This window comes from Bufo bufo, chromosome 9, assembly GCF_905171765.1.
Source record: "Bufo bufo chromosome 9, aBufBuf1.1, whole genome shotgun sequence".
Lineage (NCBI taxonomy): Eukaryota > Metazoa > Chordata > Amphibia > Anura > Bufonidae > Bufo > Bufo bufo.
Window position 1 is genome coordinate 10,196,977 of NC_053397.1, and position 140,837 is coordinate 10,337,813.

The 140,837-nt window shown below is 47.2% G+C and overlaps 2 protein-coding genes across 6 annotated transcripts; one reads left to right on the forward strand and one right to left on the reverse strand.

Annotated features, from left to right (window-relative positions):
- Positions 1 to 17,382: 17,382 nt before the first annotated feature.
- On the reverse strand, positions 17,383 to 56,962 carry LOC120978828 (protein SSUH2 homolog). Of its 4 annotated transcripts, none has more exons than XM_040407197.1 (13): positions 56,840 to 56,962; positions 25,351 to 25,418; positions 24,600 to 24,758; positions 23,928 to 24,006; positions 23,502 to 23,631; positions 23,349 to 23,409; positions 23,055 to 23,179; positions 22,908 to 22,970; positions 21,184 to 21,263; positions 20,228 to 20,320; positions 18,682 to 18,787; positions 18,473 to 18,580; positions 17,383 to 17,729 (listed from the first exon to the last, which is right to left on the reverse strand). In XM_040407197.1, the coding sequence occupies exons 2-13, from the start codon at positions 25,403 to 25,405 to the stop codon at positions 17,589 to 17,591; spliced, it is 1,200 nt and encodes a 399-aa protein (XP_040263131.1). In that variant the 5' UTR covers positions 25,406 to 25,418; positions 56,840 to 56,962; the 3' UTR covers positions 17,383 to 17,588. The 4 variants fall into 4 exon arrangements, with proteins under 4 accessions (XP_040263131.1, XP_040263132.1, XP_040263130.1 ...); XM_040407198.1 differs by lacking the exon at positions 56,840 to 56,962 and adding an exon at positions 39,304 to 39,380; XM_040407196.1 differs by lacking the exon at positions 56,840 to 56,962 and adding an exon at positions 36,152 to 36,242.
- Positions 56,963 to 69,245: 12,283 nt separating this feature from the next.
- LOC120978827 (protein SSUH2 homolog) lies at positions 69,246 to 96,079 on the forward strand. 2 transcript variants are annotated; one of them, XM_040407192.1, is made up of 14 exons: positions 69,246 to 69,376; positions 71,207 to 71,320; positions 80,279 to 80,380; positions 82,427 to 82,522; positions 86,609 to 86,687; positions 87,257 to 87,386; positions 87,464 to 87,524; positions 91,869 to 91,993; positions 92,068 to 92,130; positions 92,241 to 92,320; positions 92,553 to 92,645; positions 95,285 to 95,390; positions 95,611 to 95,715; positions 95,795 to 96,079. In XM_040407192.1, exons 1-14 carry the CDS (start codon positions 69,364 to 69,366, stop codon positions 95,933 to 95,935), a joined length of 1,308 nt encoding a protein of 435 aa, XP_040263126.1. In that variant the 5' UTR covers positions 69,246 to 69,363; the 3' UTR covers positions 95,936 to 96,079. The 2 variants fall into 2 exon arrangements, with proteins under 2 accessions (XP_040263126.1, XP_040263128.1); XM_040407194.1 differs by lacking the exon at positions 92,241 to 92,320 and having other exon boundaries at positions 91,869 to 92,130.
- Positions 96,080 to 140,837: the final 44,758 nt, after the last annotated feature.

The following is a 140,837-nucleotide window of genomic DNA, read 5'->3' on the forward strand; positions in this document are numbered from 1 at the left end:
CCATAAATGTCTACACCAGGGATCAGAAACCTTCTGCACTCCAGCTGTTGTGAAAACTACAACTCCTAACATGCAAACATACTTTACTGTTCTTCTAACTCCAATAGAAATTAATTGGACATGTTCTATCGTTTGCTGAACGGCATTCGGATCCGGAAAGCACAAAGATATCTCCCATGTGCTTTCCACCTCCATATGTCCGTTCCACCACAGATGCAACATGTCCACAAAAAGCAGATGCCACGACTTCCTGTACCGGCGCTGCCATGTGAGAACGCAAAGGGAAGAGCTCCTCCGCGGCACTGATCTAACGAGCTACTTTTAAGTGAGCCTGCATAGCATTCTCTCCCCCGACATCGGGACACAACATCGGGAGATCTCACTCGCTGCACATGGAGCGATACTTACTTCATAGCGGCCAGAAATCGGTGGGATCCCAGCGCTCGACTTCCCCCCTCGCCTCACAGCCTACCAATATGGCGGCGACATTACCCCTCCTGCTCCAGGATGTCGGCTCTCAAGATCCGGAACCTTTTAACGGGGACCCAGATGTGCTGGATTACAAGCGATTAGCCATTGAAGTGGCACTACGCATAACCCCGGACATCAAAAAGACCCTGGAGACCACCATCCAGTCCTCCCTGAACGCATTGCAGGAGGAAGTAGGTCAAACCAGCCAAAAGGTGGGAGAACTTGAGCAAGAGATAAATTCGCTTCGTGCCATCTCGGCAGAAGTAGCGACCACTATGCAAATCCAGCAACGGTTATTGATCAAATGCGCGGCAAAATGGAGGATCTTGAAAAAAGGTCCCTCCGCAACAATCTGCGGATGGTGGGACTGGCAGAGAGCATTCGGCCTCCAGAATTACTTGACATATGCGAGAAGGAGCTGCCAGAGGCGTTGGGCCTTAACTTTTTCTGTAGGGTGGAAAGAGCACACAGAGTGGGGCCAGACACCATGACGAGGCACAGGTCCCGCTTTGCCCCGATGCCTTCTTTCCTCCGAGAGAGACCTCGCCAAGTTATAATGCGTCTGCTGGACTTTAATGACAAAGCAGCCATGATGCGAGCCTTCCGGAGAAGACATCGCCCTATATCTATCAGGGGCCACACAGTCATGTTATTTAAAGATTACTCGGCGGAGGTGGCGAAAAAGCGCAAAGCTTTCAGCCCTATCTGCACTAAGCTATACCAGGGAAATATCCGGTGTCGGCTATTTTAAAGGTTTATCATCAGGAAAAGGTTCTTACTTAGGAGTCCTCTGCGGAAGCGGAGACGGCCTTTGAATCCATTATCTTCAGGAATGTCTCCACCCCAGCATCCTCCTCGCCACAATCCTACGGACATTCCGAAGAGAGGAAAACCGTCCTACAGCGCAGAGGTCGCTCAGAAAGACGATCGGCAGGAAGATCAAGAAGCATCAGACGACTGACTCCGCAATCGCCGGGAAGATACGGCTAGAAGCGGACCGCCAAGCTCCCTTAGAAGGTTGAGTGTGACTCTAACTCGCCTGACGCCATGCATGGCGAAATCTCCGCAGGCCAAGATATATATATGTTCAACCAATATTAACCGGACAGAGTAAATATCGAAAAAACTGACCCCCAAGGAGTCATAATAATCACCAAAAAATGAAGCTGACTTTCGTATAAATGAAAATCCAAAAGACTTTATTGTAAATATATATGAACAATACATACATGTACACTGCTCAAAAAAATAAAGGGAACACTTAAACAACACAATGTAACTCCAAGTCAATCACACTTTTGTGAAATCAAACTGTCCACTTAGGAAGCAACACTGAGTGACAATCAATTTCACATGCTGTTGTGCAAATGGGATAGACAACAGGTGGAAATTATAGGCAATTAGCAAGACACCCCCAATAAAGGAGTGGTTCTGCAGGTGGTAACCACAGACCACTTCTCAGTTCCTTTGCTTCCTGGCTGATGTTTTGGTCACTTTTGAATGCATGCGGTGCTTTCACGCTAGTGGTAGCATGAGACGGAGTCTACAACCCACACAAGTGGCTCAGGTAGTGCAGCTTATCCAGTATGGCACATCAATGCGAGCTGTGGCAAGAAGGTTTGCTGTGTCTGTCAGCGTAGTGTCCAGAGCATGGAGGCGCTACCAGGAGACAGGCCAGTACAGCAGGAGACGTGGAGGAGGCCGTAGGAGGGCAACAACCCAGCAGCAGGACCGCTACCTCCGCCTTTGTGCAAGGAGGAACAGGAGGATCACTGCCAGAGCCCTGCAAAATGACCTCCAGCAGGCCACAAATGTGCATGTGTCTGCTCAAACAGTCAGAAACAGACTCCATGAGGGTGATATGAGGGCCCGACGTCCACAGGTGGGAGTTGTGCTTACAGCCCAACACCGTGCAGGACGTTTGGCATTTGCCAGAGAACACCAAGATTGGCAAATTCGCCACTGGTGCACTGTGCTCTTCACAGATGAAAGCAGGTTCACACTGAGCACATGTGACAGACGTGACAGAGTCTGGAGATGCCATGGAGAACGTTCTGCTGCCTGCAACATCCTCCAGCATGACCGGTTTGGCATTGGGTCAGTAATGGTGTGGGGTGGCATTTCTTTGGAGGGCCGCACAGCCCTCCATGTGCTCGCCAGAGGTAGCCTGACTGCCATTAGGTACCGAGATGAGATCCTCAGACCCCTTGTGAGACCATATGCTGGTGCGGTTGGCCCTGGGTTCCTCCTAATGCAAGACAATGCTAGACCTCATGTGGCTGGAGTGTGTCAGCAGTTCCTGCAAGACGAAGGCATTGATGCTATGGACTGGCCCGCCTGTTCCCCAGACTTGAATCCAATTGAGCACATCTGGGACATCATGTCTCGCTCTATCCACCAACGTCACGTTGCACCACAGACTGTCCAGGAATTGGCCGATGCTTTAGTCCAGGTCTGGGAGGAGATCCTTCAGGAGACCGTCCGCCACCTCATCAGGAGCATGCACAGGCGTTGTAGGGAGGTCATACAGGCACGTGGAGGCCACACACACTACTGAGCCTCATTTTGACTTGTTTTAAGGACATTACATCAAAGTTGGATCAGCCTGTAGTGTGTTTTTCCACTTTAATTTTGAGTGTGACTCCAAATCCAGACCTCCATGGGTTGAAAAATTTGATTTCCATTTTTTTATTTTTGTGTGATTTTGTTGTCAGCACATTCAACTATGTAAAGAACAAAGTATTTCAGAAGAATATTTAATTAATTCAGATCTAGGATGTGTTATTTTTGTGTTCCCTTTATTTTTTTGAGCAGTGTATAATAAAAAAAAAAGGCAGCACAAGGCGGGACACACAGATGAGGAGCAGGACCCAGAGAGAGGCCGGGAGATCAGTGCACGAAAATAACAGGGAAAAAGAATACTAGCTGAAAGAGCAAACCTCAGAGCCTCATGGCAGCAACGCCCCAAACAACGTGCAAAGGAGGCGATTGTAGAGATTGAGGTTAAGATGAAAAGGACAAAGTTAGACATACCCTGAATGGTGCAAAGATCTCTCGGCCGACTCCAGACCCAACGCCGTTTCGCCAGTAGACCTGGCTTCTTACGGGGATATGGAAACATCTCCCCTATATATAGTGCCCACACAGGTGTGTGGAAGAAAATTAAGATTGCAGGACCTGAATGACGCCACCAATGGAGTTGGAGCCCCTTGAGAGCCAATCAGTGGAGGCAAAAGCACCTAGTGGGGGCGGGACTAGACTGACAGAGCGATCATGTGAACAAACACATGACCGCAGTGTCAGAGGTGCGTCAGAGGGCACGCCCAGACTACACCAGAAGAGCCAATCAGTGGCCCATGTAATCATATGGAGGAAGGACCGGGGGCGGTGCGGTAGGTGCGGCCGAGCGTCTGAGTGGCAGCGCCACCAGAAAACATAAGGCTGCAAATTCCAAGGGGCGGAGGGGTAGTGACGTGGCGATCACGTGACGAGGCACGTGACCGCGACGTAACAAGCGCCGGCGAAACAACGCCCCCACTGCAGAGCCACAAGCAGTGGTGAACGCCCAACCCCGGCAACGCAGGCAGAGCCTAAGTGACGGAGCAGTCACGCGATACAACACACAATCGCGGCGACATACCTCATCCAGGAATACACATGCCAGCCCACAGGCTCCTCCAAATATGGGCAGATGATCAATGGGCATAGTAACTTATTTAGTACACATCAGGGTGAGGAGTACCAGGCCAGCAATTAGGAGCTAGACATAAAATAGGATGACATGGTATAAGAAAACACACAATTAACCCCTCATTGTTAGGAGTTATACATGTTAACATGTTTACTGCCACCTGTAGGCTATATAGATATGACAGTAGAACCAAAAGAAAAAAGGCCTCACTATAATGCCATGGGTAGGGCAAGCGGGAAACCAATCATATAAACCTAAAAAATGTTGCTAAAAAACAACCATAGCATGCCCAATATGTTCAAAAATATACTTTATTGAGTTACAAATGAATCGTAATTACACAATTATAAAAGATTACACAAAAAAGATGTATCCGGAAAAATCAGCAAGGAAAGCTAGATGCCATAGTCCCCTGGCCGGTGTCTCAAAAACCCACCAAAAAGATGGAACACATGTCAGATGTATGTATAGTATGCCTTGGGGTGATTCGCAGATAGGTGGTATAAGGTACTAACCACTGAAAATAACTGCGATCATCACTCCATTGCATAGCCGCTATAGGGGTATATAGATGTAAAGCCCCTGGTAGTATACAGGTGGCAATAGGGAATAAAGTAATATCTATCTAGATGCTCAGATAACTGCATCTCCATACATCAAAACCATCAAGTGAAGGCTATACATACACCACACATATAGACAGCTGATGGAAACAATCATAACATACCAAAAGACATGATGGAGGGCAGAGACAGCAGGCACAGGACAGGGGTTTCCAGCCTGTCCTGTGCCTGCTGTCTCTGCCCTCCATCATGTCTTTTGGTATGTTATGATTGTTTCCATCAGCTGTCTATATGTGTGGTGTATGTATAGCCTTCACTTGATGGTTTTGATGTATGGAGATGCAGTTATCTGAGCATCTAGATAGATATTACTTTATTCCCTATTGCCACCTGTATACTACCAGGGGCTTTACATCTATATACCCCTATAGCGGCTATGCAATGGAGTGATGATCGCAGTTATTTTCAGTGGTTAGTACCTTATACCACCTATCTGCGAATCACCCCAAGGCATACTATACATACATCTGACATGTGTTCCATCTTTTTGGTGGGTTTTTGAGACACCGGCCAGGGGACTATGGCATCTAGCTTTCCTTGCTGATTTTTCCGGATACATCTTTTTTGTGTAATCTTTTATAATTGTGTAATTACGATTCATTTGTAACTCAATAAAGTATATTTTTGAACATATTGGGCATGCTATGGTTGTTTTTTAGCAACATTTTTTAGGTTTATATATAGATATGACAGTTTATAACCTTTGTCATATTGTTTGTGTCTGAATAAAGTTGTTGTTGAATTACCTCACATCGCCTCAGGAAACACGGTGTCAGAAGTGGAGAGGGCTTTGGTGTTTTAGAAACCACTAAAGTCCTAATATCAGAACAAAAGATCAGCAAGAATAGTTTCTCTGGTAATTTATTAATAAGAGACACACCGTGTTACAGAAAATGGCTGCAAACAACTTCCCTGTGCCGTCTGCCATGGACTGTAAAGGGGACCTGGCAGTTAACTGGACATATTTCAAATCCCAGTGGGAAGATTATGAGGTGGCAACTGAACTTGATAAGAAAGCCTTCGCAAGGCCAAGGATGTCATCTTTTGGCCACACATGGGCCCAGAGATTATAGAGGCAATAAAGAACTGTAACACTTGCAATGAGTATATGCGTAAACAAACAAAAGAACCTCTGATGACTCACAAATTGCCCACTCTACCCTGGAGCAAACTAGGCATGGACTTATTTTCCTTAACAGGAAAAGATTACTTAATAATTGTTGATTATTATTCAGATTTCTGGGAAATTGATTTAGTTTCTGATACCACCTCTAAAACAATTATAGATTGTTGCAAAGCACATTTTAGCAGACATGGAATCCCTGATTCTGTAATTACAGATAACGGACCACAGTTTGTCAGCTCAGAGTTTGCACGATTTTGTAGAGAGTGGGAATTTGAACATCTTACCTCATCCCCTTATCACAGTCAGTCCAACGGTAAAGCTGAAGCTACTGTAAAAATAGCAAAAACACTCATAAAGAAATCTAAACGAGATGACAAGGATATCTGGAAAGCGGTTCTTGACTGGAGAAATCCCCCATCAGAAGGCACCAGCAGTAGTCCTGTACAACGGCTAATGTCAAGAAGGACCAGGACTTTACTTCCGACTGCTCAGAAACTGCTGTTTCCAAAGGTTATAAATGGAGTGGTCGAGAACCTAACTGAAAGACGCAAAAAAGCAAAGGCATATTATGATAAAGGAGCCAAGGAACTTCCTGAACTAAGCATTGGTCAGCCAGTGCGAATACAACCATCGCCCTCGTCAACAGATGAAATTTGGCGACAAGGTATTTGTTTGGAGAAAGTTGCTCCACGATCTTATAAAGTGGAAGCAAATGGACATTTGTACAGAAGGAACAGGAAGTTTCTGAGGACTGCAGATGACAAATCTGACATTGAAATAAGTGAAGTGATTACACCAGGTACATCTCCAGATGAGACAACTCCTGAAGAAACAGGGATGGATGATCATATGAAACAATGTGAAGCTCCTGCCACACCAAGACGTACTAGAACTAGGGTTATTAGAACACCAACAAGATATAAGGATTTTGTATGCTAGATACATTATAAAAAACATTGTCACCTTTGGAATGTATTGTGGTATCCAATCATCTTATGTTATATATTACTTGATTTCACAAGAAAGGGAGGATGTTAGGAGTTATACATGTTAACATGTTTACTGCCACCTGCAGGCTATATAGATATGACAGTTGTTAACCTTTGTCATATTCTTTGTGTCTGAATAAAGTTTGTTGAATTACCTCAGATCGCCTCCGGAAACACTCATTATACTAATAGACGGCAGGTGACTACATCGCGCTGTGGACAGGTGGCTTACACTCCACCACACCACTATGATATATTGCAAAACCATGTTCAGACTCATTATAATCACACCATGTACAATATAAAAGGTGCATACCATATATTATGAAAGGAAATAATGGCACAAGTGCCAGTATTCCAAAGCGACAGCTGACTTAACTTGACATAAAGTGCTAATGCATAAAGCAGATATAATACACTGCTCAAAAAAATAAAGGGAACACAAAAATAATACATCCTAGATCTGAGTTAATTAAATATTCTTCTGAAATACTTTGTTCTTTACATAGTTGAATGAGCTGACAACAAAATCACACAAAAAAAAATAATATGGAAATCAAATTTTTCAACCCATGGAGGTCTGGATTTGGAGTCACCCTCAAAATTAAAGTGGAAAAACACACTACAGGCTGATCCAACTTTGATGTAATGTCCTTAAAACAAGTCAAAATGAGGCTCAGTAGTGTGTGTGGCCTCCACGTGCCTGTATGACCTCCCTACAACGCCTGTGCATGCTCCTGATGAGGTGGCGGACGGTCTCCTGAGGGATCTCCTCCCAGACCTGGACTAAAGCATCTGCCAACTCCTGGACAGTCTGTGGTGCAACGTGACGTTGGTGGATAGAGCGAGACATGATGTCCCAGATGTGCTCAATTGGATTCAGGTCTGGGGAACGGGCGGGCCAGTCCATAGCATCAATGCCTTCGTCTTGCAGGAACTGCTGACACACTCCAGCCACATGAGGTCTAGCATTGTCTTGCATTAGGAGGAACCCAACCGCACCAGCATATGGTCTCACAAGGGGTCTGAAGATTTCATCTCGGTACCTAATGGCTGTCAGGCTACCTCTGGCGAGCACATGGAAGGCTGTGCGGCCCTCCAAAGAAATGCCACCCACACCATTACTGACCCAATGCCAAACCGGTCATGCTGGAGGATGTTGCAGGCAGAAGAACGTTCTCCACGGCGTCTCAAGACTCTGTCACGTCTGTCACATGTGCTCAGTGTGAACCTGCTTTTATCTGTGAAGAGCACAGGGCGCCTGTGGCGAATTTGCCAATCTTGGTGTTCTCTGGCAAATGCCAAACGTCCTGCACGGTGTTGGGCTGTAAGCACAACCCCCACCTGTGGACGTCCGGCCCTCATATCACCCTCATGGAGTCTGTTTCTGACCGTTTGAGCAGACACATGCACATTTGAGGCCTGCTGGAGGTCATTTTCCAGGGCTCCGGCAGTGCTCCTCCTGTTCCTCCTTGCACAAAGGCGGAGGTAGCGGTCCTGCTGCTGGGTTGTTGCCCTCCTACGGCCTCCTCCACGTCTCCTGATGTACTGGCCTGTCTCCTGGTAGCGCCTCCATGCTCTAGACACTACGCTGACAGACAGAGCAAACCTTCTTGCCACAGCTCGCATTGATGTGCCATCCTGGATAAGCTGCACTACCTGAGCCACTTGTGTGGGTTGTAGACTCCGTCTCATGCTACCACTAGAGTGAAAGCACCGCCAGCATTCAAAAGTGACCAAAACATCAGCCAGGAAGCATGGAACTGAGAAGTGGTCTGTGATAACCACCTGCAGAACCACTCCTTTATTGGGGGTGTCTTGCTAATTGCCTATAATTTCCACCTGTTGTCTATCCCATTTGCACAACAGCATGTGAAATTGATTGTCACTCAGTGTTGATTCCTAAGTGGACAAGTTTGATTTCACAGAAGTGTGATTGACTTGGAGTTACATTGTGTTGTTTAAGTGTTCCCTTTATTTTTTTGAGCAGTGTATATATATATATATATATATATATACATAAGTGTTGACGAGAGCGTCCGACCATAGGGGCTAAATTATTACAATGTTGGATCATACACAATTACTGATAAGATAGATGCCAATAGAGTACAGATTAGATTAAGATAAGGCACAACCAAAGCAATTATATTCTTAACAAGAGAAAAAGAGAGACACAAGTGATAAGCAAGTGAAGAGAGTGCTCACTGCAGTGATAAATGGAAAAGGAGAAAGAAAAGAGATAAGATTATACATCATGGTGAGTATATATGGTCAGAACATCTCAAGAAGAGGGAGTTATTATGTAATATTGATGGGGCAATCGTAGTTATATAGCCAGCATCTGACCCGAAAAAGTCCAGACTGTATCTAGCCAGCACTATGCACGAAGACAAAACTCTGTATGGAACCATGACTCCACTGGCATGGTCCTCCACTTTTTTTTTATTATACATGTATGTATTGTTCATATATATTTACAATAAAGTCTTTTGGATTTTCATATATACGAAAGTCAGCTTCATTTTTTGGTGAATATATATACACTCACATAAAGAATTATTAGGAACACCTGTTCTATTTCTCATTAATGCAATTATCTAGTCAACCAATCACATGGCAGTTGCTTCAATGCATTTAGGGGGGTGGTCCTGGTCAAGACAATCTCCTGAACTCCAAACTGAATGTCAGAATGGGAAAGAAAGGTGATTTAGGCCATTTTGAGCGTGGCATGGTTGTTGGTGCCAGACGGGCCGGTCTGAGTATTTCACAATCTGCTCAGTTACTGGGATTTTCATGCACAACCATTTCTAGGGTTTACAAAGAATGGTGTGAAAAGGGAAAAACATCCAGTATGCGGCAGTCCTGTGGGAAAAAATGCCTTGTGGATGCTAGAGGTCCGAGGAGAATGGGCCGACTGATTCAAGCTGATAGAAGAGCAACGTTGACTGAAATAACCACTCGTTACAACCGAGGTCTGCAGCAAAGCATTTGTGAAGCCACAACACGCACAACCTTGAGGCGGATGGGCTACAACAGCAGAAGACCCCACCGGGTACCACTCATCTCCACTACAAATAGGGAAAAGAGGCTACAATTTGCACGAGCTCACCAAAATTGGACTGTTGAAGACTGGAAAAATGTTGCCTGGTCTGATGAGTATCGATTTCTGTTGAGACATTCAAATGGTAGAGTCCGAATTTGGCGTAAACAGAATGAGAACATGTATCCATCCTCTGATGGCTACTTCAAGCAGGATAATGCACCATGTCACAAAGCTCCAATCATTTCACATTGGTTTCTTGAACATGACAATGAGTTCACTGCACTAAAATGGCCCCACAGTCACCAGATCTAAACCCAATAGAGCATCTTTGGGATGTGGTGGAACGGGAGCTTCGTGCCCTGGATGTGCATCCCTCAAATCTCCATCAACTGCAAGATGCTATCCTATCAATATGGGCCAACATTTCTAAAGAATGCTATCAGCACCTTGTGGAATCAATGCCACGTAGAATTAAGGCAGTCCAACACCGTATTAGTATGGGGGCACTAATAATTCTTTAGGTGAGTGTATATATGGGTCTTAAGCTAGTTCATGGGGGTATTTAAGAGGTTCTTTGTTTGTGTACTCAGCGTGAAGTTATGGGGGTTATGACCTGCGGTATGTTTCAGTGCCTGCATTTTAGAGCTATCTCTGGCAGAAAAAAGAGAAGTCTCCAGCTTAACACCGGGAAGTGTACACTTACCATTCTTACTTCCACATACGGTGTAGCACAGGCATGCTCAACCTGCAGCCCTCCAGCTGTTGCAAAACTACAACTCCCAGCATGCCCGAACAGCCTACAGCTATCAGCTTACAGAAGGGCATTGTGGGAGTTGTAGTTTTGCAACAGCTGGAGGGCTGCAGGTTGAGCATGCCCGGTGTAGCACTAGTTTCTAACTCGGTTACTACATAAGAGTTAAATTGTTGATTATTGTTCTTCCCTCCCTTTCTCCTTTTCCCTACTTCCCATACTTTCTTGACCTTCTCGTCGTGCTCCATTGGACACTACTAAGCCAGAACAGTGATGCATATACTTTCCTGGAACGTGAAAGGGCTTCGCTCTCCATCGAAGTGCTCTAAAATTCTACGTCACTTGAAACGTCTACGTCCTGAGATTGTTCTCCTCCAGGAGACTCATCTAGTCAAAGAGGATTTTTTCCGGATGCAGAAGTTCTGGGTTGGTAGAGTCCAGGGGCGGACTGGGAACTTAAAGTGGCCCTGGAAAAAATACTAAAAGTGGCCCTGGAAAAAATACTAAAAGTGGCCCCGTTTTATAGTCTGGTCCAAATTGATGGAAGGCACGGCCAACAATACTATATTGTGGCACTTATATCACCCCAACAGAGCCAAAAACCACAGTGCATCAGAAAATACATCCCCAAAAACTTACCTTGGCCGGCCGTGAGAAGGGCTCAGGCGGCCCTCCGGGAAATTTCCCTGTAAGGTCTAAGGCCAATCCACCCCTGGTAGAGTCTATGGATCTCCGGCTGTAGGCCTCAAAGCTGGAGTGATGATCTTACTCCACAAAAACTTTCCAGGGGTAGTTCTTTCTGAGACATATGACGAGGGCGGCAGATGGCTTAGATTAACCCTAGAATTTGAAGGTGCAAAGTATAGCATACATAACATATATGCACCAGCTTAGAAAATAGATTACTATCAGATGAAATCCCCAACAAGATTGTAGGAGGAGATTTCAATACAGTTATCGTCTGAGAGAAGATAGTCAGTAATTAACCCACGCCCCACCGATAAGGTCTTACAAGCCCTCATGTCCTCTTCTGGCATTACAGACATATGGAGATCTCTTCACCCAGATGATAGAGAATACACACATTTATCTCATGTGCACCAGTCGTGGTCCCGCATTGATGATTTGCTGCCTAGCACAAACATGGAGGGCAGAGTGACCGGTGCGGAGATCCATGATTTGGTGATCTCAGATCACTCACCTGTATCTATTTACTTTCAGAACGCACATCCCAGGGGACGGATTTTATTTGGCGCTTTCCTTCCTTCTTGGCCAAGGATGATAACTTCCCTGATATCTTAAAAGGTTGGTGGTTGGAGTTTCAAGATGACAATCCCCCACATGCATCAGATGTCTCTCCTCATTGGGAAGCGGCAAGAGCGGTTTTGAGGGGTAAGATAATAGGGCATATCGGCAACCTGCGCAAAACAATATCTAGACAAATTGTGGCGGCCAGTAAGTCCCTGAGAGAAGCTTATACAACATTTCTAAAATCAGCTTCCTCAACAGATAAAGAGAATTGGATCAGGGCTAGAAGTGACTATGAATTGTGAGTGGACAGGAGAGAGGCAATGTATAGGTCGGCTTTCCAATGTATAGGTCGGCTTTCTAATGTATAGGTCGGCTTTCCAATGTATAGGTCGGCTGTGTATAAATCGGCAGTGTATAGGTCCCCTATTTTTCTAGCTTTAGATGCGGAGAAAGCTTTCGATTCGGTGAAATGGGATTGGCTGGAAGCGGTTCTAGACAAGTTCCAGATTATGGTTTTTTTTCGCACCTTTTTAAAAGGCTTGTATACAGACCCATGAGCTAGAGTACATACGGGAGGTTTCCTCTCCCCCACCTTGTTCTCATTATACAAGGGAACGCGACAAGGGTGCCCCCTATCCCCGCTACTCTTCGACCTAGCCCTAGAGCCCTTAGCACGACTCCTGGAGGGGTCAGATGTTTACTCGGGTATTAAAATTTGCAGAAAAGAAGTAAAATTAACCCTGTATGTAGATAAATTGCTATTGTTCATGTCAAATCCAGCCCAACACTTACGCCCCCTAATGGATTTAACGCGGACCTTTGGTTCTCTTTCAGGATACCAAATCAACTCCTCCAAAAGTGAAATTCTTGAACTACAAGCCAGGAATCCCCCCTTACTAATGGGTTCGCCTCTAACTCGGTTAAACAAAACATAACATATTTAGGCCCCTTTCACAAGGGCGTCACGTTTTGGCTCCGAAAGGTGTCCCTGGTGCAAAGCGGCAAACCCGCACGAGTAGGTACCCAATGTGTTTTGCACGCGCGTGATAAAAAACTGAATGTGGTACCCAAACCCGAACTTCACAGAAGTTCAGGTTTGGGTTCAAGGTTGTGTAGATTGTATTATTTTCCCTTATAACATGGTTATAAGGGAAAATAATAGCATTCTGAATACAGAATGCATAGTACAATAGCGCGGGAGGGGTTAAAATAATAATAATAATAATTTAACTCACCTTAATCCACTTGTTCGCGCAGCCGGCATCTCTTCTGTCTTCTTCTTTGAGGAATAGGAGCTTTGATGACGTCACTGCGCTCATCACATGGTCCATCACATGATCTTTTACCATGGTGATGGATTATGTGACGGACCATGTGATGAGCGTAGTGACGTCACCACAGGTCCTTTTCCTGCACAGCAAAGAAGAAGACAGAAGAGATGCCGGCTGCGCGAGCAAGTGGATTAAGGCGAGTTACATTTTTATTTTTATTTTTTAACCCCTCCAGCGCTATTGTACTATACATTCTGTATTCAGAATGCTATTATTTTCCCTTATAACCATGTTATAAGGGAAAAGAATAATGATCGGGTCCCCATCGTCTCCTAGCAACCGTGCGTGAAAATCGCACCGCATCCGCACTTGCATTGCACCAGCGCGGAAATCTCGCCCGTGTGAAAGGAGCCTTAGGCAAACTTCCGAGCTCCCTATGTCATCTAAGCTACCCGCCTCTGATTAATACCATAGTGGCGGACTTGAATAGATGGCACTCTTCCACTGTCGTTCATGGGACGGTTTTTCCAAGCTACTTTACCATCTTCAAACCCTTCCAATTTTGCTGAAACGCTCAGATGTGAACATACTTAGCAAAACCTTCACTGAATTCATATGGGTTGGGAAACGACCCCGAATCTCCCTGCATAAACTAATGCTATGGAAGCCTGAAGTTCCCAAACATTAGGGGCTATAATATGATCTGCCTCATGAGACATGTCCTGGACTGGCTACATGGGACGGACCATTTCTCTAACAGAGACTTAGAACAGAACCTAGGAGCCCCGTGGGGCCCGGTGTCAGGACTCCACTCCAATTTAGCTACTTTACTATCGGGAATAAAAAAAACTTGATACTAATAAGAGACACGGTAGTTGCGCAGAAAGTGGCCCGGAAAGCATTCAGGCTCCCTTTCTCAACATCCAAATGGATGCCACTATGGGATTCACCCGGAGTTCCCTCGGGGCAGACAACGCATTTCAGGAGACATGGAGAATGAAAGGGATGACTAGGGCGCAGCATCTGATGAACGTGGAGGAAAGGAGATGGTTGTCCCCTGGGGAATTGTAAGAAAGATTCCAACTCCCAACTTTTACATATCCTGCAAGTATTGAGATTTTGAGGATCTAGGATTCGTGACCTCGCTAAAGAAGCGGTTAAACACAACTTTGATGACATAATAGGGGACTCCCCACACACGGTGTCACTCTCTGGTCTTTACAGAGCCATGTCGGGGACCTTCACGAAGGACTCTCCAGCTAAGCTTTTCCACACATGGGGAAAAAAAATTAAAAATCACGGATGATGCGGACATCAGGGAGAAAATACTGGAGGGCTGGACCAAAGTCCGCTCTTGTGTCATCAATGAAGGGTGGCGGGAATCGTATTTTAGGATGATGCATAATGCGATATATGGTTTCAATTTCCCAGCTTCACCTAGTTTTCCAGATCGCATTACCCACTGTCCTAAATGCAGAGAATCCTATACGGATTTTTGGCACGGAATATGGACCTGTGTAAAGGTGACGGGATTCTGGAAAGACCTGATGGCTTACATCAGGAAACACTGGAAGGTGGACCTCCCTATAGAACCCCAGGTGATGCTTTTCCAATATATTCACCTCCCAACCTGTTCCCTTCTTCCTCCACTCGATCTTGTTGGTTGCGAAGAGGATCCTGCTACAGCATTGGCTGTCGGACCTCATGCCTGGGATGCCGGACGAGATCTCACAACTAAAAGTGCGACTAAGACGTGATCAATTGGAGGCGGAGAGGCACACAGAGAGCTCCGCCACGAAGTTCTTCAAGAAATGGAACATTTTCCTCATTACTCACTTTAGTCCCTCTGAGATCCAGGGGATGGTCAGTCCGTTCCGCTAGGCCTCTCGGTATCTTACCTCCTCATTGAAACGCACTTTAGGGGCCCTTAAGTTGTAAAATCACTCTGTGCTCGACATGTGGCTAGAATTATGCTACAGATGAGATGTCAATTGTTTTAACAATTATGTCAGAAAGTACTTCGAGTGTCTTCCCTTTGTTTTAGGGCATTTAAAATTACTTCAATAAAAAGAATCAAAAAAAAAAAAGCAGACGCCACATGGACGACATCTGTATTCTGCAGATACTAATTTGTTGACTGAAACTGAAAAATGGATATGATCATGTGAATGTAACCTTTCAATTATTTGATAAGGTTTTCTGCTAACAGGGTTATTACCCAGGCTTAAAGGAACGCTCCAGACAAAACTAATACAGGGTTCTGCCTAGTGCAGGATCTAAGGGGGCGGAGCATGACACAGTTTAACTAAACCAGAGACTCAGCCCCATCAGGTACCCTAGTAGTTTTGTGTATGTTCTACTTATTATATACTGGTTTAGCTATGCACAGTGTCACATGGACACAGAAATCATAGGGCCCCATCCCCCACTAAGTGCTCTGACTAATTAAAAAAAAAAAAAATAATAATAATAATAATAATAATAATAATACTTAAACGTGTTTAGAGAAGATGACCTGCATAAAAACATTGTGAAGTTTCCTTCATGTAGTATATGATGAAACCACTAGGGGGCACTCAGTTGTATTTACACAGCGATCATGAAACTGAATGAAAATTGTAAAAATCACTGTGCTCTGAGCTCCCCCTAGTGGGATGTGGCTCTATAGTAGACAGTAGGAGGTTAAGGTGTCCCTTTTTACTACAGCCCTATTATATTGCAGTGGTGCAATCTGCCTACATAGGAGCAATACATTGTATGGGATGATGTATGGGATGATGATTGTCAATGGGAATGTTCATAAATAATTAGCATTATCACCTATGAAGAGTGACTCATGTGACAAGTCTCTGTAGTCACTGAGGAGCTGTACAAATGTGTGTATTGAGCACCTGCTAGTGATGGCTGTATCATCTGTATGTAGTGAGCTCCCCCTAGTGGTGGCTGTATAATCTGTATGTAGTGAACTCCCTCGAGTGGTGGCTGTATAATCTGCATGTTGTGAGCTCCCTCTAGTGGTGTCTGTATAATCTGTATGTAGTGAGCTCCCTCTAGTGGTGTCTGTATAATCTGTATATAGTGAGCTCCCCCTAGTGGTGGCTGTATGATCTGTATGTAGTGAGCTCCTTCTAGTGGTGGCTGTATAATCTGTGTGTAGTGAGCTCCCTCTAGTGGTGGCTGTATAATCTGTATGTAGTGAGCTCCCTCTAGTGGTGGATGTATAATCTGTATGTAGTGAGCTCCCCCTAATGGTGGCTGTATAATCTGTATGTAGTGAGCTCCCTCTAGTGGTAACTGTATAATCTGTATATAGTGAGCTCCCCCTAGTGGTGGCTGTATGATCTGTATGTAGTGAGCTCCTTCTAGTGGTGGCTGTATAATCTGTGTGTAGTGAGCTCCTTCTAGTGGTGGCTGTATAATCTGTATGTAGTGAGCTCCCTCTAGTGGTAACTGTATAATCTGTAGGTAGTGCGCTCCCCCTAGTGGTGTATGTATAACCATATGTGCACAGAGCTCCCCCTAGTGGTGACGGCAGGCAGACAGAATTTCATCATGTAACCTGTTCACAGGTTGTGTGCAGTTTTGCAACCCTGCGTCATACACTTTAGCACCAGGCACAACCATGAACGTGTGGAAGGAGGTAGACCTATCAATAAGAGAATAATGGTGGCCATTTTGATACCCCCACCCCCTTCCCAACTCAAACACACTGATTAAAAAAATGAAGTTTATTGCAACAGATTTTCTTAAAGTAATAATGAAGTACATAAAATGTTACATTTCCAGTCCGATATAGTCCTATAATATATTTCCCACAGATGTGGAAAGTGATAACTATAGACAATCCATTTAAATTAAAAGGCACTTTCAACCTCAAAATTTAAAGCTAAAAAATCTCCAGCAAATCTAAAATTCTTGTGTCTCATTATGTGCAGTGGGTAAAAATTACATCCTGCCGTATCTGGATCTGGAAAAGTTTGGTAACAACCAATATGGCTGCAGTTTGCTCTGTTTGATTCAGGCGAGACGCGTGACCGTCAATATGGCAGCTCCCGTGCGAGTTGCTGCTCAGCTATTCCAGACAAACCGCAGGAAAGGTGCGAGACAACCAATGTAAGACTTGCTGGAGGATGAATTAAGGATTTATATTTACTGGGGATCTGTTGTTTTTTAAAGGAGAACAGAATAAACCGGGGAAAAAACAAAAACAAACAGAAGGTATAATCCACAATGTGCACAAGACACTACGTACAGCGACATCTCCAGCTTCCACTAACAGAGGCCTGGATACATAGGAGGTGATTACAGTCTACATGCTGCCTCTTCATTAGGAGAAAATATGAAAGTAGTAAAAAGTAAAAGTTCCCGATCACAGGATGACGCAGCAACAAGTGGAAGGATAGTCCTTAGTCTGCACTTTATTCTCCCGTCCGTACACAAAGTAACTGCAATTTTTACCCTTCCAGCTGTACTCAACCTTCGTGAGCGGCAGCCACTCAATGGACTGTCTCTGAGGAGAGAAAAGACAAAATGTTATACAAGACCAGCGTATGGGCCACATAGCAGTTCTATTCCTGTACATAGGAGGCAGTATTATAGTAGTTATATTCTTGTACATAGGAGCAGTATTATAGTAGTTATATTCTTGTACATAGGAGGCAGTATTATAGTAGTTATATTCTTGTACATAGGAGGCAGTATTATAGTAGTTATATTCTTGTACATAGGAGCAGTATTATAGTAGTTATATTCTTGTACATAGGAGCAGTATTATAGTAGTTATATTCTTGTACATAGGAGCAGTATTATAGTAATTATATTCTTGTACATAGGAGCAGTATTATAGTAGTTATATTCTTGTATATAGGAGCAGTATTATAGTAGTTATATTCTTGTACATAGGAGCAGTATTTTAGTAGTTCTATTCTTGTACATAGGAGCAGTATTATAGTAGTTCTATTCTTGTATATAGGAGGCAGTATTATAGTAGTTATATTCTTGTACATAGGAGGCAGTATTATAGTAGTTATATTCTTGTACATAGGAGCAGTATTATAGTAGTTATATTCTTGTACATAGGAGGCAGTATTATAGTAGTTATATTCTTGTACATAGAAGGCAGTATTATAGTAGTTATATTCTTGTACATAGAAGGCAGTATTATAGTACATGCTGTACACAACCTGATATTTAGCTCTTCCACATATGACTGTGAATTGATCAGATTCCTTACTCGGACTGATCAGTACTTACCTGCTTCAGGATTCGAGCTGTGGACATGTACTCGGAGTAATGCTGCTGAACCGCGGTTTGTGAGGCCTGGTTTATGGACGGCTCAGGGAAATTCATGATGGGAGGTACCTATGGAGAAGACACAGATGTAAAGATGAATGTTAGGTTCTGCATTAGTGAAAGGTCAGTGCGCCTCAGAGCAGCAGTTCTCAGATATATTGGTGTCTCACCAGGAACTGCTCATCTGTATACATCTTCTCTCCCGTCACCTTCTTAAAGAGGTCGGTCGGGAATTCCGAGTGATGATCGGGGATGAACTCGTATACATTATTCTTCCTACAAATACAATGAAAATCCATAGTGAAACCAGCGCTGCAACCACATGTCTGGTGTTAAAGGGACACTGCGCCGATCTCCATTTGCTGTTTAATTACAGTAGAGTGCTATTATTATGACCACCAGCTTATCTCCAGACTAACCACCGTGTGCCTCACGGACAGCAGCTAGAAGGGCCCGGAGTGACTCCATAAGGTCCTGGTCGGTTGTGACAGGTCTCTGGAGCCATGCTGACTGCAGAGCATCCCACAGCTGCCGGAGGGGGCGTGGGGGGGAACCATAGAGCGGACACGACCTGCGAGGTAGTCCCACAGATGCTCAACCGGGTTCAAGTCTGGTTAATTAGGGGCCGGAGTAGTACTTGGAAGTCTTGGTCAGGCTCATCCAACGTCAGACATTTCTCTTCATGTGACGTGTTGCATTGTCTTGCTGGTAAATCCCATCCACCCCATGGGAGACAATCAGCATGTCTGGGTGTACGTGATCTGCAAGGATGGATTCATCAGCTGAGAGCGCCTTCCACATGGATGAGTGGCCCAGAGAATGCCAGGAAAACCTCACCCAGACCATAACGCTGCCCCCACCAGCCTGTGCTCTTCCAGCAATGGCTGCAGGGTGTTCCCTCTCTGATGTTTCTCTCCTGACAAGCCAGATACACACCAGACACTCCCCACAGCAGCAGAGAACAGTTCACACTGCGCAGGTTCAGAAATGCCGCCACCCAGGGCCCAAAAGCCAATAATCAGCCCTTCCTGCATCTCTGATAAATCACCTCTTTCACCCATGACAGCAACGAGGGATGTGTGTGCAGACAACCTATCGCACCTTATGTACCCACCGAGCCAGCCCACCACACCTTATATACCCACCGAGCCAGCCCACCACACCTTATATACCCACCGAGCCAGCCCACCACACCTTATGTACCCACCGAGCCAGCCCACCACACCTTATGTACCCACCGAGCCAGCCCACCACACCTTATGTACCCACCGAGCCAGCCCACCACACCTTATGTACCCACCGAGCCAGCCCACCACACCTTATATACCCACCGAGCCAGCCCACCACACCTTATATACCCACCGAGCCAGCCCACCACACCTTATGTACCCACCGAGCCAGCCCACCACACCTTATATACCCACCGAGCCAGCCCACCACACCTTATGTACCCACCGAGCCAGCTCACCACTTGGCTGCAGACATCAAAAGTAGGAAGTGGTCAGAATAATGGGACTGGACCGTGTAAATTAATCTACTGGTCACTGCCATCAGCCATGTCAGACTGGGTAGAGGCTTCTCTATCTGTAGAGATATTGTCCCCTGGTATCAGCTATTTTAGGTTACAAGAGGCAAATGTGATTTATCATCAGTCGCTCCTTTTATAATGCAGCCCCCCACTTTAGGGGTAGTGGTCCTTTAACGTCATGTCCTCACCAGGTCACTGTCAGCTCGATGAAGGTCATCACTTGGCCCTTTCCATTGCAGCCTGGACAGGTCTGGACATTGGTCTGGTTGCAGGTCTTGCATCTGTAAATTAATAAACATATGAAAAGTGAATATATGATAATCTGATGCCGACACTATAGGACAAAAAGTATGTGACCCCCAAGGTCCTTAAAGGGATATTCTCATCTGAGGCAATGAGGTCATATCGCTAGGATACACTCCCATTGTCTGATAGCTGAAATCAAGAACGGAGCGGGGAAACTGGTGGCCGGAGGATTCTGGTCTGGCCACCATCAAGCGATCTCCCCATAGCAGTGAATTGTGCTATGACCGGCCTCCGTTCCCAAACACTTCTACGGGTCCGACAAATAGCCAAGCCAGCGGCTGTGCATGCGCAGCGTGCCCTCCACTACTTTCGGGGCTCTGTAGCGATATGCCCCCATTGTCTGAGATGAGCAGTGAAGTGGGCCATACAGGCACAGTCACAGCAGTCTGATTACAGATTCTGGGTAATGGGGGTAGCAATATTTTATTTTCAAATGCATGAACTGTAATATCTGTAGGAGGAGGAGGAATCTCCCAAACCATGTTGCAAACTCTAGCAGCAAAGGAATGACGAACGCCTTATATCTACAGATTTTTTGACCACCTTTTGGACCTCACATTTCACTTCTCTTAATTCTGGGTCTTCAAAAAAAAAAATATATATATAATAATAATTTACATGAGTTCTAAGGAGGAAGACAACCATGCAAGGTTCCTAGGGAGACCAACATCCCATAAATGTCTGCACTTTTACTGAATAGTATACAATAGTCTGAAAAACCCACAAATCTGGAATGTTATATTTTTTTTAAAAAACATCCAGCCAGAGATGTGCTCTGGACCTGGTGCGGCATTGGCAAGAAGTATCCCACCCTGTTCCCCCCGCCGGAGATACGTACCCTACAGATCCAGTCCCACTGCACTCCGGACACTCCTCCCCTGCACGATTCCCAGATCCATTACAGTCATCACATTTCACCTAAAAGCAATGGAAATGCATTATATATATATTAGTTAAATACTCAATACATTATATATGGTCTGTCTTATTCTGGTTGCTACAATGTATCTCATAATATAAATATTGTTACATATAATGTGGAAATGACCATAGAGGAGCAGGTGGAGAACTAGTGCGGGGGACACTTTATACCCCTTTATTCATGGACCTACTAATGTCCCATGGACTAAATTACACCTCTTAATCCTGCACCTACTTAGTACTAAAACTTTCATTTAATAAAAGTTAAAGGGACTCTGTCACCACTTTCTAACCCCCCCTTTTAAAAGTATTGTTATCTCCATGGCGCCCCTGTGATTACAAAGTTGTTGTTAGAAGATAAATTCGCCGTCTCCTTTTGATAAAAAGAGCTTTTATCTAACCTGTCAATCTTCTTGATAAGGTGCCCAGGGCGTTTCTGTTGGTCTCAAGCTGCCGCCCGCCGCCGCCGCTGTTGGTGCCCAGCTCCTCCCCTGATGCTTTCAGCGCCGCCTGAATGTAATGAAATACGCCTCCGGCTCTCGCTCAGTGCCCCCTCCTCCTTTTCAAAGATCCCGCGCGTGCGCACAGGCCTGTGCCTGATGCGCCCGTGCGGACATTTACAATCAGCCTCATTGAGCGAAGTGCGCATGCGCGCACTTCGCTCAACCTCCTCCTCAGACGAGCACTGCAGCCGGCCGGCTGCAGTGCTCGTCTGATGAGGAGGTTGAGCGAAGTGCGCGCATGCGCACTTCGCTCAATGAGGCTGATTGTAAATGTCCGCACGGGCGCATCAGGCACAGGCCTGTGCGCACGCGCGGGATCTTTGAAAAGGAGGAGGGGGCACTGAGCGAGAGCCGGAGGCGTATTTCATTACATTCAGGCGGCGCTGAAAGCATCAGGGGAGGAGCTGGGCACCAACAGCGGCGGCGGCGGGCGGCAGCTTGAGACCAACAGAAACGCCCTGGGCACCTTATCAAGAAGATTGACAGGTTAGATAAAAGCTCTTTTTATCAAAAGGAGACGGCGAATTTATCTTCTAACAACACCTTTGTAATCACAGGGGCGCCATGGAGATAACAATACTTTTAAAAGGGGGGGTTAGAAAGTGGTGACAGAGTCCCTTTAATATTTTTCTAAAGGGTGCTTTTAAAATTGCCAGCTAGTCTCAGCCTGCACTTCTAAATGTTATTGCGGATCCTGCTCTAGTGTCCTAGCTAGGAATGTAACATTGTTACCATTACTGGCTGCGCGCTGCCAGTGTAGTTTGTAGGTACAATGTATCATTTACTTGTTGTGGGATTGACTTGCTATTGCTTTGCTAGAGGCTATGCGGATTTAAAACATATGAGCAACGCGTGGCAATTTTAAAAGCACCCTTTAGAAATATATTAGATAGATTAATTTAATAAAAGTTAAGTTTTAGTAATAAGTAGGTGCAGGATTAAGAGGTGTAATTTAGTCCATGGGACATTAGTAGGTTTGATTTAATCAGTAAAACACCGCATCCTGACACCATAAGGGAAAACTAAGAAGTTATTAACCTTTATTTATGGCACCCTAGTCACACCCAAACACAATACTGTCACAAGAACAGTACGCCCTCTGCTGGCAGTTTGTGCTACTACAGCCATACACACTCACCCGGCTATTCCCATTACATTTCTGGCAGATGATCTTTCCTTTTCCGTTGCACTCTTGGCAGGACTGTAACACAAGATGTGAAGATTAGATCCAGCGCTCCTTACTGGAATGGATCCATTGGATTGCCAGGGCCGACATAGTTCTCACCTTCTTGGAAGTTGTAAAAGGAATGGGCATTTTTTTTGATTCATCATGGAAGAGAGTTGGAGGAGGCACTTGGATTTCCCAGGGTTGAGGGGCATTGCCTTTGTCAGGAGAGTCAAGGGCCCCCACTGCATTGAAAAATCTCATTAGGAGGTTACATCCAATATGTCTGCCGTTATAAATAAGCAATGTACTGTCACCCAGCTTTTCTGAGCTTAGGAATAGTAAAGTATCAGGGTATTACATCTCTTCATCTGGTATTGTGGCTTACGGATACAGATCTAGGTGACCACTTACCGGACAGAGGTTTAGTGACCCATTCACATAACCGCGACTCTGTAAATGTTTCCAGCCGAAACTAGAACAAAAGAAGAAAAAAAAAAGTTAGAGGGAATAACAATGTATATATAATTACAGCAATACAGCAAGAAGCATAGGGGCAGCACTGACCCGATAGGTGTTGTATGGCCTGAGCTGATTAATTGCCATCTCTTCTGCTGGGGATGCCCCATAACAACACTGACCGTTGGCATAGTCCAGCAGGGCCTGCTTCGCTGTCTCTTGATTGATAGACGGAATTCTGCAGGGAGATAAGGTTGTAAGAGGGTGCAATAGTTCAAGGGGGCAGACATCTACATTGGGTTCATATGTTACATTTCCCCCCCACTTTTGCCGAGATGGTAGAGAGGGGAGGACTAAGGCTAGTCTGGGCTGGCTGCATAGGATCCCCATATGGTAAACCCCTATGGACCACCTCTGCTGAAGCCTACCTGCTCAGGCCACCCATGGGGTGCCATGTTAGTCCATTCCCTATACTACACTGCAAGATACATTCTATATAAATGAGTGATACAATGTTAGAAAGCAGCCACGTACAACCAGTCGTTGTTTGTAGGAGCGGGTATATTGCTAGGTCCTTGTCCAAAAGGTGGTGGGGGAGGTAGAAATCTACCATCTGGAAATAAAACAAAAAGGATCATGTCAGAATTATACCAGGCAACGGACAGAGTAGAAAACTGTTCCTTACCGGACGTAGCAGAGCTGTAGAGGTTGTTGAATTTACTTACAATATATACAGGCTGCTTTATTGGAAGGAATTTTATTTCACCATTTTCAAGATTGCTGAATAGTTACTGTTTCTTGAATCCATGGGTTAAAAACCTGCGCATTCCCAATTCTTCTCACAGCTGAGGGTTTGCTGCTACTACTACTGTATTCACCTTCAACAATTCTCTGTGAAACATGTGGTCACCAGACTGAATGTAATCTAATCTATTGTCCAGGCAGTATGCTAGTTTACTAGTCTAGATACAATTGTAACAAATCCTCAGCTGTGAGAAGTATTAGGTATGTATGGTTATTAGCATCTGAATGTCAACAACCGAGAAAGCAGAGATCTTGAAAATGATGAGAAATTAACACACACAGTATATAGGAAGAGGCATACATTTTCAACTGTATAAGAAATGGATACAAACATACAGTATGTACAAAACGCTACAAAATAAATGAATAAATAAAAGCAATGAAATGAATGTGATCACTCACCGTTGCCATCACCAGACATCCCTTCATAGCCGGGAATGCCAGCAAACTGGGGATAAGGCGCCACCTGAGGGGCAAGGGCGTTTGTGTTCACAGAGGGGTAATAGCCCGGAGTCACAGCGGCGTTCATAGCAGGCGGGTATGGGAGCCCTGGCGCCATTGCTGGATTAATTTGGGAAAACAAAAACATATCAAGGTTTGTATCTGAACTCATTTTATACATCACCTGTAATTTAACTATATGATCCCATCTTAAAGGGTGTGTATACTTTTGAAGACTTTTTTGCCTCAATGTATCCAAAATGAAAATATTGGTCAACTTTCAACATAAGGGATTATGTACAGCTCTAAGGCCCCTTGCAGATAAGGGTCTGTCACACTGAGTCCGCAGCGCAGCTCCCGTCCTGACCGCCAAGCCCTGACGGGGGACACATAGAATTATATTGATTTATGAGGCTATGTAACCCTTACAGTCTTGGAATGTATTATATGACACTAACAGCATTATGTCAGTGTCATCAATACATTCCAGAACTGTAAGGGTTACATAGCATCATAAATCAATATAATTCTATATGTGTCCCCCGTCAGTGCTGGGAGGTCAGGACGGGAGCTGCACTGCCGGACTCGCAGTGTGACACGCTCATCTGCAAGGGGCCTAACAGCTTAAAGAGATCTAACTACACAACTCTGGATTGTATGTGTCCCATCATCCATGCTGAAAACACCCATCATGTCACCTTCAAGGAGTTACCTGGGTTCATGGGGTATCCTGGCTGCAGAAGGGGAGTAGCTACTGACATATCCATGGTTTTGGATGAACTGGGGAAAAAAAAGAAAGTCAGAAAATAAAATCTTTTTCCTACAGGAAATCCACAGAAATGTGAAGCATAAAATTATAATTGTCATTGGTCTCTGTTACCAACAGGGGGCGCATATATTGCAGAAGCAGCTGTAAAGCCTCGCAGTATTGATGCTGCACTATGACAACAGTGGCTACTGACCAGAAAGACTGCAGGGCTAGAAAAACACAGCTGTTTCTCCATGGATAGCGCCACACTTGTCCACAGGATGTGTGTGGTATTGCATCTCAGCCACATTCATTTCATTTACAGTTGAGCGACAATACTTGACAACCTAGGAGCAGACGTGACACTGTTCTCAGAAGAAAGCAGCCATGTTGGACATATATTATCTTCACATATGTTATCTGGCTCCAGCGATAGGAGCACGTATGGCGGATTAACCCAGCCATACCCTCTGCTGCACTGGAGGAACTAGTATATTAGGTTTGCACTTGCCGATCACACGCCCTCATCCGGTATTCATTGTCCTAGAAAGCAAAAGAATTTGGCTGCTCTTTCCATAGAGGAGGGCGGGGGTTTTACACACATCTTTCCTCTGCTTATTAGGACTCCATTAAGGTTCCCCCAGAGACTCTTCCTATTTCATATCAGAGTTCCACTAAATGTCTCTCTGCAATGAACTTTACAAAGAGGGAGGAAAATGTGGTCAACCAGGGGAAGCCTGAAAACACAGTCATTTGTACATGTCCAGCGCTATAGGGGCGAACTATAGGAGCTGCACCTCCACCCAGGCCCTAAGGCAGCAGCAAGGATCCTCTACCACATAAGCACCAGTACCATATGTGGTCTCTGTCCCAGTACTAAATAGGATACACAAATGGCTAGGTTATAAGTTTTGCATTGGGGCCTACAATATTTAGGTTAAACTTATAAGGAGCTATGAAAGGACATATGGACCTTTGATCCTGCTCAGTGTACACAATTGTATAACGGCTGACGGCACCATGCGTTTACATGGGGTTTTCTCTACCTTTAGCCACCACTAGAGGGAGCTCACTACATACAGATTATACAGCCACCACTAGAGGGAGCTCACTACATACAGATTATACAGCCACCACTAGAGGGAGCTCACTACATACAGATTATACAGCCACCACTAGGGGGAGCTCACTACATACAGATTATACAGCCACCACTAGAGGGAGCTCATTACATACAGATTATGCAGCCACCACTAGAGGGAGCTCACTACATACAGATTATACAGTCACCACTAGAGGGAGCTCACTATATACAGATTATACAGCCACCACTAGAGGGAGCTCACTACATACAGATTATACAGCCACCACTAGAGAGAGCTCACTACATACAGATTATACAGCCACCACTAGAGGGAGCTCACTACATACAGATTATACAGCCACCACTAAAGGGAGCTCACTACATACAGATTATACAGCCACCACTAAAAGGAGCTCACTACATACAGATTATACAGCCACCACTAGAGGGAGCTCACTACATACAGATTATACAGCCACCAATAGGGGGAGCTCACTACATGCAGATTATACAGCCACTACTAGAGGGAGCTCACTACATACAGATTACACAGCCACCACTAGAGGGAGCTCACTACATACAGATTACACAGCCACCACTAGAGGGAGCTCACTACATACAGATTATACAGTCACTACAGGGACTATATTTTATTTGCAGTGAGCTCCCCCTAGTGGTGGCTGTATAATCTGTATGCAGTGAGCTCCCTCTAGTGGTGGCTGCAGGCAGGTAGAATTTTATTATAGACCTAAAAATGGAAATATGAACATTAAAGGGCTTCTGTTACCCCACTAAACTGTTTTTTTTTTTTTTTTTGGTTACTTAATCCCTATACTGCGATTTATGCATACATACTGTAATTAATTTTGGTTCAGCAGATTCTGTTAAAAACGTACTTTTAAAATATGCAAATTACCTTGCTACCAGCAAGTAGGGCGGCTACTTGCTGGTAGCAGCCGCATCCTCCTATCCTAAAGACGCCCCCTCCGCATGTTGATTGACAGGGCCAGCAAACCGGATCTTTCTCTGCTGGCCCTGTGTGCATTCAAAATCTGGCGCCTGCACTGAGAGGACGACGCTCGATCGTTCTTTCCTCAGTGCGCCTGCGCCGGGTGTAGATGTGATGTCATTGGCGCATTGAGGATGTAGCGGCCGAAGGAGCGTCCGCCTCAGTGCACCTGCGCCGACTGAATACCGTTACGGCGCAGGCGCGAGATCTTGATAGCAGACAGGACCAGCCAGAGGACGATCCCGTCCGCTGGCCCTGTCAATCAACATGCGGAGGGGGCGTCTTTAGGATAGGAGGATGCGGTTGCTACCAGCAAATAGCTGCCCTACTTGCTGGTAGCAAGGTAATTTGCATATTTTAAAAGTACATTTTTAACAGAATCTGCTGAACCAAAATTATTAATTACAGTATGTATGCATAAACCTAAAGATCTTCTCCAGTAATGTTTACACTGTAATTATTTGAGGCTTGAAATCCCTTTCTCTCCCCCGCACATACCAGATTCCTGTAAATAGCTAAATGATTGAGCCAGACAGATGTACTGTGCAGGCCTGGTCAGGGAGATATTAGGTATAGCAGAGCTGGGTGTGCCATCATTAAAGCAGCATTCTGGTTATAACAAGTTATCCCCTGTTCACAGGATGGGTGATGACTATCAGATTGGTGAGGGAGGGTCCTACTGCTGAGACCCCATTGATCACGAGGACAGGGGCCCTATACCCCGAATTTACCTTCTTACAAAAACTGTTTAAATTATTAGATGCTGAAATGGCGTTAGACGCTTATTTTTATGGAGACACTCCAGAATAGCATCTCTTCGAAAACGCTCACTTTACCCAGAACAGATGTTAGACTTACCGGCCTATAGTTTACAAGCTCTGTTTTTTACCCCTTTTTGAATATTGCCACCACATTTGCTAAGCACCAATCATGAGGAAAATGCTCCCTGTCAGTATAAAGTCCTTAAATATCAGAAATCAGGGTCTGTCTATAATATAACTTAACTCTCTTAGGATACAGGGGTCTATGCCATCTGGATCCGGTGATTTGTCTATTTTAATCTTTTTATGATGCTGCTGCACTTCTTCCTGGGTCAGAGAGGCCACATTTAATAGAGAGTTTATTTTGCCACTCTACATTTGATTTTCCTCAGTGAATACAGTGGACAAAAAATGTAATAAACTCCCTCCCCCATCCCTCTACAACTCCTCCCCCATCCCTCTTTTCAGGTTTAACCTTTTACCATTAATATAATTAAAGAACATTTTATGGTTAGTTCTCTATCCCCAGCCTAGCTGTCTTTTAAATATTCTATTTTCCTTATTTTTTTGTGCTTCTTCCTGTTTTAGTGATTTAAATGCTTTCTTCTTATTATTTATTGCCCTATTTACATTTCTATCACTAAGGCTGGGTTCACATCTTGTTTGATATATGGCATTTGTTTAATGTACTTGTTTTTTGTTAGACAAAAGCGTAATGTAAACCCACCCCAAGCTGCTGAAATTTTGCTTTCCCAAAGTCCAGTGTTTTTGTGCCTCCCTGAAGAAACACTCCCGGCATTTGTGACAGATCGCCCACTCTGTACCCCCTAATGATGGAGTCTCCCACCACCAGCACCGGTCTGCCCTGCTCTCATGGTCCCCTACTTACTGGAGCCGACATTTCCTTGACTGGCAGAGGAAGTGTCTGTTTGTGGCAGTGCCGTCCCTGGACTGACATGCCCTCATCTGCCAACCTTGTGTCAGATCGGGGCTAGCCTCCCTGGCACTCTTCCCTCACCTTCTATCTTTTATACTAGTTTCACACCAGTGTTAGAGACATCCCGCAGGCTGTTTCAGCAGCCTGACAAAGTTCTCCAGATCCGGCATAGCTGGGAAGTCCTGCCTGCCCCCAAATCTCTGACTGTAATGGAAACTGGCGGGATAAAAGTTTCACGACACGTTTTTTGCCTGACGGAATATATATGCTGGGGAGTGGCTGGATCTCTGTTGGTTCCCATTGGGGGTCGAGGGGGTCCAGTGTGCAGGTAGGACTATGCAGCTCTGCCAGATCCAGAGACCTCCAGCAGGCTGCTCTATTGGAGTAGCCTGCTGGGTGCCTCCAGCTGGTGTGAGAGTCGCCTTACTCACTTTCCTGTCCCTCCGTACCACCAGCTTTCCCTGCACCTTCTCCATGGAGTATCTCTTCAGTGAGCAGCAAACTCCTTTCCAATATTGTCAATGCGTCTCAACGCTGTAATTCGCTTATTTACATACAGGACCTGGGCTTTCAAATGTGCAATTGGCTCACATTTTGCACCCTCATACAGCTCTGCCAGGACCGCATACAAGATGTGCACTGGGCTGCACTGTCAATAAGAGAGCACATATTTGCTAACAGGGATGGAACCAGAACAAAAAAAATAAGGTAAATTATACAATGAAGAGGATAAACAAGTGAATAAACTCAGTTCCCACCTCTAAACCTTAAGAACACTACCAAACTCGCTTTTTCAGTCTATTTATGACGTAGTTTCTCTCCATTCAAAGGCAGACAGCATTATTTCCCTGTGGCAATTTACGTCTTCTTAATTAGGTAACCTCACCCCTAACCAGTCACCCGTGCAACGCACCAGAGACTGAACTACTGAGCAAACTAATGGAGTGCATCTACTAACAGACTTTTCAGGTATAACCAGCAATGCAACAATATTTAGTCACATGGACGGTTTTACGCAGTGTCTGCCAGTTGGGCATGACGGGGGCTGTGCCAGGGCCTGGATTCCAACCCCAGCAAACTTACTAACATTTAGGGTCATTTCAGAAGAGCGTCGACTTTGCATGCAAAGATGCAAATTTTTCATGCGGATACTAACTAGACCAGTCTAAGTGAATATGAACCTGTCGTACTGAAAAACAACCACCAGAGGGCAGTCAAATAGCAATACGCCGAGTCCAATTAATCAATGGCTGTGCGACAAAAAGAAAAGCAGGTGAATGAAATATGCCAGTCTAATTTTACAGGCAGAAACAGACAAGCTTGACAAATGAGCCTAACTTATGAAGAGGTGCACGCCTGATCATAAATTAGATGAATCTAACTTTGAACCTCACAACATACTCCCAACTACTATGTAATAAACCTATTAGAAAAGCAACAATGTATAAGCTAATACCCTGGCGTAAAGTACAAAAAACAAACAAACACACACTACTTACCTGGCTCCCCGTGCCACTCCTAGTCCCCGCATGGCCACAGCTGCTTTTCCCCATTCGCGGATGAAAATATCCTGTGTTGGGGGAGGACGAGCCTCACTAGCGTCAACCACGATGCTAGGGAGACTCGTTCCCGTCACCGCCTGCCATTGTCTGCCTCCAACACCGGATGTTTTCATCCGCGCACTGGGAGAAGCAGTAGTGGCTGTGCAGGTACCAGGAGCGGCGCAGGGAGCGGGGTAAGTAGAATTAGTGTGCCCAGGTGTATGAAGGGGGGGGGTGGGGAGACATTTCCAACCTCGGATAACCCCTTCAATCTCAAATCATACTTCAGATGAAAACACACTTAAAAGCTCGCAAACTCGCTTTTTCACTTTGCATAAAAAGCTGTTTTTCTCCCTCAACTGCAAACATTTTGCAGATTTTTTTCTCCTCTGGATTCAAAGGGTTGTCATGTTTTCCTTATGTGTCAAGACAACACATTTCGGTCTGCTACATCTGCTTAAGGCCTCTTTCACACTTGCGTTGTTGGGATCCGGCATGCACTTCCGTTGCCGGAGGTGCCTGCCGGATCCGTAACAACGCAAGTGTACTGAAAGCATTTGAAGACGGAACCGTCTTCCAAATGCGTTCAGTGTTACTATGGCACCCAGGACGCTATTAAAGTCCTGGTTGCCATAGTAGGAGCGGGGAGCGGGGGAGCGGTATACTTACAGTCCGTGCGGCTCCCCGGGCGCTCCAGAATGACGTCAGAGCGCCCCATGCGCATGGATGACGTGATCACATGGATCACATGATCCATGCGCTTGGGGCGCCCTGACGTCACTCTGGAGCGCCCGGGGAGCCGCACGGACGGTAAGTATGCTGCTCCCCTGCTCCCCGCTACACTTACCATGGCTGTCAGGACTTTAGCGTCCCGGTAGCCATGGTAACTATTCAGAAAAAGCTAAACGTCGGGTCCGGCAATGCGCCGAAACGACGTTTAGCTTAAGGCCGGATCCGGATCAATGCCTTTCAATGGGCATTGATCCCGGATCCGGCCTTGCGGCAAGTCTTCAGGATTTTTGGCCGGAGCAAAAAGCGCAGCATGCTGCGGTATTTTCTCCGGCCAAAAAACGTTCCGTACCGGAACTGAAGACATCCTGATGCATCCTGAACGGATTACTCTCCATTCAGAATGCATTAGGATAATCCTGATCAGTATTCTTCCGGCATAGAGTCCCGACGACGGAACTCTATGCCGGAAGACAATAACGCAAGTGTGAAAGAGCCCTAACACAAAAATCAAAATGCAAAAAAGTGTCCCAACAGCCTCCAGCCTGGCACCCCCTAGATCAGTGGCGATATATGATGCCCGCTACCCTGTTAACAAGATCTCCAGAAGACCATAGGAAAGAGCTGTGCAAAATGCTGAAAATATGCCCCAGACTAGTCAATGACAGCAAGCACAGGTGCTGTCTGTCTCTAGCACTTATAGAGGCACATTTATCAGGCTCGTCCATTTTTGGCCATAAAAATTAAACAGGCGTATTTCATCCGTCCGTCTTTCTTTTGCCGAGAATTTAATAAAAGTCGCACAGCAGTTGATGAATTAGACTCGGCGTATTGCTATTAGGGCTCACGCACACGACTGTATTTTGCAGTCCGCAAAAAATACGGATGACGTCCGTGTGCATTCCATATTTTGCGGAACAGAACAGCTGGCCCCAAATAGAACAGTCCTATGGAGTAATTTCCTTTTTTTTTTTTTTTGGTGACCCATTGAAATTAATGGTTCTGTATACAGTCTGAAAAAAAAAAAATAAATGGAATGGACACAGAAAGAAAATACATTCATGTGCATGATCCCCTAGTCTGACCTCTGGTGGTTGTTTACAGTTACACAGGTTCTTATTCACTTAGACTGATCTCATTTATTTGCACATGGGGAAAAAAAACTGGAAAAAAAATGTACAACAGCCCTGGGGTGGTGTACAAATTAGACTGTTTTTGTGACAAATTAAAGCACAAAAGAAGGTGCATATACGTAAATACATCTGGAAAAATAAAAAAAAGTCTCAAAAGTTAGAAATCTGCGTAAGGCTATTTATTCTGAAATCTGTTGAATTTACGTTTGTCTAAAAAAAAAAATTATAAAAAAAAAGTTGTCGAAAAAGGCACAAGAGCCTCAAGCAGGCACAATTTCAGTAGTAAATGCGACAAAAAAATAAAAAGACTGTCTAAAATAGGTGCAAACACTTTAGTAAATGTCCCCTATAGACGGCATGTAATTCCTGACACTGGTCATGCGCTGGAGCCCTAGCTATAAATACATAACCTTTACGTGAAAGGCGATCAGATGACTGCAGTCCTAAGGAGCGGCCGCCAGTCCGGTCACATTTAGCTCTAATGGACCCGAGCATCAATATCCTCCATTCACCGATTACAATCACCGCTCCCTCTCCATTTCCATGCGCTACACCAGGGATCAGCAACCTTCCGCACTCCAGCTGTTGTGAAACTACACACTTAGGGCTCATGCACACAAACGTGCCATTTTCTGCGTCCACAAATCCGCAAAAAACAGATGCCGCACGTGTGCCTTCCGCTATTTGCGGAACAGGAGGCCCATTATAGAAATGCCTATTCTTGTCCGCAAAACAGACAAAAATAGGACATGCCTTATAATTTTTGCAGGGCCACGGAACGGAGCAACAGATGCTGTCCGCATCTTTAGCGGACCGATTGAAATGAATGGTTCCATATACGGAATCAAAATATGGCCCGTATATGGAACGCAAAAAATGTTCGTGTGCATGAGCCCTTAGGGGTCATGCACACAAACTTATTTTCTTTCCGTGTCCATTCCTTTTTTTGCGGCCCATATACGGAACCATTCACTTCAATGGGTCTTTAAAAAAATATATAAAAAATAATAAAATAAACAAAAACGTTTCCGGTTCTCCGCATCTCAGCATGGCCATTTCACAAAAAAGATAGAACATGTCCTATTCTTGTCCGTTTTGCGGACAAGGATAGCCACTGTTACAATGGATCCCCCCCAAAAAAATAAAAATAAATGCAATACGGATGTCAACCATATATTTGTGGATCCATGTTTTGCGGACCGTAAAATACACGCGGTCGTGTGCATGAGCCTTGACTTGGCTGTTCTTGTAAGGCCTCATGCACACAGCCGTTGTTTTGGTCCGCATCCGAGCCGCCATTTTGGCGGCTTGGATGCAGACCCATTCAGTTCAATGGGGCCGCAAAAGATGCGGACAGCACTCAGTGTGCTGTCCGCATCCGTTGCTCCATTCCGTGGCCCCGCTAAAAAAAATAACGTGTGTCCTATTCTTGTCTGTGCTTTGCGGACAAGAATAGGCATTTATATTGAAGGCTGTCCGTGCCGTTCCGCAATTTGCGGAACGCGCACGGACACCATCCGTGTTTTTCGGATCCGCAAAACACACCACGGTCATGTGCATGAGGCCTAACTCCCATAGAAGTGAAGGGAGGATTCTGGGAGTTGTAGCTTCTGAACAGCTGGACTGCTGAAGGTTGCTGATCCCTGCACTACACTGTTCCCTTGTGTCAGAGGGTCAAAGCACTGTTCAACCTGAGCTTCCTGGTCCATGAATAAAATGCAAAGACTGACACACAGGCATGGCAGCAGATTCTGTCTGGATGTAGGCATGTATTCTGCAGCAATGCATGTGAAGGTGCTGTGGATTTTAAAATCCGTGTCCATCATTGATGCATGTTCATACTGAAGGCAAACCCACATGGATTTCAACATCAACCCGTTGAAGAAATCTGAGTTTTAATTGAGGACTTCCAAATGTGATCCAGAGGCTGTAGACCTGTATAGCTGCAATACTTCTCATAGCTGAGGATTTGTTACAATCTTCTGTGTGCTAAATGCACCTGTAACTGGATTGTCTCTCTGATCCTGATATTTTGCAGGTAAAATGCATCAGTGCAGGTAAAATGTATCAGTCTGGACTCGAGTGTTGCGAGAGAATTGATACAATGTAGCAGACTGTCAGCCATTAGCAATATCAGCAGTCATGTGCCCAGACTCAATGGGGCACATTTACGCTGGTCTTCGTTTCCCCCTCTGTGCTGCTGCTAGATACGTCTAACTTATGACAAGGGGTGCGCCTACTCGCATCTATGCACCTGGAGTAAAAACTACTTGTTTTTAGCTTACATTTGCGCCATTTCCCAGGCGTAAATGTAAGTGTATACGTCCTAGTCCCTGACACACCCAACTGGTCCAGGCCTTCAGCCCAGAAACATTTACACGTGGAAAAAGGCGGCATGGACTTCGGGAGGTGCAACTAATCCATGAAAAGGCGCATCTTCCACCAGCAAAGCCAGCGCAAAAAACGAGCGAAAGACTGGCGTAAAAAGGCAATCTTAATCCCCATAAGGTGTCACAGAAGGTTAGGGCACAATCTACTGTAGGGGAGTAAGTACAGGGGATGCAGAGGAAGCAGCCGCGTCCACACCCTGGTGCCTGAAGGGGCCCCCAGCTATGGCGTATGGTAGGGGCCCCTCACATTTGTTTTTCCCGTCCCTAACACACTTGAAAACCTTATGCAATCTCGTATCTTGCGCTGGACGCCACTTCACAAACCCCAGATTTTGTTGCAGAATTTTCCACGACTGAAAAGCAGTTCCATTCATTTGAATGGCGGACCAAGCACATGGAGAAGGTGAATGGAACAGAATCTGCAGAGTGTGAAGACTCCAATCACAACCAGAGCTGCATGGAACAGAATGCTACCTCTATCACAGAAGATTCTTTAACACATTATGCCCCATGCTGACATTTACATCATTACAGAGGGGTAACTTGAAGATCCTGGACCACAATGCAGCCCCTTCCCCACCATAGGAAATACTGGTCTCTTCTTATGCAGCAGAGGTTCCATGTGCTGGGGCCCCACAGGGTGTGACCACTACCTCTGCACCCCCTATAGCCAGATGTGACGGATATCAGTTCCCAGTTATAAACTACTCCCTATAGGGCTAGTGGCCCTTTTAAACCAAGAGTCCTTCCTGCTTCACAAACTACAGCTGCCCTGTATGGAGGTTTTCCCATGCCAATCTGGCAGCAGCACTGCCCCCATAATAGAAGCAGTTCATCTACAATGAGGGGACATCATGCAGAGCATTTCAGTTGGAAACAACAATCTGCAGAGTGCAAAACCCACGTGGACTCAAATGCATTTCCCCCACCCCACCCCAAAAAACTCAACCAGATATGTGAATGTCTGGCCTCTTACAACATTATAAAAGTATTACAAAGCAACAGATGTAGCAGAGCTGCAGGGTTTCCTTAGTGCACTGCACAGTGATAACTTCACTGAATTCACCTAATGCAGAAAGTCGGCTGCAGTCCCATGCAAAAACACAGATAATACTACATGATATCGCCTTGAATTTTGCCAAATGACAAACTGAGCTCTGCTGCATCTGCCCAAACAGTACCTTGAAGATGGCCACCAGCCAAACGCTCCAAAGCCTCAGAAATGGGAGAGCCTTCCAGTAATGGACCCTCTGCTGTAGGGAGGGCTGCTCTTTCTCTGCAGGAATGTGAGGAGGGGCTGGGGCTGGGGGATGGGGTGTGGTAATCAATGCATTATACCAGGGATGGCCAATCTGCTGCTCTCTAGCTGTTGTAAAACTACAACTCCCACCATGCCCTCCTGTAGGCAGTCTGTGCATGCTGGGAGTTGTAGTTTTGCAACAGCTGGAGAGCTGCCGGTTGGCCATCCCTGCATTACACAGATTGGGTTGGGTCAGTACTGTGTAAATACTAATGTTTGAGACTCAGCTTTAGGGCTCGTTCACACGAAAGTTTTTAACATTCCGTATACGGAACCATTCATTTCAATGGGTCCGCATCCGTTGATCTGTTCCGTGACCCCGCAAAAATGATGAGACATGTCCTATTCTTGTCCGTTTTTCAGACAATAGGCATCTCTATAATGGGCCTCCTGTTCCGTTTCCGCAAATTGCGGACTGCAGAAAATGGCGCGGTCGTGTGAATGAGCCCTTATGGATACAGAACATACTTATAGGCGCACAGAGAAAATTATATAAACTGATACAATTGCACCAATTTTTGCATTATTTGTTACATTCCCCATAATGGGGGTCATTTATTGTTGTGGTTCGCAACAGTTTTTGTCTAATTTTTCCCTTTTTGGATAGACTCATTATTTTCACTACATTTACTATTAGGGCTGCATTCGTTTTAGACTCGTTTAACAGTTTCATAGTCTGGGGAATTTCGCAGGCGAGACAAGTTGTGCTGTTTTTTTTTTCAGCCTATGTACCTTGATGCGCCTTTTTTAAGTACGAATTTGTCAAAAAATTACTTCTACTTCACTCCAGGGGTGGCATAGTTCTGTACATCTGCAATATGTGGGGCCGTGCATGCAGTGGCTTTTGTCCGGCCGCCTCTCGGCATATCTGCCGTGCTATGGCCGGATCTCCGCTCCCTGTTATAGTGAATGGGGCCGGGCGGACTTCCGGCAGCGCACGTGTGTACACTATAGTAGGGATATGGAAGGCTATTCCCCTGCCGGAAAAGATAAACACCAGTGTGAAACTGGCCTATCATGTGCTGGGGCCACACAGCAACTGGAAAGTCACGCAGCACTTGATCTAATGATTGTCAATGGTGTTGCAGTGCAACCTGCACCCGATAATTACTAAATTTTATTCACAATCATTATTTGTCAGAGGCAGGTTATGACGTCACAGTGCAGGGATAATACACAGTGATGTCACAGTACAAGGATAATCAACACAGTGATGTCACAGTACAAGGATAATCAACACAGTGATGTCACAGTACAGGGATAATACACAGTGATGTCACAGTACAGTATAATAAACACAGTGATGTCACAGTACAGGGATAATACACACAGTGATGTAACAGTACAGAGATAATAAACACAGTGATGTCACAGTACAGAGATAATAAACACAGTGATGTCACAGTACAGAGACATTCAACACAGTGATGTCACAGTACAGAGATAATACACACAGTGATGTCACAGTACAGGGATAATACACACAGTGATGTCACAGTACAGAGATAATAAACACAGTGATGTCACAGTACAAGGACAATCAACACAGTGATGTCACAGTACAGGGATAATACACACAGTGATGTCACAGTACAGAGATAATAAACACAGTGATGTCACAGTGCAGAGATAATAAACACAGTGATGTCACAGTACAGGGATAATAAACACAGTGATGTCACAGTACAGAGATAATACACACAGTGATGTCACAGTACAGAGATAATAAACACAGTGATGTCACAGTACAGGGATAATACACACAGCGATGTCACAGTACAGAGATAATAAACACAGTGATGTCACAGTACAGAGATAATAAACACAGTGATGTCACAGTACAAGGATAATCAACACAGTGATGTCACAGTACAGGGATAATAAACACAGTGATGTCACAGTACAGAGATAATACACACAGTGATGTCACAGTACAGGGATAATAAACACAGTGATGTCACAGTACAGAGATAATACACACAGTGATGTCACAGTACAGGGATAATAAACACAGTGATGTCACAGTACAGAGATAATAAACACAGTGATGTCACAGTACAGGGATAATACACACAGTGATGTCACAGTACAGAGATAATAAACACAGTGATGTCACAGTACAGAGATAATAAACACAGTGATGTCACAGTACAGAGATAATAAACACAGTGATGTCACAGTACAGAGATAATAAACACAGTGATGCCCCATACAGGGATAATACACACAGTGATGTCACAGTACAGGGATAATAAACACAGTGATGTCACAGTACAGAGATAATACACACAGTGATGTCACAGTACAGGGATAATAAACACAGTGATGTCACAGTACAGGGATAATAAACACAGTGATGTCACAGTACAGGGATAATAAATACAGTGATGTCACAGTACAGAGATAATACACACAGTGATGTCACAGTACAGGGATAATAAACACAGTGATGTCACAGTACAGGGATAATACACACAGTGATGTCACAGTACAGTGTCATGTCCAAGTCAGTTGATGCTTATTTGTACCTGGTCCAAAAAAACTGAATGGGGGATGAACAGTCATTACTACAGTCGTTCATACTCCCTTCACGTTGCATATTGTTGGCAACACGTCCGTCCATCTTTACACAGAAAACACAAACATCACAGCACAGGAATAATGCATTAATATTATAGCCCAGGGATAATACACATAGTGACATCACAGCCCAGGGATAATACACATAGTGACATCACAGCCCAGTGATAATGTAATCTGCTTAGTCTGCGCCTCACTGGGTGATGGGTCCCATGGAGTATTAACTTCCATGCCTATAACGTACCCATAAAGCACACATACCCCCACAGTACACCTAGACCTAAAAAGTACCCAAATACTACCCAGCCTCCTATGGTGAGTGCAAGCTAATCTCCCAGCACCCAACAGGTCCATGAGGGCAGGGTGGCCCCACACAGTCCCTGGGATGGTGGGATCCAGACATGACAACTGATATGTAGCAATTATTGTTCAATTCTATAAAAATCTATTTACATGGAGATCTATGGATAATCTTACAAACACAGGCTGCCGGATATTCCAGGCGGTCCCAGGACTTGCTCTGCTGCTCTTGCTTCTTTCCTCTTTTTTTTTTTTTGAGTCCCACCCTGTTAACCCCTTGCGTGATGGCGATACTAGGAGGGTATTAGATGCAGGACACTACCCTAAGCATTAATTGCAGAAAATCCCTTTATCTGTTAATCTAATGGGGGAACTGGGTGATTAGAGCAGGATGTGAGACGTAGCTGGAGACGAGGAAAGACATAATTGTTCCTGAAATGTCCCTCCCAGGGGCCAGGACAAGAAATGAGGAGGCCCCAGGCAAAGGCGGTGTTAAACGCCTATGTTTTGGAAAAAGGAAAGCGACACAATACTGCACACATGGTAGCGTCATAATTAGGGATGAGCGAATCAACTTCGGATGAAGCAATCAACTTCGTTTCAATACTGTACAGCAGTCGCAAGCAGTGGCGTCTCTAGCTTTAAAATTTTGGGGGGGCACACTGGGGGCCAGGACAAAAGTAGGGAGGGCAGCTATAACAACGATACATTTACACAAGTACGCTTAGAAATGCTGCGATACTTTACCCAATACCTAAAACCGCAACAGGGAAGAAAAGTCCAGCTGTCTGTGGATGACACTTTTATAGAGAGGGGGATCTGTGGATGACACTGCTATGGGGGGGGGGGGGGATCTGTGGATGCCACATACCGTATATAGCATCTTATGCTATATGTGCCATCCACAGATCCACCCCATGACAGTGTCATCCCCATTTCCCCCTCCATAACAGTGTCATCCACAGATCTCCCTCCCTATAACAGTGTCATCCACAGATCTCCCTCCCTATAACAGTGTCATCCACAGATCTCCCTCCCTATAACAGTGTCATCCACAGATCTCCCTCCCCGCCTCTCACAGGAGTGTACATATATAAAATAAACATATTTCACATGAACACTTACAGTTACTTGGCTTGGCCCTTGGGGATCTCGGACGCCACTTCAACACTTGGCCGGGGGCTCGGCGGAGCTGATGTTGTGTTTTATCCTAATGAGAAAGATTTCATAATAAGGATTTGGAGAAGGGGCAGAGGGATAGCAGAGCAGGGAGAGGCTGGTGCTGCTACTAGGGGGTCATACCATGGGGGAGTAATAAAACCCACCATAATGCCCCCCAGTAGAAATAATTCTCCTTATAATGTGCAAAACATACCCCCTTATGCCCCCAGTTGAGCTAATGTCCCCCATAATGTGCCAGTATAAAATACCCCTTTATAGTGCCCCAGTAAATGCCTCCATAGTGCTCCTCTCCCCCCTTCCTGCTAGTGCCCCCCATAATGTACCAGTATAAAATGTCCCATATATCGTGCCCCAGTAGATGCCCTCAGTGTCCCCCATAATTTGCAAGTATAAAATACCCCTTCTTAGTGCCCCCCGTAGATGACTCCATAGTACTCCTGTCTCCCCTTCTCCATAGTACCCACCATAATGTGTCCCAGTATAAAATGCTACTGTACAGAGCCCCCATATAAAACACCCCTTCTTTGTGGCCTCAGTAGATGCCCCTATAGTCCCCACCAATAATGTGCCAGTAATAAGTGCCCTCAATAACGTGCCACTGCCAGAAACAAGAGCCCCCCAATGTGCCAGTAATAAGCCCCCATCACATGCCAGTAACAAGAGCCCCATCACGTGCCAGTAATAAGCCCCCCATCACGTGTCAGTAATAAGCCCCCCATCACGTGCTAGTAATAAGCCCCCCATCACGTGCCAGTATTAAGCCCCCCCATTTTCCAGTATTAAGTCCCCCCCATCATGTGCCAGTATTAAGTCCCCCCCATCATGTGCCAGTATTAAGTCCCCCCATCATCATGTGCCAGTATTAAGTCCCCCCCATCATGTGCCAGTATTAAGTCCCCCCCATCATCATGTGCCAGTATTAAGTCCCCCCATCATCATGTGCCAGTATTAAGTCCCCCCCATCATCATGTGCCAGTATTAAGTCCCCCCATCATCATGTGCCAGTATTAAGTCCCCCCCTCATCATGTGCCAGTATTAAGTCCCCCCCATCATGTGCCAGTATTAAGTCCCCCCCATCATGTGCCAGTATTAAGTCCCCCCATCATCATGTGCCAGTATTAAGTCCCCACATCATCATGTGCCAGTATAAAGTCCCCCCATCATCATGTGCCAGTATTAAGTCCCCCCATCATCATGTGCCAGTATTAAGTCCCCACATCATCATGTGCCAGTATTAGGTCCCCCCATCATCATGTGCCAGTATGAAGTCCCCCCCATCATCATGTGCCAATATTAAGTCCCCCCCATCATCATGTGCCAGTATAAAGTCCCCCCCATCATCATGTGCCAGTATTGTAATAAGCCCCCCCCCCCCCCCCCATGTGCCAGTAACACTATTGTAAAAACAAAACAAAAAAAACCCCACTTATACTTACAGGGGCGTACATAAAAATCACTGGGCCCCATAGCAGGAATCTAAATTGGGCCCCCATTTCCCTTTTATAGCCCCTCCCTTTGTTCCATGAACTATTCTTGCTGCTGCGTTTTATAATTTATGCCATCAGGGCCGAATTGGGATTACAAAACAGCCCTGGCACACAAAAGAGGTATAATAGATGCAGATGTATATTATATACAGCAGTGTACAGTTATGTGAGGTACGCGGTATAATAGATGCAGAGTGTACAGATATATAGTATATACAGCAGTGTACTGATATGTGAGGTATGAGGTAAAATAGATGCAGTGTGTACAGATATATAGTATATACAGCAGTGTACTGATATGTGAGGTACGAGGTATAATATATGCAGTGTGTACAGGTATATAGTATATACAGCAGTGTACTGTTATGTGAGGTACGAGGTATAATATATGCAGTGTGTACAGGTATATAGTATATACAGCAGTGTACTGATATGTGAGGTACGAGGTATAATATATGCAGTGTGTACAGATATATAGTATATACAGCAGTGTACTGTTATGTGAGGTACGCGGTATAATAGATGCAGTGTGTACAGGTATATAGTATATTCCCTAGTGTTCTGATATGTGAGGTACAGGGTATAATAGACGCAGTGTGTACAGGTATATATAGTATATACAGCAGTGTACTGATATGTGAGGTACGGGGTATAATATATGCAGTGTGTACAGGTATACAGTATATACAGTAGTGTAATATGTGAGGTACGAGGTATAATAGATGCAGTGTGTACAGGTATATAGTAAATACAGCAGTGTATTGACACCTCGTACCTCACATATCAGTGCACCGCTGTATATACTATATATCTGTACACACTGCATCTATTATACCTCGTACCTCACATATATAGTATATACAGAAGTGTACTGATATCTGTACACACAGCATCTATTATACCTCGTACCTCACATATATAGTATATACAGAAGTGTACTGATATCTGTACACACAGCATCTATTATACCTTGTACCTCACATATCAGTGCACTGCGGTATATACTATATATCTGTACATATTGCATGTATAATACTGTGTAATATATGCAGTGTGTGTGCATGTATGTGTGTGTATATATATATATATATATATATTACACACAGAGCAGTGTATTGATGTGAGACATAGAAGGTATAATACTGTAGATGCAGTGTTTACAGAAATGTCTGGTCAGTTATATATTATGTTCACTGTGTGTGAAGTACATGAGGTAGTGGTCACTGTAACTGTCTGAAGTATTATACATGAGTGTGCAATGAGTAAAAACAGGGCATGGAGGGGGGGGGGGGTAAATGATGAAAAGTGGAGGACCTCCTCTTACCACTCCATTCCAGTCTGTATGGATCAATGCAGAGCTGCTTGTGAACTTCTAATACTTGCTGTTAGGGGTTGAAGGACCTGTGATGATGTCATCACAGGTCCTGGCAGATGTACCTTTGAAACCTAGGAACTACACCATTTTTGGTGCAGTTCCTTTGCTAGATTCTGCAGGACCTGTGATGTTGAAGATGATGTAGGGGGGGCCGTGGCCCCCTCTAGCCCCACCCTGGCGACGCCACTGGTCGCAAGACATCCAACATGGCCGGATTTCTTGCCTGACAGGTGTCGCGCGTAGCCCTTGCCTAAGGGTCCAGTCACACGTCTGAATGGGTCCGTATCCGTTCTGCAAGATTCCGCATTCATTTCAACGGGGCCGCAAAAGATGCGGACAGCACACCATGTGCTGTCCGCATCCACACTTCCGTTCCACGGCCCCGCAAAAAAGATATAGCATGTCCTATTCTTGTCCTCAGCCACGGACAAGAATATACATTTCTGTCATAGCAAAATGCGGAACGCACATGGCCCGTGTCCGTGTTTTCTGGAAACACTTGCTAGGTTTTTAATGTTTTTTTGCGCTTTTGTGGTACTTTTGGTGCATTTTTTTGTGGTAAAAATGCCAGCTCCAGTTGTTAGCTGAAAATCTATGGGAAATATGAAACATGGGACGCTCAAGCGCGTCTTTGCATGGGGCGTTCTTGTTAATTAGGTCGCTTTTTGAGTTTGACTTCCTTTATTTAGAGCTAGTGAAAATGGTGATGCTGACTTCCGGTTCCGGCTCTGCTATGTGAGGACGTGGAGGGTGGCATGTCAAGAGAAAGACTCTGCAGGAGCCTCAACCAAACTACTGTAAATGATTTGTTCCAACTAGCTAACCGCCTACGTGAGAGAGTAGAAGATCTAGAGCAGGCATGCTCAACCAGCTGCTGCAAAACTACAACTCCCAGCATGCACAGACTGCCTACAGCTATCAGCCTACAGGAATGCATTGTGGGAGTTGCAGTTTTACAACAGCTGGAGGGCCGCAGGTTGAGCATCCCTGATCTAGAGAATCGATCTAGAAGAGGCAATCTGAGATTGGAAGGAGTTCCTGAATCGGTATCGCCGTTTATTCGACGCTGAACTGCCCCAAGCGCTTGGCCTTGCCGGTCAAAGGTAGAAAGGGCACAGAGAATTGGACTTCTGGAAGAACCCCCTACCTCACCGTCTACATGTGTGAATCAAATACCACGACAAGTTATATACTGTACAGACTGAGCCCCTGATATTGAGAGGCTACAAAGTGCTTTTATTTGCGGACTATTCAGCGGAGGTCGCGAGGAAGAGAAGGGCTTTCAGCAGCGTTTGCTCCGGACTACACAAAAAAGGGATTCAATTCCAGCCCATTTACCCTGCGGTAGTAAAAATAAGACAAAGTTACAGTGTAACCCAAAAGAAGCAGAGGACGATCTCCCCCTTCTAGGCCAGTGGAGCAGCGGAAGAGGGTGGCGCTAAGACGAGAAGGGGGTCCCCCGCCATCACGACTAGACGCCAAGAATGGAATCGTGTCCCTACAGGACTACCACCCGGTGCTCGTAGATCTCCAAAGGCGCAAAGACCGTCTGCAAGGCAACACCCTCACAGCACCTGGGGGACATTGTGCGTATTGTGTCACAGGGGGTTCTCCAGAGAATCTCTGATGTCCGCATGGCCGACATGGTAATATCCGATCGCTCTCCTCTACTCTTGGATTTAGTTGATCAACATCCCGGGAAGGGGGGGGGGGACTTTGTTTGGAGATTCCCTAACTTTTTGTTGCATGATGAAAATCTCACGAAGTTACTCCAGGGGTGGCGGATGGAGTTCGTAGACGATAGCAAGGATCATATGCATTCACCGATGTTATTCTCAGGAAAAGCCGCGCTGAGGGGACGCTTTCTGGCGTATGTGTCATCTATTAAACGGTTAGCAAGAAAGCATTTTGAAGAAGCGAGTGAGGCTTTGAGGCAGTCATCTGCTGGTCGGACCCAGAGAGGTGGCTCTTGGCACAGAGAGAGTTTGACGTGTGGACGGATAAGCAGGAAAGCTTTAAAAAAAACTAGACTTGACATCGAGCTGCACAAATCAGGTCGGATGCTGCCTCTTTGGCGAAGGGTAGACGCCCACGGACCCATATGCGGCAGTATAAAAACGGAGGATGGGACCAGGGAGCGCAGATACAAGATACCCAAAAGAAGCAGAGGACTATCTCCCCCTTCTAGGCCAGTGGAGCAGCGGAAGAGGGTGGCGCTAAGACGAGAAGGGGGTCCCCCGCCATCACGACTAGACGCCAAGAATGGAATCGTGTCCCTACAGGACTACCACCCGGTGCTCGTAGATCTCCAAAGGCGCAAAGACCGTCTGCAAGGCAACACCCTCACAGCACCTGGGGGACATTGTGCGTATTCTCTTACAGGGCGGCGAGGGCCGAGGAGGCATCTGACATGAGCTGGAATGCTGAAGGCGAAGCTGGACTGCGATTACCAGAAGAAAGGAAGGTCAAGATAGTGGTAGAAATAGGTAGAGATATGTTTTTTCATGTTTTATTTAGGTTTTTTGGTTTATGTTATTAAGAGTTATAGGGTCTTTCCTCAGCGTGTCTTGGGTCATCATATCCGGGGATTAAAGGGGCTAGTGGGGGGGGGAGCTATGCTGGGAGGGAACTTACATACGAAGTCTTCCTTAGTATAGGTGCAAAACTGGGACATGATTCTTCCAGCAGGATCAGAATATGAGAATTATTTCATGGAAGGTTAAGGGGTTGTGCTCCCCGAATAAGAGTATGAAAATTTAGCATTACCGAAAACGGTTAAAAGCTGATGTAGCGTTGCTGCAGGAGACTCATCTCCCGAAAGAAGATTTCCACAGAATGGAGAAGTTATGGGTGGGGGCAGTAGGCAGGAAAGCCGGAGTGTTGACACTTATAGGACGCCATCTTTCCCATGTAATACACTCCATAGACGAGGATAATGAAGGTAGGATGGTGCGTACGGTATTCACACGTCGGGTTCTTTTGGTGACTACCGTGTTTATAACATATACGCCCCTAATCATAGCCATTCGGGTTTCTTTGATATCATGGGACAAAGGTTCCTTGATGATACTCACGTTGGGGGAGACTTTAATTTGGTTATGAACGCACAAGAAGTCAGGAAATGTGATAAAACCCGAGTAAGCAGGAGATTTTGTCAACTCGTACTATCTCAGAGAAAGCTGGAGACTGCACCCCCCACACGGAACGGAGTATATACGCACTACTCGTTCCGTTGGTCTAGAATAGATGGTATCTTTCTGTCACAGGGGGTTCTCCAGAGAATCTCTGATGTCCGCATGGCCGACATGGTAATATCCGATCGCTCTCCTCTACTCTTGGATTTAGTTGATCAACATCCCGGGAAGGGGGGGGGGACTTTGTTTGGAGATTCCCTAACTTTTTGTTGCATGATGAAAATCTCACGAAGTTACTCCATGGGTGGCGGATGGAGTTCGTAGACGATAGCAAGGATCATATGCATTCACCGATGTTATTCTCAGGAAAAGCCGCGCTGAGGGGACGCTTTCTGGCGTATGTGTCATCTATTAAACGGTTAGCAAGAAAGCATTTTGAAGAAGCGAGTGAGGCTTTGAGGCAGTCATCTGCTGGTCGGACCCAGAGAGGTGGCTCTTGGCACAGAGAGAGTTTGACGTGTGGACGGATAAGCAGGAAAGCTTTAAAAAAAACTAGACTTGACATCGAGCTGCACAAATCAGGTCGGATGCTGCCTCTTTGGCGAAGGGTAGACGCCCACGGACCCATATGCGGCAGTATAAAAACGGAGGATGGGACCAGGGAGCGCAGATACAAACAAATAACTGAACTTCTTGGTGACTATTTTGCCAGATTTTATCAAGGGCGCGAGGAAGAGATAGCGGAGGGCAAGGCGTTTTTAGAGGCTTTGTCCCTTCCAAAAATAACTGAGGAACAACTTGTTTCCTTGGATGCCCCTATACAATCTACTGTAAAATCCTTCCCTTCAGGCCCCGTATGCTGGTGCAGCATACGGGTAGGTTACCCGACACTGCTAGAATGTAATGTGTGTTTCCCTTTAAGCCAGTTAGGCCTGGTGCAGGCAATCTTTATTCCAGCCAGCAGAGGGAGCCCCCCAGTTCAGTATAAATAGGCTAGGGCCTAGCCAGGAAGGGAGTTCTGAAGTTTCTAGAGCCCGAGGAAACTGAGAGAGAGACAGAGGCAAGTCAAGAAAAGCAAGAGGTACTCAAGACAACAGAGGAGGTACTTGATAGAGATAAAACCAAGGATATACGCCAGAGCTAGGGCATTGGACCTTGGAGAAGAGTTTCTATGTTCCAGGATCAGTCAGGAATAGAGTGCAAGCCGCCTGTACTGCAAGTCCTGTGTTTAACCCTCTAAAGTCACCTTGCTATACATATATTGCCTGCATCAACTGTATTGAAAATCAACTGTCTGCAAAGGAACTGCGTTTCCGTTAATGTCCCTATATGATGACTACTAAAGTTTGAGTTCTGCTTTAACATCACGTGGTTCCTCAGTTATTCCTGCTATCAGCAAACGGCGTGCCACCGTTTAATTGGCACTGGCGTCACGAACATTTCTCATCATCACCTGCCCTTGCAGAGAGTCAGCCGTCTCAGGTTAGTGTCTATTGCACTACAACACCCAGGAACATTTCTAAACCTAACTTGAGTACGCTGCACCTCTCTTTTGGCGTCACGAACAGGATGCGCACGCTTTCCAGTGCAAGAAGCGTGAACTTTGTGCCTTATACAGTTGCCCTGTGACCAAAGTGACAAATTGCCTGTTTTATTAAAGTGGACTTTGTGGACTGAAAAACATACCCAAAGTGTCCCTAAAACCTCCAAAAAGCGCTGTGCAGTGTTGCGCTATCAAGAGGAAAGAAATCGCCACACCGGAGTGTGGTTTTATGGACTTTTTATCATCCTGCTTGCTGTCAGTGAATAGACAGCGGATTTTGCTAAAAGATGGCCACCGGCCGCCTGGAGTAAAGTTTCCCGCGCTGCTGAGGACCTTCGTGGGCGGATCCCTTCAAAGACACAGAAAATCCCGCCCCTCGTCATCATCGCACCGCCGCGGCCCGGTTTCTTCTACGTCATCGCGTACTCAGGACGTCCGGAATCTCTCGAGACTTGGCCTGCGCAAGCCCGGCGATACCGGTAAGAACTTGTAACCGGAGGGAAGGGGATTGTTCCGGCCCCTTTAGTCACCAGCGGCCACATCGCAATAAGCTAACATGTCAGAACCGGGAGTTCCCGAGCAGCCGGCCCCGGGAGAGCTTGCGGCTCCTAATCATTCTATAGCCCACAGCATGATGCCCTTTACCATGCCTTACTATTTCGGGGCCCCATGGTTTCCCCGCTATAAAGGAGAGACCCATACCCTAAGAGACTTTAAAGAAAAGTTGCTGGCATTATTCAAACTGTACCCCATAAATGCCGATCAGCAAATGGAAATCCTGCTAGCGCAGCTGGAGGGAGCTGCCCGCAGGGAGGTATTATCCTGGCCTGCTACTGAGCGGAGTACTCTAGAACAGATATTCACCCGCCTCAGGGCCACTTTTGAAACTAGGACTGCCTCAGAGATAAAGATGCACTTCTTTAGCAAGAGACAGAAGCCCGGTGAGTCCCTCCGTGACTATGCCCTATCACTTCAGGAGGCTTTAGGGGCTGTAATTCAGATAGATCCCAAAGAGGCTGATAATCAGGACCAGACCTTGAGGGAACAATTTATCAACGGGGTGTCTAGTGAGCAAATAAGGACCCAATTAAAGATGCTGGCCGCCCAGCACCCTAACAGTACCTTTCTGGACTTTAAAGAACTGGCTATAAAAATTCTGGGGTCAGCAGTATCTCCGGAGTTGAGCACCCCACCTGAATCACCAGCCTGCAGGCCAAAACCGCTTATCACTAACCGAGCTGAGGCCGGCCAAGCTGTTCAAGCTTCAGCTACCGATATTATTGCCATGCTGACAGAGCAAGTAAATCACCTCACTAAAAGTCTAGAGAAAGTGTGCAGAAAAATAGAGGAATGGGAAAAACCCATAATGTCAGAAGAGGAGTTCCTGTCACCTCCTAGGCCGTTCCCACCTCCTTACCAAGAGACTCACCCCAGGGATCCTGGGAGGCGTAATAGAGATCGCAAGCGGCCCGTATGTACATACTGCAAAAAGCTGGGACACACAGAATCCACGTGCTGGCAGTTAAACGGGCAACCCCTGAGGCTGAGGACCAACCCTCGGGAGGTAGAACACTAGGTCCAGAGGATCCAAATTGGATGCCACGGTATGTAGGATCCCATCCTAAAATCAACATAGAGATCAACGGGGTCTCCTTTGAAGCCCTATTAGATACTGGGTCTCAGGTCACTACCATTCAGCTGCCTGCATTTGAAAAGTTCTGGGACACTGACCAATTTACCCAGCCACCTGAATCCTGGGTAGAGATTATCGCCAGCAATGGCAAACCAGTAAAGATTCACGGATACTGGGAACCCACCCTGCAGGTGGGAGAAGTAACCTTGCCTCAACAGGGAGTGATCGTAGTACAGGCCGGCGACAGAGGAGGACATCCTGTCATTCTAGGCACCAATGTCTTCAAAAACTGTTATTCAGAAATACTTGCCGTATTACACCAGACTTTGCCCACTGCTTCCTCTGCATCCAAGAGGGTGATTCAAAAGACTATTACTGTGTTAAGTGCCCAGCAGAGGTTTGCTAATGGGAAAGGAGAAATTTGTACTGCCAGGATTAGTGATATTAAGCCTGTGACTTTGCCTCCTAATTCTCAAACTCTTTTATGGTGTCGTGCTGTCCTGGGAGTCCAAGGCCGAGATTATCCAGCCCTGGTGGAACCAATCCAGATGGAGGATTACCCTTATGTGAGAGCTGCCAAGTGCCTGGTGAACGTCTCCCAAGGTAAAGTACCTGTCCGTCTGATTAACCTGAGTGATCATCCTGTTGCGCTTACTAAGCATTGCCGTGTTGCCCAGCTGTCCCAGGTGTCCTTCCAAGACGTCATTCGTCTTCCAGTGACAGAAAAGCCGCCAGCTGCAGTCAGCGGACGTCCGTCGGTGACCCAGCCACAAGTGCCCTGGTGGGAAGAGCTCCATGTCGGGGACGAGACTACCCCCCAACAACAACAAGAAGGGATCCTACAGCTGGTCAAAGAGTACCACCAGGCGTTCAGTAAGCATGCTACTGATTATGGGGAGGTGAGTGCCATACAACACACCATACCTACTGGCTCTCATCCTCCTATCAAGGAGAGATACAGACCTTTACCGCCTACTTCATATCAGACTTTAAAAGAAATGATCCAAGAGATGAAAGACTCTAATGTAATCCGGGACAGCCGTAGTCCGTGGGCTGCACCCCTGGTCCTTGTAAAGAAGAAGGACGGTGGTATCCGTTTCTGTGTGGATTATAGGAAAATTAATCAAATAACCCACAAAGATGCATACCCACTGCCCCGCATTGAGGAGTCACTAACTGCTCTGGGCTCCTCTGCCTATTTCTCCACATTGGACTTGACCAGTGGTTACTGGCAAGTACCCATGGCCCCTGCAGATAGGGAAAAGACTGCTTTCACTACTCCCATGGGCCTGTTCGAATTCAATTGTATGCCGTTCGGGCTATGTAATGCCCCAGGAACTTTCCAGAGACTAATGGAACGGTGTTTGGGTCACAAAAACTTCGAAACAGTGCTGCTGTATCTAGATGACGTCATTGTGTACTCAAAAACATATGAAGACCATCTGAAACATTTGGCAGAAGTATTTGAAATCCTTATCAAATATGGCTTGAAGGTAAAGCCATCCAAGTGTCACCTGCTCAAACCTGCAGTAAGATACCTGGGGCATGTGGTCAGCGGAGAGGGCGTGCAACCTGACCCTGATAAGTTAGCGGCTGTCCGTAATTGGCCGGTTCCTACTACCGTCAAGGAAGTGAGGGGTTTCCTTGGTTTTGCCGGCTACTATAGACGTTTTATCCCCCATTTTGCTCAAATAGCTGATCCTATCCAGGAGCTCTTGAGGGGGCAACCCAAGAAAAGCCCTAGAACTCCGGTGCCCATTGAGTGGAATGAGGAAAGAGAGATAGCGTTCCAATTGCTAAAAAAGACACTGACCGAGCCTCCTGTGTTAGGTTATCCAGACTACAGCAAGCCCTTCCATCTGTATACTGATGCTAGCAAGCGAGGCCTGGGAGCTGTGTTAGCCCAAGTCCAAGAGGGAAAAGAAAGAGTGATAGCTTATGCAAGCCGCTCCCTGAAAGGAGCTGAAAAAAATGACCAGAATTATAGTTCCTTCAAACTAGAGTTCCTGGCATTAGTGTGGGCGGTGACAGAAAAATTCAAGGATTATCTAGCCGCCACCCCGTTCATTGCATTCACTGACAATAACCCTCTGGCACATCTAAATACAGCTAAATTAGGGGCCTTGGAGCAGAGATGGGCCTCTCGCCTCGCCAACTATGATTTCTCTGTAAAATATCGTGCTGGACGTACTAATGATAATGCTGATGCTTTATCCAGGCTTCCCACAGAGACAGCTCCTGATGATGTGCGAGATGCTTGGGAAGATGTAGAGATGCCGGCTTTCTATAACAAATTTGCTCAGCAGGATCAGGCTCGAGCTACCAATGACAGAGCTGCAGTTCCTTCACCCTCCAGTAGGCCTGAACCTAAAGAAGAAAGGTGGGTGAAACTACAGTCTGAAAGTAGAGTGCTGGGTGAGTTGTTGGACTTCATTACTAGTGGCAGAGCCCCTGAGAGGATTCGACGTAAGAGTGCAGATCCTGAGCTCATCAAACTGTGGAGACAGTGCCATCAACTCTTCATACAAAAGGGCCTATTGCTACGGAGAAGCCTAGACCCAGTGTCCAACGAAAGAGTACACCAGATTCTCATACCCCGACGAGATGCAGGTATGGTGTTGGAGATGTACCACAATCAATCCGGTCACTTTGGGGTCCAAAAGACTGAGGCTACTATCCGCCAGCGGTTTTACTGGGTGGGCATGAGAGAAGACATGGAGAAGTGGTGTCGGGAGTGTGTAGCCTGTGCCTTAAAACGAAGTGAGCACCATGATCAGAGGGCACCACTGAGACCCATTGTAAGTACTCATCCTCTTGAACTTGTCGCCATCGACCATGTGAAACTGGAGCCTAGTCGCTCAGGGTATACTTATGCCATGACTATTATTGACCATTTCACTAAGTTTGTTGTAGCGGTGCCTGTGAGAGACCAGACAGCCAAGACTACAGCCGAAATGTTCTGGAAGCACTTCCTCCTGCCCTACGGATGTCCAGAAAAGATCCTCACCGATCAAGGACCTGCTTTTGAGTCCCATCTGTTCCATGAACTGTGCCGCTTACACAACTGTAAGAAGATCCGGACAACGGCCTACCATCCTCAAGGTAATGGATTATGTGAAAAAATGAATCAGACCTTGATAGAGATGCTGAGGGCCGTACCTCCTGAAACCAAAGGAGATTGGCCTAATCTGTTGCCACAGCTCATGTTCACGTACAATCATACCATACATTGTTCCACCGGGTATACCCCCTTTTATTTGATGTTTGGGCGCCAAGGGACATTGCCTGCTGATCATTCATTGGACATACACGTACCTGATTGCATTAACCCATTACCTAACACCGACTGGGTTGCTGAACATCAAAGGCGATTGAATACAGCCAAAGCCATTGTTCAGGAACGTATGGACTATGCTAGGGACCGACAGCAGAGAGACTATGATCAGGCAGCCCATGCAGAACCCTTGACAATAGGGGTTGTGGTATGGTTAAAAAATAACCGCCGTACAAGTAAACTGGACAGTAAATGGGAGCGAAGTCCCTATGTTGTCACTGCAATCCCAAATGTTGGAACTCACACTTATGAGATCACCCGGGAAGGCAAGGGATCCCAAATTGTACACCGAAACCGGTTAAAGCTCTGCCTGACACCAGAACCTAGTGCCGAGAGTTCTGGATCTGAATCCCCTGTGTCAGAGTCATCAATACAGCCCGAGGATCCTATGCAGGCTGTCAGTAATCTGAGGTATGACGCTGATCCCATGCATTGGCTTCTGACACCATGGTTGAACTTGCTGGTGCCTGCTCCGGCACCTACTGTATCTTCACCTCCAGAAGAGCCGGTTCAAGATGCCCCGGATCCAGTTTCCCCTCTAGTGGATCTAGTTGTTCCTGTTGTTCCTGACCAAGGTCTCACTGATGGAGACCCTCCTGTTGCTCCTCTCTCTTCTACCTCGTTGCTAAGGGAAGAAGAGACCCCTATATTAAGGAGGTCTACCCGGATGACCAGGGGACGCCCGCCAGTCCGTTTAGGAGACTTTGACTATTCTGGTGGTGTCTCCTCCCAAACAGTTGCTACTGGTAATGCCTTGCTGGACATTTGCGCGCAAGAATGGACTCCTCCACGTGAGCCCTTGCCTGTGATACACCCACAGGAAACCCCTGGGTAGTTCCGTTATTATACTGCCACCAAAGAAAGATGGACTAACCTGGTTCACCCTAAGTCCGCTGTGCCAGGTCAGCGGCCGTGCCTAAGAAGCAAGAAGACGCCCCTTTCCCTTGCGTCATTTATTCATGAAGTTACAAATGTTAAGTATTTATTTATTGTATTTATAATGGAATGCATATGTTATGTACCATGTTATGCCGGTTCAGGAAGGTGTGTGAGTACGAGGCCTTACTCACGTTAAAGTCTGGGGGTGTGCAGCATACGGGTAGGTTACCCGACACTGCTAGAATGTAATGTGTGTTTCCCTTTAAGCCAGTTAGGCCTGGTGCAGGCAATCTTTATTCCAGCCAGCAGAGGGAGCCCCCCAGTTCAGTATAAATAGGCTAGGGCCTAGCCAGGAAGGGAGTTCTGAAGTTTCTAGAGCCTGAGGAAACTGAGAGAGAGACCGCCGGTACTCAAGACAACAGAGGAGGTACTTGATAGAGATAAAACCAAGGATATACGCCAGAGCTAGGGCATTGGACCTTGGAGAAGAGTTTCTATGTTCCAGGATCAGTCAGGAATAGAGTGCAAGCTGCCTGTACTGTAAGTCCTGTGTTTAACCCTCTAAAGTCACCTTGCTATATATATATATATATTGCCTGCATCAACTGTATGGAAAATCAACTGTCTTCAAAGGAACTGCGCTTCCGTCAATGTCCCTAAATGATGACTACTAAAGTTTGAATTCTGTTTTAACATCACGTGGTTCCTCAGTTATTCCTGCTATCAGCAAACGGCGTGCCACCGTTTAATTGGCACTGGCGTCACGAACATTTCTCATCATCACCTGCCCTTGCAGAGAGTCAGCCGTCTCAGGTTAGTGTCTATTGTACTACAACACCCAGGAACATTTCTAAACCTAACTTGAGTACGCTGCACTGGTCTTTATAAAGCCACGTGCACACAGATCACCCCAGTGCTGACCACGGTTTGTTCCTCTATGGTCGAAGGAAATAGAAGACCTGATCACATGAACGCGGCTCTGATACATAACACGGGGAAGGGTCCGGAGGACCCCTCCTCTTACAGGCCGATTTCATTCATCAGTCAAGACATTTTAGCCCATAGGTTAGCGGAAATCCTCCGTGGGCTTTATTAAAGGGAGATCAGCGGTCACTAAATACGTAAGGTATTTCTGGCTTTATCTGTAGCAAGATCGCCGAAATACGAGGGAAGGAACCTGCTTCTATTGTCGCGCTCGATACAGAGGAAGCGTTTGACAGTATTGGATGGAGGTGGCTGGGTCAGGTCTGAGATCTGCGCGTTTTACTGGTCTTTTTCAATCAGCTCTTAAAGGGATCTACTCCAATCCGAAAGCTAGGGTGTATGCTACAGGCTTCATGTCTGCCTGCTTCACCTTACAGAGAGAAGTGAAGAAAAATTCCGACCATTCTCGGTGGCGCTGGTGCAGTAAGGACTCGATGCTCAGAAGGTACCAAAAATGGTAATCTTTTTATTAAAGTAGGTCGTCCTACTTTCCCATAGGTCGACCTACTTTAATAAAAAGATTACCATTTTTGGTACCTTCTGAGCATCGAGTCCTTACTGCACCAGCGCCACCGAGAATGGTCGGAATTTTTCTTCACTTCTCTGCATACAATTTATCCTGACAACCGCAACCACGGCAAGGGATACAGACCATGGGCAGCAGACGCAGTCTTCTCTTCTCCCGCATACTGGACGGGTGGTAAACATCCAGACAAGCGATTCGGAGGCGTTGTGATCTTTCACAACCCCTTCTGGTAAGCATAATCAGTAACTTCTGTGCTTATACACAGTGCTGTAAGGTTCTACACACGAGGCGCTGCCTCCTCTCTTTTTTCTTTTTTCCTTCTATGCTTCACCTTACAGAGAGGTGCTAGACAGGGGCACCCTCTGTCCCCTCTGCTTTTCGATCTGGCGATAGAGCCATTGGCCAGATACTTGGATTCGCCCACAATATTCGAAGGCTTGGCGGTAGGCCCTCATAACATGTGATTGGCGTTATTCGCGGACGACATAGTGTTGTTCATGGCTGACCCCGTCACTGACATGGACAAAGTTATGCGAGGGCTGACGGCCTTTGGTTCTTTCTCTGGACTTAGAGTAAATTACTCGAAGAACAATATTCTTTTCATGAAAAATGATGCTTCGGGGGGTCACAGAGCGACAGCGGACGGCTGACCGGTGGCGGAGTCATTTATAACTTATCTAGGTATTAAAATAGGTAAAACTCTGGAGCCAATTTATAGACTGAACTCTGTCCCACTGATCGATAAGATCCCGAGAGAACTACGGCACTGGCGTGATCTCCCATTGTCTTTAATGGGACGTAATCATCTTATTAAAATGATGTCCAAACGGGTGTACCCATTGCAGACTATTCCTCTGCTACTAAAGCGCGAAGATGTCAATAAATTGACAATATCCTTCACGGTATTTCTTTGGCATGGTAAACGCCCGGGAAGAAGTCTACGTAAACTAAGGGCACCCAAAGAGCAATGCGGCATAGCTTTCCCAGATGTTAGAGGATAGAATTTGGCGTGTATGGCCAGGCACATTGCGGATCGGATTAATGGCTTCTAGTCAGCTCTGCGCTCCCCGGTCTCTGGCGGCGGCGCTGCAGGCGAGATCTGTACCTTTCAAAGACATTATAGCAACTTGGAGAATTCTGAGGAAAAGGTATTGGTTGTCCTGTAGAATATCTAAGCACCTTCCATTGTGGAAGAACCCGGAGTTCACACGAGGCTGCACCTATAGATGGTTTATAGGGGTGACTCGGGTTAGGCACTTACTACAGATGGCTTCAGGAGAAAGAAGTAGTCAACAGATTCTCTGTACGTCCCTTTCAGAAAATTCCGTATGCTCCAATCAAAGCGGCCATAAACTCAAACTTATTAATGGTGCATAAGGAAATAAAGCAAAATTTGGGAGGAGGGAAAACCTCAGCCTCTGGCATCTACTATAGGACGCAAACAGAAGACTCAGGGAAGGATAGGAGGTTTTAACAAATGGGAAGAGCAGTTGGGGTAGAAAACATATCGCCCAAATGCTGCACAAAGGATGGATGAGAGTGAGAAAGCACATTATCAATGAGGTAGGGAGAGACACGCAATTGAGAATAATACACATGGTTTTAACATACCTCCTCACCCACAAAGAGCCGACTGTATAACAAACTGTCCGAAATGTGGGGTAGGTTACACGGATCTATTTCATGGACTTTGGACGTGTCCAAAAAGCAAAAAGCTCTGTTCTGAGGTTGGAGATATATACGGGGGAGGAGGATGGACTTAACTCCACAGCTCTTTCTGTTTCATTTTGAGGAAGAGGGTGGGGGGGGGGGGGCGCCTTCCTGATTTGTTTGATACAATATGTATGGTGGTCAAACGTAATGGCTACAAGCTGAAGTGCCAACGATACATATCATTAAAGGGTTTCTATCACTTGGTATCACATATTTAGGTGTCTGACACTAGCGATCCGCTAGTGTCTGCTCTAACAAACCATCCTAATATGATAGGTTTTGGGGCAGCCGTTTTGCTAAAATAACAACTTTTATTAATATGCTAATGAGCCTCTAGGTGCTATGGGGGCGTCATTAGCACCTAGAGGCTCCGTCTACCTTCATAAACTGCCGCCGCCCAGCGCGTCCCTCCAGCCCGCCCATCTCCTCCTGAATGCGATCCTCTCCGTGCGCGTCTCTGTTCTGCGCATGCGCAGTGAATGTCTGACCGCTTCCCTGCTCAGACATCTCCACTGCGCCTGTTCCTCGGAGCACTATGATGTCATCGGCGCAGGCGCAGTGGAGATGTCTGAGCAGGGAAGCGGTCAGACATTCACTGCGCATGCGCAGAACAGAGACGCGCACGGAGAGGATCGCATTCAGCAGGAGATGGGCGGGCTGGAGGGACGCGCTGGGCGGTGACAGTTTAGGAAGGTAGACGGAGCCTCTAGGTGCTAATGCCGCCCCCATAGCACCTAGAGGCTCATTAGCATATAGATATAAGTTGTTATTTTAGCAAAACGGCTGCCCCAAAACCTATCATATTAGGATGGTTTGTTAGAGCAGACACTAGCGGATCGCTAGTGTCTGACACCTAAATATGTGATACCAAGTGATAGAAACCCTTTAAGAACCAGTTAAAAAAGTTATTCCATTTGGAACGTTTGGCTATATTGAACTCAAACGCATACACATAAGCTTTTATTAAAAAAAATGGAGAAGCTTTATTATAAAGTTTATGTCTGATGCAGAGATACAAAACATAATGCAACCTTTATCTTTGACGGAATGATATCTATTAGAACAAATGAGAGGAAGATTGGGAAGGTTGTTACTACGTGCAGCGGATAATGAGGGTTCGCCGGTGTCCTAACAGTGCGGTGCTCGAGACGGGGACATTTGCTTTTAATCAAACAATAAAGATATACAAATCTTTGATTTCCTGGGTTGATGAAGCGCTGATGTGCTGAGCTTTACCCTGATGTTTGGAGTAATTGTTTGAGGTCTGATAGATCTTGTTTGTTTGTGACTTAGTTTCGGGGTCTGCGTACCCCCCTCAAAGGACAAAGAATTTTTATATTTGCTTTAATGTAAATGTGAATTGTTTACCCTGTTGTTGTTATGAAACAATAAAATACAAAATAAAAATAAAGAAAGAAAATGGGGATGTTACCCCAACTCCTCTATATCCTTAGGAATTCCCCAGTATGGATTGAGGATTGAGAGATTTATTAATGACTTACTTTGGGGAAGAAAGTGGGTAAGACTTTAAATGGAATATCTCTGTAAGCCGATGGAAGGGGGAGGATTAAACCTTCCCTGTTTCAAGGGCTACTTTATTGCCTCACAATTATGGTTATATTGTGAGTGGGAGAACAGCCCTGGTTAGGAGATTTGGATATGATAATATGTTTACTTTACTTGAGTCTTACTTAAGTAACGCCCAACAGGATTATCGAGAATTTGGAAAGCTATTTACTAAGTCATGGGGCACCATTAGAGGATGGATGGGAATAAGAAGATCACTTTGCCGCACGCCCCTCTGGTATAATTATTATCCACAGGAACTCGATAATTTAGTGAGGGATCAATACTGGCAAAAAAAAAAATATCCTTTATCTTGCACAAGTGGTGAGAAATGAAGATATACGTTCTCTTTTGTAGTTAGCACGAGGGGAGAATATACATAATCTATCTTGGTTTAGATATTTTCAGATACGTTCGGCACTTTGTAGTCTAAATAAAAAGTGGTTGTTTGAAATAGACACATCTGCACCTCCGAAGGACTTGGTGAATTTTGGGCAGAAGGTTAAGATTGCTCAACTTTATAAATTATTAATCAAAGCACTATTTAATAATACACGCTCCCCCGGGCAAAGGGCTTGGGGGGCGGAGTGTTTTATGACTCAAATGGATGATTGGGGAAATATATTTGCAAATTTAAGATTAGTCTCACATAATTTTAATCACGCTGTGGTGCAATTTAATATTTTACGTAGAATATATGTTACGCCAGTATGGCTTGAGAAATGTGGTCCACGGTGTGATTCACCGGAGGCTGAACATTTATATATGTTTTGGTCCTGTAGAGAATAAAAAAATATTGGGGGGTCAATTGATAGCCTTATTACTCAAAAATTGAAAGTAGCGATCCCATCCACGGTAGAATGTTGGATATTGGGCGATCTCTCCAAAGTAAAGTGTGAGAAGTATAAAAGGATTCTCTCGATTAAAATTGTGTTTGTGGCAAGACTTTTGATTGCACGAGCTCGGTTTTCTTTTTACTAGATACTCCAAGTGTGAATTGGCTAGAGCAGGCATGGCCAACCTCCGGCTCTCCAGCTGTTGTAAAACTACAACTCCCACCATGCCCTGCAGTAGGCTGCTATCTGTAGGCAGTCTGGGCATGCTGGGAGTTGTAGTTTTGCAACAGCTGGAGGGCCTCAGGTTGCCATCCCTGGGCTAGAGAGATCAAAGGATATGAAAAGATCCTCTATAAGCAAAGAAATGTTGAGGAGAAATGGAATAGGATATGGGGGATTTCCTTGCTCTTAGGCCGCAAACCGCAGATCCGCAAAAAACGGAAGCCGCCTGTGTACGGACGGCCCATTGTAGAATGGAATGGAATGGAACGGGCGGCCCATTGTAGAAATGCCTATTCTTGTCAGCAAAACAGACAAGAATAGGACATGTTATATTTTTTTTGCTGGGCCACGGAACGGAGAAAGGATGCGGATAGCACACGGAGTGCTGTCCGCATCTTTTAAAGGCCCCATTGAAGTGAATGGGTCCGCACCCGAGCCGCAAAAACTGCGGCTCGAATGCGGACCCAAACTACGGTCGTGTGCATGAGGCCTTAGGCTACATGCACACGAACGTTGTTTGTTTCCGTGTCCGTTCCGGGTTTTTTTGCGGATAGGATGCGGACCCATTCATTTCAATTGTCCGCAAAAAACGCAGATAGCACACCGTGTGCTGTCCGCCTCAGTATGTCCATTCCGTTGCCCCGCAAAAAAAAATAGTTCATGTCCTATTTTTTTCTAGTTTGCGGACAAGGATAGGCATCATTACAATGGATCCGCAAAAAAAGTGGATCCGCAAAAAAAGCGGATGCCATACGGAACATCATCCGTTTTTTTTGTGGACCGCAAAACACATACGGTCGTGTGCATGTAGCCTTACCCCTTTATTTAACCCCTTGTTCCGGATTTTGGGATGGAGGGGATATGAGACTCATCTCAAGGGGAGGGGGGAGGAATACAGGGGGGAAATTGAAAATTATTAATGTGTATGATACATTTTTTTGTATGTCAAAATTAATGCTTTAATAAATAATAGTTAAACTTAAAATTAGGTCGCTTTTTGGGTCTCTGGTGTTTTTATGCTGAAGCTTTTGCTATTTATCAGAAAAAAAAATTGTTATTAGGAAAAATAATCACTAAAAAAAGTACCTTAAAAACCACAAGCCTCAATAATTTTGCCGCTTCCTAAAAGGTTTTGGGTACCAGAAAATTTAATCCACATCAACACGGGAGCAGGTGTAGATTTCTGGTGTAATGTCCACCTACAGCCCTCCTGCAACTTGCATAATTTTTTGTGAAAGTGGAGTGGGTGACATAAATGTCAAAAAATTGCAAATTTGGCAACAAAGTTGCAATAGATGTCAATTTTGTGGCATAGAAAATTGATACATTCCCCGAAAAGTGTTACACAATGCATAAATAAGGCTACTTTCACACTGGCGTTTTGAATTCCGTTTGTGAGATCCGTTTTTCACGAATCTCGCAAACGGTTCAAAACGGATCAGTTCATCCCCAATGCATTCTGAATGGATAAGGATCCGTTCAGAATTCATCAGTTTGGCTCCGTTGCGCCTCCATTCCGCTCTGGATGCGGACACATGCAGCGTTTTGGTGTCCGCCTGGCGATGCGGAGCCAAACGGATCCGTCCTGACTTACAATGTAAGTCAATGGGGACGGATCCGTTTTCACTGACACAATATGGTGCAGTTGAAAACTGATCCGTCCCCCATTGACTTTCAATGTAAGTCAGGGCGGATCCGTTTTGAAATTCGTTCACACTTCGTTTGGTGGTAAAAGGTGAATTGTCGTTATGGATTCCGTTACCGCGGACCATAACGCAATTCTATGACGGAATGCCTTTAGAGGCAGGAGAGGACTCCCCTGCATAACGGAAACTGGACGGATCCATTTTGCAGCCCATAGACTTCTATTATAACGGAATGAATAACGGAATACCTCTAAAGGAATGCAGTCAGAGAATTGCGTTATGGTCCGCGGTAATAGAATCCATGACGCAATTCATCTTTTACCACCAAACGAAGTGTGAACGAATTTCATAAGCGTAAATTCGCTCATCTCTAGTAAGGACTCACCGTACAGCGGTGTCATACCATCAAAATACTGTAGTATTCACTAAATGAAATCACTGCTGACGCTGCCATCCAGTGTTATCATAACTAATACCACCATGCAATGGCACATAACAGTGCCACCCAGGGTCCCCATCACAATGAGCACCCTCCGCCAGTATCATAGCCTTTGCCACCCAGGATAGAAAGGTCTGATGCCAATTACAGTCCCATAGTTGCCAACTGTCCACATTTTGGTGGAACAGTCCCAAGAACCGAACTTCAAGAGCGACCATGACCCTTTCTGCGAATTCCCCACCTGCTTGTTTGCTTTGCTACTAGCAAAGGGGATGCAACCAAAAAGAGCAGGATCCTATCGGTCCAAGGGCCCCATAGTAGCCCCATGGTTTACCTCTATTGAAAGTATGAGGGGAACCCACTGGAATGAATGAAAACCCACTGATTTCAATGAACGCTGCCAGTCCTCCCAGTACCATCTCAGCTCTTCAGTCCAGCTCAGTGTTCTCTGACCTGCGGTCCTCTTGTGAAACTACAACTCCCAGCATGGCCTGGCTCAGAGGTTTCACTCTGAATCTCAGTCCCATTTACTGCACATGGGAAGTCCCATGATTTCTTTTGCTATGAGATGACAATGTCAAGAACGAGAAGTGAAAATAAAAATTTATAAAACATGGAAATTTCATCATTAAATGGGTTTTTTTCAGGTCCTTTTTTATGTATTCCTGCTATAGCACTACAAAAAGGGTCCGAACCTGCAATAACCCATTTTGTAACCCCATATATGTTACTGTAAAGGGCTGAAGAGTGCAGAATCTGGACCACAAATCTGCAGCCAGTCCAAGGCTTCCCATCCAGCAAAAAGGGTGCTAGGTCTTCACCAGGAAATTATAGACCAGTAAGCTTAACATCCGTAGTGGGAAAAATGTTTGAGGACCTTCTACGGGACGACATACAGGATGATGTAACTGACAGTAATATAATAAGTTATAACCAACATGGTGTTACTAAGAACAGAAGCAGTGGGACTAACCGAGGGGAGCAGAAGCCTGGACACAGGGGCAGCCGTGGATGAAGGGGCAGCCGTGGAAGAAGGGGCAGCCGTGGATAAAGTGTTTCTGGACTTTGCAAAGGCGTTTGATACTGTCCCTTATGGACGACTAATGGGTAAATTGAGGTCTATTGGTTAAGAAAATATTGTGGTCAATGATTCCTTATATATTACTAGCATATATGAGTCCAGCCTCCTAGAACGGACATAAAGAATTACTAATTGAATTCTTTCACTTTCCATGAACCCGCAGATTGTGTTTTCCGCCTTTTCTTTATGTATGTTTTAGGACTCATATACGCTAGTTCAGAGTCTTTAGATTCAAGCGTAGGATGTTTAGGATGTTACTACTCCTTAGGCCTCTTTCACACGGGCGAGTTTTCCACGCGGGTGCGATGCGTGAGGTGAACGCATTGCACCCGCACTGAATCCGGACCCATTAATTTCTATGGGGCTGTGCACATGAGCAGTGATTTTTCACGCATCACTTGTGCGTTGAGTGAAAATCGCAGCATGCTCTATATTGTGCGTTTTAAACGCAACACAGGCCCCATAGAAGTGAATGGGGCCGCGTGAAAATCGCAAGCATCCGCAATCAAGTGCGGATGCGGTGTGATTTTCACGCATGGTTGCTAGGAGACGATCGGGATGGGGAACCGATCATTATTATTTTCCCTTATAACATGGTTATAAGGGAAAATAATAGCATTCTTAATCCAGAATGCTTAGTACAATAGGGCTGGAGGGGTTAAAAAAAAAAAAAAAAAATTTAACTCCCCTTAATCCACTTGTTCGCGCAGCCGGCATCTCTTATGTCTTCTTCTTTGCTTTGCAGGAGAAAAAGGACCTGTGGTGACGTCACTGCGCTCATTAAATGGTCCGTCACATGATCCATCACCATGGTGATGGATCATGTGATGGACCATGTGATGAGCGCATTGATGTCATCAAAGGTCCTTTACCCAGGTCCTGAAGAAAGAAGAAAGAAGAGATGCCCGGCTGTGCGAACAAGTGGATTAAGGTGAGTTAAATTTTATTTTTATTTTTTTAACCCTCCAGCCCTATTATACTAAGCATTCTGTATTCAGAATGCTATTATTTTCCCTTACAACCATGTTATTATGGAAAATAATACAGTCTACACAACACCTAACCCAAACCCAAACTTCTGTGAAGAAGTTGGGGTTTGTGTACCAAACATGCCGATTTTTCTCATGCGCGTGCAAAACGCATTACAATGTTTTGCACTCGCGCGGAAAAATCGTGCATTTTCCCGCGACGCACCCGCATCTTATCCGGCCCAAATACATGACGCCCGTGTGAACTCGGCCTTAGTCTCCTCTCTATATTTTGTACTTCAACTTTATAATTAGGCTGCAGGGAATATGTGCAATCAATTAAAGAATTCAATGTCACAGTTTTCTCTTCTGTATTGAATGTTGGTGATGGCGTTATATACACTGCTCAAAAAAATAAAGGGAACACAAAAATAACACATCCTAGATCTGAGTTAATTAAATATTCTTCTGAAATACTTTGTTCTTTACATAGTTGAATGTGCTGACAACAAAATCACACAAAAAAAAAATATGGAAATCAAATTTTTCAACCCATGGAGGTCTGGATTTGGAGTCACACTCAAAATGAAAGTGGAAAAACACACTACAGGCTGATCCAACTTTGATGGAATGTCCTTAAAACACGTCAAAATGAGGCTCAGTAGTGTGTGTGGCCTCCACGTGCCTGTATGACCTCCCTACAACGCCTGTGCATGCTCCTGATGAGGTGGCGGACGGTCTCCTGAGGGATCTCCTCCCAGACCTGGACTAAAGCATCTGCCAACTCCTGGACAGTCTGTGGTGCAACGTGACGTTGGTGGATAGAGCGAGACATGATGTCCCAGATGTGCTCAATTGGATTCAGGTCTGGGGAACGGGCGGGCCAGTCCATAGCATCAATGCCTTCGTCTTGCAGGAACTGCTGACACACTCCAGCCACATGAGGTCTAGCATTGTCTTGCATTAGGAGGAACCCAGGGCCAACCGCACCAGCATATGATCTCACAAGGGGTCTGAGGATCTCATCTCGGTACCTAATGGCAGTCAGGCTACCTCTGGCGAGCACATGGAGGGCTGTGCGGCCCTCCAAAGAAATGCCACCCCACACCATTACTGACCCAATGCCAAACCGGTCATGCTGGAGGATGTTGCAGGCAGCAGAACGTTCTCCACGGTGTCTCCAGACTCTGTCACGTCTGTTACATGTGCTCAGTGTGAACCTGCTTTCATCTGTGAAGAGCACAGGGCGCCAGTGGCGAATTTGCCAATCTTGGTGTTCTCTGGCAAATGCCAAACGTCCTGCACGGTGTTGGGCTGTAAGCACAACCCCCACCTGTGGACGTCGGGCCCTCATATCACCCTCATGGAGTCGGTTTCTGACCGTTTGAGCAGACACATGCACATTTGTGGCCTGCTGGAGGTCATTTTGCAGGGCTCTGGCAGTGCTCCTCCTGTTCCTCCTTGTTCAAAGGCGGAGGTAGCGGTCCTGCTGCTGGGTTGTTGCCCTCCTACGGCCTCCTCCACGTCTCCTGATGTACTGGCCTGTCTCCTGGTAGCGCCTCCATGCTCTGGACACTACGCTGACAGACACAGCAAACCTTCTTGCCACAGCTCGCATTGATGTGCCATCCTGGATAAGCTGCACTACCTGAGCCACTTGTGTGGGTTGTAGACTCCGTCTCATGCTACCACTAGAGTGAAAGCACCGCCAGCATTCAAAAGTGACCAAAACATCAGCCAGGAAGCATAGGAACTGAGAGGTGGTCTGTGGTCACCACCTGCAGAACCACTCCTTTATTGGGGGTGTCTTGCTAATTGCCTATAATTTCCACCTGTTGTCTATCCCATGTGAAATTGATTGTCACTCAGTGTTGCTTCCTAAGTGGACAGTTTGATTTCACAGAAGTGCGATTGACTTGGAGTTACATTGTGTTGTTTAAGTGTTCCCTTTATTTTTTTGAGCAGTGTATTTGAAGCCCTGCTAAAATCATGATAAAGTGTTAATTTTTTACTTCATTATTTTTAAAAGGAACATAGTTGTACTTGTTTATTCAATCTATAAATTAACTATGTAACTATGTATCCTGCTCTGTACTGACGAGGGGTCACTGAGCATCTGCATACTTTTTCTCATGGATCATTGTCTGAATATTAGGCTCTTCAATGAGAACGTGTTACCCTCCCCCCCCCCCCCCTATACAATAAGCAGACAAACCAGTTCAGTGCCAGACTCCTCCAACCAGTCGTATGCCTGCCCTATATACGTCACTGATTATATACCGTCCCCAGTCTTTGTAGTTGCTTTCCTGCGCTAAGGCTTCAACCTGTGACCCCACAACAATAATGAAGCTGCAACTCACAACTGTGGTGGAACTACAACTCCCAGTCTACTCTACAGAGGCAGCCTGTGGCCCCCCAGTTATTATAGTGAGGACGTGATTCCTGTTTTCTCAGCCCCTGTCGTAACATTGTAACCTTCCTGTTTCATCTTGTGAAACGCCACGAGCCAGTCCTGAAATCCTGCGTTACACAAGATCTTCGCAGACGTAGCTCGGCTCTTGATACAATTCCTAAATGCCGCAATCCTAAAACTCGTTGACTATTGATTACTACAGCTGTTAACATGCACTGAAGAAAATGCGATAGATTAACTAGAGGACGTGGACATTTCCAGCCAAGTATATAGCAAAAGTCCATTAATCCAAAATCCAATGGTCTGGCAAATGCTATAGTAATAGGTGTTCAAAAGGGTTCTCTCAATTTGGCAAATTGCATTTAATATGTAGAGAAAGTTAATACAAGGCACTTACTAATGTATTGTTATTATCCATATTGTTTCCTTTGCTGGCTGGATTCATTTTTCCATCACATTATACACTGCTTGTTTCCTTGGTTACGACCACCCTGCAATCAAGCAGTGGTGGCCGTGCTTGCACACTATAGGAAGTATCTCATCTCGTATGCAGGCTAGAGGCCGTATCTCATCTTGTATCCAGGCTAGAGGACGTATCTCATCTTGTATCCAGGCTAGAGGCCGTATCTCATCTTGTATCCAGGCTAGAGGACGTATCTCATCTTGTATCCAGGCTAGAGGCCGTATCTCATCTTGTAATCCAGGCTAGAGGCCGTATCTCATCTTGTATCCAGGCTAGAGGCCGTATCTCATCTTGTATCCAGGCTAGAGGCCGTATCTCATCTTGGTTCCAGGCTAGAGGCCGTATCCCATCTTGTATCCAGGCTAGAGGCTGTATCTCATCTTGTATCCAGGCTAGAGGCCGTATCTCATCTTGTATCCAGGCTAGAGGCCGTATCTCATCTTGTATCCAGGGTAGAGGCCGTATCTCATCTTGTATCCAGGCTAGAGGCCGTATCTCATCTTGTATCCAGGCTAGAGGCCGTTATCAAATCTTGTATCCAGGCTAGAGGCCGTATCTCATCTTGTATCCAGGCTAGAGGCCATATCTCATCTTGTATCCAGGCTAGAGGCCGTATCTCATCTTGTATCCAGGCTAGAGGCCGTATCTCATCTTGTATCCAGGCTAGAGGCCGTATCTCATCTTGTATCCAGGCTAGAGGCCGTATCTCATCTTGTATCCAGGCTAGAGGCCGTATCTCATCTTGTGTCCAGGCTAGAGGCCGTATCTCATCTTGTATCCAGGCTAGAGGCCGTATCTCATCTTGTGTCCAGGCTAGAGGCCGTATCACATCTTGTGTCCAGGCTAGAGGCCGTATCTCATCTTGTATCCAGGCTAGAGGCCGTATCTCATCTTGTGTCCAGGCTAGAGGCCGTATCTCATCTTGTGTCCAGGCTAGAGGCGGTATCTCATCTTGTGTCCAGGCTAGAGGCCGTATCACATCTTGTGTCCAGGCTAGAGGCCGTATCTCATCTTGTATCCAGGCTAGAGGCGGTATCTCATCTTGTGTCCAGGCTAGAGGCGGTATCTCATCTTGTGTCCAGGCTAGAGGCCGTATCTCATCTTGTATCCAGGCTAGAGGCCGTATCTCATCTTGTGTCCCGGCTAGAGGCGGTATCTCATCTTGTGTCCAGGCTAGAGGCTGCCCAACAGGGTCCTAGAGCCTCCTTTCCATTGTACAGATTTCCCCAATACACTTCTCCTTTCCTCTAATACTGTAATCACATTTATCATCATTACATTCACACAGAAAAACTCATTCTAAGGGTCCATTCACACGTCCGTGTGTGTTTTGTGGATCCACGGATCTGGGGATCCACAAAACACGGACATCGGCGATGTGCGTTCCGCATTTTGCGGACCACACATCGCCGGCACTAATAGAATATGCCTATTCTTGCCCGCGATTGCGGACAATAATAGGACATGTTATATTTTTTTCGGGAACGGAAATGCGGACCCGGAAGTGCGTCAGCATTTCCGGAGCCGGGCCGCACATCGTGTGGCCCCATAGAAATGAATGGGTCCGCAATACCGTTCCGCAAATTGGGGAACGAAATTGCGGACGTGTGAATGGAGCCTTACTCCTTCTTGGTGGGATTTTTTTTCTGTCAATGAGTGTACATTGAGAAATAAGGTGTTCAGAATGCGCGCCATATTTATAAAGCAGCAAGTTCAATTTCTGAAATAAAACTTGTGTAAAGTTGTAAACACTTTGTTATTAAATGTTTCCTCTACAAATAAAAAAAAAATCTAAACTCTCCCTGTGGAGCCCAATGACCGTTGTATGTCCCCGGCTTAAAGTATGAATGATAAAAGACATTATAGTAATGTGTAGTAGAACATATCTATATAACTTCAGTTCTATGGAAGCCACAGAACAGGATTCCCCATTGGGGAAACATTTAGAATATTTATTCGATAGAATCTCCGCTCTTTACACCTGCAGCCAGTGAAAGTGAAACACTGAACCAAGACATTTAGTACAGAATAACTATAGGGCGAGAACATTGAATGGTCCCAGGAATCCGGTCCATTAGGATGATCTGTTATTGTGAGATGGATACATTTGTTGCAATTTGAATGCACCTGATACTCCTCCAAATATTTCCATTAATCAAGGAAAATTTGCCAACGCTATCCAGGCAGCTAAAGTGATATGACTAGTGATTATCTAATGTTTCGGGGCTTACCGAGAAATTGTAGAGGCAGGGCCAACATGGGAACCCTAAGGCTAGGCCTACACTGCAACATTAATGTCGCGCGACAATTTTTATAATGGTAGTCTATGGTGTCGCACTGCGACATGCGACGCGACAGTCGCAGAAAAATTCATCTTGAATGTGTTTTTTGCGACAGTCGCAGCATTTCACATGTCACCATAGACTACTATTATAAAAATTGTCGCGCGACATTGGTGCGACAAAATTTCGCGCAACAAATGTGGTCGGGTAGACCTAGCCTTCAGGCGTCATACCATTTATTATCAGGTACGATCGATCATTCCCTCTCGCTTCTAGTAAGTGCAATAGTTAGTTCAGTAATTGCTATTGCACTTCCTCCATTATTGCACAAGGATGGTGCAAGCCTCACACTACAAGTGACCAGTGAGCGTTACATTGTGTCAGGGTCTAGTCTCCAAAAGAAGCTGCCACAAACTACTTACCTGTATCGGAGTCCAAGCCCGTCATAAGAAACTACAACTCTCAGCATAGCACATAATAGTGGTCTGCCTCCTGTGGCTACAGACATGGATGAATCAGGTACCTGTATACTATTAAGCCTCTTTCACATGGGCGTTGAGGGGAAAGGTGCGGGTGCGTTGCGGGAACACGTGCAATTTTTCCGTGCGAGTGCAAAACATTGTAATGCGTTTTGCACTCGCGTGAGAAAAATCGGCATGTTTGGTACCCAAACCTGAACGTCTTCACAGAAGTTCGGGCTTGGGATCGGTGTTCTGTAGATTGTATTATTTTCCCTTATAACATGGTTATAAGGGAAAATAATAGCATTCTGAATACAGACTGCATAGTAAACTAGCGCTGGAGGGGTTAAAAAAAATATATAATTTAACTCACCTTAATCCACTTGCTCGCGCAGCCGGCATCTCTTCTGTCTTCTTCTTTGCTGTGTGCAGGAAAAGGACCTGTGGTGAGGTCACTCCGGTCATCACATGGTCCGTCACATGATCTTTTACCATGGTGATGGACCATGTGTTGACCGGAGTGACGTCACCACAGGTCCTATTTAGCAAAGAAGACAGAAGAGATGCCGGCTGAGCGAGCAAGTGGATTAAGGTGAGTTAAATTATTATTATTATTTTTTTGACCCCTCCAGCGCTATTGTACTATGCATTCTGTATTCAGAATGCTATTATTTTCCCTTATAACCATGTTATAAGGGAAAATAATAATGATCGGGTCTCCATCCCGATCGTCTCCTAGCAACCGTGCATGAAAATCGCACCGCATCCGCACTTGCTTGCGGATGCTTGCGATTTTCACGCAGCCCCATTCACTTCTATGGGCCCTGCGTTGCGTGGAAAACTCACAATATAGAGCATGCTGCGATTTTCACGCAACGCACAAGTGATGCGTGAAAATCACCGCTCATGTGCACAGCCCCATAGAAATGAATGGGTCAGGATTCAGTGCGGGTGCAATGCGTTCACATCACGCATCGCACCCGCGCGGAATACTCGCCCGTGTGAAAGGGGCCTTAGGCTAGGGCTACACGGCGACGTGTGTGAAAGAAAAGTCACGCCACATTTTTTATAAGGATAGTCAATGGTGTCGCACTGCGACATGCAATATGCTGCAACTGCGACACGACCGTTGCAAAAATGCCTGTGCGACTGTCGTATCACCAATATCGCATGTCGCAATGCGACACCATTGACTATCATTATAAAAAATGTTGTGTGACTTTTCTGCGACATGTCGCAATGTAGTTGCACCCTTTGGGCTCATGCACACAAATGTATTTTCTTTCCGTGTCCATTCAGTTTTTTTTGCGGACCGTTTGCGAAACAATTTATTTCAATGGGTCCACAAAAAAGTTACTTTGTGTGCATTCCATTTCCGAATGTCTGTATTTCCGTTCTGCAAAAAAAAAATAGAACATGTCCTGTTATTGTCCGCATTATGGACAAGGATTGTACTGTTCTATTAGGGGCCAGCTGTTCCGCTTTGCAAAATACGGATTGCAAACGGACGTCATCCGTATTTTTTGCGGATCCATTTTTTGCAGACCGCAAAATACATACTGTCTTGTGCATGAGCCCTTTTTGTCTCGTGACACATGTTGTGTAGCCCTAGCCTAAAGAATGTTTCTTCTTTCATTTGGTCTCATGCATAACGATTTGTAAGTATAGTTTGGGATTCGGAAACCATTAGAACTCAAGATCTCTGCTTGCTGTTAGCGAGTAGAAAGATTTATAATTATATCCAGTAATACTTCTCGCAGTATGATACCTCATCTAGATGATCCTAAACAGGCTGGACTCCATAATAATACATTTTACCTGCGCTGATACATTGTAACATGTGAGATTTCCAGACGCATGCCGATTACTTATATCGATTCCTCCTCAGGTTCTGAGCTCCACCCTGCAGGGTCCTCCGATCCAGAAGCTCCAGTCAGTGTGACTACCCTCAAGGATGATAAATCTAATGAGGCTGATTGTCCCAAATATGAAGACTTGGAAGGTAATTATAACTAATCACTTTTGAAAAACAGCAATGCTGCACTTAATGGGATTGTCCAGGTTTTCGGAGACGGCTCCACACTTGAAAGATTCAAATCAGCTGACAAACGAGAGATTGCACATTTATCGGCTGATTGGAGGCTCGATTATACAGGTCTGAAAAAGCCTTAATGACCAGACACTTTCTCGTGATATCTGCGCACGCTTGTTGGACTAACAAAGTAATTTTTTTTTTTTTTTTTTTTTTACCTTACACATCGGGCATTTTTTTTTCTTTTTTTTTAAACTGTGCAAAGGGTTTTAAAAAGTAATTTCAAACTATAGTTCCTTATTCTTTAAATATGCAAACCGAAAAAACCAAAATAAATTATTAAAATGAGTTCCCTATTTTGTGAGGTTTGGATATTTCATGTGTATAGTTTCATGTGAATCAGGCGATAATGGCGACAGTTTTGGTTGCCATTTTTTTTCTTTTATATGTGTTTTATTTTTTATCATTCTTTTCATATATTTTTGAAACATAATATGTCCCCCAAGAGGTCATTGAAAGACATCTAGGGACACTAACACTGTTTTTGTTTTTTTTTGTTATTTCTACAATTTTTCTTTATATTGTGCTCTTTACTTTTTTAAAATCTTTTTATATTTTAATAGATTTTTGCCACATAATATGTCCCCCAAGAGGCCATTGAAAGTTCTCTGGGGGGGGGGACAAAATACTCACACTTTTTTTTTGTATTTTGTACTATTTCCCCCACTTACAAGGGAAAACAGCCCTCTATGGGAGCTTTTTACAAGGCAGAGGTGATCAGGGTCTGCTAAGACCTTGCAGCTCTTCTCTGCCCCTGAGACACCCGATGATCACAAGCCTAGTCGCTTCCTCTATTCACTGCATAGTGCTCATTATGTGCCATGAACCAATATGAGGAGAAGGCAAAAGCTGTATGTGAGGAATATGGATTATTATTTAATGTCAGCCATGTTCCCACACCAGCCATCTGCTGTCAGATACCAGAGGTAGTGAACTCCTCAGGGGGCCCTGCTTCAAAGCCCAGCCAAATGGCAGAGGACTTCTAGAAGGCCACCTTTGTTTGCATCTTACACCTCTACTCCAGCCAGCCAGGAACCCAGCTAATTGAACAGGAAAAACCTCTCTGCAGGGAGTCTAAGCTATTCACCACTTCAATCAGATTATCAGACATATTGGAACCGGCGATTCATTAGTAATTATAAATCGCCCGTCCATCACAGACATAAACCAGATACATATTTGTGTCCCTGTAGCCATGATGAACATGCCCATGGTCATTGTTTGGTGGTGGCATGCCCGGGAGGGGAGACATACATATCTCCCCACAGAAACCAACTGACGGTACCATCTTGGACTGTACTGGTAGCCGGAACCCAGGCGGATCCATTGGTCCTAGAACCACCTCCCTGCGACATTCTGGTCTGGAGCCATGAGTCGTAATCAGTTTTGTGGCTCATTTGCTGCCAGCCACAGCAGAGGGGGAGTGGACCCCTCCCGGAGACTAGGAGGGGAGGGGCCGGCTACAGGTCAAAAGGCTTGTGCCAGCAAGCGAGTGCTTCTTTTCTCTGAAGGGAGGTCACATCGTGCCATGTGTTTAGAGGGACCTGCTGACATCACTGCTTCCCATGTGACTACAGCTAAGAACTTATCACAACCCAAAGGACTATACCTGGTAAACTGTCCCTTTTGTTCTGCTTAACCCTGTTTGCTTAACCCACACAAACACTCAGAGAGAGACTGAACCAGCACCGTTGGAATATCAATCGCAGCTATTTGAAAGACAGTGTATCAAAACATTTTTCCATTAAACCCAATAACGACCCGAGTAAGCTGCTACTAACACCAATAGATTGGATCCCTTACTTATATGCCCAATTATGCAAGAAAGAAATGTTTTGGATATTTTGCTTTAACACCTTGGCCCCCTTTGGGCTTAACGAGGCTCTTGAGTACTGTAATTATTGAATCCCTCATGCTTCCACTTCCTTGACATAAACAGGGACCTAATAAGCAAGAATTTGTACAAACATGTTTATTGCTATACAGCTGTTATCTATATATTTTCCAATTTTCTCTATTTGTACTTTTATTGCTTCCGAGTAATATCATACATATACTGTATGTCTTCTTTGCTGAACATATGCACCATAATCATCGGAAGCGCTAATTACACCTAGCCTCTTTTGATATTAATTATAGATCTCATAAATAAGTCGGGCTCAACCCCCTATGATCTTTTTGATCATTTTACTATTGGATCATTTTATCATTTATTAGACATGATATTTTATAAGAGTTAATTTTGGCACAGAAGTGAGCCAGGTCTGATATAAGTGTATTTATTTATTTATTCTAATTTCCCTTAATATTATTCATTCATCATTAATTTTATTTTACTAGTAGTAAGAAAGATAATAATTTATTATTAATGTGATGACTATTATACACTGCTCAAAAAAATAAAGGGAACACTTAAACAACACAATGTAACTCCAAGTCAATCACACTTCTGTGAAATCAAACTGTCCACTTAGGAAGCAACACTGAGTGACAATCAATTTCACATGCTGTTGTGCAAATGGGATAGACAACAGGTGGAAATTATAGGCAATTAGCAAGACACCCCCAATAAAGGAGTGGTTCTGCAGGTGGTTACCACAGACCACTTCTCAGTTCCTATGCTTCCTGGCTGATGTTTTGGTCACTTTTGAATGCTGCCGGTGCTTTCACTCTAGTGGTAGCATGAGACGGAGTCTACAACCCACACAAGTGGCTCAGGTAGTGCAGCTTATCCAGGATGGCACATCAATGCGAGCTGTGGCAAGAAGGTTTGCTGTGTCTGTCAGCGTAGTGTCCAGAGCATGGAGGCGCTACCAGGAGACAGGCCAGTACATCAGGAGACGTGGAGGAGGCCGTAGGAGGGCAACAACCCAGCAGCAGGACCGCTACCTCCACCTTTGTGCAAGGAGGAACAGGAGGAGCACTGCCAGAGCCCTGCAAAATGACCTCCAGCAGGCCACAAATGTGCATGTGTCTGCTCAAACGGTCAGAAACAGACTCCATGAGGGTGATATGAGGGCCCGACGTCCACAGGTGGGGGTTGTGCTTACAGCCCAACACCGTGCAGGACGTTTGGCATTTGCCAGAGAACACCAAGATTGGCAAATTCGCCACTGACGCCCTGTGCTCTTCACAGATGAAAGCAGGTTCACACTGAGCACATGTGACAGACGTGACAGAGTCTGGAGACGCCGTGGAGAACGTTCTGCTGCCTGCAACATCCTCCAGCATGACCGGTTTGGCATTGGGTCAGTAATGGTGTGGGGTGGCATTTCTTTGGAGGGCCGCACAGCCCTCCATGTGCTCGCCAGAGGTAGCCTGACTGCCATTAGCTACCGAGATGAGATCCTCAGACCCCTTGTGAGACCATATGCTGGTGCGGTTGGCCCTGGGTTCCTCCTAATGCAAGACAATGCTAGACCTCATGTGGCTGGAGTGTGTCAGCAGTTCCTGCAAGACGAAGGCATTGATGCTATGGACTGGCCCGCCCGTTCCCCAGACCTGAATCCAATTGAGCACATCTGGGACATCACGTCTCGCTCTATCCACCAACGTCACGTTGCACCACAGACTGTCCAGGAGTTGGCAGATGCTTTAGTCCAGGTCTGGGAGGAGATCCCTCAGGAGACCATCCGCCACCTCATCAGGAGCATGCACAGGCGTTGTAGGGAGGTCATACAGGCACGTGGAGGCCACACACACTACTGAGCCTCATTTTGACTTGTTTTAAGGACATTACATCAAAGTTGGATCAGCGTGTAGTGTGTTTTTCCACTTTAATTTTGAGTGTGACTCCAAATCCAGACCTCCATGGGTTAAAAAATTTGCTTTCCTTTTTTTTTTTTTGGTGTGATTTTGTTGTCAGCACATTCAACTATGTAAAGAACAAAGTATTTCAGAAGAATATTTAATTAATTCAGATCTAGGATGTGTTATTTTTGTGTTCCCTTTATTTTTTTGAGCAGTGTATATTGGCTGTATAATCACTAGGATATTTATTGATTAGTAAGAGAACGTACTTTAGTCCTATAAATACCTTCTACATGTAAATAGGTTTCTTTACTAAGTTATATCATATATCATTTATATGCAATTAGCATTAGATCAATGGATATATCCAAAGTCCATTGTTACTGAGCAGTTTCACAATGTTTTTTCTTTATATACAGTACAGTCCAAAAGTTTGGACACACCTTCTCATTCAAAGAGTTTTCTTTATTTTCATGACTATGAAAATTGTAGATTCACACTGAAGGCATCAAAACTATGAATTAACACATGTGGAATTATATACATAACAAACAAGTGTGAAACAACTGAAAATATGTCATATTCTAGGTTCTTCAAAGTAGACACCTTTTGCTTTGATTACTGCTTTGCACACTCTTGGCATTCTCTTGATGAGCTTCAAGAGGTAGTCCCCTGAAATGGTTTTCACTTCACAGGTGTGCCCTGTCAGGTTTGATAAGTGGGATTTCTTGCCTTATAAATGGGGTTGGGACCATCAGTTGCGTTGAGGAGAAGTCCGGTGGATACATAGCTGATAGTCCTACTAAATAGACTGTTAGAATTTGTATTATAGCAAGAAAAAAGCAGCTAAGTAAAGAAATGAAGGCCAGTCAGTCAGCCGAAAAATTGGGAAAACTTTGAAAGTAAGGGCTATTTGACCATGAAGGAGAGTGCTGCGCCAGATGACCTGGCCTCCACAGTCACCGGACCTGAACCCAATCGAGATGGTTTGGGGTGAGCTGGACCGCAGAGTGAAGGCAAAAGGGCCAACAAGTGCTAAGCATCTCTGGGAACTCCTTCAAGACTGTTGGAAGACCATTTCAGGTGACTACCTCTAGAAGCTTATCAAGAGAATGCCAAGAGTGTGCAAAGCAGTAATCAAAGCAAAAGGTGGCTACTTTGAAGAACCTAGAATATGACATATTTTCAGTTGTTTCACACTTGTTTGTTATGTATATAATTCCACATGTGTTAATTCATAGTTTTGATGCCTTCATAGTCATGAAAATAAAGAAAACTCTTTGAATGAGAAGGTGTGTCCAAACTTTTGGTCTGTACTGTATATACTCAGCATATTATTTTATGTTTTACTGTCACTTTCATAAATTTATTTCTATTTAGCCATTTCTCTCCTAGGTGAGGAAGCCCCGATGCATCCCAGTATGGAACGCTCATGTCACAGGACGCCGGCAATGTGCTTCTCCTCTCCTGCGCCGCCGGCACCCTGGTGTGACACGGCGGCAGACATGCACGCCGCGTCCTGCCGTAGCACAGAGCGGGGAGCCGCTCTGCGTCTTGGTTGCTGGGTTAACGGGGGGCGGAGTGCGCCCCGGCCGCACGCTTCCTCTCTGTGCGGCCGGCGTCCCCCGTTCCCATGGTAATGGTCAAGGGTCTGAGCGCCGAGCTGGGCACTCGGCGCTCGGCTACAGACATGGTGGGGGGTCTTGTGGCGCAGGCCACGTCACATTACCCCTGCCCTTCAGTATATAAACAGGCAACCTGCTGGCCACAGGTTGCCTGTGATTAATTGTCCTAGGCTATTTGCTATTGTGTTGCCTGCGCTATCTGGATTTTGACCGATGCCTGTTTTTGACCCGCTACTGCTTGCTCCTAGTTCCTGACGTGACCTCTTGGCTTGACCTTCGGCTTGTGACCTGACATGTTCTTGTTCATTCCTGTGTACTGACGCTACCTCCCGGTTTTTGACCCTTTGGCTTGTATACGGACGCGTCTTGTTGTTCCTCCGTGTTGAATCGACCTTACTGTAGGAACCCCCGGCTTGCCAGCCGCCCGTACCCTCTTCGCCTAGCTTTGTCTATTACGGTGTCACCGCTCCGCCCGCTATTCTGTCTCTGTCCTCTCTGTCTCTACCGCACTTATTGAGGTCAGGGACCGCCACCCAGTTGCGCTCCATTACCTAGGACAGGAAAGTGCAAGTAGGTAGGGACAGAGACGTGAGTGGCAGACACGGGGTGCACTTACTCCCTTCCTATCCGCTACGTGAGAGCTCACTCCAACTCTAGTGTGCGCCGCCTCCACCCTCTATTCCTAATAAGGTGCGCACCACAACTACTTCCCCATACATCGCGATGCGATCCAGGCTGGAGCGCATCGCAAACCAGAAAAATATCCGGCTAACCTAGAGGCCACAGCCAGTCCCCCTTATAGGAAGTCCATACATCGCGATGCATTCCAGGGTGGATATCACCGCGAATAAGTAGATTACCCGGCTAGCCTAGCGGCGGTGCATTCCAGGCTGGAACGCACCACGATTTTTTCTTTCGATTCATTAATACTTGGTCCTAGTGTGTACTCCTCGTACTTTATCATATATTTCCCTCACTTTCCTCCTCAATAACAGGATGATTAGTTATTTATCCACCTATTACCCATTTTTTCATTAGATTATCTTAATATTTGAAAACTTCCTGTTTCTGGCCTTAATGGTCATGTGACCAGGAGAAACACCACATGGAACTCATCTAACAAATGAGGTAGACCTCCCTCTATATAACTGTGAGTTTTTTCTTGTTATGTTATGTTTGTCTATATGCTCCTGATGAAGGGGACCTTTATGTAATCCCCAAAACGTATCGAGCTCTTATTTAATAATAAAAAAAAGCATCCTTTATGTGGAAGTCCTCAAGTTCATCTGTTCAACAAGGACAGGGTGTACAGTCGTGGCCAAAAGTTTTGAGAATTACATAAATATTGGAAATTGGAAAAGTTGCTGCTTAAGTTTTTATAATGGCAATTTGCATATACTCCAGAATGTTATGAAGAGTGATCAGATGAATTGCATAGTCCTTCTTTGCCATGAAAATTAACTTAATCCCCAAAAAAACTTTCCACTGCATTTCATTGCTGTCATTAAAGGACCTGCTGAGATCATTTCAGTAATCGTCTTGTTAACTCAGGTGAGAATGTTGACGAGCACAAGGCTGGAGATCATTATGTCAGGCTGATTGGGTTAAAATGGCAGACTTGACATGTTAAAGGGAGGGTGATGCTTGAAATCATTGTTCTTCCATTGTTAACCATGGTGACCTGCAAAGAAACGCGTGCAGCCATCATTGCGTTGCATAAAAATGGCTTCACAGGCAAGGATATTGTGGCTACTAAGATTGCACCTCAATCAACAATTTATAGGATCATCAAGAACTTCAAGGAAAGAGGTTCAATTCTTGTTAAGAAGGCTTCAGGGCGTCCAAGAAAGTCCAGCAAGCGCCAGGATCGTCTCCTAAAGAGGTTTCAGCTGCGGGATCGGAGTGCCACCAGTGCAGAGCTTGCTCAGGAATGGCAGCAGGCAGGTGTGAGCGCATCTGCACGCACAGTGAGGCGAAGACTTTTGGAAGATGGCCTGGTGTCAAGAAAGGCAGCAAAGAAGCCACTTCTCTCCAAAAAAACATCAGGGACAGATTGATCTTCTGCAGAAAGTATGGTGAATGGACTGCTGAGGACTGGGGCAAAGTCATATTCTCCGATGAAGCCTCTTTCCGATTGTTTGGGGCATCTGGAAAAAGGCTTGTCCGGAGAAGAAAAGGTGAGCGCTACCATCAGTCCAGTGTCATGCCAACAGTAAAGCATCCTGAGACCATTCATGTGTGGGGTTGCTTCTCATCCAAGGGAGCGGGCTCACTCACAATTTTGCCCAAAAACACAGCCATGAATAAAGAATGGCACCAAAACACCCTCCAACAGCAACTTCTTCCAACAATCCAACAACAGTTTGGTGAAGAACAATGCATTTTCCAGCACGATGGAGCACCGTGCCATAAGGCAAAAGGGATAACTAAGTGGCTCTGGGACCAAAACGTTGACATTTTGGGTCCATGGCCTGGAAACTCCCCAGATCTTAATCCCATTGAGAACTTGTGGTCAATCCTCAAGAGGCGGGTGGACAAACAAAAACCCACTAATTCTGACAAACTCCAAGAAGTGATTATGAAAGAATGGGTTGCTATCAGTCAGGAATTGGCCCAGAAGTTGATTGAGAGCATGCCCAGTCGGATTGCAGAGGTCCTGAAGAGAAGGGCCAACACTGCAAATACTGACTCTTTGCATAAATGTCATGTAATTGTCGATAAAAGCCTTTGAAACGTATGAAGTGCGTGTAATTATATTTCACTACATCACAGAAACAACTGAAACAAAGATCTAAAAGCAGTTTAGCAGCAAACTTTGTGAAAACTATTATTTTTGTCATTCTCAAAATTTTTGGCCACGACTGTATATTCATCTTACAGGCGATCTCCGCGGGGGAGGTTAGTGGGACGGGTGTCTTGAGTTTATCCTGTCCGTCCTCCTCCCCGGTGACTGACCTTACCTGCTCCTCAGGGGCGGCGTAACGTCATGCTGTGATAACCAGTGACCATACCGTATCTCGCTGGCTCTACGTAGTTGACGTCCGACGTCCAGCGCTGTACGGCGCTTTGGTCAGAAATATAACGCTGATTACATAATCAGCTGTGTTTCTGTCTATCAGGACTGGGGCCGCAGACTGTGGCTCTGTAACATCCACGTGCTGTCCGCATCTGTATGTCCGTTCTGAAAATAATAGAACATGTCCTATTCTATTATTAAAGTCAATGGGTCCACAAAAAAATGTGGACGGCTCAGAGACAGTATCCGTATTTTGCAGATCCACGCTTTGCGGACCACAAAATGGATACTGTTGTGTGGATGAGGCCTAAGTCAGCCATAGATGTAATAGATGGATCCCCCATCATCTCTGATCCAATGATTTCCTTGTAGTTCCTTCATCATTTACTGCATTCTGATCAGGAGAATGACGGCTGAATGAGACCCCGACCACAAAACGCTAAACTACTAATCGTGATCTAATCACCTCCTCTTTAGGTTCTGAGCTCCAACAAACAGATGGTCAAACCAGTGTAATAGACCTGAAGGACGATGAATACCAGGGAAAAGATTGTCCCAAATCTGAAGAGCTAAACCACGGTAATTATAACTGATGCAGCAAAATAAACATAATACATACATTACTTATCCTGTACTGATCCTGAGTAACATATTGTATTATACTCCAGAGCTGCACTCACTATTCTGCTGGTGCAGTCACTGTGTACATACATTACTTATCCTGTACTGATCCTGAGTTACATCCTGTATTATACTCCAGAGCTGCACTCACTATTCTGCTGGTGCAGTCACTGTGTACATACATTACTTATCCTGTACTGATCCCGAGTTACATCCTGTATTATACTCCAGAGCTGCACTCACTATTCTGCTGGTGCAGTCACTGTGTACATACATTACTTATCCTGTACTGATCCTGGATTACATCCTGTATTATATTCCAGAGCTGCACTCACTATTCTGCTGGTGGAGTCACTGTGTACATACATTACTTATCCTGTACTGATCCTGAGTTACATCCTGTATTATGCTCCAGAGCTGCACTCACTATTCTGCTGGTGCAGTCACTGTGTACATACATTACTTATCCTGTACTGATCCTGAGTAACATATTGTATTATACTCCAGAGCTGCACTCACTATTCTGCTGGTGCAGTCACTGTGTACATACATTACTTATCCTGTACTGATCCTGAGTAACATATTGTATTATACTCCAGAGCTGCACTCACTATTCTGCTAGTGCAGTCACTGTGTACATACATTACTTATCCTGTACTGATCCTGAGTTACATCCTGTATTATGCTCCAGAGCTGCACTCACTATTCTGCTGGTGCAGTCACTGTGTACATACATTACTTATCCTGTACTGATCCTGAGTAACATATTGTATTATACTCCAGAGCTGCACTCACTATTCTGCTGGTGCAGTCACTGTGTACATACATTACTTATCCTGTACTGATCCTGAGTTACATCCTGTATTATGCTCCAGAGCTGCACTCACTATTCTGCTGGTGCAGTCACTGTGTACATACATTACTTATCCTGTACTGATCCTGAGTTACATCCTGTATTATGCTCCAGAGCTGCACTCACTATTCTGCTGGTGCAGTCACTATGTACATACATTACTTATCCTGTACTGATCCTGAGTTACCTCCTGTACTATACTCCAGAGCTGCACTCACTATTCTGCTGGTGCAGTCACTGTGTACATACATTACTTATCCTGTACTGATCCTGAGTTACATCCTGTATTATGCTCCAGAGCTGCACTCACTATTCTGCTGGTGCAGTCACTGTGTACATACATTACTTATCCTGTACTGATCCTGAGTTACATCCTATATTATACTCCAGAGCTGCACTCACTATTCTGCTGGTGCAGTCACTGTGTACATACATTACTTATCCTGTACTGATCCTGAGTTACATCCTGTATTATACTCCAGAGCTGCACTCACTATTCTGCTGGTGCAGTCACTGTGTACATACATTACTTATACTGTACTGATAAGAAGTTTCATCCTGTATTATACTCCAGAGCTGCACTCACTATTCTGCTAGTGCAGTCACTGTGTACATACATTACTTATCCTATACTGATCCTGAGTTACATCCTGTATTATACTCCTGAGCTGCACTCACTATTCTGCTAGTGCAGTCACTGTGTACATACATTACTTATCCTGTACTGATCCTGAGTTACATCCTGTATTATACTCCAGAGCTGCACTCACTATTCTGCTGGTGCAGTCACTGTGTACATACATTACTTATCCTGTACTGATCCTGAGTTACATCCTGTATTATACTCCAGAGCTGCACTCACTATTCTGCTGGTGCAGTCACTGTGTACATACATTACTTATCCTGTACTGATCCTGAGTTACATCCTGTATTATACTCCAGAGCTGCACTCACTATTCTGCTTGTGCAGTCACTGTGTACATACATTACTTATACTGTACTGATCCTGAGTTACTTCCTGTATTATACTCAAGAGCTGCACTCACTATTCTGCTGGTGCAGTCACTGTGTACATACATTACTTATACTGTACTGATATGGAGTTTCATCCAGCGACTACACTTCCACCGGTTCTGTTCTTCACTTTTCAGGGTTCAGTGATCTGAATGCATCAATCACCATACAATCCCTCAAGGAAGATGAATCTGAAGGAACTGATTGTCCCAAGTATGAAGACATAAAACTCGGTAATTATGACTTATTTGAAGATACAGAGATGCTGCACTTAAAGGGATTGTTCAGGAATATAAAGAATATTTTTTTATTTTAGACACAGCGCCGCTCTTGTGCATGTGGACATGTCAGCTACTGCAGCTCAGTCCCAGACACAATGATGGCTCACACTATATAATGGAACATTTTGAAATCTTTCTCTTATACTTTGTTTCACTTCCTCACTGAGGTTAAGATTTCTGCTTGTGGCCAATGAATGGATGGATACATTCAGGGTCATAACTAAAAAATGCTGGGCCCCATATAAAATCTCTGAATGTATCAGAAATTGTATCTACAGGATCAGACTTGTATCTACAGGATCAGCGCAGACTATGACTTGTATCTACAGGATCAGCGCAGACTATGACTTGTATCTACACGATCAGCACAGACTATGACTTGTATCTACAGGATCAGCACAGACTATGACTTGTATCTAGAGGATCAGCACAGACTATGACTTGTATCTAGAGGATCAGCACAGACTATGACTTGTATCTACAGGATCAGCGCAGACTATGACTTGTATCTACAGGATCAGCACAGACTATGACTTGTATCTACACGATCAGCACAGACTATGACTTGTATCCACAGGATCAGCACAGACTATGACTTGTATCTACACGATCAGCGCAGACTATGACTTGTATCTACACGATCAGCACAGACTATGACTTGTATCCACAGGATCAGCACAGACTATGACTTGTATCTACAGGATCAGCACAGACTATGACTTGTATCTACAGGATCAGCACAGACTATGACTTGTATCTACATGATCAGCACAGACTATGACTTGTATCTACAGGATCAGCACAGACTATGACTTGTATCTACACGATCAGCACAGACTATGACTTGTATCTACAGGATCAGCACTGACTATGACTTGTATCTACAGGATCAGCACAGACTATGACTTGTATCTACACAATCAGCACAGACTATGACTTGTATCTACAGGATCAGCACAGACTATGACTTGTATCTACAGGATCAGCACAGACTATGACCTGTATCTACATGATCAGACTATGACTTGTATCTACACGATCAGCGCAGACTATGACTTGTATCTACAGGATCAGCACAGACTAGGACTTGTATCTACAGGATCAGCACAGTCTATGACTTGTATCTACACGATCAGCGCAGACTATGACTTGTATCTACATGATCAGACTATGACTTGTATCTACACGATCAGCGCAGACTATGACTTGTATCTACAGGATCAGCACAGACTATGACTTGTATCTACACGATCAGCGCAGACTATGACTTGTATTTTCAGGCTTCTACCTTGTAAGCCTATTAATATTGTTCATGGTGAGTTCTCACAACTGTTTCCGTTTTGCAGTCTGTGTGCATCCCTCACATTTTTTACAGCCCCATTAAAACGATGCCTATACTTGTCTTCAAAACCAACAAGATCAGGACATGTTGTATAATTTGCGGCTCTGCTCAGTGGTGACATCAAAGTGCTGTTCGCATTGTTTCTGACTCTGTGAAAATGAAGGGGTTCATGTGAGATCCTCAAAAATTGGATGCAGATCAAAAATACGGTCGTGTGAATGCAGCCATGTTTGCAGTCAATGCCTCATCGCCTTGTCTACTTGCGCGATCTGCTTTTTGAACTGCGGAAAGCATCTGGTTGGTTTATCCCTCGGCCGGAGATTCCACCAGAGATGAGGCGGCAGTGTCGTAGCTGCAGAGCCGGTGAAGAGAAGAGGGTACAAACCCCATGTCTCTTCCATCATCATGGGCAACGTGCAATCACTGGCAAACACAATGGACGAACCCCGGCTGTGTCGCGGACACAGAGAGAGTGTAGTGGGTGAGTTCTGTGGAGTCCTGGCTGAATCAGAACGTTCACCAGTTTTCACCTGAGCAGATTTACCATGGTGGATGGACAGAGTGTAGGTGCCCAGGGGCGGCGTTCAGTGTGTAGGTGCCCAGGGGCAGCGTTGAGTGTGTAGGTGCCCAGGGGCGCCGTTCAGTGTGTAGGTGCCCAGGGGCGGCGTTCAGTGTGTAGGTGCCCAGGGGCGACGTTCAGTGTGTAGGAGCCCAGGGGCGCCGTTCAGTGTGTAGGTGCCCAGGGGCGGCGTTCAGTGTGTAGGTGCCCAGGGGCGGCGTTCAGTGTGTAGGTGCCCAGGGGCGACGTTCAGTGTGTAGGAGCCCAGGGGCGCCGTTCAGTGTGTAGGTGCCCAGGGGCGGCGTTCAGTGTGTAGGTGCCCAGGGGCGGCGTTCAGAGTGTAGGTGCCCAGGGGCGGCGTTCAGTGTGTAGGTGCCCAGGGGCGGCGTTCAGTGTGTAGGAGCCCAGGGGCGCCGTTCAGTGTGTAGGTGCCCAGGGGCGGCGTTCAGTGTGTAGGTGCCCAGGGGCGGCGTTCAGTGTGTAGGTGCCCAGGGGCGGCGTTCAGTGTGTAGGTGTCCAGGGGCGGCGTTCAGTGTGTAGGTGCCCAGGGGCGGCATTCAGTGTGTAGGTGCCCAGGGGCGACGTTCAGTGTGTAGGAGCCCAGGGGCGCCGTTCAGTGTGTAGGTGCCCAGGGGCGGCGTTCAGTGTGTAGGTGCCCAGGGGCGGCGTTCAGTGTGTAGGTGCCCAGTGGCGGCGTTCAGTGTGTAGGTGCCCAGGGGCGGCGTTCAGTGTGTAGGTGCCCAGTGGCGGCGTTCAGTGTGTAGGTGCCCAGGGGCGGCGTTCAGTGTGTAGGTGCCCAGGGGCGGCGTTCAGTGTGTAGGTGCCCAGGGGCGCCGTTCAGTGTGTAGGTGCCCAGGGGCGGCGTTCAGTGTGTAGGTGCCCAGGGGCGACGTTCAGTGTGTAGGTGCCCAGAGGCGGCGTTCAGTGTGTAGGTGCCCAGGGGCGGCGTTCAGTGTGTAGGTGCCCAGGGGCGGCGTTCAGTGTGTAGGTGCCCAGGGGCGGCGTTCAGTGTGTAGGTGCCCAGGGGCGCCGTTCAGTGTGTAGGTGCCCAGGGGCGGCGTTCAGTGTGTAGGTGCCCAGGGGCGACGTTCAGTGTGTAGGTGCCCAGGCTGCTCTGCCTTCTTTTCACTTTACTCCTCCCCAGCCTCTTCCTTTGCCCGCCCTCCAAATCTCTTGCCTCATCGATAGGTCCGGACTTGGAGGGCGGGCAAAGGCAGAGACTCCCTTTAAAGCAGTTATTCCTAAGGTTTGACAATGAACCTTCATTCAGCCCCACTGTCTTCTGCTCCATCTCAAGGAGTCTCGCCTTCTAACACCTCTGGAAGACAACATGCACCACCATTTACATCTAAAAGGGGTCTGATAACATCTCAGGAGGACAACAGCCACCACAAGCTATGTCCCAATCTCCTCCAGCCCCATTATCTTCTGCTCCATCTCAAGGAGTCTCACCTTCTAACAACAGGCACCATCTTAAGTGGTCTCGCCTGATAACACCTCAGGACGACAAAAGGCACCACCATTTACATCTCATACCAATGAGCCTCCTCCACCCCATTGTCTTCTGCTCCATTTTAATGGGTCTCGTCTTCTCTCACCTCAGGATTACAGTCATTTAAATCCCATACATTCCTCGCCACTGGCATCTACACCTCATCTGATGACAATGTCCCTTCCCCCCACTCAGGACCAAGACAATGACCTATCCAGAGGTTCTCCCCCTACCTGCCCAGTACACAAGTCGTATGTTATGTTATTTAACCCCTTCAGGACCTTGCAATTATGCTATTTACTCTCTGCCCTCCTGGAGCCATAACTTTTTTATTTTTCCTTTTACATAGCAGAAGGGGGCTTGTTTTTTTGAGAGACAAGTTATACTTCCTAATGGCACCATTTGATAATCCTTAGGATGTGGTGGGAAGCTGGAAAAACTTCTAAATGAGTGGATTTCGGGGGAAAAACGGAGTACATTCCGTTTTTTTTGCGGAACCATTGAAATGGATGTTTCCGTATACGGACCGCAAAAAAAACGGCCCTGTAAACTGAAAAAAAAAATGGTCGTGTGAAAAGAGGCCTTATAGAGGAAGGATTATTGCAAGTATTTCCTGCTTGAGATGTCAATCTTTCACACTTGCAGATGGAGATTTTGAGCCCCCGCCTCCATACTTGCTGCCTGATTTCCCTCCAGCTCCTTTTCGAAAACCGATCACCATCCCGTAAGTGTCTGTAGGTTCATTGCTTGATTCCAATAAAGTAAAATTTGCCATCACAAATGTAGCTGCAACATTGTAGCAATCCGTGATGCTCTGTAGGTAGTGCTGCAGTGATGTGCTGTATGTATGTTTAACGGGAGGGGTTGCCATCGTTTATACAATGTATCTATTCCTTTAAAATAGAATACGTAATCACAAATGTAGCTGCAACATTGTAGCAATCCATAATGCTGTCTAAGTGGCGCTGCAGTGATATACTCTTTGCATGTTTTAATGGAGGGGTCGCCATTGTTTAAAACAATGTATCAATTCCTATAAAGTCGAATTTGGAATCACAAATGTAGCTGCAACATTGTAGCAATCCATGATTCCCTCTATGTGGCACAGCAGTTACATACTGTATGTGTGAGCCATCGTTTATACAATGTATCTATTTTATATTTATAAAATTACGTCATTTTTATGATTAAAATCCCTTCCCACAATATTGGAGGAATGTCCGGCCCGTGTACCGAGGACCAGATAAGTCGCATCCGTCCAGTGCTAAATTTTTTCGCTCATCTTTTCCGCAGCACATCGCTCATCTCAGAAGATGCCGCAAGACAAGCTTTACTGGAATACGCCACAAAGAAATGGTGCTACAGCACCGGACCCGCTCGGCAGATGATCCTCCGGGATTTCCAGCCTTTCAACACTTTTAGGGTGCATACGGGGTCAGGTGTTTGTTGGGACCAAAATTTTAATTGTTGCTTAACCCACCATCTCTGTCTGATATCTAGTATCGACTGGACACGTTCACTGAGACCAGGATATGTAAGTGGGTGTCTGAACCGCATTTTGGTAAGTGATACCCCAGACCGAGCCTTTACTACACCTCTGCACCCTAAAGGGGGGCAAAAACAAAGCACATGGTAAATCTCACGATACCTTCCAAAAAATAAAAAGCTCTCAATAGGCTTACAATTCACAGACTTCATCCTATGATCTGTTTTTAGAGCTGCTGATTGGCTGAAACGGGTCATGTGACTACAAAAGCAGGAAGGGCTTTCCCTTTGGCACCTCTTTTAGGGCTGTTTTATGGGTGCAATTGCAACCACTAGTGTATGTATGTAGTGTATTTATTAGAAGGTCACGCTGATGGCGTTATTTTGGGAGGGTTGACATACTGACGCGTTCCCTTTAAGAAGTCACCATATTGAATAGCAATGTAAGGATCCATCACTCACCTTGGTGACTACCCCGGCGGAGCACACGATCTAAGCATTTGGCTGAATATTGATTCTATGAGTAAAGAATAGATGTAGCATATCCCAGAAGAAAAGAAAAACCCAGCACTATCAATGTTGATTTCAAGCCGTAACTTTGTTATTCCGGTGGATACAAATATTACGGCCGTTCACATCACACGCGGTAAAAACTCGCGGTATTGTCACAAGACATGGAAACCATCAACATGTTGCTGTAGACAGATTTCATTTCGTATATATATTTAGTACTTGGAGTGGATAATGGTCGCCTGCTATGAATGGTTTGTGAGTCGGATAAGCTTATAACACCCCAGTATTACCTTGTTGTAATTCTTCCATGTTATTCAGTTTATTTGCATATTTATGATGAATATAAGGCTTTCAAAGAGGCAGAATGCTCTGGGAAATGAAACAATCTAAATAGTCACGACAGGATCCATCAACAACAGCTTTCTGATTGTTTCTATCTACTAAAATGTAGACATAGATCTATTACAGAAATGCTGGGTTATACATAGAAACCTAGAATGTGTCGGCAGATAAGAACCATTTGGCCCATCTAGTCTGCCCAATATACTGAATACTATGGATAGCCCCCGGCCCTATCTTATATGAAGGATGGCCTTCTGCCTATCCCATGCATGCTTAAACTCCTCCACTGTATTTGCAGCTACCACTTCTGCAGGAAGGCTATTCCATGCATCCACTACTCTCTCAGTAAAGTAATACTTCCTGATGTTACTTTTAAACCTTTGCCCCTCTAATTTAAACATAGAAACATAGAATGTGTCGGCAGATAAGAACCATTTGGCCCATCTAGTCTGCCCAATATACTGAATACTATGGATAGCCCCTGGCCCTATCTTATATAAAGGATAGCCTTATGCCTATCCCATGCATGCTTAAACCCCTTCACTGTATTTGCAGCTACCACTTCTGCAGGAAGGCTATTCCATGCATCCACTACTCTCTCAGTAAAGTAATACTTCCTTATATTACTTTTAAACCTTTGCCCCTCTAATTTAAAACTGTGTCCTCTTGTGGTAGTTTTTCTTCTTTTAAATATGCTCTCTTCCTTTACCGAGTTGATTCCCTTTATGTATTTAAAAGTTTCTATCATATCCCCTCTGTCTCTTCTTTCTTCCAAGCTATACATATTAAGGTCCTTTAACCTTTCCTGGTAAGTTTTATCCTGCAATTCATGTACTAGTTTAGTAGCTCTTCTCTGAACTCTCTCTAGAGTATCTATATCCTTCTGGAGATATGGCCTCCAGTACTGCGCATAATACTCCAAGTGAGGTCTCACCAGTGTTCTGTACAGCGGCATAAGCACTTCACTCTTTCTACTGCTTATACCTCTCCCTATACATCCAAGCATTCTGCTGGCATTTCGTGCTGCTCTAATTCATTGTCTTCCCACCTTTAAGTCTTCTGAAATAATTACTCCTAAATCCCTTTCCTCAGATACTGAGGTCAGGACTGTGTCAAATATTCTATATTCTGCCCTTGGGTTTTTACGCCCCAGGTGCATTATCTTGCACTTATCCACATTAAATTTCAGTTTCCAGAGTTCTGACCATTCTTCTAGTTTTCCTAAATCCTTTTCCATTTGGCGTTTCCCTCCAGGAACATCAACCCTGTTACATATCTTTGTGTCATCAGCAAAAAGACAAACCTTACCATCGAGGCCTTTTGCAATATCACTTATGAAGATATTAAACAAAATCGGTCCCAGTACAGATCCCTGTGGAACCCCACTGGTAACATGACCTTGTTTTGAATGTTCTCCATTGACTACCACCCTCTGTTGTCTGTCACTCAGCCACTGCCTAATCCACTCAACAATATGGGAGTCCATGCTCAATGACTGCAGTTTATTGATAAGTCTTCTATGTGGGACAGTGTCAAAAGCCTTACTAAAATCTAGATATGCGATGTCTACTGCACCTCCACCGTCTATTATTTTAGTCACCCAGTCAAAAAAATCTATAAGATTTGTTTGACATGATCTCCCTGAAGTAAACCCATGTTGTTTTTCATCTTGCAATCCATGGGATTTTAGATGTTCCACAATCCTATCCTTTAATAGGGTTTCCATTAATTTGCCTACTATTGATGTCAGACTCACTGGTCTATAGTTGCTCGATTCCTCCCTACTACCTTTCTTGTGAATGGGCACGACATTAGCCAATTTCCAATCTTCCAGGACGACTCCTGTTACTAATGATTGGTTAAATAAATCTGTTAACGGTTTTGCCAGCTCACCACTAAGCTCTTTTAATAATTTTGGGTGTATCTCATCAGGCCCCTGTGACTTATCTGTCTTCACCTTAGACAGCAAACTTAGAACATCTTCCTCTGTAAAGATACATGCATCAAACGATTTATTAGTCATTCTTTCTAGTGGAGATCCTTCTCCTTTTTCTTTTGTAAAAACTGAACAGAAGTATTCATTAAGGCAGTCGGCTAGCCCTTTATTCTCTTCTACATACCTTCCGTCCTTTGTTTTTAATTTAGTTATTCCTTGTTTTAATTTCCTTTTTTCATTTATATATCTGAAGAATGTCTTATCCCCTTTTTTCATAGACTGAGCTAGTTTTTCTTCTGCCTGCGCTTTAGAAGTTCTTATAACTTGCTTGGCCTCTCTCTGCCTAATCTTGTAGATTTCCTTATCTTCATTGCTCTGGTTTTTTTTATAATTACAAAATGCTAGCTTTTTATTTTTAATGATTTGGGCCACTTCTGCTGAGTACCACAGTGGTCTCTTCCTTTTTTTGCTTTTACTGACAAGTCTAATGCAATTTTCTGTTGCCTTCAATAATGCACCTTTTAAGTAGTCCCATTTCTCCTGGACTCCATGTAATCCGTTCCAGTCTGATAAGGACTCATTTATGACTAATTTCATTTTTGAAAAGTCTGTTTTTCTAAAATCTAAAACTTTTGTTTTTGTGTGGTGGGACTCTTTCACAGTTCTTATATTAAACCACACTGACTGGTGATCACTAGTTCCCAAGGTTTCGCCTACAATGACATCATATACCGAATCCCGTTTGTGAATACCAAATCCAAAATGGCCTCCCTCCGGGTTGGCTCCTCAACCACTTGTTGTAGAGATAACCCCAGTAGGGAATTTAGAATATCTGTACTCCTGGTAGAACTTGCTATTTTGGTTTTCCAGTTTATATCTGGAAGATTGAAATCTCCCATAATGATAACTTCTCCTTTCATTGTCATTTTAGCTATTTCTTCAACTAGTAGATCATCTAGTTCTTTAACTTGACCAGGTGGTCTATATATCACACCTACACGAGTTACTGCATGGTTAGCAAACTGCAACGTAACCCAAACTGACTCTATGTTGGCCTCACCAACTTGTATTAGGTTAGATTTAATGCTATCTTTCACATACAGGGCCACTCCTCCTCCTTTCTTGCCTTCTCTGTCTCTTCTGTATAAAGAGTACCCTGGTATGGTTATGTCCCAGTCATTTCTTTCATTAAACCATGTCTCCGTAACAGTCACTAAATCTACATTCTCAGATGCCATTATTGAATCAAGTTCATTGATTTTTTTACCTAAACTGCGAGCATTTGTAGACAGGACTATGTCCTCTTGTAGCAGTTTTTCTTCTTGTAAATCTTCTCTCTTCCTTTACCGAGTTGATTCCCTTTATGTATTTAGCAGTTTCTATCATATCCCCTCTGTCTCTTCTTTCTTCCAAGCTATACATGTTAAGGTCCTTTAATCTTTCCTGGTAAGTTTTATCCTGCAGCGTTTTATAGTTACAGCGTTTTATAGTTAACGATGGGGGGAGTTGTACATTATTTGATCTATTTCCTGTACTATAGAGTGATATAATGGTGCAGCGCACGATACATTGTGTCTATGATGAAACCATTTCTATTACAATGTGTACAGTAAGCTTTTCTATGGACAGGTGGAGAAGTCGACGGTCCTGAAAATGGTCTAGCACCTAACGCTTGGGATCTGCCAGCGGAGCCCCCATGCCTCTTCCGGAACGCGGAGCATTGCATGCCGCTGCCGCACACGGCCTCCGTGCAGGTAGAGAGGACGACACAACGTCAGGTCCAAGTCAGTAACAAGCTCAGGGTTATTTCTAAGTTTCCTTTCCACAGACCTGCTCAGATTGTGGCGGTCGCGGCAGGAACACATGCATACTGTGCTATGGGGCTGGTCGGGTAAGTAGACATGACAATGAGGGTGCTCGTTGGATGGGAAACACATGAATCATGGGGGACTGGTAAACCGCGTTCAGTATGGTTATCATAATGCCTGGTTCACTCCGCAGAGAACATGTGTATCCTGTGGAGGATGCGGCCGCAGTAATAACCAGATGTGCTTCGCTTGTAGTGGAGTGGGACGTAACACGTGAGTGGAAAGTTACTGGGGACCCTACATTAAAATATATTGATACCGCAGCGGTGCGAATGAGCCAGTAAAGAGCTCTGCTATGTGAGCAGGAGCCCATGTATGCAGAAACTGCACCATAGACATCAACAAGATAGGGACACATGGCTCAGACTGATCAGTGTATGGCGGTATGTGCACCACTGTGTGCACTACACATGATATCACCTTGCTTACCACTCTCCACCTACAGATGCATATCGTGTGGAGGCTCCGGGTACCAGCAATGTTTTACCTGCTGCAGTAAAGGAGAAGTCGTCCGCTACATACTACTAACAGTGAAATGGTACGAGCACAACACAGCCATCATCGTATGTTATGTATAGAAATAATTTTATAATGCTGCACATATTGCACCCAGAGCTGTATATACGGTGCAAGTTGCAAGGTCAGTTCACATCACCATTTCTATACACTATAGTGATCTCTGATACAGCCTATCTTCCAGTGGATGGCGCTAGGAGAAGCTTACCATAAGCTAGGTATCACATGTAGTGAGCTCTCAGTAGAGATGGCTGTATAATCTGTATGTAGTGAGCTCCCTCTAGTGGTGGCTGTATAATCTGTATGTAGTGAGCTCCCTCTAGTGGTGACTGTACAATCTGTATGTAGTGAGATCCCTCTAGTGGTGGCTGTATAATCTGTATGTAGTGAGATCCCTCTAGTGGTGGCTGTATAATCTGTATATAGTGAGCTCCCTCTAGTGGTGGCTGTATAATATGTATATAGTGAGCTCCCTCTAGTGGTGGCTGTATAATCTGTATGTAATGAGATCCCTCTAGTGGTGGCTGTATAATCTGTATGTAATGAGCTCCCCCTAGTGGTGGCTGTATAATCTGTATGTAGTGAGCTCCCTCTAGTGGTGGCTGTATTATCTGTATGTAGTGAGCTCCCTCTAGTGGTAACTGTATAATCTGTATGTAGTGAGCTCCCTCTAGTGGTGGCTATATACTCTGTATGTAGTGAGCTCCCTCTAGTGGTGTCTGTATAATCTGTATGTAGTGAGCTCCCTTTAGTGGTGGCTGTTTAATCTGTATGTAGTGAGCTCCCTCTAGTGGTGGCTGTATAATCTGTATGTAGTGAGTTCTCTCTAGTGGTTGCTGTATAATCTGTATGTAGTGAGCTCCCTCTAGTGGTGTCTGTATAATCTGTATGTAGTGAGTTCTCTCTAGTGGTTGCTGTATAATCTGTATGTAGTGAGCTCCCTCTAGTGGTGGCTGTATAATCTGTATGTAGTGAGTTCTCTCTAGTGGTTGCTGTATAATCTGTATGTAGTGAGCTCTCAGTAGAGATGGCTGTATAATCTGTATGTAGTGAGCTCCCCCTAGTGGTGGCTGTATAATCTGTATGTAGTGAGCTCCCTCTAGTGGTGGCTGTATAATCTGTATGCAGTGAGCTCCCTCTAGTGGTGGTTGTATAATCTGTATGTAGTGAGCTCCCTCTAGTGGTGGCTGTATAATCTGTATGTACTGAGCTCCCTCTAGTGGTGGCTGTATAATCTGTATGTAGTGAGCTCCCTCTAGTGGTGGCTGTATAATCTGTATGTAGTGAGCTCCCTCTAGTGGTGGTTGTATAATCTGTATGTAGTGAGCTCCCTCTAGTGGTGGCTGTATAATCTGTATGTAGTGAGCTCCCTCTAGTGGTGACTGTGTAATCTGTATGTAGTGAGCTCTCTCTAGTGGTGGCTGTATAATCTGTATGTAGTGAGCTCCCTCTAGTGGTGGCTGTATAATCTGTATGTAGTGAGCTCCCTCTAGTGGTAACTGTATAATCTGTATGTAGTGAGCTCCCTCTAGTGGTGGCTGTATAATCTGTATGTAGTGAGCTCCCTCTAGTGGTGGCTGTATAATCTGTATGTAGTGAGCTCCCTCTAGTGGTGGCTGTATAATCTGTATGTAGTGAGCTCCCTCTAGTGGTAACTGTATAATCTGTATGTAGTGAGCTCCCTCTAGTGGTGGCTGTATAATCTGTATGTAGTGAGCTCCCTCTAGTGGTGGCTGTATAATCTGTATGTAGTGAGCTCCCTCTAGTGGTGGCTGTATAATCTGTATGTAGTGAGCTCCCTCTAGTGGTAACTGTATAATCTGTATGTAGTGAGCTCCCTCTAGTGGTGGCTGTATAATCTGTATGCAGTGAGCTCCCTCTAGTGGTGGCTGTATAATCTGTATGTAGTGAGCTCCCTCTAGTGGTGGCTGTATAATCTGTATGTAGTGAGCTCCCTCTAGTGGTGGCTGTATAATCTGTATATAGTGAGCTCCCTCTAGTGGTGGCTGTATAATCTGTATGTAGTGAGCTCCCTCTAGTGGTGGCTGTATAATCTGTATGTAGTGAGCTCCCTCTAGTGGTCGCTGTATAATCTGCATGTAGTGAGCTCCCCCTAGTGGTGGCTGCATAATCTGTATGTAGTGGGGGCTGCATAATCTGTATGTAGTGGGGGCTGCATAATCTGTATGTAGTGAGCTCCCTCTATGGCTATGTGATGGAAAAGGGATTATTAATCAAGATTCAAAATAATTAGATTTATAAAAAAAAAAATGTTGGACCTGCATTATGAACATGCATTAACCCATTTATTGCTGTACACCACCAGACATAACTCCACTATATTATACTGTTTTGTATATGCTTCGCTGAGCTGACACTGTTTATAGGAGCACTCTGCTGGCTGTACAGTATGGCAGTGTTATTTATGTACGCAGTATGCTATCATTGTGAGCAGTATAGCTGCTGTGTCTGCACGCACTGTATGGGGGGGTTGGCAATTTTTTTAATGCACTTTATAATGAGGGCACTGCCCATACTTGTGCTCCCTGCCTGACAGTACCTGCAGACACCTCTGCTTGCATCTGTATCTCAGGATGATGGTTTGTTAATTACAAGTCCAGAAAATGAACACAATTTTTTGATCTTTTTCTTTTGCTTCAGGGAAAACCACAATTTTGAGTTTATCGCCGACCACAAATCAGATTTTAAATCTAAACGTTTCAAGAAAGTGACAGGAGAAAATATCTTCTCTGATGAGCAGCAAATGGTGAGATACTGGGGTCCCCTCCTTAAAGGGGTATTCCTACTATATGAGGTGTAACATCTGGGGAAGGAACCTCAACCAGCGGTAACAATGTCCCTTCCTCCACTAATTATCGTCTTTTACAACTTCCTTTTATTCATCTTGCTAATTAGAAAGTTGTGATAAGTTTATGTTCAGTTCCTGCCTTGTCTCTCATAGAACTTTTCTTCCCATTTTTCTGCAGGTGACGCCTGTCACCAGTTTTCCTGAACCGTCTATCAGCGAAGCATCGGAAAATGTGATTTCTCAGCATCTCGCTACGTTCACAAACAGTAAAATACAGCAACAGGTGCGTGATGTCATCATAAGAGCTGCAACAATGTATCCTCATATGTGCGTCTGATACAAAGTGTCATCTCCTCCCACAGAGACACAGCATTGAATGGCTGCCGCTCACCAGAGTGACCTACACCTGGCACAACGCCGAATACGATTACTATGTGTATGGGACAGAGAACAAAGCGTATGCCAAAAACTATCCCCGAAAATGCTGCTGTACAATCATGTAACCACAGGAGGAAAGATAGGCAGATAGATAGACAAACGGATGGGCGGAAGGACAGGCAGACGACAGATAGGATACTTTCACACGAGCGTATTGAAATCCACCAGTATTCTGGCTCTTGATTAGGCCTTATGCACATGGCCGTTGGGCGGCCCGTAATACACGGGCACCGGCCGTGTGCATTCCGCATCATGGATCGCAGACCCATTCACTTGAATTTGTCCGCAATTTCCGGAGATGCGGAACGGAGTCACGGAACAGAACACCGGAAGCACTATGGAGTGCTTCCGTGGTGTTTCTTTCCGTTGTTCCGCACCGCAAATAAATATGACATGTCATATTTTTTTGCGGTGCGGACAGACCACGGACCCATTTAAGTTGAATGGGTCCGGCCCGCTGCACGGATGTTGCCCAATGCATGGAACGGCTGCACAACGGCCTTATGCAAGGATTCCTGATGATACGCCATCAGTATTGCTTCAGGATCTACATGTGTGTTCTTTCCTCCCTCCATTTTTGATGATCTCCCATAGACTGTACTGTGCGTATTTGGAAAGAACTAAGCACAAAACTCGGACACGCTGCGGATCTCAAATACTGACAGATTATACGCCCATGTGAATAGCTCTATTCATTGAGGATTCTGGTACATAAAATCCGAGCCATATACAGATTGCAAATACGGTTGTGTGAAAGAGACCATAGATAGATGGATTGATAGATAATATGATATAGACAGACAGACAGAGAGGCAGAGAGTAAAATGTGTGCACAGAGCTTTCAATTGTCACATATAATAAGTGTATCCGTAATTTAGTATCATTCATTTTCAAGTGTTTTCATGTGTCTGCGCATGGAGCAGGTCGCTGAGATCGGTTTACAATAGATAGTTATATATTTTTCCACCTGCCCGGCTCTGATATATTGTGCACAAGTATTTAATAAATGATATCACTGTATACTGTATGTAGAATTGTGTGTCTGTTGCAATTTTCTATCTGCAGATAATGTGAGTGAAAAAGCTGAAAATGACACTGAAGAGCAGCGGTCTTTGCAGTGATATAAAATAACAGTGTGCATTACTCCAGATTTTTATTTTTTTTATTTGTGGGATAATCCCATTAATTGCTGTAAAACCAGGCAGTCTTGTCATTCAGCAGGACGGCTGCAGTACCTGAGGTCTACCACACGATGGCGGTGCAGCCTGTCAGTGGTTCTGCTGGTTTCTGGCTCCCCATGCTTCCTCTCCCTGTAGCTGAAGGTCTGGACATGGAGAATTGCAATAAACCATGGGTGCAGACTCCGGCACGTCCCTCCGCAGATTGTCGCCAAGTATCTGCCTAAATATTCAGCACCGGGATGTATTATCAGTAAACATGTCTTTCAGGAACCTGGGAAAGTTGGGTGACAACCTGGGAGCTGTAATGTTGACTACACTAGTTGTCAGCCAACTTTCCCAGAAACAAATTTAAACAGACATTTTTTAGGCGTGTTCGGGTTTTCTGAAAGGTTAATCTGTAACTTTCTCATTAAACATCATGTTTCAATTCTTTGCTGTTTTCAGGATCTCTGCTTGCTGTCAGTGAAGTAAAATAATTTCCATTACATCCAGGCTAGGTTTAAATCCCACCCTGACCAAACACTTCTCACAGCTGAGGGCTTGTTTCATTTGTATCCAGACAATTGGGCTCCAGACTGATACACTGTAACAAACTGTCAGAAGGAAAGAGAGGTTTCTGCTGCTGTTATGTTGAGCTCCCAGGGGATTGTCTGGACTAGATACAACTGTAACAAACCGTCAGCTGTGAGATGTCTTAGGACTGTACAGATATTCAGTCTCTGGATATAAAAGATGCATTCATTCACTGACAAAAAGCAGAGATCTTGAAAATGGTACCGAAATGAAACAGAACGTTTTATTATAATTAAGCTTTAATTCATCATACCGGCAGAGGACGCCTTCTGTTATCTCTCTGGGGGAGTAGTAGCAGCAATAATAGTGGTAGTAGTAGCAGCAGCAATAGTAGTGGTAGTAGTGGTAATCCTGGTATGTATGTTCTCTCACCTGGGGAGGGGGAGTATGATCTGCACGTGTGGAATCCGCCACATACGTGTAATGTATACAGAGCGGCACCAGATGTGTGATGTGTACAGGAGACTCCAGCGATGGACGGCGGCCAAACCCCTGAGACTCCGCTGACCTGCAGCTGCCCCTCTCCGGGCTGTATGTGCTGCTCCGGCCGCTGACTACTGACAACTCTCTGTGACCGGACCTAAGATTTCATCATATGATTTCAGGATATGTGTCTGTCACTGTTATGGGGGCGCTGTAGATGTCACTGTTATGGGGGCGCTGTGGATGTCACTGTTATAGGGGCACTGGGGATGTCACTGTTATGGGGGCACTGTGGATGTCACTGTTATGGGGGCGCTGTGGATGTCACTGTTATGGGGGCGCTGTAGATGTCACTGTTATGGGGGCGCTGTGGATGTCACTGTTATAGGGGCACTGGGGATGTCACTGTTATGGGGGCACTGTGGATGTCACTGTTATGGGGCGCTGTGGATGTCACTGTTATAGGGGCACTGGGGATGTCACTGTTATGGGGGCACTGTGGATGTCACTGTTATAGGGGACGCTGTGGATGTCACTGTTATAGGGGCACTGGGGATGTCACTGTTATGGGGGCACTGTGGATGTCACTGTTATAGGGGACGCTGTGGATGTCACTGTTATAGGGGCACTGGGGATGTCACTGTTATGGGGGCACTGTGGATGTCACTGTTATAGGGGCACTGGGGATGTCACTGTTATGGGGGCACTGTGGATGTCACTGTTATAGGGGATTTGTGGATGTCACTGTTATGGGGGCGCTGTGGATGTCACTGTTATAGGGGATTTGTGGATGTCACTGTTATGGGGGCGCTGTGGATGTCACTGTTATGGGGGATGCTGTGGATGTCACTGTTATGGGGGCGCTGTGGATGTCACTGTTATAGGGGCACTGTGGATGTCAATGTTATGGGGGCGCTGTGGATGACACTGTTATGGGGGATTTGTGGATGTCACTGTTATGGGGCACTGTAGATGTCACTGTTAATGGGCACTGTGGATGTCGCTTATGGGGGGTGCTGTGGATGTCACTGTTATGGGGGCGCTGTGGATGTCTGTGTTATGGGGCACTGTGGATGTCACTTATGGGGGGCGCTGTTGATGTCACTGTTATGGGGGCGCTGCGGATGACACTTATGGGGACGCTGTAGATGTCACTGTTATGGGGGGCACTGTGGATGACACTGTTATGGGGGGCGCTGCGGATGACACTTATCGGGACGCTGTGGATATCACTGTTATGGGGGGCGCTGTGGATGACACTGTTATGGGGGCACTGTGGATGTCACTGTTATGGGGGACGCTGCGGATGACACTTATCGGGACGCTGTGGATATCACTGTTATGGGGGGTGCTGTGGATGTCACTGTTCTGGGGGCGCTGTGGATGTCACTGTTATGGGCACTGTGGATGTCGCTTATGGGGGGTGCTGTGGATGACACTTATGGGGACGCTGTGGATGTCACTTATGGGGGGCGCTGTTGATGTCACTGTTATGGGGGCGCTGCGGATGACACTTATGGGGACGCTGTGGATATCACTGTTATGGGGGGCGCTGTGGATGACACTGTTATGGGGGGCGCTGTGGATGACACGGATGTGTCAAGTTTCTCAAACAGCAGTGATAATGGTTTGCACGGGTCAGAAGGGGGATTTTCTCACAGTTTTATTTGTGGTCCTTCCAGGATCTTCACCCCTCTGCCATATTGTCCCCCAGCCGTTTTTACACGATGTCTACCGCACTCTCACTGCTGCCTGCACCATTCCTGGCCAGCAGGTGGCGACTCTTCCTTCGGTGGGGGCCATGACCCCTATAAAGTGCCCCGTGCGGTCTCCAGGAGCGGGCGCGCTATCGGGATATTTGCACAGCATTGGTTTGGCTGTTCCGCACGGTCGCTCCTGATATTTATACACCGCCATATGCTGCTCTTCCAGGCAACCACAAGAGCAGTGATTGATAATAAATGGTTTTATCTCCATCTGGACTGAGAGGATTTCACAAGCCCCATTAATGCAAGAGGGACGCAGGGAAGAGGCTGGATGCCTGGACTCAAATATAGAGAGAGCAAATCACTGCAGCTGGAATTTGGAGCAGGATTGGGGGGGGGTCAGCGCTGGAATTAAAGGGGTGGTAGGAAGACTAATGTCTTATTGTCTGGACCATACAGTATAATATAGACTAAAAAAGCAAAAAAAAACATTTGTGATACCATTTCTGACCACTAGGGTGAGTGTTGAGACTGTTTACTCGGCTGTGTAATTTGTATACTATGCAGCAGCAGCATTAATACTACCATGGCTTTTACAAAGACATGAAGTCCTCATTTTCAATATCTCTGCGGAGAAGAAAACATTTTACAGCTGAAGTTTCGTTGCCATGTTACACCATGACCCTAGTATTTTGCCCTCAGTTGTGTGAGCAGAACAATGTAAGGATGGCTTTTCAGCCTTTGGATATAAACGGAAATGTCGCCACTCACTGACATGAAGCAGAAATCTTGCCATGGGTGAATGGAGGCACATAGCTCTGCAAAGGGGCTGCATACGCAAAACGGCAGGAGATTTTTTAATCAAAACCATTTGCTAAAATGCTCTTTTAGCTATTGTAAATGCACTGGAGCCAGACAAGCAGAAGTCTGTGTGCAGCCAATCTACCCCCCAGTCATATTCGGGAGGCCTGTGGGGAATGCGCTACACAGGGCACGCAGGGATCCCGTTATATGGGCTAATATTAGCATTGGCCTCGGCACAAGTCATCTGTAGGGATCGCCTTACAGTTTATCTTGGGTTCCTACAGTGCATACCAGGCACAGGAGGACCCGCCACACTGTATGCACTGGGGTCCTATCTGTTCATTGGAAAAGCTGAGTGACAATCAATATGGCTGCCATCCCAGCGCCCAGAGGCTTGGCACCCAGCTTTCCTTGGGTCCTGAAATGGAAAAGCTTCTTAGCAGTAAGAGAGCGATGGTGTTGTTGTGGAAATTTTATTATGCGTACATTTTACTTTAGGATGTGTGTGTGTTTTTATACATTGTCATCTGTCTCCCTGTGTCTGATTTAGCCAGAGAACAGTGTGCATCACTGCATACTGGACATGTCTGCCGCTCAGGAGTCTAGGAAAGCTGGGTGACAAGCAGACAGCAAGCAGTGTTAGGACTAGGGTTGGACGATATCAAAAATATTCCCACGATAACGATATTAAGAAATCTATCGCGATAAATGCCCATTTAGAAGAAAAAAACAATTGGGTCCACAAGGAGACGTTATACTGTATGGGGGCAGCCACAAGGAGACATTATACTGTATGGGGGCAGCCTCAAGGAGACGCTATACTGTATGGGGGCAGCCACAAGGAGACGTTATACTGTATGGGGGCCACAAGGAGACGTTATACTGTATGGGGGCAGCCACAAGGAGACGTTACACTGTATGGGGGGCGGCCACAAGGAGACGTTATACTGTATGGGGGGCGGCCACAAGGAGACGTTATACTGTATGGGGGCAGCTACAAGGAGACGTTATACTGTATGGGGGCGGCCACAAGGAGACGTTATACTGTATGGGGGCAGCTACAAGGAGACGTTATACTGTATGGGGGCAGCTACAAGGAGACGTTATACTGTATGGGGGCAGCCACAAGGAGACGTTATACTGTATGGGGCAGCCACAAGGAGAGGTTATACTGTATGGGGGCAGCCACAAGGAGACGTTACACTGTATGGGGGGCGGCCACAAGGAGACGTTACACTGTATGGGGGGCGGCCACAAGGAGACGTTATACTGTATGGGGGCAGCTACAAGGAGACGTTATACTGTATGGGGGCGGCCACAAGGAGACGTTATACTGTATGGGGGCAGCTACAAGGAGACGTTATACTGTATGGGGGCAGCTACAAGGAGACGTTATACTGTATGGGGGCAGCCACAAGGAGACGTTATACTGTATGGGGCAGCCACAAGGAGAGGTTATACTGTATGGGGGCAGCCACAAGGAGACGTTATACTGTATGGGGGCAGCCACAAGGAGACGTTATACTGTATGGGGCAGCCACAAGGAGACGTTATACTGTATGGGGGCAGCCACAAGGAGACGTTATACTGTATGGGGGCAGCCACAAGGAGACGTTATACTGTATGGGGCAGCCACAAGGAGACGTTATACTGTATGGGGGCAGCCACAAGGAGACGTTATACTGTATGGGGGCAGCCACAAGGAGACGTTATACTGTATGGGGGCAGCCACAAGGAGACGTTATACTGTATGGGGGCAGCCACAAGGAGACGTTATACTGTATGGGGGCAGCCACAAGGAGACGTTATACTGTATGGGGCAGCCACAAGGAGAGGTTATACTGTATGGGGGCAGCCACAAGGAGACGTTACACTGTATGGGGCAGCCACAAGGAGAGGTTATACTGTATGGGGGCAGCCACAAGGAGACGTTATACTGTATGGGGGCAGCCACAAGGAGACGTTATACTGTATGGGGGGCCACAAGGAGACGTTATACTGTATGGGGGCAGCCACAAGGAGACGTTATACTGTATGGGGGCAGCCACAAGGAGACGTTATACTGTATGGGGGCAGCCACAAGGAGACGTTATACTGTATGGGGGCAGCCACAAGGAGACGTTATACTGTATGGGGCAGCCACAAGGAGAGGTTATACTGTATGGGGGCAGCCACAAGGAGACGTTATACTGTATGGGGCAGCCACAAGGAGAGGTTATACTGTATGGGGGCAGCCACAAGGAGACGTTATACTGTATGGGGGCAGCCACAAGGAGACGTTATACTGTATGGGGGCAGCCACAAGGAGACGTTATACTGTATGGGGGCAGCCACAAGGAGACGTTATACTGTATGGGGGCAGCCACAAGGAGACGTTATACTGTATGGGGGCAGCCACAAGGAGACGTTATACTGTATGGGGGCAGCCACAAGGAGACGTTATACTGTATGGGGCAGCCACAAGGAGACGTTATACTGTATGGGGGCAGCCACAAGGAGACGTTATACTGTATAGGGGCAGCCACAAGGAGACGTTATACTGTATGGGGGCCACAAGGAGACGTTATACTGTATGGGGGCAGCCACAAGGAGACGTTATACTGTATGGGGGCAGCCACAAGGAGACGTTATACTGTATGGGGCAGCCACAAGGAGACGTTATACTGTATGGGGGCAGCCACAAGGAGACGTTATACTGTATGGGGGCAGCCACAAGGAGACGTTATACTGTATGGGGGGCAGCCACAAGGAGACGTTATACTGTATGGGGCAGCCACAAGGAGACGTTATACTGTATGGGGGCAGCCACAAGGAGACGTTATACTGTATGGGGGCCACAAGGAGACGTTATACTGTATGGGGGCAGCCACAAGGAGACGTTATACTGTATGGGGGCAGCCACAAGGAGACGTTATACTGTATGGGGCAGCCACAAGGAGAGGTTATACTGTATGGGGGCAGCCACAAGGTGACATTATACTGTATGGGGGCAGCCACAAGGAGACATTATACTGTATGGGGGCAGCTACAAGGAGACGTAATACTGTATGGGGGGCAGCCACAAGGAGACGTTATACTGTATGGGGGCAGCCACAAGGAGACGTTATACTGTATGGGAGCAGCCACAAGGAGACGTTATACTGTATGGGGGCAGCCACAAGGAGACGAAATACTGTATGGGGGCAGCCACACGGAGACGTTATACTGTATGGGGGCAGCCACAAGGAGACGTTATACTGTATGGGGGCAGCCACAAGGAGAGGTTATACTGTATGGGGGCCACAAGGAGACGTTATACTGTATGGGGGCCACAAGGAGACGTTATACTGTATGGGGGCCACAAGGAGACGTTATAATGTATGGGGGGCAGCCACAAGGAGACGTTATACTGTATGGGGGCAGCCACAAGGAGACGTTATACTGTATGGGGGCAGCCACAAGGAGACGTTATACTGTATGGGGGCAGCCACAAGGAGACGTTATACTGTATGGGGGCAGCCACAAGGAGAGGTTATACTGTATGGGGGCAGCCACAAGGAGAGGTTATACTGTATGGGGGCAGCCACAAGGAGACGTTATACTGTATGGGGGCGGCCACACGGAGACGTTATACTGTATGGGGGCAGCCACAAGGAGACGTTATACTGTATGGGGGCAGCCACAAGGAGACGTTATACTGTATGGGGGCAGCCACAAGGAGAGGTTATACTGTATGGGGGCCACAAGGAGACGTTATACTGTATGGGGGCCACAAGGAGACGTTATACTGTATGGGGGCAGCCACAAGGAGACGTTATACTGTATGGGGGCCACAAGGAGACGTTATACTGTATGGGGGGCAGCCACAAGGAGACGTTATACTGTATGGGGGCAGCCACAAGGAGACGTTATACTGTATGGGGGGCAGCCACAAGGAGACGTTATACTGTATGGGGGCAGCCACAAGGAGACGTTATACTGTATGGGGGCAGCCACAAGGAGACGTTATACTGTATGGGGGCCACAAGGAGACGTTATACTGTATGGGGGCAGCCACAAGGAGACGTTATACTGTATGGGGGCAGTCACAAGGAGACGTTATACTGTATGGGGCAGCCACAAGGAGACGTTATACTGTATGGGGCAGCCACAAGGAGACGTTATACTGTATGGGGGCAGCCACAAGGAGACGTTATACTGTATGGGGGCAGCCACAAGGAGACGTTATACTGTATGGGGGCAGCCACAAGAAGACGTTACACTGTATGGGGGCAGCCAAAAGGAGACGTTATACTGTATGGGAACAGCCACAAGGAGACGTTATACTGTATGGGGGGCCACAAGGAGACGTTATACTGTATGGGGCAGCCATAAGGAGACGTTATACTGTATGGGGGCAGCCACAAGGAGACGTTACACTGTATGGGGCAGCCACAAGGAGACGTTATACTGTATGGGGGCAGCCACAAGGAGACATTATACTGTATGGGGGAAGTCACAAGGAGACGTTATACTGTATGGGGCAGCCACAAGGAGACGTTATACTGTATGGGGGCAGCCACAAGGAGACGTTACACTGTATGGGGGCAGCCACAAGGAGACGTTATACTGTATGGGGCAGCCACAAGGAGACGTTATACTGTATGGGGCAGCCACAAGGAGACGTTATACTGTATGGGGGCAGCCACAAGGAGACGTTACACTGTATGGGGGCAGCCACAAGGAGACGTTATACTGTATGGGGCAGCCACAAGGAGACGTTATACTGTATGGGGGCAGCCACAAGGAGACGTTATACTGTATGGGGCGGCCACAAGGAGACGTTACACTGTATGGGGGCAGCCACAAAGAGACGTTATACTGTATGGGGGGCAGCCACAAGGAGACGTTATACTGTATGGGGCGGCCACAAGGAGACGTTATACTGTATGGGGGCAGCCACAAGGAGACGTTATACTGTATGGGGCAGCCACAAGGAGATATTACACTGTATGGGGGCAGCCACAAGGAGACGTTATACTGTATGGGGGCAGCCACAAGGAGACGTTATACTGTATGGGGCGGCCACAAGGAGACGTTACACTGTATGGGGGCAGCCACAAGGAGACGTTATACTGTATGGGGGCAGCCACAAGGAGATATTACACTGTATGGGGACAGCCACAAGGAGACGTTATACTGTATGGGGGCAGCCACAAGGAGACGTTACACTGTATGGGGGCAGCTACAAGGAGACGTTATACTGTATGGGAACAGCCACAAGGAGACGTTATACTGTATGGGGGCAGCCACAAGGAGACGTTATACTGTATGGGGCAGCCACAAGGAGACGTTATACTGTATGGGGCAGCCACAAGGAGACGTTATACTGTATGGGGGCCGCCACAAGGAGACGTTAAACTGTATGGGGGCAGCCACAAGGAGACGTTATACTGCATGGGGGCAGCCACAAGGAGACGTTATACTGTATGGGAGCAGCCACAAGGAGACGTTAAACTGTATGGGGGGCAGCCACAAGTAGACGTTATACTGTATGGGGGCGGCCACAAGGAGACGTTATACTGTATGGGGGCAGCCACAAGGAGACGTTATACTGTATGGGGGGGCACAATGAGACGTTATACTGTATGGGGGCAGCCACAAGGAGACGTTATTCTGTATGGGGGCAGCCACAAGGAGACGTTATACTGTATGGGGGGCAGCCACAAGGAGACGTTATACTGTATGGGAACAACCACAAGGAGACGTTACACTGTATGGGGGCAGCCACAAGGAGACGTTATACTGTATGGGGGCAGCCACAAGGATACGTTAAACTGTATGGGGGCAGCCACAAGGAGACGTTATACTGCATGGGGGCAGCCACAAGGAGACGTTATACTGTATGGGAGCAGCCACAAGGAGACGTTAAACTGTATGGGGGGCAGCCACAAGTAGACGTTATACTGTATGGGGGCGGCCACAAGGAGACGTTATACTGTATGGGGGCAGCCACAAGGAGACGTTATACTGTATGGGGGGGGCACAATGAGACGTTATACTGTATGGGGGCAGCCACAAGGAGACGTTATTCTGTATGGGGGCAGCCACAAGGAGACGTTATACTGTATGGGGGGCAGCCACAAGGAGACGTTATACTGTATGGGGGCAGCCACAAGGAGACGTTATACTGTATGGGGGCAGCCACAAGGAGACATTATACTGTATGGGGGCAGCTACAAGGAGATGTTATAAACTGTATGGGGGCAGCCACAAGGAGACGTTATACTGTATGGGGGCAGCCACAAGGAGACGTAATACTGTATGGGGGGCAGCCACAAGGAGACGTTATACTGTATGGGGGCAGCCACAAGGAGACGTAATACTGTATGGGGGGCAGCCACAAGGAGACGTTATACTGTATGGGGGCAGCCACAAGGAGACGTTATACTGTATGGGGGCGGCCACAAGGAGACGTTATACTGTATGGGGGCAGCCACAAGGAGACGTTACACTGTATGGGGGCAGCCACAAGGAGACGTTATACTGTATGGGGGCAGCCACAAGGAGACATTATACTGTATGGGGCAGCCACAAGGAGACGTTATACTGTATGGGGGCAGCAACAAGGAGACGTTATACTGTATGGGGGCAGCCACAAGGAGACGTTATACTGTATGGGGGCAGCAACAAGGAGACGTTATACTGTATGGGGGCAGCCACAAGGAGACGTTATACTGTATGGGGCGGCCATAAGGAGACGTTATACTGTATGGGGGGAGCCACAAGGAGACGTTATACTGTATGGGGGCTACAAGGAGACGTTATACTGTATGGGGGCAGCCACAAGGAGACGTTACTCTGTATGGGGCAGCCACAATGAGACGTTATACTGTATGGGGGCAGCCACAAGGAGACGTTATACTGTATGGGGCAGCCACAAGGAGACGTTATACTGTATGGGGGCAGCCACAAGGAGACGTTAAACTGTATGGGGGCAGCCACAAGGAGACGTTATACTGTATGGGGGCAGCCACAAGGAGACGTTATACTGTATGGGGGGCAGCCACAAGGAGACGTTATACTGCATGGGGGCAGCCACAAGGAGACGTTATACTGTATGGGGGCAGCCACAAGGAGACGTTAAACTGTATGGGGGGCAGCCACAAGTAGACGTTATACTGTATGGGGGCGGCCACAAGGAGACGTTATACTGTATGGGGGCGGCCACAAGGAGACGTTATACTGTATGGGGGCAGCCACAAGGAGACGTTATACTGTATGGGGGCAGCCACAAGGAGACGTTATACTGTATGGGGGGCAGCCACAAGGAGACGTTATACTGTATGGGGGCAGCCACAAGGAGACGTAATACTGTATGGGGGGCAGCCACAAGGAGACGTTATACTGTATGGGGGCAGCCACAAGGAGACGTTATACTGTATGGGGGCGGCCACAAGGAGACGTTATACTGTATGGGGGCAGCCACAAGGAGACGTTATACTGTATGGGGGGCAGCCACAAGGAGACGTTACACTGTATGGGGGCAGTCACAAGGAGACGTTACACTGTATGGGGGCAGCCACAAGGAGACGTTACTCTGTATGGGGCAGCCACAATGAGACGTTATACTGTATGGGGGCAGCCACAAGGAGACGTTATACTGTATGGGGCAGCCACAAGGAGACGTTATACTGTATGGGGCAGCCACAAGGAGACGTTATACTGTATGGGGGCAGCCACAAGGAGACGTTATACTGTATGGGGCAGCCACAATGAGACGTTATACTGTATGGGGGCAGCCACAAGGAGACGTTATACTGTATGGGGGCAGCCACAAGGAGACGTTATACTGTATGGGGGCAGCCACAAGGAGACGTTATACTGTATGGGGCAGCCACAAGGAGACGTTATACTGTATGGGGGCAGCCACAAGGAGACGTTATACTGTATGGGGGCAGCCACAAGGAGACGTTATACTGTATGGGGGCAGCCACAAGGAGACGTTATACTGTATGGGGGCAGTCACAAGGAGACGTTATACTGTATGGGGCAGCCACAAGGAGACGTTATACTGTATGGGACAGCCACAAGGAGACGTTATACTGTATGGGGGCAGCCACAAGGAGACGTTATACTGTATGGGGGCAGCCACAAGGAGACGTTATACTGTATGGGGGCAGCCACAAGAAGACGTTACACTGTATGGGGGCAGCCACAAGGAGACGTTATACTGTATGGGAACAGCCACAAGGAGACGTTATACTGTATGGGGCAGCCATAAGGAGACGTTATACTGTATGGGGGCAGCCACAAGGAGACGTTACACTGTATGGGGCAGCCACAAGGAGACGTTATACTGTATGGGGGCAGCCACAAGGAGACATTATACTGTATGGGGGAAGTCACAAGGAGACGTTATACTGTATGGGGCAGCCACAAGGAGACGTTATACTGTATGAGGGCAGCCACAAGGAGACGTTACACTGTATGGGGGCAGCCACAAGGAGACGTTATACTGTATGGGGGCAGCCACAAGGAGACGTTATACTGTATGGGGCGGCCACAAGGAGACGTTACACTGTATGGGGGCAGCCACAAGGAGACGTTATACTGTATGGGGGGCAGCCACAAGGAGACGTTATACTGTATGGGGCGGCCACAAGGAGACGTTATACTGTATGGGGGCAGCCACAAGGAGATATTACACTGTATGGGGGCAGCCACAAGGAGACGTTATACTGTATGGGGCGGCCACAAGGAGACGTTATACTGTATGGGGGCAGCCACAAGGAGATATTACACTGTATGGGGGCAGCCACAAGGAGACGTTATACTGTATGGGGGCAGCCACAAGGAGACGTTATACTGTATGGGGTGGCCACAAGGAGACGTTACACTGTATGGGGGCAGCCACAAGGAGACGTTATACTGTATGGGGGCAGCCACAAGGAGATATTACACTGTATGGGGGCAGCCACAAGGAGACGTTATACTGTATGGGGGCAGCCACAAGGAGACGTTACACTGTATGGGGGCAGCCACAAGGAGACGTTATACTGTATGGGGACAGCCACAAGGAGACGTTATACTGTATGGGGGCAGCCACAAGGAGACGTTATACTGTATGGGGGGAGCCACAAGGAGACGTTATAGTGTATGGGGGCAGCCACAAGGAGACGTTATACTGTATGGGGCAGCCACAAGGAGACGTTATACTGTATGGGGCAGCCACAAGGAGACGTTATACTGTATGGGGGCCGCCACAAGGAGACGTTATACTGTATGGGAACAACCACAAGGAGACGTTACACTGTATGGGGGCAGCCACAAGGAGACGTTATACTGCATGGGGGCAGCCACAAGGAGACGTTATACTGTATGGGGGCAGCCACAAGGAGACGTTATACTGTATGGGGGCAGCCACAAGGAGACGTTATACTGTATGGGGCGGCCACAAGGAGACGTTACACTGTATGGGGGCAGCCACAAGGAGACGTTATACTGTATGGGGGCAGCCACAAGGAGATATTACACTGTATGGGGACAGCCACAAGGAGACGTTATACTGTATGGGGGCAGCCACAAGGAGACGTTACACTGTATGGGGGCAGCTACAAGGAGACGTTATACTGTATGGGAACAGCCACAAGGAGACGTTATACTGTATGGGGGCAGCCACAAGGAGACGTTATACTGTATGGGGCAGCCACAAGGAGACGTTATACTGTATGGGGCAGCCACAAGGAGACGTTATACTGTATGGGGGCCGCCACAAGGAGACGTTAAACTGTATGGGGGCAGCCACAAGGAGACGTTATACTGCATGGGGGCAGCCACAAGGAGACGTTATACTGTATGGGAGCAGCCACAAGGAGACGTTAAACTGTATGGGGGGCAGCCACAAGTAGACGTTATACTGTATGGGGGCGGCCACAAGGAGACGTTATACTGTATGGGGGCAGCCACAAGGAGACGTTATACTGTATGGGGGGGCACAATGAGACGTTATACTGTATGGGGGCAGCCACAAGGAGACGTTATTCTGTATGGGGGCAGCCACAAGGAGACGTTATACTGTATGGGGGGCAGCCACAAGGAGACGTTATACTGTATGGGAACAACCACAAGGAGACGTTACACTGTATGGGGGCAGCCACAAGGAGACGTTATACTGTATGGGGGCAGCCACAAGGATACGTTAAACTGTATGGGGGCAGCCACAAGGAGACGTTATACTGCATGGGGGCAGCCACAAGGAGACGTTATACTGTATGGGAGCAGCCACAAGGAGACGTTAAACTGTATGGGGGGCAGCCACAAGTAGACGTTATACTGTATGGGGGCGGCCACAAGGAGACGTTATACTGTATGGGGGCAGCCACAAGGAGACGTTATACTGTATGGGGGGGCACAATGAGACGTTATACTGTATGGGGGCAGCCACAAGGAGACGTTATTCTGTATGGGGGCAGCCACAAGGAGACGTTATACTGTATGGGGGGCAGCCACAAGGAGACGTTATACTGTATGGGGGCAGCCACAAGGAGACGTTATACTGTATGGGGGCAGCCACAAGGAGACATTATACTGTATGGGGGCAGCTACAAGGAGATGTTATAAACTGTATGGGGGCAGCCACAAGGAGACGTTATACTGTATGGGGGCAGCTACAAGGAGACGTAATACTGTATGGGGGGCAGCCACAAGGAGACGTTATACTGTATGGGGGCAGCCACAAGGAGACGTAATACTGTATGGGGGGCAGCCACAAGGAGACGTTATACTGTATGGGGGCAGCCACAAGGAGACGTTATACTGTATGGGGGCGGCCACAAGGAGACGTTATACTGTATGGGGGCAGCCACAAGGAGACGTTACACTGTATGGGGGCAGCCACAAGGAGACGTTATACTGTATGGGGGCAGCCACAAGGAGACATTATACTGTATGGGGCAGCCACAAGGAGACGTTATACTGTATGGGGGCAGCAACAAGGAGACGTTATACTGTATGGGGGCAGCCACAAGGAGACGTTATACTGTATGGGGGCAGCAACAAGGAGACGTTATACTGTATGGGGGCAGCCACAAGGAGACGTTATACTGTATGGGGCGGCCATAAGGAGACGTTATACTGTATGGGGGGAGCCACAAGGAGACGTTATACTGTATGGGGGCTACAAGGAGACGTTATACTGTATGGGGGCAGCCACAAGGAGACGTTACTCTGTATGGGGCAGCCACAATGAGACGTTATACTGTATGGGGGCAGCCACAAGGAGACGTTATACTGTATGGGGCAGCCACAAGGAGACGTTATACTGTATGGGGGCAGCCACAAGGAGACGTTAAACTGTATGGGGGCAGCCACAAGGAGACGTTATACTGTATGGGGGCAGCCACAAGGAGACGTTATACTGTATGGGGGGCAGCCACAAGGAGACGTTATACTGCATGGGGGCAGCCACAAGGAGACGTTATACTGTATGGGGGCAGCCACAAGGAGACGTTAAACTGTATGGGGGGCAGCCACAAGTAGACGTTATACTGTATGGGGGCGGCCACAAGGAGACGTTATACTGTATGGGGGCGGCCACAAGGAGACGTTATACTGTATGGGGGCAGCCACAAGGAGACGTTATACTGTATGGGGGCAGCCACAAGGAGACGTTATACTGTATGGGGGGCAGCCACAAGGAGACGTTATACTGTATGGGGGCAGCCACAAGGAGACGTAATACTGTATGGGGGGCAGCCACAAGGAGACGTTATACTGTATGGGGGCAGCCACAAGGAGACGTTATACTGTATGGGGGCGGCCACAAGGAGACGTTATACTGTATGGGGGCAGCCACAAGGAGACGTTATACTGTATGGGGGGCAGCCACAAGGAGACGTTACACTGTATGGGGGCAGTCACAAGGAGACGTTACACTGTATGGGGGCAGCCACAAGGAGACGTTACTCTGTATGGGGCAGCCACAATGAGACGTTATACTGTATGGGGGCAGCCACAAGGAGACGTTATACTGTATGGGGCAGCCACAAGGAGACGTTATACTGTATGGGGCAGCCACAAGGAGACGTTATACTGTATGGGGGCAGCCACAAGGAGACGTTATACTGTATGGGGCAGCCACAATGAGACGTTATACTGTATGGGGGCAGCCACAAGGAGACGTTATACTGTATGGGGGCAGCCACAAGGAGACGTTATACTGTATGGGGGCAGCCACAAGGAGACGTTATACTGTATGGGGCAGCCACAAGGAGACGTTATACTGTATGGGGGCAGCCACAAGGAGACGTTATACTGTATGGGGGCAGCCACAAGGAGACGTTATACTGTATGGGGGCAGCCACAAGGAGACGTTATACTGTATGGGGGCAGTCACAAGGAGACGTTATACTGTATGGGGCAGCCACAAGGAGACGTTATACTGTATGGGACAGCCACAAGGAGACGTTATACTGTATGGGGGCAGCCACAAGGAGACGTTATACTGTATGGGGGCAGCCACAAGGAGACGTTATACTGTATGGGGGCAGCCACAAGAAGACGTTACACTGTATGGGGGCAGCCACAAGGAGACGTTATACTGTATGGGAACAGCCACAAGGAGACGTTATACTGTATGGGGCAGCCATAAGGAGACGTTATACTGTATGGGGGCAGCCACAAGGAGACGTTACACTGTATGGGGCAGCCACAAGGAGACGTTATACTGTATGGGGGCAGCCACAAGGAGACATTATACTGTATGGGGGAAGTCACAAGGAGACGTTATACTGTATGGGGCAGCCACAAGGAGACGTTATACTGTATGAGGGCAGCCACAAGGAGACGTTACACTGTATGGGGGCAGCCACAAGGAGACGTTATACTGTATGGGGGCAGCCACAAGGAGACGTTATACTGTATGGGGCGGCCACAAGGAGACGTTACACTGTATGGGGGCAGCCACAAGGAGACGTTATACTGTATGGGGGGCAGCCACAAGGAGACGTTATACTGTATGGGGCGGCCACAAGGAGACGTTATACTGTATGGGGGCAGCCACAAGGAGATATTACACTGTATGGGGGCAGCCACAAGGAGACGTTATACTGTATGGGGCGGCCACAAGGAGACGTTATACTGTATGGGGGCAGCCACAAGGAGATATTACACTGTATGGGGGCAGCCACAAGGAGACGTTATACTGTATGGGGGCAGCCACAAGGAGACGTTATACTGTATGGGGTGGCCACAAGGAGACGTTACACTGTATGGGGGCAGCCACAAGGAGACGTTATACTGTATGGGGGCAGCCACAAGGAGATATTACACTGTATGGGGGCAGCCACAAGGAGACGTTATACTGTATGGGGGCAGCCACAAGGAGACGTTACACTGTATGGGGGCAGCCACAAGGAGACGTTATACTGTATGGGGACAGCCACAAGGAGACGTTATACTGTATGGGGGCAGCCACAAGGAGACGTTATACTGTATGGGGGGAGCCACAAGGAGACGTTATAGTGTATGGGGGCAGCCACAAGGAGACGTTATACTGTATGGGGCAGCCACAAGGAGACGTTATACTGTATGGGGCAGCCACAAGGAGACGTTATACTGTATGGGGGCCGCCACAAGGAGACGTTATACTGTATGGGAACAACCACAAGGAGACGTTACACTGTATGGGGGCAGCCACAAGGAGACGTTATACTGCATGGGGGCAGCCACAAGGAGACGTTATACTGTATGGGGGCAGCCACAAGGAGACGTTATACTGTATGGGAGCAGCCACAAGGAGACGTTAAACTGTATGGGGGGCAGCCACAAGTAGACGTTATACTGTATGGGGGCGGCCACAAGGAGACGTTATACTGTATGGGGGCGGCCACAAGGAGACGTTATACTGTATGGGGGCAGCCACAAGGAGACGTTATACTGTATGGGGGGGCACAATGAGACGTTATACTGTATGGGGGCAGCCACAAGGAGACGTTATACTGTATGGGGGCAGCCACAAGGAGACGTTATACTGTATGGGGGGCAGCCACAAGGAGACGTTATACTGTATGGGGGCAGCTACAAGGAGATGTTATAAACTGTATGGGGGCAGCCACAAGGAGACGTTATACTGTATGGGGGCAGCCACAAGGAGACATTATACTGTATGCGGGCAGCTACAAGGAGATGTTATAAACTGTATGGGGGCAGCCACAAGGAGACGTTATACTGTATGGGGGCAGCTACAAGGAGACGTAATACTGTATGGGGGGCAGCCACAAGGAGACGTTATACTGTATGGGGGCAGCCACAAGGAGACGTAATACTGTATGGGGGGCAGCCACAAGGAGACGTTATACTGTATGGGGGCAGCCACAAGGAGACGTTATACTGTATGGGGGCGGCCACAAGGAGACGTTATACTGTATGGGGGCAGCCACAAGGAGACGTTACACTGTATGGGGGCAGCCACAAGGAGACGTTATACTGTATGGGGGCAGTCACAAGGAGACGTTACACTGTATGGGGGCAGCCACAAGGAGACATTATACTGTATGGGGCAGCCACAAGGAGACGTTATACTGTATGGGGGCAGCAACAAGGAGACGTTATACTGTATGGGGGCAGCCACAAGGAGACGTTATACTGTATGGGGCGGCCACAAGGAGACGTTATACTGTATGGGGGGAGCCACAAGGAGACGTTATACTGTATGGGGGCTACAAGGAGACGTTATACTGTATGGGGGCAGCCACAAGGAGACGTTACTCTGTATGGGGCAGCCACAATGAGACGTTATACTGTATGGGGGCAGCCACAAGGAGACGTTATACTGTATGGGGCAGCCACAAGGAGACGTTATACTGTATGGGGGCAGCCACAAGGAGACGTTACTCTGTATGGGGCAGCCACAATGAGACGTTATACTGTATGGGGGCAGCCACAAGGAGACGTTATACTGTATGGGGGCAGCCACAAGGAGACGTTATACTGTATGGGGCAGCCACAAGGAGACGTTATACTGTATGGGGGCAGCCACAAGGAGACGTTATACTGTATGGGGGCAGCCACAAGGAGACGTTAAACTGTATGGGGGCAGCCACAAGGAGACGTTATACTGCATGGGGGCAGCCACAAGGAGACGTTATACTGCATGGGGGCAGCCACAAGGAGACGTTATACTGTATGGGGGCAGCCACAAGGAGACGTTAAACTGTATGGGGGGCAGCCACAAGTAGACGTTATACTGTATGGGGGCGGCCACAAGGAGACGTTATACTGTATGGGGGCGGCCACAAGGAGACGTTATACTGTATGGGGGCAGCCACAAGGAGACGTTATACTGTATGGGGGGCAGCCACAAGGAGACGTTATACTGTATGGGGGCAGCCACAAGGAGACGTAATACTGTATGGGGGGCAGCCACAAGGAGACGTTATACTGTATGGGGGCAGCCACAAGGAGACGTTATACTGTATGGGGGCGGCCACAAGGAGACGTTATACTGTATGGGGGCAGCCACAAGGAGACGTTATACTGTATGGGGGGCAGCCACAAGGAGACGTTACACTGTATGGGGGCAGCCACAAGTAGACGTTATACTGTATGGGGGCAGTCACAAGGAGACGTTACACTGTATGGGGGCAGCCACAAGGAGACATTATACTGTATGGGGCAGCCACAAGGAGACGTTATACTGTATGGGGGCAGCCACAAGGAGACGTTACTCTGTATGGGGCAGCCACAATGAGACGTTATACTGTATGGGAGCAGCCACAAGGAGACGTTATACTGTATGGGGCAGCCACAAGGAGACGTTATACTGTATGGGGGCAGCCACAAGGAGACGTTACTCTGTATGGGGACAGCCACAAGGAGACGTTATACTGTATGGGGCAGCCACAATGAGACGTTATACTGTATGGGAACAGCCACAAGGAGACGTTATACTGTATGGGGGCAGCCACAAGGAGACGTTATACTGTATGGGGGCAGCCACAAGGAGACGTTATACTGTATGGGGCAGCCACAAGGAGACGTTATACTGTATGGGGGCAGCCACAAGGAGACGTTATACTGTATGGGGGCAGCCACAAGGAGACGTTATACTGTATGGGGCAGCCACAAGGAGACGTTATACTGTATGGGGGCAGCCACAAGGAGATGTTATACTGTATGGGGGCAGCCACAAGGAGACGTCATACTGTATGGGGGCAGCCACAAGGAGACGTTATACTGTATGGGGGCAGCCACAAGGAGACGTTATACTGTATGGGGCAGCCACAAGGAGACGTTATACTGTATGGGGGCAGCCACAAGGAGACGTTATACTGTATGGGGGCAGCCACAAGGAGACGTTACACTGTATGGGAACAGCCACAAGGAGACGTTATACTGTATGGGGGGCCACAAGGAGACGCTATACTGTATGGGGGCAGCCACAAGGAGACGTTATACTGTATGGGGGCAGCCACAAGGAGACGTAATACTGTATGGGGGCAGCCACAAGGAGACGTTATACTGTATGGGGGGCCACTAGGAGACGTTATACTGTATGGGGGCAGCCACAAGAAGACGTTACACTGTATGGGAACAGCCACAAGGAGACGTTATACTGTATGGGGGGCCACAAGGAGACGTTATACTGTATGGGAACAGCCACAAGGAGACGTTATACTGTATGGGGGCAGCCACAAGGAGACGTTATACTGTATGGGGGCGGCCACAAGGAGACGTTATACTGTATGGGGGCAGCCACAAGGAGACGTTATACTGTATGGGGGGCAGCCACAAGGAGACGTTACACTGTATGGGGGCAGCCACAAGGAGACGTTATACTGTATGGGGGCAGCCACAAGGAGACGTTATACTGTATGGCGGCAGCCACAAGGAGACGTTATACTGTATGGGGGCAGCCACAAGGAGACGTTATACTGTATGGGGCAGCCACAAGGAGACGTTATACTGTATGGGGGCAGCCACAAGGAGACGTTATACTGTATGGGGGCAGCCACAAGGAGACGGTATACTGTATGGGGCAGCCACAAGGAGACGTTATACTGTATGGGGGCAGCCACAAGGAGATGTTACACTGTATGGGGGCAGCCACAAGGAGACGTTATACTGTATGGGGGGCAGCCACAAGGAAACGTTATACTGTATGGGGGGCCACAAGGAGACTTTACACTGTATGGGAACAGCCACAAGGAGACGTTATACTGTATTGGGGGCCACAAGGAGACGTTATACTGTATGGGAACAGCCACAAGGAGACGTTATACTGTATGGGGGCAGCCACATGGAGACATTATACTGTATGAGGGCAGCCACAAGGGGACGTAATACTGTAGGGGGCAGCCACAAGGAGACGTTATACTGTATGAGGGCAGCCCCAAGGAGACGTTATACTGTATGGGGGCAGCCACAAGGAGACGTTATACTGTATGGGGGCAGCCACAAGGAGACGTTACACTGTATGGGGGCAGCCACAAGGAGACGTTACACTGTATGGGGGCAGCCACAAGGAGATATTACACTGTATGGGGGCGGCCACAAGGAGACGTTATACTGTATGGGGGCAGCCACAAGGAGACGTTATACTGTATGGGGGCAGCCACAAGGAGACGTTATACTGTATGGGGGGCAGCCACAAGGAGACGTTACACTGTATGGGGGCAGCCACAAGGAGACGTTATACTGTATGGGGGCAGCCTCAAGGAGACGTTATACTGTATGGGGGCAGCCACAAGGAGACCTTATATTGTAATGGGGCAGCCACAAGGAAACGTTATACTGTATGGGGGCAGCCACAAGGAGACGTTATATTGTATGGGGGCAGCCACAAGGAAACGTTATACTGTATGGGGCAGCCACAAGGAAACGTTATACTGTATGGGGGCAGCCACAAGGAGACGTTATACTGTATGGGGGCAGCCACAAGGAGACGTTATACTGTATGGGGCAGCCACAAGGAAACGTTATACTGTATGGGGGCAGCCACAAGGAGACGTTATACTGTATGGGGGCAGCCACAAGGAGACGTTACACTGTATGGGGGCAGCCACAAGGAGACGTTATACTGTATGGGGGGCAGCCACAAGGAGACGTTACACTGTATGGGGGCAGCCACAAGGAGAGGTTACACTGTATGGGGGCAGCCACAAGGAGACGTTACACTGTATGGGGGCAGCCACAAGGAGACATTATACTGTATGGGGGGCCACAAGGAGACGTTATATTGTAGGGGAACAGCCACAAGGAGACGTTATACTGTATGGGGGGCCACAAGGAGACGTTATACTGTATGGGGGGCCACAAGGAGACAATATACTGTATGGGGGGCCACAAGGAGACGTTTTACTGTATGGGAACAGCCACAAGGAGACGTTATACTGTATGGGGGCAGCCACAAGGAGACGTTACACTGTATGGGGGCAGCCACAAGGAGACGTTATACTGTATGGGGGCAGCCACAAGGAGACGTTATACTGTATGGGGGCAGCCACAAGGAGACGTTATACTGTATGGGGGCAGCCACAAGGAGACGTTATACTGTATGGGGGCCACAAGGAGACGTTATACTGTATGGGGGCAGCCACAAGGAGACGTTATACTGTATGGGGGCAGCCACAAGGAGACGTTATACTGTATGGGGGCAGCCACAAGGAGACGTTATACTGTATGGGGCAGCCACAAGGAGACTTTATACTGTATGGGGGCAGCCACAAGGAGACGTTATACTGTATGGGGGAGCCATAAGGAGACGTTATACTGTATGGGGGGCAGCCACAAGGAGACGTAATACTGTATGGGGGCAGCCACAAGGAGACGTTATACTGTATGGGGGCAGCCACAAGGAGACGTAATACTGTATGGGAGCAGCCACAAGGAGACGTTATACTGTATGGGGGCAGCCACAAGGAGACATTATACTGTATGGGGGCAGCCACAAGGAGCAGTTATACTGTATGAGGGCGGCCACAAGGAGACGTTATACTGTATGGGGGGCAGCCACAAGGAGACGTTATACTGTATGGGGCAGCCACAAGGAGACTTTATACTGTATGGGGGCAGCCACAAGGAGACGTTATACTGTATGGGGGAGCCACAAGGAGACGTTATACTGTATGGGGGGCAGCCACAAGGAGACGTAATACTGTATGGGGGCAGCCACAAGGAGACGTTATACTGTATGGGGGCAGCCACAAGGAGACGTAATACTGTATGGGAGCAGCCACAAGGAGACGTTATACTGTATGGGGGCAGCCACAAGGAGACGTTATACTGTATGGGGGCAGCCACAAGGAGACGTTACACTGTATGGGAACAGCCACAAGGAGACGTTATACTGTATGGGGGGCCACAAGGAGACGTTATACTGTATGGGGGCAGCCACAAGGAGACGTTATACTGTATGGGGCAGCCACAAGGAGACGTTATACTGTATGGGGGCAGCCACAAGGAGACGTTACACTGTATGGGGGCAGCCACAAGGAGACGTTATACTGTATGGGGGCCACAAGGAGACGTTATATTGTATGGGAACAGCCACAAGGAGACGTTATACTGTATGGGGGGCCACAAGGAGACGTTATCCTGTATGGGGGGCCACAAGGAGACATTATACTGTATGGGGGGCCACAAGAAGACGTTATACTGTATGGGAACAGCCACAAGGAGACGTTATACTGTATGGGGGCAGCCACAAGGAGACGTTATACTGTATGGGGGCAGCCACAAGGAGACGTTATACTGTATGGGGGCAGCCACAAGGAGACGTTACACTGTATGGGGGCAGCCACAAGGAGACGTTATACTGTATGAGGGCAGCCACAAGGAGACGTTATACTGTATGGGGGCAGCCACAAGGAGACGTTATACTGTATGGGGGCAGCCACAAGGAGACGTTACACTGTATAGGGGCAGCCACAAGGAGACGTTATACTGTATGGGGGCAGCCACAAGGAGACGTTATACTGTATGGGGGCAGCCACAAGGAGACGTTATACTGTATGGGGGCAGCCACAAGGAGACGTTATACTGTATGAGGGCGGCCACAAGGAGACGTTATACTGTATGGGGGGCAGTCACAAGGAGACGTTATACTGTATGGGGCAGCCACAAGGAGACTTTATACTGTATGGGGGCAGCCACAAGGAGACGTTATACTGTATGGGGCAGCCACAAGGAGACGTTATACTGTATGGGGCAGCCACAAGGAGACGTTACACTGTATGGGAACAGCCACAAGGAGACGTTATACTGTATGGGGGCAGCCACAAGGAGACGTTATACTGTATGGGGGGCAGCCACAAGGAGACGTTATACTGTATGGGGGCAGCCACAAGGAGACGTTATACTGTATGGGGCAGCCACAAGGAGACGTTATACTGTATGGGGCAGCCACAAGGAGACATTATACTGTATGGGGACAGCCACAAGGGGACGTTATACTGTATGGGGCAGCCACAAGGAGACGTTATACTGTATGGGGGGCCACAAGGAGACGTTATACTGTATGGGGGCAGCCACAAGGAGACGTTATACTGTATGGGGGGCCACAAGGAGACGTTATACTGTATGGGGGCAGCCACAAGGAGACGTTATACTGTATGGGAGCAGCCACAGGGAGACGTTATACTGTATGGGGGCAGCCACAAGGAGACGTTATACTGTATGGGGGCAGCCACAAGGAGACGTTATACTGTATGGGGGCAGCCACAAGGAGACGTTATACTGTATGAGGGCGGCCACAAGGAGACGTTATACTGTATGGGGGCAGCCACAAGGAGACGTTATACTGTATAGGGGCAGCCACAAGGAGACGTTATACTGTATAGGGGCAGCCACAAGGAGACGTTATACTGTATAGGGGCAGTCACAAGGAGACGTTATACTGTATGGGGCAGCCACAAGGAGACTTTATACTGTATGGGGGCAGCCACAAGGAGACGTTATACTGTATGGGGCAGCCACAAGGAGACGTTATACTGTATGGGGCAGCCACAAGGAGACGTTACACTGTATGGGAACAGCCACAAGGAGACGTTATACTGTATGGGGGCAGCCACAAGGAGACGTTATACTGTATGGGGGGCAGCCACAAGGAGACGTTATACTGTATGGGGGCAGCCACAAGGAGACGTTATACTGTATGGGGCAGCCACAAGGAGACGTTATACTGTATGGGGCAGCCACAAGGAGACATTATACTGTATGGGGACAGCCACAAGGGGACGTTATACTGTATGGGGCAGCCACAAGGAGACGTTATACTGTATGGGGGGCCACAAGGAGACGTTATACTGTATGGGGGCAGCCACAAGGAGACGTTATACTGTATGGGGGGCCACAAGGAGACGTTATACTGTATGGGGGCAGCCACAAGGAGACGTTATACTGTATGGGGGGCCACAAGGAGACGTTATACTGTATGGGGGCAGCCACAAGGAGACGTTATACTGTATGGGGGGCAGCCACAAGGAGACGTTATACTGTATGGGGGCAGCCACAAGGAGACGTTATACTGTATGGGGGGCAGCCACAAGGAGACGTTATACTGTATGGGGGCGGCCACAAGGAGACGTTATACTGTATGCGGGCAGCCACCAGGAGACGTTACACTGTATGGGGGCAGCCACAAGGAGACGTTATACTGTATGCGGGCAGCCACCAGGAGACGTTACACTGTATGGGGGCAGCCACAAGGAGACGTTATACTGTATGCGGGCAGCCACCAGGAGACGTTATACTGTATGGGGGCAGCCACAAGGAGATATTACACTGTATGGGGGCGGCCACAAGGAGACGTTATACTGTATGGGGGGCAGCCACAAGGAGACGTTACACTGTATGGGGGCAGCCACAAGGAGACGTTATACTGTATGGGGGCAGCCACAAGGAGACGTTACACTGTATGGGGGCAGCCACAAGGAGACGTTACACTGTACGGGGGCAGCCACAAGGAGACGTTATACTGTATGGGGGCAGCCACCAGGAGACGTTACACTGTATGGGGGCAGCCACCAGGAGACGTTACACTGTATGGGGGCAGCCACAAGGAGACGTTATACTGTATGGGGGCAGCCACCAGGAGACGTTACACTGTATGTGGGCAGCCACAAGGAGACATTATACTGTATGGGGGGAGCCACAAGGAGACGTTATACTGTATGGGGGCAGCCACAGGGAGACGTTATACTGTATGGGAACAGCCACAAGGAGACGTTATACTGTATGGGGGCAGTCACAAGGAGACGTTATACTGTATGGGGGCAGCCACAAGGAGACGTTACACTGTATGGGGGCAGCCACAAGGAGACGTTATACTGTATGGGGGCAGCCACAAGGAGATATTACACTGTATGGGGGCGGCCACAAGGAGACGTTATACTGTATGGGGGGCAGCCACAAGGAGACGTTACACTGTATGGGGGCAGCCACAAGGAGACGTTATACTGTATGGGGGCAGCCACAAGGAGACGTTATACTGTATGGGGGCAGCCACCAGGAGACGTTACACTGTATGGGGGCAGCCACAAGGAGACGTTATACTGTATGGGGGCAGCCACCAGGAGACGTTACACTGTATGGGGGCAGCCACAAGGAGACATTATACTGTATGGGAACAGCCACAAGGAGACGTTATACTGTATGGGGGGCCACAAGGAGACTTTATACTGTATGGGGGCAGCCACAAGGAGACGTTATACTGTATGGGGGCAGCCACAAGGAGACGTTATACTGTATGGGGGGCCACAAGGAGACATTATACTGTATGGGGGGCCACAAGGAGACGTTATACTGTATGGGAACAGCCACCAGGAGACGTTACACTGTATGGGGGCAGCCACAAGGAGACGTTATACTGTATGGGGGGCAGCCACAAGGAGACGTTACACTGTATGGGGGCAGCCACAAGGAGACGTTATACTGTATGGGGGCAGCCACAAGGAGACGTTATACTGTATGGGGGCAGCCACAAGGAGACGTTATACTGTATGGGGGCAGCCACAAGGAGACGTTATACTGTATGGGGGCAGCCACAAGGAGACGTTACACTGTATGGGGGCACCCACAAGGAGACGTTATACTGTATGGGGGCAGCCACAAGGAGACGTTATACTGTATGGGGGGGCACAATGAGACGTTATACTGTATGGGGGCAGCCACAAGGAGACGTTATACTGTATGGGGGCAGCCACAAGGAGACGTTATACTGTATGGGGGGCAGCTACAAGGAGACGTTATACTGTATGGGGGCAGCCACAAGGAGACGTTATACTGTATGGGGGCAGCCACAAGGAGACATTATACTGTATGGGGGCAGCTACAAGGAGATGTTATAAACTGTATGGGGGCAGCCACAAGGAGACGTTATACTGTATGGGGGCAGCTACAAGGAGACGTAATACTGTATGGGGGGCAGCCACAAGGAGACGTTATACTGTATGGGGGGCCACAAGGAGACATTATACTGTATGGGGGGCCACAAGGAGACGTTATACTGTATGGGAACAGCCACCAGGAGACGTTACACTGTATGGGGGCAGCCACAAGGAGACGTTACACTGTATGGGGGCAGCCACAAGGAGACGTTATACTGTATGGGGGAAGCCACAAGGAGACGTTATACTGTATGGGGGCAGCCACAAGGAGACGTTATACTGTATAGGGGCAGCCACAAGGAGACGTTATACTGTATGGGGGCAGCCACAAGGAGACGTTATACTGTATGGGGGCAGCCACAAGGAGACGTTATACTGTATGGGGGGCAGCCACAAGGAGACGTTATACTGTATGGGGCAGCCACAAGGAGACGTTATACTGTATGGGGGCAGCCACAAGGAGACTTTATACTGTATGGGGACAGCAACAAGGAGACGTTATACTGTATGGGAACAGCCACAAGGAGACGTTATACTGTATGGGGGCAGCCACAAGGAGACGTTATACTGTATGGGGGCAGCTACAAGGAGACGTTATACTGTATGGGGGCAGCCGCAAGGAGAGGTTATACTGTATGGGGGCAGCCACAAGGAGACGTTATACTGTATGGGGGCAGCCACAAGGAGACGTTATACTGTATGGGGCAGCCACAAGGAGACGTTATACTGTATGGGGACAGCAACAAGGAGACGTTATACTGTATGGGGGCAGCCACAAGGAGACGTTATACTGTATGGGGGCGGCCACAAGGAGACGTTATACTGTATGGGAACAGCCACAAGGAGACGTTACACTGTATGGGAACAGCCACAAGGAGACGTTATACTGTATGGGGGCGGCCACAAGGAGACGTTATACTGTATGGGAACAGCCACAAGGAGACGTTATACTGTATGGGGACAGCAACAAGGAGACGTTATACTGTATGGGGGCAGCCACAAGGAGACGTTACACTGTATGGGGGCGGCCACAAGGAGACGTTATACTGTATGGGGGGAGCCACAAGGAGACGTTATACTGTATGGGGGCAGCTACAAGGAGACGTTATACTGTATGGGGGCAGCTACAAGGAGACGTTATACTGTATGGGGCAGCCACAAGGAGACATTATACTGTATGGGGGCAGCCACAAGGAGACGTTATACTGTATGGGGGCAGCCACAAGGAGACGTTATACTGTATGGGGGCAGCTACAAGGAGACGTTATACTGTATGGGGCAGCCACAAGGAGACATTATACTGTATGGGGGGCCACAAGGAGACGTTATACTGTATGGGAACAGCCACCAGGAGACGTTACACTGTATGGGGGCAGCCACAAGGAGACGTTATACTGTATGGGGGCAGCCACAAGGAGACGTTACACTGTATGGGGGCAGCCACAAGGAGACGTTATACTGTATGGGGGCAGCCACAAGGAGACGTTACACTGTATGGGGGCACCCACAAGGAGACGTTATACTGTATGGGGGCAGCCACAAGGAGACGTTTTACTGTATGGGGGGGCACAATGAGACGTTATACTGTATGGGGGCAGTTACAAGGAGACGTTATACTGTATGGGGGCAGCCACAAGGAGACGTTATACTGTATGGGGGGCAGCCACAAGGAGACGTTATACTGTATGGGGGCAGCCACAAGGAGACGTTATACTGTATGGGGGCAGCCACAAGGAGACATTATACTGTATGGGGGCAGCTACAAGGAGATGTTATAAACTGTATGGGGGCAGCCACAAGGAGACGTTATACTGTATGGGGGCAGCCACAAGGAGACGTAATACTGTATTGGGGGCAGCCACAAGGAGACGTTATACTGTATGGGGGGCCACAAGGAGACATTATACTGTATGGGGGGCCACAAGGAGACGTTATACTGTATGGGAACAGCCACCAGGAGACGTTACACTGTATGGGGGCAGCCACAAGGAGACGTTACACTGTATGGGGGCAGCCACAAGGAGACGTTATACTGTATGGGGGCAGCCACAAGGAGACGTTATACTGTATGGGGGCAGCCACAAGGAGACGTTATACTGTATGGGGGCAGCCACAAGGAGACGTTATACTGTATGGGGGGCAGCCACAAGGAGACGTTATACTGTATGGGGCAGCCACAAGGAGACGTTATACTGTATGGGAATAGCCACCAGGAGACGTTACACTGTATGGGGGCAGCCACAAGGAGACGTTATACTGTATGGGGGGCAGCCACAAGGAGACGTTACACTGTATGGGGGCAGCCACAAGGAGACGTTATACTGTATGGGGGCAGCCACAAGGAGACGTTATACTGTATGGGGGCAGCCACAAGGAGACGTTATACTGTATGGGGGCAGCCACAAGGAGACGTTATACTGTATGGGGGGCAGCCACAAGGAGACGTTATACTGTATGGGGCAGCCACAAGGAGACGTTATACTGTATGGGAACAGCCACCAGGAGACGTTACACTGTATGGGGGCAGCCACAAGGAGACGTTATACTGTATGGGGGGCAGCCACAAGGAGACGTTACACTGTATGGGGGCAGCCACAAGGAGACGTTATACTGTATGGGGGCAGCCACAAGGAGACGTTATACTGTATGGGGGCAGCCACAAGGAGACGTTATACTGTATGGGGACAGCCACAAGGAGACGTTATACTGTATGGGGGCAGCCACAAGGAGACGTTATACTGTATGGGGGCAGCCACAAGGAGACGTTACACTGTATGGGGGCACCCACAAGGAGACGTTATACTGTATGGGGGCAGCCACAAGGAGACGTTTTACTGTATGGGGGGGCACAATGAGACGTTATACTGTATGGGGGCAGTTACAAGGAGACGTTATACTGTATGGGGGCAGCCACAAGGAGACGTTATACTGTATGGGGGGCAGCCACAAGGAGACGTTATACTGTATGGGGGCAGCCACAAGGAGACGTTATACTGTATGGGGGCAGCCACAAGGAGACATTATACTGTATGGGGGCAGCTACAAGGAGATGTTATAAACTGTATGGGGGCAGCCACAAGGAGACGTTATACTGTATGGGGGCAGCTACAAGGAGACGTAATACTGTATTGGGGGCAGCCACAAGGAGACGTTATACTGTATGGGGGGCCACAAGGAGACATTATACTGTATGGGGGGCCACAAGGAGACGTTATACTGTATGGGAACAGCCACCAGGAGACGTTACACTGTATGGGGGCAGCCACAAGGAGACGTTACACTGTATGGGGGCAGCCACAAGGAGACGTTATACTGTATGGGGGCAGCCACAAGGAGACGTTATACTGTATGGGGGCAGCCACAAGGAGACGTTATACTGTATGGGGGCAGCCACAAGGAGACGTTATACTGTATGGGGGGCAGCCACAAGGAGACGTTATACTGTATGGGGCAGCCACAAGGAGACGTTATACTGTATGGGAACAGCCACCAGGAGACGTTACACTGTATGGGGGCAGCCACAAGGAGACGTTATACTGTATGGGGGGCAGCCACAAGGAGACGTTACACTGTATGGGGGCAGCCACAAGGAGACGTTATACTGTATGGGGGCAGCCACAAGGAGACGTTATACTGTATGGGGGCAGCCACAAGGAGACGTTATACTGTATGGGGGCAGCCACAAGGAGACGTTATACTGTATGGGGGCAGCCACAAGGAGACGTTACACTGTATGGGGGCACCCACAAGGAGACGTTATACTGTATGGGGGCAGCCACAAGGAGACGTTATACTGTATGGGGGGGCACAATGAGACGTTATACTGTATGGGGGCAGCCACAAGGAGACGTTATACTGTATGGGGGCAGCCACAAGGAGACGTTATACTGTATGGGGGGCAGCTACAAGGAGACGTTATACTGTATGGGGGCAGCCACAAGGAGACGTTATACTGTATGGGGGCAGCCACAAGGAGACATTATACTGTATGGGGGCAGCTACAAGGAGATGTTATAAACTGTATGGGGGCAGCCACAAGGAGACGTTATACTGTATGGGGGCAGCTACAAGGAGACGTAATACTGTATGGGGGGCAGCCACAAGGAGACGTTATACTGTATGGGGGGCCACAAGGAGACATTATACTGTATGGGGGGCCACAAGGAGACGTTATACTGTATGGGAACAGCCACCAGGAGACGTTACACTGTATGGGGGCAGCCACAAGGAGACGTTACACTGTATGGGGGCAGCCACAAGGAGACGTTATACTGTATGGGGGCAGCCACAAGGAGACGTTATACTGTATGGGGGCAGCCACAAGGAGACGTTATACTGTATAGGGGCAGCCACAAGGAGACGTTATACTGTATGGGGGCAGCCACAAGGAGACGTTATACTGTATGGGGGCAGCCACAAGGAGACGTTATACTGTATGGGGGGCAGCCACAAGGAGACGTTATACTGTATGGGGCAGCCACAAGGAGACGTTATACTGTATGGGGGCAGCCACAAGGAGACTTTATACTGTATGGGGACAGCAACAAGGAGACGTTATACTGTATGGGAACAGCCACAAGGAGACGTTATACTGTATGGGGGCAGCCACCAGGAGACGTTATACTGTATGGGGGCAGCCACAAGGAGACGTTATACTGTATAGGGGCAGCCACAAGGAGACGTTATACTGTATGGGGGCAGCCACAAGGAGACGTTATACTGTATGGGGGCAGCCACAAGGAGACGTTATACTGTATGGGGGGCAGCCACAAGGAGACGTTATACTGTATGGGGCAGCCACAAGGAGACGTTATACTGTATGGGGGCAGCCACAAGGAGACTTTATACTGTATGGGGACAGCAACAAGGAGACGTTATACTGTATGGGAACAGCCACAAGGAGACGTTATACTGTATGGGGGCAGCCACAAGGAGACGTTATACTGTATGGGGGCAGCTACAAGGAGACGTTATACTGTATGGGGGCAGCCGCAAGGAGAGGTTATACTGTATGGGGGCAGCCACAAGGAGACGTTATACTGTATGGGGGCAGCCACAAGGAGACGTTATACTGTATGGGGGCAGCCACAAGGAGACGTTATACTGTATGGGGGCAGCCACAAGGAGACGTTATACTGTATGGGGACAGCAACAAGGAGACGTTATACTGTATGGGGGCAGCCACAAGGAGACGTTATACTGTATGGGGGCGGCCACAAGGAGACGTTATACTGTATGGGAACAGCCACAAGGAGACGTTACACTGTATGGGAACAGCCACAAGGAGACGTTATACTGTATGGGGGCAGCCACAAGGAGACGTTACACTGTATGGGGGCGGCCACAAGGAGACGTTATACTGTATGGGGGGAGCCACAAGGAGACGTTATACTGTATGGGGGCAGCTACAAGGAGACGTTATACTGTATGGGGGCAGCTACAAGGAGACGTTATACTGTATGGGGCAGCCACAAGGAGACATTATACTGTATGGGGGCAGCCACAAGGAGACGTTATACTGTATGGGGGCAGCCACAAGGAGACGTTATACTGTATGGGGGCAGCTACAAGGAGACGTTATACTGTATGGGGCAGCCACAAGGAGACATTATACTGTATGGGGGGCCACAAGGAGACGTTATACTGTATGGGAACAGCCACCAGGAGACGTTACACTGTATGGGGGCAGCCACAAGGAGACGTTATACTGTATGGGGGCAGCCACAAGGAGACGTTACACTGTATGGGGGCAGCCACAAGGAGACGTTATACTGTATGGGGGCAGCCACAAGGAGACGTTACACTGTATGGGGGCACCCACAAGGAGACGTTATACTGTATGGGGGCAGCCACAAGGAGACGTTTTACTGTATGGGGGGGCACAATGAGACGTTATACTGTATGGGGGCAGTTACAAGGAGACGTTATACTGTATGGGGGCAGCCACAAGGAGACGTTATACTGTATGGGGGGCAGCCACAAGGAGACGTTATACTGTATGGGGGCAGCCACAAGGAGACGTTATACTGTATGGGGGCAGCCACAAGGAGACATTATACTGTATGGGGGCAGCTACAAGGAGATGTTATAAACTGTATGGGGGCAGCCACAAGGAGACGTTATACTGTATGGGGGCAGCTACAAGGAGACGTAATACTGTATTGGGGGCAGCCACAAGGAGACGTTATACTGTATGGGGGGCCACAAGGAGACATTATACTGTATGGGGGGCCACAAGGAGACGTTATACTGTATGGGAACAGCCACCAGGAGACGTTACACTGTATGGGGGCAGCCACAAGGAGACGTTACACTGTATGGGGGCAGCCACAAGGAGACGTTATACTGTATGGGGGCAGCCACAAGGAGACGTTATACTGTATGGGGGCAGCCACAAGGAGACGTTATACTGTATGGGGGCAGCCACAAGGAGACGTTATACTGTATGGGGGGCAGCCACAAGGAGACGTTATACTGTATGGGGCAGCCACAAGGAGACGTTATACTGTATGGGAACAGCCACCAGGAGACGTTACACTGTATGGGGGCAGCCACAAGGAGACGTTATACTGTATGGGGGGCAGCCACAAGGAGACGTTACACTGTATGGGGGCAGCCACAAGGAGACGTTATACTGTATGGGGGCAGCCACAAGGAGACGTTATACTGTATGGGGGCAGCCACAAGGAGACGTTATACTGTATGGGGGCAGCCACAAGGAGACGTTATACTGTATGGGGGCAGCCACAAGGAGACGTTATACTGTATGGGGGCAGCCACAAGGAGACGTTATACTGTATGGGGGGCAGCCACAAGGAGACGTTATACTGTATGGGGCAGCCACAAGGAGACGTTATACTGTATGGGAACAGCCACCAGGAGACGTTACACTGTATGGGGGCAGCCACAAGGAGACGTTATACTGTATGGGGGGCAGCCACAAGGAGACGTTACACTGTATGGGGGCAGCCACAAGGAGACGTTATACTGTATGGGGGCAGCCACAAGGAGACGTTATACTGTATGGGGGCAGCCACAAGGAGACGTTATACTGTATGGGGACAGCCACAAGGAGACGTTATACTGTATGGGGGCAGCCACAAGGAGACGTTATACTGTATGGGGGCAGCCACAAGGAGACGTTACACTGTATGGGGGCACCCACAAGGAGACGTTATACTGTATGGGGGCAGCCACAAGGAGACGTTTTACTGTATGGGGGGGCACAATGAGACGTTATACTGTATGGGGGCAGTTACAAGGAGACGTTATACTGTATGGGGGCAGCCACAAGGAGACGTTATACTGTATGGGGGGCAGCCACAAGGAGACGTTATACTGTATGGGGGCAGCCACAAGGAGACGTTATACTGTATGGGGGCAGCCACAAGGAGACATTATACTGTATGGGGGCAGCTACAAGGAGATGTTATAAACTGTATGGGGGCAGCCACAAGGAGACGTTATACTGTATGGGGGCAGCTACAAGGAGACGTAATACTGTATGGGGGGCAGCCACAAGGAGACGTTATACTGTATGGGGGGCCACAAGGAGACATTATACTGTATGGGGGGCCACAAGGAGACGTTATACTGTATGGGAACAGCCACCAGGAGACGTTACACTGTATGGGGGCAGCCACAAGGAGACGTTACACTGTATGGGGGCAGCCACAAGGAGACGTTATACTGTATGGGGGCAGCCACAAGGAGACGTTATACTGTATGGGGGCAGCCACAAGGAGACGTTATACTGTATGGGGGCAGCCACAAGGAGACGTTATACTGTATGGGGGGCAGCCACAAGGAGACGTTATACTGTATGGGGCAGCCACAAGGAGACGTTATACTGTATGGGAGCAGCCACCAGGAGACGTTACACTGTATGGGGGCAGCCACAAGGAGACGTTATACTGTATGGGGGGCAGCCACAAGGAGACGTTACACTGTATGGGGGCAGCCACAAGGAGACGTTATACTGTATGGGGGCAGCCACAAGGAGACGTTATACTGTATGGGGGCAGCCACAAGGAGACGTTATACTGTATGGGGGCAGCCACAAGGAGACGTTATACTGTATGGGGGCAGCCACAAGGAGACGTTACACTGTATGGGGGCACCCACAAGGAGACGTTATACTGTATGGGGGCAGCCACAAGGAGACGTTATACTGTATGGGGGGGCACAAGGAGACGTTATACTGTATGGGGGCAGCCACAAGGAGACGTTATACTGTATGGGGGCAGCCACAAGGAGACGTTATACTGTATGGGGGGCAGCTACAAGGAGACGTTATACTGTATGGGGGCAGCCACAAGGAGACGTTATACTGTATGGGGGCAGCCACAAGGAGACATTATACTGTATGGGGGCAGCTACAAGGAGATGTTATAAACTGTATGGGGGCAGCCACAAGGAGACGTTATACTGTATGGGGGCAGCTACAAGGAGACGTAATACTGTATGGGGGGCAGCCACAAGGAGACGTTATACTGTATGGGGGGCCACAAGGAGACATTATACTGTATGGGGGGCCACAAGGAGACGTTATACTGTATGGGAACAGCCACCAGGAGACGTTACACTGTATGGGGGCAGCCACAAGGAGACGTTACACTGTATGGGGGCAGCCACAAGGAGACGTTATACTGTATGGGGGCAGCCACAAGGAGACGTTATACTGTATGGGGGCAGCCACAAGGAGACGTTATACTGTATAGGGGCAGCCACAAGGAGACGTTATACTGTATGGGGGCAGCCACAAGGAGACGTTATACTGTATGGGGGCAGCCACAAGGAGACGTTATACTGTATGGGGGGCAGCCACAAGGAGACGTTATACTGTATGGGGCAGCCACAAGGAGACGTTATACTGTATGGGGGCAGCCACAAGGAGACTTTATACTGTATGGGGACAGCAACAAGGAGACGTTATACTGTATGGGAACAGCCACAAGGAGACGTTATACTGTATGGGGGCAGCCACAAGGAGACGTTATACTGTATGGGGGCAGCTACAAGGAGACGTTATACTGTATGGGGGCAGCCGCAAGGAGAGGTTATACTGTATGGGGGCAGCCACAAGGAGACGTTATACTGTATGGGGGCAGCCACAAGGAGACGTTATACTGTATGGGGCAGCCACAAGGAGACGTTATACTGTATGGGGACAGCAACAAGGAGACGTTATACTGTATGGGGGCAGCCACAAGGAGACGTTATACTGTATGGGGGCGGCCACAAGGAGACGTTATACTGTATGGGAACAGCCACAAGGAGACGTTACACTGTATGGGGCGGCCACAAGGAGACGTTATACTGTATGGGGGGAGCCACAAGGAGACGTTATACTGTATGGGGGCAGCTACAAGGAGACGTTATACTGTATGGGGGCAGCTACAAGGAGACGTTATACTGTATGGGGCAGCCACAAGGAGACATTATACTGTATGGGGGCAGCCACAAGGAGACGTTATACTGTATGGGGGCAGCCACAAGGAGACGTTATACTGTATGGGGGCAGCTACAAGGAGACGTTATACTGTATGGGGCAGCCACAAGGAGACATTATACTGTATGGGGGGGCCACAAGGAGACGTTATACTGTATGGGGGGCCACAAGGAGACGTTATACTGTATGGGAACAGCCACCAGGAGACGTTACACTGTATGGGGGCAGCCACAAGGAGACGTTATACTGTATGGGGGCAGCCACAAGGAGACGTTACACTGTATGGGGGCAGCCACAAGGAGACGTTATACTGTATGGGGGCAGCCACAAGGAGACGTTATACTGTATGGGGGCAGCCACAAGGAGACGTTATACTGTATGGGGACAGCCACAAGGAGACGTTATACTGTATGGGGGCAGCCACAAGGAGACGTTATACTGTATGGGGGCAGCCACAAGGAGACGTTACACTGTATGGGGGCACCCACAAGGAGACGTTATACTGTATGGGGGCAGCCACAAGGAGACGTTTTACTGTATGGGGGGGCACAATGAGACGTTATACTGTATGGGGGCAGTTACAAGGAGACGTTATACTGTATGGGGGCAGCCACAAGGAGACGTTATACTGTATGGGGGGCAGCCACAAGGAGACGTTATACTGTATGGGGGCAGCCACAAGGAGACGTTATACTGTACGGGGGCAGCCACAAGGAGACATTATACTGTATGGGGGCAGCTACAAGGAGATGTTATAAACTGTATGGGGGCAGCCACAAGGAGACGTTATACTGTATGGGGGCAGCTACAAGGAGACGTAATACTGTATTGGGGGCAGCCACAAGGAGACGTTATACTGTATGGGGGGCCACAAGGAGACATTATACTGTATGGGGGGCCACAAGGAGACGTTATACTGTATGGGAACAGCCACCAGGAGACGTTACACTGTATGGGGGCAGCCACAAGGAGACGTTACACTGTATGGGGGCAGCCACAAGGAGACGTTATACTGTATGGGGGCAGCCACAAGGAGACGTTATACTGTATGGGGGCAGCCACAAGGAGACGTTATACTGTATGGGGGCAGCCACAAGGAGACGTTATACTGTATGGGGGGCAGCCACAAGGAGACGTTATACTGTATGGGGCAGCCACAAGGAGACGTTATACTGTATGGGGGCAGCCACAAGGAGACTTTATACTGTATGGGGACAGCAACAAGGAGACGTTATACTGTATGGGAACAGCCACAAGGAGACGTTATACTGTATGGGGGCAGCCACAAGGAGACGTTATACTGTATGGGGGCAGCTACAAGGAGACGTTATACTGTATGGGGGCAGCCGCAAGGAGAGGTTATACTGTATGGGGGCAGCCACAAGGAGACGTTATACTGTATGGGGGCAGCCACAAGGAGACGTTATACTGTATGGGGCGGCCACAAGGAGACTTTATACTGTATGGGGACAGCAACAAGGAGACGTTATACTGTATGGGGGCAGCCACAAGGAGACGTTATACTGTATGGGGGCGGCCACAAGGAGACGTTATACTGTATGGGAACAGCCACAAGGAGACGTTACACTGTATGGGGCGGCCACAAGGAGACGTTATACTGTATGGGGGGAGCCACAAGGAGACGTTATACTGTATGGGGGCAGCTACAAGGAGACGTTATACTGTATGGGGGCAGCTACAAGGAGACGTTATACTGTATGGGGCAGCCACAAGGAGACATTATACTGTATGGGGGCAGCCACAAGGAGACATTATACTGTATGGGGGCAGCTACAAGGAGACGTTATACTGTATGGGGGCAGCTACAAGGAGACGTTATACTGTATGGGGCAGCCACAAGGAGACATTATACTGTATGGGGGCAGCCACAAGGAGACGTTACACTGTATGGGGGCAGCCACAAGGAGACGTTATACTGTATGGGGGCAGCCACAAGGAGACGTTATACTGTATGGGGGCAGCCACAAGGAGTTGTTATACTGTATGGGGGCAGGCACAAGGAGACGTTATACTGTATGGGGGCAGCCACAAGGAGACGTTATACTGTATGGGGGCAGCCACAAGGAGACATTATACTGTATGGGGGCAGCCACAAGGAGACGTTATACTGTATGGGGGCAGCCACAAGGAGACGTTATACTGTATGGGGGCAGCCACAAGGAGACGTTATACTGTATGGGGGCAGCCACAAGGAGACGTTACACTGTATGGGGCGGCCACAAGGAGACGTTATACTGTATGGGGGGAGCCACAAGGAGACGTTATACTGTATGGGGGCAGCTACAAGGAGACGTTATACTGTATGGGGGCAGCCACAAGGAGACGTTATACTGTATGGGGGTAGCCACAAGGAGACATTATACTGTATGGGGGCAGCCACAAGGAGACGTTATACTGTATGGGGGCGGCCACAAGGAGACGTTATACTGTATGGGGGGAGCCACAAGGAGACTTTATACTGTATGGGGGCAGCTACAAGGAGACGTAATACTGTATGGGGCAGCCACAAGGAGACGTTATACTGTATGGGGCAGCCACAAGGAGACGTTATACTGTAAGGGAACAGCCACAAGGAGACTTTATACTGTATGGGGGTAGCCACAAGGAGACATTATACTGTATGGGGGCAGCCACAAGGAGACGTTATACTGTATTGGGCAGCCACAAGGAGACGTTATACTGTATGGGGGGAGCTACAAGGAGACGTAATACTGTATGGGAGCAGCCACAAGGAGACGTTATACTGTATGGGAACAGCCACAAGGAGACGTTATACTGTATGGGGGCAGCTACAAGGAGACGTTATACTGTATGGGGGCAGCTACAAGGAGACGTTATACTGTATGGGGCAGCCACAAGGAGACATTATACTGTATGGGGGCAGCCACAAGGAGACGTTATACTGTATGGGGGCAGCTACAAGGAGACGTTATACTGTATGGGGCAGCCACAAGGAGACATTATACTGTATGGGGGCAGCCACAAGGAGACGTTACACTGTATGGGGGCAGCCACAAGGAGACGTTATACTGTATGGGGGCAGCCACAAGGAGACGTTATACTGTATGGGGGCAGCCACAAGGCGTTGTTATACTGTATGGGGGCAGGCACAAGGAGACGTTATACTGTATGGGGGCAGCCACAAGGAGACGTTATACTGTATGGGGGCAGCCACAAGGAGACGTTACACTGTATGGGGCGGCCACAAGGAGACGTTATACTGTATGGGGGGAGCCACAAGGAGACGTTATACTGTATGGGGGCAGCTACAAGGAGACGTTATACTGTATGGGGGCAGCCACAAGGAGACGTTATACTGTATGGGGGTAGCCACAAGGAGACATTATACTGTATGGGGGCAGCCACAAGGAGACGTTATACTGTATGGGGGCGGCCACAAGGAGACGTTATACTGTATGGGGGGAGCCACAAGGAGACTTTATACTGTATGGGGGCAGCTACAAGGAGACGTAATACTGTATGGGGCAGCCACAAGGAGACGCTATACTGTATGGGGCAGCCACAAGGAGACGTTATACTGTAAGGGAACAGCCACAAGGAGACTTTATACTGTATGGGGGTAGCCACAAGGAGACATTATACTGTATGGGGGCAGCCACAAGGAGACGTTATACTGTATTGGGCAGCCACAAGGAGACGTTATACTGTATGGGGGGAGCCACAGGGAGACTTTATACTGTATGGGGGCAGCTACAAGGAGACGTAATACTGTATGGGAGCAGCCACAAGGAGACGTTATACTGTATGGGGCAGCCACAAGGAGACGTTATACTGTATGGGGCAGCCACAAGGAGACGTTATACTGTAAGGGAACAGCCACAAGGAGACGTTATACTGTATGGGTGCAGCCACAAGTAGACGTTATACTGTATGGGGCAGCCACAAGGAGACGTTACACTGTATGGGGCAGCCACAAGGAGACTTTATACTGTATGGGGGCAGCTACAAGGAGACGTAATACTGTATGGGGCAGCCACAAGGAGATGTTATACTGTAAGGGAACAGCCACAAGGAGACGTTATACTGTATGGGTGCAGCCACAAGGAGACGTTATACTGTATGGGGCAGCCACAAGGAGACGTTACACTGTATGGGGCGGCCACAAGGAGACGTTATACTGTATGGGGCAGCCACAAGGAGACGTTACACTGTATGGGGCAGCCACAAGGAGACTTTATACTGTATGGGGGCAGCTACAAGGAGACGTAATACTGTATGGGGCAGCCACAAGGAGACGTTATACTGTATGGGGGCAGCCACAAGGAGACATTATACTGTATGGGGTCAGCCACAAAGAGACATTATACTGTATGGGGGCAGCCACAAGGAGACGTTATACTGTATGGGGTCAGCCACAAGGAGACATTATACTGTATGGGGGCAGCCACAAGGAGACATTATACTGTATGGGGGGCTACAAGGAGACGTTATACTGTATGGGGGGAGCCACAGGGAGACTTTATACTGTATGGGGGCAGCCACAAGGAGACATTATACTGTATGGGGGGCTACAAGGAGACGTTATACTGTATGGGGGCAGCCACAAGGAGACGTTATACTGTATGGGAGCAGCCACAAGGAGACGTTATACTGTATGGGGCAGCCACAAGGAGACGTTATACTGTATGGGGCAGCCACAAGGAGACATTATACTGTAAGGGAACAGCCACAAGGAGACGTTATACTGTATGGGGCAGCCACAAGGAGACGTTACACTGTATGGGGCGGCCACAAGGAGACGTTATACTGTATGGGGGGAGCCACAAGGAGACTTTATACTGTATGGGGGCAGCTACAAGGAGACGTAATACTGTATGGGGCAGCCACAAGGAGATGTTATACTGTATGGGGGCAGCCACAAGGAGACATTATACTGTATGGGGTCAGCCACAAGGAGACATTATACTGTATGGGGGCAGCCACAAGGAGACGTTATACTGTATGGGGTCAGCCACAAGGAGACATTATACTGTATGGGGGCAGCCACAAGGAGACATTATACTGTATGGGGGGCTACAAGGAGACATTATACTGTATGGGGGCAGCCACAAGGAGATGTTATACTGTATGGGGGCAGCCACAAGGAGACTTTACCATGTATGGGGGCAGCCACAAGGAGAAGTTAATTGTTATACTTTTATATGTCATTTTTCACCATTTCGGGGATCTGTAAGTAGTCGATTGACTTCTGGTAACAACAAAAACATTACAGGGTAAATTCTGTACCAGAACGAGTGGTTTATAGTAATCTTGTGTATCATCTCTTACTAGAAGGTGTATTGCAGGCTGTAAGCAGAAGCGTTGGTGACGCTCCTGTCCTGTTCTGCGCTGCGCAGCCTCGTCTGTCATCTGATTCCGACGTCAGACGTCAGTGGGCGGAGCCTGCATGGAGGAGCCGGGGTAGCCGCTGCGGGCAGCAATTGGTATAGAATCATGCTGGGGCGGCCGCGGACTCAGAATTCGAAGCGGTCAGCGCACATGACCGCTTCTATGACGTCACAAAATACCACAGTAATTAGGAAACAGCAATATCGCCATATCACCGTTTTTTTAATACCGCTGTATATCGTGATACCGGTATATCGCCCAACCCCAGTTAGGACTGTATACAATTGCCGTATTATCCGATGTTCTGGATTACTGGATTAAATATATGGGATTTTCTCCTTATTGGCTCCCCCTCTGAAAGTTACAATGTAACCACCAAATATTTCTACCCTGCGCGCCCCTTCCTAGAATTCCCCCCAGTGGATTCTTCGAATACGTCAGGGTCACCAAGTCTGTCATGTCGTACATAAACATTTCAGAAGTCTCATGGTCAAATATCCAAGGCCCAGGGCGATCGGATACATCTGAGAACTGTCACTTTATGATACAATGTAACTGTCGGGGGTTCAGGGTCGTGTGGGAATCATTAGGAGAAATTGTAATCAAAGAAAGATTAATTAGAACGTAATCGCTAAAAAATGGTAAAAACCAGCCGAAAACGGCAGAAATTAGAGCAAGCCCAGGATTCCGATTTAAATGTTCTGTCTGCGCGGCGCGGGTGCATGGCATTTAGAGACAGTGTGTCGTCGTCATGTTACCTCCATGTGACTGGATCACAAACACACTTTGCATCTCATGGGTCTTGTATCAATTGCTTGTTTTCCACAACATGTATTTGTCGGAGGGGTTAGTGGCCGTATACTTATACACACTCCATATACTTTTGCACGATATCCAAATTTTTCGAGTTTCACCTGTATAGTCACCAGAACCACAACAGCTAAACGTAGTAGTTCCGGTGTCTATAACTCTATTGCTGTTTTAGGTATACAGCTCTTATGCTGCTATGTGTCTCCATGGTTACAGACAACAAGCCCTGTGTAGTCTGACTTTGCAGTCATGTGCTGATCACTTCCTTCTGTCCCTTATACTTAGGAGGCAAATAGTACGATCATACAGTGTGCAAATAATATCACAATACAGTACACAAATAATATCACAAATACAGTACAGAAATAATACTACCATACAGTGCACAAATAATACCACACAGTACACAAATTATACTACGATAAAGTGCACAAATAGTAACATCTTACAGTGCACATATAGTACTATGCCCCAGTAGCTCCATAAATGACTATACTACAGTGTCTATATAATACTACCACGGTGTCCATATTATAGCGCCATAAACTGCACAGATAACAGCACCATATAGGGCCCGAATAACCATGTTCCCAAACCACATCTGTTCTACAGAACCCAAAACATTTTTGACACAGTTCTCCAAACCCGTTTTGCATAGCGGGAGATAACATGCAGGCTACCAGCAGCCACCACTAGGGGAGCTCATTACATGCTCCCTTCTCAATGTATAAAGAGTAGGCAGTTGGCTCCCTCTAGTGGAGGCTGCAGGCAATCACCATGTCATGGGCTTGCCTACATATATGTGGGCCATTGGGCTACAGAACCACAGTGGGCCCCTTGTCTACCCCAACCTTGTCTTGGCAAGCCTGTTTAGCCAGATTGGCGTGGCCCCCTCCAGCTAAAGGGTGCTGGCATCTGCCCATGATCTAGCACCAGCCTTAGGAAGGATGGTTCCACCATAACCTGTGTCTTCCCCTCATTATCCCCGCTACCTACATTATCCAATGCCAACTTCTTTTTAGCCACTTTATCGACCGGGGTCTGAAATCCATCCCTAGATGCAGGTTTAGGCTGTTTCCCTCCTCTATTCTTTACACTGCCACTCGGCTCTTTCAATTGACTTCTGTGGAGAAGCAGAAGCTCAATATGTAAAGAGATGTGAGGACAGAATGATTATAAACTACAAGCAACCAAACCACTAGTGAGAGAATGATGATCGGATGTCCTCGGGGGTGGAGCCTCAGAAATGAGGAGGAGCCTGGAATGCTGCTCTATTCTTTACACTGCCACTCTGCTCTTTCAAT

Bases quoted from the DNA above. Each gene is read 5' to 3' on its own strand.
- LOC120978828 (XM_040407195.1), bottom strand. From the start codon at position 36,065: ATGGGACTGCAGCCGACTTTCTGCATTAG. The intron at 24,759-25,350 runs GTAACTCCTTGA...AAATTAATCCAG, and splicing joins AGGATACCCCATGAACCCAG to CAATGGCGCCAGGGCTCCCA. The intron at 18,788-20,227 runs GTGAGGACATGA...TTGTATTTGTAG, and splicing joins ATCGAGCTGACAGTGACCTG to GAAGAATAATGTATACGAGT.
- LOC120978827 (XM_040407192.1), top strand. The intron at 71,321-80,278 runs GTAATTATAACT...CCTCCTCTTTAG, and splicing joins CAAATATGAAGACTTGGAAG to GTTCTGAGCTCCAACAAACA. The intron at 95,716-95,794 runs GTGCGTGATGTC...CTCCTCCCACAG, and splicing joins ACAGTAAAATACAGCAACAG to AGACACAGCATTGAATGGCT.